Genomic DNA, 136,324 nt, shown 5'->3' on the forward strand with positions numbered 1-136,324 from the left:
GGATGGTAGAGTCAATTATGGATTAAGATATCTTAATGCTATCAAGAAAGTATTTGCATGCTTTGGATTGACTAAATTAATAACAGATTGACTGATTTAAAAATGATGTCTAATTGGCCTCTGAAGACTCCAGCTTTGATAAATGTATGGAATAGGCTGTCAAATATTCATTGTTAAAATCATGAAGGCTTACTTTCAAATGGAGTATTATCGGCAGCATTGGGGAGGTCTTGTGACTCAGTGACATAAGAACATAAGAACTAGGAGCAAGACTAGGTCAATAGGTCCTTTGAGCCTGCTCTACCACAGTGGTTAGTGCTGCTGCCTCACAGTGCCAGGGACCTGGGTTCAATTTCAGCCTTGGGTGACTATCTGTGTGGAGTTTGCACATTCTCCCCATGTCCGTGTGAGTTTCCTCCCACAGTCCAAAATGATGTGCATATCAGGTGAAATGACTGTGCTAAATTGCCCATAGTGTTAGGTGCATTAATTAGGGTAAATGTAGGGAAGTGAGTCGGGGTGGGTTACTCTCCGGAGAGTCGGTGTGGATTTGTTGGGCTGAGGGTCTTGTTTCCCTGCTGTAGGAAATCTAATCAATATGATCGTGGCTGATCTTTTCATGGACTCAGCTCCACTTACCTACACTCTCACAGTATCCCTAAATTCCTTTATTATTCAAAACAAAATCTATTTTAGTTTTAAAAACATTTACTGAAGTAGCATCAACTACTTCACTGGGCAGGGAATTCCATAGATTAACAACCCTCTGGGTGAAGAAGTTCCTTTTCAGTTCAGTCCTAAATCTGCTCCCCCTAATTTTGAGGCTATACCCTCTTGTCCTGGTTTCACCTGCCAATGGAAACATCCTCACTATTTCTATCTTATCTATTCCCTTCATAATTTTATATGTTTCTATGAGATCCCCCTCATTCTTCTTCTGAATTACAATGAATATAATCCTAGTTTACTCAGTCTCTCCTGATAAGCCAATCCCCTCAACTCGAGTATCAACCTAGTGAACCTCCTCTGCACCCCCTCCAGTGTCAGTACATCCTTTCTCAAGTAAGGAGACCAAAACTGCACGCAGTACTTCAGGTGTGGCCTTAACAGCACCCTATACAGGTGTAACATTACCTCTCTGCTTTTAAACTCAATCCCTTTAGCAACGAAGGTCAAAATTCCATTTGACTTCCAAATTACCTGTTGTACCTGCAGACCAGCCTTCTGTGATTCATGCACAAGGACACCTAGGTCCCTCTGCAAATCAGCATGCTACAACTTTTTACCATTCAAGAAAGAGTCCTTTTTACTGTTACTTCTACCAAAATGGATGACTTCACATTTATTAAAATTGGATTCCATCTGCCAGACCTTTGCGCACTCACTTAAAATATCTACGCTCCTCTGCAAGGTTTCACAGTCCTCTGTACACTTTGCTCCGCCACTCACCTCAGTGTCATCTGCAAACTTTGCCATCCCACAGTGGTCCCCAACTCCAAATCATCTATATAAATTGTGAATAATTGCAGTCCCAACACTGATCCCTGAGAAATACGACTGAGTACTGACTGCCAACCAGAAGAGCACTCATTTATCCCCACTCTTTGGTTCCTGTTAGTCAAGTAATCCTCTATCCATGCTAATACTTTACCCATAATACCATGCATCCTTATCTTATGCAGCAGCCTCTTCTTTAGCACCTTGTCAAAGCCTCTTCTATAGCACCTTGGAAATCTAGGTACACCACATCCAATGGGTCCCCATTGTCCACCTTGCTCAAAACATCTTCATAGAATTCCAAAAGATCTGTTAAGTATGACTTGCCCTTCATGAACCCATGCTGTCTCTGTCCAACTGGACAATTTCTATCAAGATGCCTTGCTATTTCTTCCTTGATAATAGACTCAAGCATCTTCCCTACTACAGAGGTTAAGCTAACTGAAGTTATAATTCCCATTTTTTGTCTACTGCCCTTTTTAAACAGTAGAGTCACATTTGCCGTTTTCCAATCTGCTGGAACTGCCCCAAAGTCCAGCGAATTTTAGAAAATTACCACAATTCCACTTGCTATTTCTCCCACCATCTCTTTTTGTACCCTGGGATGCATTCCAACAGGGCCAGGAGACTTATCTATCCTTAGCTCCATTAGCTTGCCCAACACTAGCTCTTCTGTAATAATGATTGTTTCCAGGTTCTCACCTACCTTCGTCTCTCTGTCAATTACTGGCATGTTATTAGTATCGCCCACTGTGGAAACTGATACAAAGTACCTATTCAATGCCCCAGTCATTTCACCATATCCTATAATTAAATGCCCCTTCTCATCCTCTAAAGGATCAATGTTTATTTTAGTGACTTTTTTTCATTTTATATATGTTCCTATCTCTGAGCCAGGAGTCCTGCATTCAATTCCCACCTACTCCAAAGGTACACAATAATGTATCTGGACATGTTGATTATAAAATATCTATTAGTCAATCTGTTACATTTATGGTAATGTAATGAGAGTCTCTTTGTGGAATATATTATTCTGCCCATCAAACATTCAATTACTGCAAATAACAGAAGTTGCAACTAAGTCAGACCTAGCCAAAATGAATAAAGACCATCATTAATGATATAGGAGTCTAATTTCCCATGTATATAATTCAGTAAAATATATCATTCTTATCAAGTGAGGATTACAGAGATACTTGTTAATTTATTAATTTTTCATTTTTACAAAGTTTAATAAAATAAAATTTCTAAGAAATATAGCAGTAGCAAAGGAACAAACACAAAATGATGGTTAGGAGTGAATGAAATGTAGAGGAGGGCGCAGAGACTGTTATATCTTCCAATTCAAAAAACCTGTTCCAACTCATTTTGGATATCAGTGTTTTAATTATAATCTACATTTGGTTTCAAAGAATAACATTGCTGCTTGTTTTTCTGATTTACTCAGTACCCATAATATTTTAATAGTTGATCCAGTTATGTTTCTGGTCAATGCTGATCCCCTCAGGATGTTAATAGATCCTTGATGTCACGCTCAGTCAAATCTTCCTTGGTGTCAATGGCAATCATCCTCACCCCACTTGTTCAGAACCTGCATCCACATTTGGGTCATGGTGCCAATAAGATCAGTTTTCCTTGTAGAACTCAAAACTGAACATTGATGAGCACATGGTTGGATAATAATTGTTACATGCCTCTAATTGAGAGAGACCTGATAGGGTGGCAATTGGATAGAGTGGAGTCAACCTGTTTTTTTGTGGATTGGGCATTAATAGGCAATTTTCCACATTGTCAGGTAGATTCAGTGCTGCAGCTTCACTGGAAGCAATTTGTTTGAGTGGTAGGCAGTTCTGAAGTGTATGTCTTCAGCAATAAAATCAGAATGTTGTTGAAAATACTGGCTTTTTCAGTATTTGGTGAGCTTAACCATGTGTATATGTCATGTGGAGTGGAATAAATTGTCTTAAGATTGGCTTCTTTGGAGGACTATGCAGCAGTCAGCACAGGTGTGATGCAGGTGAGGAGGAACTGGGTATTCTGCAGTGCCTGAGAAGAGCAGTAAACTTGACATAAAAAGTGCAGGATGAGAGTGATGACCTTGATGTAACTCAGTGTGAGAGGAAAGCCATGAATTTGGTACAAATTAGCATGTGAGGAGAGTGGTGAACTCGGTGAGATAGTACTGGTTGGGGGTAAGATATTACCATTAGGAACATTTAATTAGCTCTAAATTAGAGAGCATTTGAGTCAGGTGAATACTTCTACAATTTCCATTAATTAAATATCTATAGTCCATTAGCTTAAAGTAAATGAGGGAATGACTTTCCACTGCAGTCAGAGTGGAAAGGTTTGAGAAAATAGGCTTGAAGGGAACTTGTGGCAATAGATCTCACACCTGTGATATGTTCTCTTCCTTTCTGTATGTGGAGAGTCATTGACATTGTCCCTAGCAAATTCATGAGCAGGAAGTGTGTCCAGCTACAGCTAATGGTGAACAGCAATTCAGAGCTGGAGCTACAGGTGGACTCACTGTGGGGCACTGAGATTTATTGTGGACAGCATATTCCATGAGTTAGTCACACTGAACAAGACTGAACAAGACTGTTGGAAGGCAGCTAGTGCAGGAAATCCCTGTGGCTGTTCCACCCTCTATCATTTTGGTTGTTGTTTGAGGGTGGGAGAAATAACTTTTCTGGGGATGGCAGTGGGAACTTTGGCTCTTTTGCACAAGAAAGAAGGAAGAAGAGTAGAACGACTATAGCGATATAAAGGAAAGTACTAGATCCAAAGAGGGGACAGAGAAAATGATCAGAAAATGCAGTAAGCTGGAGGACTGACAGGAGGTTAGAATTCCATAAAAGAGAACAAAAAGATTGATCAAGAGATAGAAAATTAACTATAAGAGTATGAAACATAAGAACAATGTAAAACCTGCTCTAATTATGGGAAGAGAAAAAAGATTATTGAAGTCAAATGCCAGTAGAAATGGGTGAAATTAGACTGACAGAAGAATTGAACACATACTTTGGTCTGACTTCACAAAAGAGGAGGCAAATAATTTCCTCAATTTTAGAGAAACAAACATATAGTGTGAGGGATGAATTGAAGAAAATCTGTATTAATAAAAATACAAGGTGTTGGAGAAATTAAGGTGGTTAAATGCTGACAAATCCCTAGAGCCTGATAATCTACATTCTGGAGTGTTAAAGGAAGTTGCCCTGCAATTAAGTACATCGTCATCGTCCAACATTTTATAGACTCTGCGATTCCTACAGATTGGAGGGTGGCAAATGTAACTCCACTATTTAAAGAAGGAAGTTGAGGAAAAAAAAGACAGAATTACAGGCAGTTAGTCAACCATCATTAGTTGGAAAAATACTACAATCTATTATAAAAGATGTGATACAGAAGGCTTGGAAAATATTAATTGCATTAGACAATGTCAATGCGGGATTATGAAAGGGAAATCATGATTAACTAATATCCAGGAGTTTTTTTGAAGATGTAACTTGTAGAATAGATAAGAGGGAACCAGTGGATATAGTTTTTTTGGCATTTTTGAAGGCTTTTGATAAGAGGCTCGTGGGTGAAATTAAAGTACGTGGAACTCGGGGTAACATACGGTGGGGGAGTCCAAAACTAGATGGCATAGGTTTAAGGTGAGAGGGGAAAAATTTAAAAAGGATGTGAGAGATAACTTTTTCACATGGTGGGTAGGGTGTGCATGTAACAAGCTGTCAGAGGAAGACATGGTTATAACATTGAAAAAGCATCTGGATGGGTAATGAATAGGAAGGGTTTAAAGGGGTAATGCTGGCAAATGGGACTAGGTCAGAGTTGGACGGAAGGGTCTATTTCCATGCTGTATGAATCAATGATTCTATAATTTCTTCAGGCATAGGATGGTTAATCTGTGTAATTCGTTTCTGCAGAAGGCTGTGAAGATCAAGTCATTGAATGTATTTAAGGCAGAGATAGGGTCTTGATTGGTAAGGTCATCTAAGGTTATGGGGGGAAGGCAAGGACAGTAGAGTTGAGAGACATATCATCCATGGTTGAATGACAGAGCAGACTCAATGGGCCGAATGCCCAAATTCTGGTTTATAAGCTCACGGTCTCATACTAACATGATAAGTGTGAAGTTATATATAGTGCTGATGTGAGAAACAGAAAGGCAGAGTATTATATAAAAGGTTGTATTTTAGAAAATGTGGGTGAACAAAGTGTGTTCTTGGACAACAGTCACTGAAAGTAGACAGGCAGATATGCCAAAAACTTAGAAAGGTTCGGGTATGTTGGTCTTCATGAAAGAGGATTTGAGTTCAGAAGTTGAGATGTTTTACTACACTTCTACAGGGCCTTGGTGAGATTGCATCTGGAGTAGTGGTGCAATTTTGTTCTCCATATATGAGAGAATGTACATGCTGTAGAGGGTTCAGAAAAATTACTGGGGATGGCAGGACTATCATATGAAGAGGACTTGTTCCAATTGGGCCAGCAATCACCAAAGTTTAGAAAGGATGAGAGGGTATCTGATTGAAACATAAAATTCTAACACTGGAGTGGCAGACATGTGATTGCCAATGTTGCATAGTTACCTTGCATCATTGTGTCAGAGTGATGACAGAAGTCCTGTAAACCACAAAAGGAGAATCTTTCCATTCTTTGCCACCACTGCTGCACAACTCTTCACCTTCTCTGCTCTAGTTTTAGACCTTCACCAGGTCCTCTTGACTGCATTACTGAAATGAAATAAATCAGATAAAGCCATTCCATACCACTCTTGTAAAGACTGTACCTTTTTATTTTGCAGTATTTTTGATTGTGCTGAAATTGATAAAGCACTGATTTTTTAATAAATGAAGGATTCCTACACTTTTTAAAAGCAAATAACTTAGCACTCATTGTAATTACTGCTTAAACAGCTGCTTGTTCAAGCAATAGTGGAGGCTAGTTTGCACTTGAACTAGAGCCAAGGGTTCTGTATGAATGGAACTCTGTATGAATTCTGTATGAATTGGTTGGCAACAAATAGCTGATAGGTCTGTGTACAGGTGATCAATTATTACTGATGAAAGCCTTCTGCCTGCCAACAACTATATGATTGGTTCTCACGTGGCTAAAAAGCTTAAGGATGTGAATGTTTTGGCAAAAGCCACAGGACCTGTGGAGGAGAAGGAATTGGTTTGGCTCTTTAGTAAAAAGCATCTCAAGCCTGAAGATAAACAGTTTAATTCCCTTTCCAGTTGCTGTAAGCTGTGACTTTTGATCAATGTTAAAGATCTTTACAAATGAGAATCGGTCAGTCTGTGCCTTCAGCAAACAAATAAAAATACCTGGAGAAGGAAGATCGAGAAGCAATGCTCTGATTGACATAGGTATTATCTGAACAAATCCTGTGAATGGGGACCACTGAATTGCCTTGCTAGTCCTTCTCATTGCCCATTACACCCTATTTTCTTTCTGTATCAGTATGTTTATGCAGAGGAAGAATTTATGAGAGTTAGATTTTTAACTACTACTTATCATTATATTTTGCTTGTATTTGGATTCTATATGTTAGTAATAAATAGTCATTCTTGTTAAGTAGAGAAACCTCCCTCATGCTTTCTGTCAAGTGTGTCTAAAAGACTTCCAAATTGGGAAATTTTTGTATATCTTTTTAAAAAAACTTTGATTCTGTAAATAGTGGGACTTGATTTTTCAGCACGTTACCCTTATGAAGTGTAACACTTCCTTCAACAGCACTTCCCAAAAGTGCACAAACAACTGAGCTGTTCACTCTTGTATATTCCCTCCATGCCTGTATTGCAGGTCCTTTGCCTGGCCCAGTGCTCTTACAGAATGCTTACCCCACCCAGTGGTTCCCGCAGATCTGATGGAAGGCTGCTGACTTTGACATGGATGATTATAAATGGCCAGGCAGGTTGTTGAATGGCAGCTAGGAGTCTGAGAATCCAGCCTAGAGTTGATCAACAAAATCAAGACACTGGCAGTTTTGGCACCTGCAATCATCCAAAGAGAATATAACAGTCATTGCCAGTCCCCAGAACCATTGCTTAAAATAATCTCACTGAAAGAGAGATGTGACCAAAATGTTGTACTCACAGTCATCAGGAGAAATGTAAGAATGCCAAAGTTCAAATGATCACGATCATTTATATTGTAGAAGCAAAAGGGCGCTGATTGGTTGGCAAGTTGGCCATGATTGACCAAGGCATGGCCATGGAAAAAACAATGGTGCACTATCAGCTCTCTGGCTTCCAGCAAGTATAAAAATCAGTGCAATATTTTGAATATATTCTTTTGGTTTACATAATAGATCCTTAAATACAGATATATGTTCCTTACAAAGCACAAATGTGCCATGTTTGTGTTTAACTGATTCTCTTAAATTGGATATTAGTGTAATTGTTAGCGAATTCAAGATTGTTCAACAAGCGTTGCCCAATTGTGAAATCATACCTAGCTGTGCATAGTGTGATTTGGATTTTTGCAAGCATGTCCTGATTGAGAAAAATCTGTACTTTGCCTGTTACCATCAAAACAACATGTTGTTTAGTTTGATCAGCTAATTGTCGGGATATCTGGACCAGACATTAGCACTGTAATTCATGCATAAACATGCTCAATAATGTGACAGGCAGAGAATTTTTCTTTTGAACTGATGATGAAATGTGATTAGTGGAAAAACACCATGTAGCTCACCATTGCATTGTAGTAAAAATGAAAGAGTGTTCTTAAACAGTTGTCCAAGATGTTAGGATCCTTTGTCTTTCCAGGGTGAAATAAGGTAGACCAAGCAAGCAATGGGATTGGACTGAGAAGCAAGAAGCCCATGTATGTGCCATCCGCAACTTGCATTTCATGCTAGAGATCAAGAAGAGAATGCAATGGGGTTTCAGAAGGCGTCTAGGTCTGAATATCCTAATTATTCTCACAATGGCCTCAGCCACTAACAGCACTACAAAGCAGAGCACCATCTCCTCCATCTCCTCCTCTCATGAGATGCAGTTGTGTCTGTGCTTTTCTGATTGTCTATGGCTCTGCAATCTTGTCCTGCAGGAGAAAGGGAGGAATAGTGGTGAGGGTGCTGCAACATGCTTGGGTGATGTATTTTCCCATAGCTGGAAGCATGTGGATAGTGCAAGAGTGTGTGTGTGCGTGTATACATAATGATTCGCCAATATTTGAGGGTGAGCTGAAAATCTGAATTTCAGGTATAATTTCTGATAACTGGTAGGGGTGATGTATTGAGCAGCATAGGAAGCTGGTGATGTGGTAGGTTGGCAATGCCACTTGACTCCTTATTAGTTAACCTTTTTTGTACTCAGGGCCAGACTGCAAGAATTAACTTCACAGGTCACTTGCTATTGTTCCCTATGGAGGATATGCCATGAGAATCTGCTTGCCCAAAAGAGTATTGTCCCTCTCCTGTCTTTTGTCTTTGTGCACTTAGGATTCTAGCACAACACCTGGAACCTGGGAACCCTCTTTCCCAGGATTGATCTATTTGAGTCATCTTCCTTGACCCTAAAGGTTGTTACATCAGCTATTGCAGTCTAAGTGGATGAAGATATTTGAACTTTTGTCTTGGGATCGTTAGTTCAGGCCACTGGATTACTCATTCAGTAACATAAGAATTCTGTTCCCATGGCAACTGAGCCATACCCAATGTTTGAAACATATATTTCGTATTTTTATGACACAATTGCTTAATTAGTAAGTTCTATTGGACCAATGTTAAGGATTCTTAGCTAATATATTAACTTATTTCTGTTCACTGCATAAGCTTGGCATCTGGGGAATGACATTGAAATATCCCATCCGTAACCTTATTAGGTTCCTTGGGAAGCAAAGCTCTCCTTTAAGATTTCCAATTAAATTATGTAGTGTTGCTAAGTGCACTTATTAATTCACTCTTAAGTTTAATTAAATCCTAATTTTGAAGAGCTCCCAATTAATGAATACAGAATAATTATAACATGCACAAGATAAAGAACTGTATTTTTCACCTAAAATACAGTTTCAAGGTATAAATCTGATTTGGTTTAAAAGCCAGGGAAAGTGATGACCTACCACTAGACTATTAATCTAGAGACTCAAGTAATGTTCTGGAACCCAGCTTTGAATCCCACTATGGCAGATTGTAGAATTTTGAAGTCAATCAAGATCTGGAATTGAGGGTTGAATAATGACCATTGAAAGTTTTTTTTTTAAAATTAACTTAATACAACAACTTGTAGAATAAACACTTATGAACATTTAGCTGCAAATAACTCTCAAGGACACAAATTAATATATGGGACTATTTGTTCTAGAAACTAACTCTTCTGAAGATAGCAAAGGAATAATAATGGCCACAGTCAGTTTTTTTTATTGAAACTCTTAGCTTTGAAAGAAGCCAATGAAACACTAGATATGAAGGAGCATGATTGAAATACACAAGTCAGACATGACACATATGTAAGACAAATAGTAGCTTATAATACAATCAGACCTGATAATATGTACATGCCTTATTATTAACTGTACTTTACAATTAGATATGCGTACCTATGTAGTGGTGGGTTAATTGTATTCCAATGCATGATGCAAACCAAATCAGTAGTATTGATTTAATTTAGACAACAGCTGTACATCATTTAATTGGTATATGTTAATTTCTTGTGACCAAATCCAAGTGCAAAACGGCCTCTTTAAGCCTTTGCTCTGGATCTCCAGCATATCATTTCTAAATTCACTGGAGTCCGTAGATATAGCTAAGTAATAAAGACTAGTTTAACACTCTACAGATTTTAGTCTGGTCACTTCCTGACCAAAGAATCAGAGGAGAATGGAGCTAGTTCCAGGAAATTCCCACAACAACCATGAAACCACTGTTGACTGTTGGGGAAAAACCCATCTGATTCACAATGTCCTTCAGAGAAGGAAACTGCCATGCTCACCTGATTTGGCCTACATGGACTTCAGATCCACAGAAATGTGATTGACAGTTAACTATCCTCTAGGCCATTAGAGATGGACTGTAAGCACTGGCCTAGCCAGTGACATCCATATTACAGTGAATGAATTTCAATAAAATGCCACCCATCTTGAAATCCTGTTTAGACTGGGTGAGAATGGGCAGGGTTTTTTTCTATAAAGGTATGAGTTTTCTTTTACAAAAATCAAATAGCTTTATTACTGATACCAATTTTTATTTTCAGATGTTCAAATACCTGACTTTAAATTATCGAACTACCATAATAGATTTAACACTAGTTACTCCCACAGTCCAAAGATGTGCGGGTTAGGTGAATTGGCCATGCTAAATTGCCCGTAGTGTTAGGTAAAGGGGTGAGGGTTGCGCTTCGGCGGGTCAGTGTGGACTTGTTGGGCCGAAGGGCCTGTTTCCACACTGTAAGTAATCTAATCTTGATTATTTATTTATTTATTTATTGTATCATTGGTCCATTCCTCTGGATTACTAGGCCAGCAAAATAAATATTTTATCGGCACTACCTGGCCAACAAATTATGGACAATCATAGTTTAGATCATTGTGCCAGTCCAGTCATTTTCTGATAAATATTTTGAGGTCCAATGCATTCTGTGATTTTTATTATTGCTTTGGGATTAAATTCTATGATTTTTCTATTCTGTAACAACCAGAGTATTCTGGTGTTCTTTACTTTCCATCATCAAGGAAAACAGCAATTGGTGTGTTAAATCAACAACAACTTACACTTGTATAGTACCATTAATGGAGAAAAACATTCCAGCAAAGGCGAATGGGGTAGTAAGCTCTTCCACCTACCCTAGCAGTCTACACTAGCACCAATGCCCAGATGATATATTGACCCGCCGCTGCCTTACTTCACTCTCAGACTCTGTTTCCTTCTTTGTACCATGGTCTCCTGTCTGTGACCAATCCACTTGCCACCAGGTAACATATGGCAGTGAATTAAATACTAAATAAAAACTGAAAGAACTGTGGATGCTGGTAACTAGTAATTGTTGCAAACAAAAGCAAAAATTGCTGGAAAAGCTCAGAAAAGTCTGGCAGCATCTGTGGAGAAAATCAAAGTTAATGTTTTGATCCAGAGCTTCCAGTTACCTGCCACTTCAAACACACCACCTCGTTCCCTGGCCAACATCTCAGTCTCAGGTTTGCTCCAGTGAAGTTCAGTGCGAGTTTGAAGAACAACACCTCATTTTCTACTTGGGAATTCTACAGCCTTCTGGACTCAATATGGAGTTCAACAATTTTAGGGCTTGAGTCACTTTCTCCTATGTCCTTACCCCACACATCAGGCCCTGTTATCACCTGGTCTGCCATTACACACAACACTTTGTTAGCCACTAATAGTTCCCATTAGCAGCTATTCATTCCCCTGGGCTAATTGTTATCTACTTCTTTGCCTGTCCAACTGTTCTTCTCTCTATTTGGGCTCAATCTCCACCTATCAATTTACTCCTTAAACCCCTTGCCCCCCCCCCCAACCGCTGCACAAAAAGCAACTTTTCCCTAGCTGCCATCAGTTCTGAAGAAGGGTCACCAGACCCGAAATGTATAACTCTGATTTCCTCCACACCTGCTGCCAGACATGCTGAGCTTCTGCAGCACCCGCAGTTCTTTCGGATTTATTTAGTAATTGTTGTATGTTGCATTCTATCCTTGTTAAAGAGTTTTCTAATTTCTACAGAGTCTGGTCCTGTTCCAATCAGGAATTTAATAGAAATACTGAACTGCTGCCTGTCTAAACCCAATTTTGTTACCTGCCATTACAGAAAGCCGCAGCCCCAACATCAGCCACCTCCTGACCCTCAAGCTGCATTTCTGCTCTCTCTCCTTGAGTATATGGCCTGTCGTAGCTCAAATGAAACAGTGAACTGGTAAATCATAAGTAATGTTTTTACAACATGCTTTAGCAACAGATTTTCATATTTATATGTTGCGTATTAAATGCTTATCTATAATATGCAAACTCTAATATACAAAATGTTACTGTCCAGCTTTATTGCCATCTTTGTTTTTGTTGATGTCTGAGATTTGCAGTAATTTTGAAATGTTAAAATGGGATCATACTGGAAGTAGTTTGAGATTCTTTAATTTAGAGCAAAGGACCTCAGAGTCTGAAGCCATGCTGGCAATGGTGAAATGCTTAAAGTCAAAGATACACACGAGACCAGAGTTAGAGGCCCACTGAAATTTCAAGGAGTTGTATAGCTGGAGATATACAAGGGCAAATCTATGGAGAAATATGTAATGTAGAATGAGAAGTTTTAATGTGTTGCTGTATTATGAACTAGTGAATACAGTGGGTGGCAGGTGAATAACCTTGTTGCAAATTAGAGTATGGACATAGAGCTTTGCGTGAATTGAAATTGATATAATGTGGAAAATGAATTCTGGCCAGGTGAGCTCTGGAATAGTCAAGCATCACTGGTTCATAATTCCTGAAGAAGGGCTTATGCCCGAAACGTCGATTCTCCTGCTCCTTGGATGCTGCCTGACTTGCTGCGCTTTTCCAGCAACACATTTTTCAGCACTGGAATAGTCAAGCATCAAAGTAACAAAGAGTCTGTACAGGAGACTATTCTACACTGTCAAAGAAAAATTGCATTACAGAGGTGAAAGAAATCATTCTTAAGTGATCGATCATACCTATGGTTGGCAACTCATCTCAGAGTTAAAAAGGTTCAAACAATCTGGTTCAACCTCCAGAGTGGTAGTATTTAAATGCAAACTAATAAGGCTTTCATATATTTCTGCCTCAGCACATATATGTCTCCTCAAAAAAATTGGAATTAATGTCACAGCTGTACACAAAACTATCAAAACCAAATTCACGTTTTTGGAAAAATTGAGGCCTTCAAATAAAATATTAACATAGGTATTGATTAATCAATCAAGCTAGCATTACTTAATAGGTGATTAATTTAAATAAAAATTTCACCAGAAAACTCAGACCTCATAATATTTAGTCCTGTAATGTCATTGCACTTTTGGGCAGCTGCAACCCATTCCATTCCAACTCTCGGCTTATATTTTTGTTAAATCTCCACTCTTGCTTTTAGTTTGCACTTTTTAGGCATTTGCAATCTGACTCTCAGCTTCTGCTCTTTCCTTTTTTCATTCAAAATGTATGGCCTCACATTTATCTGTAAAGAAATCTAATTGCTATAGTTTTGTCCGCTCACTTCCTCCATCAATGGCTCTTGGTAGTTTTACAGAGCTATCTACCTACTTATGATGTCATTATAATTGTGCCTTCAGCAAACTTGGACTGACAGCTATCTGTTACGTTATCTAAGATCACCATTTGTCACTTTCTTCCATTTCAGATATATACTGTTAATCCTATCTTTTAATACCTGACTAACTTTTACTACCTAAGTAAACAGGATAATACTTTGCCTTCAATTCCACAAGATTTGATTTTTAGCTAATATTCTCATACATGGAAGTTTTGAGTGCCTTCTGAAAATTCATATAAACTCCTTTTTTGTCAAAGCCTTGCGTTCATCAGGACAGTCCACATCTGCAAAGAAGATTCAATTAAAAGCTTTGACAAAATGTGTCTGTTTTTCAGTAATATTACTTTATCCACTTCAATAGTAAGAGCTGTATGGGTCATGCTATCAGTTTTGCACAAGCTGTTGCACTCATCTTCATGAGCAGAACTTGTAAAGCATCTCCTCTACATGTTCTTTCAAAAAATTGTTTGAGTTCTATAACACCATTCTGATTTCATAGATCGGGAACAATGAATTCTGTTGTCTTTCTATAGATCCTCAATCATTATACGGGAGAAGCTGAACAACATGAGTCTATTCCTGGATTATTGAGTGGATGCAAACATGCTGGCTTTATGAACTTCTGTTAAGTTGTTTGAAATTGTTGCTTAACTTTTTTGTCTTCAGCTTTTTAATAGTCTCCTATATATCTTATCCACAGAATCATACATGAATTGAAATTTAGTGTCAGAACTATGACTAATATTAATATGTGTTTTGTGTTTTTGCTGGTGTGACCCTTTACTGCTTTGGATATCAATATATAAAAGAAACCAAACTAGTCAGTCTTGTTACAAAAGGCCATGAAATAACCTTTCTCATTAAGTTAGAGATGTCAAATCTTCTAATGTGTCCAATTTCACTCAAAAAAGCTGATCTACAGCCTTCTGGTAATCTTGTTTGGTGATTTATTTACCTTGCTTCATTCCAGGTCCAAATATGTACATGAGAATAAGAGTGTAGCAATGGTTTTATTATCTTCATCCCCACAGATCAAATTTACATCCTAAAGGGAACCCGGTTTGGTTCCTCTGGAAAATAGATGGTGTACAATTTGTTTTCCAATGTTGAAAGCATGGATCTAGACTGTGCTGTTCTAATTGTGCAGCACGCTATTGGTCTGGTGCATTGCTGAACTATGACTGACAGAATAAGCCAAAATGCTGCAGAAACCATATAACATAAATCATTTGCAGAGTGTGAGCTGTTTTATGCTGGGACAATGGTATTGATGGTCTGATTTTATTTTAAAAAAAGAAGACCCTGAATGATAAAGAAATTTTAGAAGAGTCCCTGAATGAAGAACTCCATAATTTTTCTAAATGTCATTTCTTTTCATTCATTTCTACAAAGCCTAGTTGTGAAACAAAGAACAAGGGAAGTTGGAATTTACTTGGAGTGAATGTCTTGCTAAGACATTTTAGGAAATCCTAAGGGCTTTAATTAGTTAAGAGTTCTGAAGTTTACAGGGGGCATATTTTGGTTCCTCAAAGTCTATCCAGCTTCATAAGGCTCAAGCCAGGGGTGTAGTAGGACAATTAGCTTTCTACACTGATCAAGTTGTACATTCAGCCTCTGCCCCTTTATCGCAGACTGATCCTCAACAGTTAACATTATTCTTTGTGTTATAAATCACTGTACATTTTTCTTTCATCAACAATTAAGAATTATTGTCACAAAGGAAAGAAAAACAGTACATAAAGAAAAGTAGGAGAGTTTAATACTGATGGCAGGGTTCCAAAGTAAAAGGATTATAACTAGACCAGTACCTAAATAGTAAAACAGATTTTTCTGACAAGAATGGAATGCACTAGACAAGTGCAGTGTCTATATTAAAAAATACCTATGTGCTATATAATTCAATTCTCACTGGAAGACCTGATATAGCCTGGTTACATCTACCAAAGGGATACTATCATAATGATTATGGTTTTTCCCAGTTATTTTATCACCACCTTGCTGCGTTTTCGGAGTTTGCTTTTACCTTTGCATATGATTACTTGCTGCTGTTCACCAATCGAAATGTCCTTAATAGATTCATCTCTGATTTGATCATCAACAGCACTGACTTCATGAACCTCAGAGCTGACAAGAAAGTTCTCTGCTATAATAGCTAGGTCATCACTTTCTTGGTTAAAATACTCGCAGCCTTCACACTGGACTTCTTCCACTTCAACACCGTCATTCTGGCTACCCATGCCAACCTGTGTGCTTGGCTGATGGTCCAGTGTTTGATATATTTTGCTTTGCCTCATTTGATCTTCCATCGTTTCACTTGAGGAACAATCATCTTCTCTTGTGCCAAATCCTTCTGCTAATTCCTCTGCAGAAAGCTCATTCGACTCAGGAATGTTGGGGTTGGTGTCATGTGGGAAACTATATTCAGATCCATTGCAATTCTGACATGTTTCCTCAGGACCACCTTTGTAAACAAAATTTATTGTTACTGGCATCAAAATTGTATCAAAGTCAAATTTTACTTCTTTTTCAGATAACTAAAAAAAGCAGTTAAAGTGCAAACTGTTTTCTTTAAATTCTTGTCTGAAATAGAAGTTTAATAAAGTTAGTAAAGTTCAGTAAAGTTTAAACTGAAATCGTTCATTAAAATAAATTCTGAATCTATGGAATTTAAATGGGGCTTTGTAGTTCTGGTGCTACATTGCTAACTAAAGCCTCAAATATTATGTAAGGAAAAAGATGTCTTTACCCCTGTCTGAAGTAGACATTAGAAAGTTGTATTTGCATATGGACTTACCGCCTGTTACTGGCCAATGTTTCAATGTTGATTTGTCAACTCCAAGCATTGGGTGAAGAATAAATGCAAGTCCTCGTCACAATTGCTGCTGTTTGCAATCCCATGATTCCCCCATATCCATAATCCAAACTACATCCTTGTCCCTGATCACAATTAAATATTTACACCACATTTTAATTGTTGTAGGTGGCTCTTTGAGGGACATCAATGTGCATTATATGGTATTCTCACTTAAAATAATGTAGAATCTGCAACATAGTTTCATACAAAATAAAAACATTGGTTTCTAATGAAGTACATCTGTAGACTGCTTCTGTTAACTCTCTGAATTAGTTTTTGAACATGCACTATTTGCTGTACCTACTGTAAGTGTTAAATGATTTTTCTCCACCTTCCCAGTCTTCCATGTATGGAGATTCCTCTGCTTCTTTCTCAGGGCTGATGCCTTCAAAGAGTTGCCCTTTCTTAATGACTCGGGTGATTTCCTTCAGATGTCTCAGTAACTTCTCTTCCTGTTCAGTAGTAACGCTGGTAATCCTTCACATAAAAATTGGCATTCTGTCAAACACTGACTGTAGATATGACTCAGTAACTTAGAGGTAGAACATGTTATTTCACCAACCATAAATATTTTTATTCTGTCAGTGTTACAACATTGAAGGAAAACTACAAAGTTGGAGAGATCATGTGATTAGAGATGTAAGGAAAATGGCAAAATGGTGATAACTCTAAGTTTGAATGAGAGTGAGCTGAGAGGTGGTTGCAGCAGGAAGGAAAAGAGATGACAGCTGCTTGACTGATCTCAGTCTTTGCAACCCATGGACTCCTTGAGATTGGAGATTAAAGTATGGATTGAAGGGACAAGGGAACACTGTTGATGATTTTCTTTTAATCACTAAGGAGTTATAGATTGTCGTTGCCCTTTAAGATAATCCTGGAGCCAAAGAAGGTTTGACTGTGAGGAACAAAACTCGATAACCTCTGATGTCCAATCACACTGAATCATAGACCTGTAGGACGTTATAACACAGAAGCAATTCATTCAGCCAGCAAGCTTGCCTTAGATTCCAGAATGGTGTTACAAATAGTCCCATGGCTTGAAACCTTTCTAATATTTTAAAATATCATTTTCTACTCTTTGTTAACATTACATTTCAAAGTCATACAATTACTTTTATTGTTGCCCCTGATAGGGGAGTTGAAGTTCTAACAAGGAAGAGAAAAAATTTGCATTTATAAAGTGCCTTTCATGAACAGAGCACAAGACCCTATGGAGCCAGTGAAATAGTTCTTAAGTACAGTGACTTTGTTATGATGGAAACAAGCTTAAAAATGTGTTGCTGGAAAAGCGCAGCAGGTCAGGCAGCATCAAAGGAGCAGGAGAATCGACGTTTTGGGCATAAGCCCTTCTTCAGGAATTTGCATATCAACCTTTCATAAACAGTAATAATATGATGAATAGTCAATCTGTTCATGTGTTGTTGTGGAAAAAAAACTGCTTGCATTTGGTATTCAGTTTAAATTTATATCTTCAGATTACTAACTCATTGATCAGTTGTAATGGCCTTCTCTTCATTTGATTAAAATCCTTCACAGCTTTGTATTCCTATTTCTTATGTATTAATTCTGCTCTTAACTTTCTCTGGTCAAATGAAATGGATCAATGGAATAGATTTTCAACTTTATTGCCTAGACACCCAGCATCACCTGGGCGAAGTACAAAGAAAAAAATCCAAAAAGGAGGGTTGCAGGTTAGTTACAAAACTCAGCTGTCTTTTTTATTAATTTCCACTAATTTTGGATAGATTGTGTCACTGGCATGTGGTCACCTTCACCAGACTTTCCTGTCTGCCCTCCAGCTGGGTAATGTCTAAACCCAAAAAGTAAACCAGAGAATCCACCACAGTACTTCATTAATATTTCCTCACAACTGAAGCTTCCCAATACCTTTAAAAGGGAAGTGTTTCTTTAAGAGAAATCTCTTTCATGCTCAGAAAATGTATCTCCACCGCCACCACCCCCACCCCCAACCCCATTATTTAAAACATCTCTTCACTGTACCGTGAATGCCTTGGGCTGTTTGTGGGATCAGCTTACAGCTTTGCTGAATGCAGCCTAAGACAAGCATGAGGACTGAAAAATATGTGAAGGCTATTCATGCATGTCTTAAGGTTCTGAGGATAAAGCTCTGATGACTGTGTTTATTATATTGAAGTAATTGAAGAACTTAAGTGGACCATGTAACTAGAATGTCAAAATTTGCATGAGGAAATCTTAAAACAAAGTAATCAAGATTCATTGAATGTCCCACAATTGAAGAATTTACCAACATTTCCACTTATTCCAAGTTTTACTTTAACACAAATCAGAACCAACACATGAATTAACAGGCAAATGATACTTCAGATAAGAAGTATACATATTACTTAAATAGTTGATTCAATAAAAGATATGTCCGTCTTAACAACAAACATTTGAATCACTCTCTTCTTAAATATGGAAATGCAGAGTCACAGGGTTCTACATTCTACATTCTTTTCTCCTGTAGGTTTGGTGGGTCTACATACAGCACATGGACTGCAGCAATTCACCACTGCTTGCAATTAAGGATAGGCATTAAACGCTGGCCCAGCCAAATATGCCCATGCCCCATGAGTGAATAAAAGGTCTGGGAGCTGACCTAACAACAGCTTTTCACCTTCTAGTTTCAAGGATATGACATGCATCAGCAAGGTACACTGCTGTGAACACTCTGTCCCTTGGCCCAGGGTCGTTTTGATAGTGTAGCTTTCCAAAGTTCATTTTCAAACAATCTATTAATGTGCCAGACCACAACTTGGCCATTTCAGAGCAAAAAAGAACTTTTTACAATACTGAGCCATTCACAGCTTGACAGATCTTGGCTTGTGTTTAGCCAGTTTGCATATTTCCTTCAAGACTTCTAGTCTCTTTTTTTTTGCCAGACAGAAAAACCTGAGCTTGACCTGAGAATGATTTGCTGCTTCTCTTCACAAGAATTGTGTTCTTCTTTTTGTCTTTATGTTTACATCTGAGTACTTAGTATTTTCACTTTCCAATTCCTCTATTTGTATATCTCCTTTATATCTGACCCTTCCTTTGTGTTTCAACCAATGACTCAGTTCCTTTCTTAACTCCCTCCTTTGGTCCCACTTCAAGGACAGGCCACCTAGTCACACAAAGCAATATTATTTATTATTCAAGGAAATTACAATTGATCCCTTGACAATTGATGTAAGTTCTTGAAAGTGTTCTTTTAAAATTATATATTCCATCAACTTCTTAAAGAAATTGCAATTTTTTCCTTACTGTACTATTTCCAATCAAAGGTTATCACAATGCTTAGATTTTGAGATGGGCTAGGTTTATCCTCCTGGCTTCATGAAAATCTATCTGATGCTGCATTTGTTTCCATGCTATATGACTCTTCAGGCTAAACAATCCACGTCAACCATGTTCTAAACTAAACCAGTCCCTACTGCCTGCGCTTGGCCCATGTCTCTCCAAGGAGAAAGTGAGAACTGCAGATGCTGGAGATCAGTGTTGAGTGTTGTGCTGGAAAAGCACAGCAGATCAGGCAGCACCCGAGAAGCAGGAGAGTCGACGTTTCGGCAAGAGCCCTGCATCAGGAAACTGGAAGATGCAGCTTCCTGATGAAGGGCTCTTGCCTGAAACGTCAATTCTCCTGCTACTCAGATGCAGCCTGACATGCTGTGCTTTTCCTGCACCACAATCTCAACCCATATCCCTCCAAACCACTCCTATTCATGTCTTATTCAAGACTTATTCAAATGTCTTTTTAATGTTGTAGCTGTACCTGCACCCACCACTTTCTCTGGCAGTTCATTCCACGGATGAACACTGTCTGTGTAAAAACAAAGTTGCCCTTTATGTCATTCTAAATCTTTCTCCTCTCACCTTAAAGATAAGTCCCCTAATTTTGAACTCCCCCACCTTAAGAAAAAGGCCCTTGTCATTCACCTTATCCATTCCCCTCGTGACTTTGTAAACTTTTTTAAGGTCAGCACGGTGTCTCAGTGGTTAGCACTGCTACCTCACAGCACCAGGGTCTAAGGTTCGATTCCAGCCTTGGGTGACTGTCTGTGTGGAGTTTGCACATTCTCCTCGTGTCTGTGTGGGTTTCCTCTGGGCGGTCTGGTTTCCTCCCACAATCCAAAGATGTGCAGGCCAGGTGAATTGGCCATGCTAAATTGCCCATAGTGTTAGGTGCATTAGTCAGAGGGAAATGGGTCTAGGTGGGTTACTCTTCGGAGGGCCGGTGTGGACTGTTTGGGCCGAAGGGCCTGTTTCCATACTGTAGGAAATCTAATTTAATCTAGTCACCCCTCACCTTCCTATTGTGCCACTAGTTTAGTAATCCAGAAGTTCTGACTCAGGATGACCAGTTCAAAACCCATGATGGATTAAAAAGGTAGTCTCAGTTATGGTGACCAATTAAAAAAATTTTGACTGCTGCTTTTAAAAAAAAACTGGCTCACTATCAGCACCTACCTGATTAGATTACTTACAGTGTGGAAACAGGCCCTTCGGCCCAACAAGTCCACACCGACCCGCAACCTACCTAGACCCATTCCCCTACATTTACCGCTTCACCTAACACTACAGGCAATTTCCCATGGCCAATTCACCTAACCTGCACATTTTTGGACTGTGGGAGGAAACCCACGCAAACACAGGGAGAATGTGCAAACTCCACACAGTCAGGTGGGAATTGAACCCGGGTCTCTGGCGCTGTGAAGCGGCAGTGCTAACCACTGTGCCACCGAATTAGATCAGAATCAATACTTGAGGCTGCATGTAGTGGGAACAGAATTGAGTTGTCAGAAGGAGCAGAACAGGAAAAGATCAGCAGAGGATTTCTATGCATGACGAGCTTTCCACTTTCTACTTCTCTCAAACCTATCAAGGAATAAAGTTAAAAATCACACAACACCAGGTTATAGTCTTACAGGTTTAATTGGAAGCACTAGCTTTCAGAGCGCTGCTCCTTCATCAGGTGGTTGTGGAGTACACAATTGTACTCCAAATGTGTCTTATAATTGTGTGCTTCACAACCACCTGATGAAGGAGCAGCACTCCAAAAGCTAGTGCTTCCAATTAAACCTGTTGGACTATAACCTGATGTTGTGTGATTTTTAACTTTGTACACCCCAGTCCAACACTGGCATCTCCAAATCATCAAGGAATAACTTTTTATACCATTGCATACCACTAGAGGACATTATCTACAACATTTGATAATGCAAATAATTTGCAAACTACAGTATATGGGTCCATCAGCAGAGGGCACTCCAAATAAAATCTTTTATCTGTTTGTTTTTCTGCATCTTCCAGCATTCTGCCATTAAAATACATAGATTATTTAAGTTTTTTTTTCTGCATACATGTCTTCAAACTTTTACTTCATTAAAGGTACTAGTTAAATATACATAGTCATTGTTTTGAACATCTTCTTGCTAATTGCTTTTGCTTCTCATTCTCAAACTTTCTAAAGAGTAAGTTTTATTTTCAGCTGCCATTTTAATGGGGGCTTAACAGAAGGAGGCTTTCCTTTTGCAGCCTCCATTTCAGGACCATGGAAAGATTAAAATATCAATTGTCAATGTTCTCAGTTATTGATATGTAGATCTATCAGCAACTTTTATTGAATAGCTAAGTGCATGATTCAGGAAGTTACTATCTTAGATTGCCTCCTCTTTTCAAAAGCTGGGGAGTACGTGTCTCAATATTAATGGAGACTTACTATTGAAATACATGGTGGATTGAGTTGCTCTGTGGCATGGATTGTAAACACTAAGCCCAACATGAAAATGTTCCTTCTTGTGAAAGGATAGAGACTGAAAGGGCACTGAATTAATTTACCTGGTAAAAGAAGCATAACAGTGATATGAGGTACATTTTTTCATACACAAAGTGGTTAGGGTTGAAAGCACTACATGAGAGCAGCTTCAAGGAACGTTCAGTTGAAGCATTCAGAGACGATTTAGATTTAGATTAGATTACAGTGTGGAAACAGGCCCTTCAGCCCAACAAGTCCACACCGACCCGCCGAAGCGAAACCCACCCATACCCCTACATTTACCCCATACCTAACACTACAGGCAATTTAGTATGGCCAATTCACCTGACCCTGCACATCTTTGTGATGGTGGGAGGAAACCGGAGCACCCGGAGGAAACCCACGCAGACATGGGGAGAACATGCAAACTCCACACAGTCAGTCGCCTGAGGCAGGAATTGAACCCGGGTCTCTGGCGCTGTGAGGCAACAGTGCTAACCACTGTGCCACCGTGCCGCCCACGAATTAGATGGTTATTTGAAAAGGAACAATGTGCCGAGTTATGGGCCGAAAGCAGGAGAATGTTAGAAGATAAGATGCTCATTTGGAAAGCCAGCACAGAAACAATGGGTTCAATGGCATCTGTCCAAACAGTCTGAAATGTCACTGTCCAGTTCAGTGTAAATAATTACTAATGGCACCTTAAGTCTTTATTACTGACAAATTACTCTCTGGAATGTAGAGTAACTTTAACCGGTTTGAAATGTTATTTCTTTTAGATATTGTTAGAGATTTCAATTATTAGCTGAGAATTAAAAAGTAAATTACTTTTTTAATCAATCTCTACTAATGCAATCTTTAATTTACTTTCAGTACCTGATTTGACATTGAGTTGTTACTGCAGTTGACATTTTATGTTTCAGATTCCATGCTGCTCATTAATGATTCTTCAATCTAACTGATTAATACAAGGTCTAATTGCTTGTCCCATTCTAGTTAGTCTGTAGAAGATGCTATGCTTTGACAGATGACTGCTCAGAACTTCCAGAAAAAGCCTATAATAATTTTTGAGAAAATGCGAGTGGAACTGATGACGACACAAACCCATTGTGTTAGGTTGAACCAGACTGTCCCATAACTGTGTCCTATTGGTCACTAACCTAATGTTCCGATTTCATGTTCATGACTTGCATGAGTGGTTAGGATCTGGAATGTACTGCATTATTGTATGGTGGAGTCAGATTCAAATATAGCTTTCAGAAAAGATTTGAATAAATACATGAATAGAAGAAATTTGCAGGGCAAATAGGGGAGAAGTTGTTCTAGCTGATAGGCCCAAGTTGTAATCATTTCATGATTCTATAACTTATTTCATTGATCTTGAAATCCTGAACCAGAATCCTGGTCCAATTTTTCCTTGCCAGTATCCAAAACTGGCACAAAACATGTCCAAAGCTCCTTTGCTCATATCTCATTCTGCATCAAGACCTATTTACTGCCCGCTGTTCTTACTGATCTAAAATAGAAGTTCTCATGCATGTGAGTTGATGTTGTTATCCTTCCTTGATATCTGTCTTCATCACAATCTACGCAGGTTCTCCAAGGCCCTCTCATCCTGAAAATCCTTAGTACTTCGAACTCTGGAATATTATTCATGCACGTATTCTTGTCAGCTATTCCTACTGCAACTTGGGTTAGCATGGTAGCTCAAGGGCGGCACGATGGCTCAGTGGTTAGCACTGCTGCCTCACAGCGCCAGACACCTGGGTTCGATTCCAGCCTCTGTCAACTGTCTGTGTGGAGTTTGCACATTCTCCCAGTGTCTGCGTGGGTTTCCTCTGGGTGCTCCAGTTTCCTCCCACAATCCAAAGATGTACAGGTTAGGTGAATTGGCTGTTCTAAATTGCCCATAGTGTTCAGGGATGTGTAGGTTAGGTGTATTAGTTGGGGTAAATATAGGTTGGGGGGGGGGGGGCAATGGGTCTGGGTGGTATTCTCTTTGGAGGGTCAGTGTGGACTTGTTGGGTCGAAGGGTCTGTTTCTACACTGTAGGATTCTATGAACTATATCCCATGTTCTGAAATGTTCTTCATAAACTTCTCTCCCTTCAATCATTTACTCTCCTCCCTTGTGATTGGTATTTGTTTACAAATTTCTTTTTCAGCTCAGTGTGTATTTTCATTATACTTTTTTGAAATACTTTGTGATGTTACACTTTTAAAAGTATTGTAAGATAGTGTACACATTCTTCACTATTAACTAAAGTGCATCAAAAATGAAAAGGAAACATTAATGTAAAGACTGTGCAGTAGATTTATCTTGATCGCAGACTTTATTTTTTGCCTAAGGAAACAATTCAAAAAGTCACAATGTTTTATTATGTTGCAATGAACATATGTTTGTATCATTTCATTGGCTGTTACCAATACTAAACATGGACAAATGTCTATAATGAAAAGATTACGTAGTGTAATTAAAGGAGACGAGTTCACAGAGAAAAGAAATTCCTCTGTGAAACTGATGAGCATCGTTCACATTTAAGAGCTGCAGCCATGACCAGATGAGGTATTGTCCAAAGCACTCCTTCTGTCAAAGGGTGCTATCACTGCTTGACAAGTGGCTGCCATGTGTTGAAAGGGCCAGATTTAGCTGTTCTTCTATGCCGCCATCTTTTAGAGTGGCACAGATGCATCTTCTGCAACTCACCCTGTCCACTCTGCTTAGGGCAAGGGGCCACTACCAACTGGCTAACTTGCATCAGGAACAACACCAGCTCAGCAGTAACAAGTACCTCCACAAGGAAAAGGCAACTAACATTCAGCAGGAAGTGGAAAGATCCTAAAACAGAGCCAACAAGCTGAGGATCCACCTGTGACATGCCCAAGCATCAGCGTCCCAGGAGCCTCAGGCTTGCACAGCAGCTCATTGATTTCTATCCGCATCTCCATGTCAGATGAGCTCCCACTGGACAAGATGAGCAAAAGATGGCTATCTCAGGAGTTTAGAAGAATGAGAGAACACATTACTGAACATTCAAGACCCTTAGGAGCCTTGACAGACTAGATACGGAAAGATTGTTTCCCCTTAGGGGAGATTCTAGGACCAGTGGGCATAATCTCAGAAGAAGGGGGAGTAGTGAATCTGTGGAGTTCTTTATTGCAGAGGGCCTTTAAGCCTGGATCATTTAGAATATTCAAGGTTGATATACACAGATTTTTAATCAGCAAGAGAATCAAACATTCTGGGGAAAAGACAGGAAAGTGGAGTTGAGGATGATCAGGTCAGCATGATCTCATGGAATGGTACAACAGACTCAGTGAGCTGAATGGCCTGTTTCTGGTGCTCTGTCTGATGGTCTTATTTCAGGTACCCATAGATTTAAGAATTAATTTATCAGAGATTCGCATTAGCAACTACTGAGTTTGAGAAAGTAAACTTCACTACTTTAAAATGACTAAGTAATTCTGCTATTGAAATGTTATGAAAGCACTACTTTAAAGATATTAATGGGTTATTTCTTACTTGTCTGATGCAGTTCCCATTTTCAAAACTAATTTCTCCATGGCCACTTCAGTCTCTTTCAGTTTTTCTTGAAGCTGAGCCAGCTCATAATCAGCTGCAAAACATTTTATGAGAGTATGTCATTTCTAGCAGACCTGGCTAAACCACATACTTTCAATTTTGCCACCAGCTGTTTAAAAAACTCAGTTCCTAAATAAATCTTGTGCACAAAGGTATTGGCTATAGCCCACATTAGATTATATTAGGCATCCTTATTTTTGCTACTCGACAAATCCAAGTCTAAAGTTAAAATTAATGAATACATTAAGACAACTTACAGCACCTCTGCTTCTGGTGATCTAATGATGGCTGGTAACACTGAATTTATAGATTAACTTTAAATAAAGATGTATCTTAATGTACATTACAAATCAAACAGAAAATGTGATCAGTAATTGGTTCTGTCCAGTTCCTGGTAGAGAACTGTGCCTCAATTTGATTGATGCTGAGAATGTTAAGCAATATATACATACTAATTTTCCGCTTCACGTTCCCGGTTCTGGTGCTTCTACATCTCTTCCTTCCTTTAGGACTAGAGGTGCCACTTTTGGATGAGATCTGAAAGACACAAGTATATAAACATTAGATCATGGAAATGAGAAACTTTGCAACATGACAACATTTATATCAACAAGAATGCAGACATCTGTAGCCATGCAAATTCAGAATTATCTGACATTTTGCTTATTAACAATTAGCTATATCACACTATCAGTAACACTATGGGACACGCTCAAAATGTGCAGTCTGGAAAGGGCATCTTATTTAGTTTCTGCCTATTGGATACGATTAGGCTCTCTACAGTATGGAAACAGGCCATTCGGCCCAACAAGTCTACACCGACCCTTCAAAGAGTAACCCACCCAAACCCATTCCCCGACCCTATGTTTACCCCTGACTAATGCACCTAAAACTATAGGCAATTTAGCATGGCCAATTCACCTGACCTGTACATCCTTGGATTGTGGGAGGAAACCGAAGCACCTGGAGGAAACCTACGCAGACACGGGGAGAATTGCAAACTCCACACAGACAGTCACCTGAGACATGAATCAGACCTGGGTCCCTGGTGCTGTGGGGCAGCAGTGCTAACCACTGAGCCACTGTGCCACCCTAAATCATCATCATGCGATGGTAGACAAATGTACTTGGAAAAGTGCTTTAAGTGATTTGATTAATTTTCTTGACCAAATGTTTTCAACAAATTAGTGAATGATTAATTAATTTGCACATTAGATTGCAAATGATGATTATAATTATTTAAGTGAGTTCATTTTATTTCTTCCACCCAGACAGATATTACAGTCACCCTCCCCACACACACATCTCACACCCCTATCATTTGTTTCTTAAATGATTCCAAGATTATTTTGCATTTCAGAATGTTGTGATTAAGAGAAAAAGAATCTCTTGAATTTTTTAAACTTTTTTTTGCATTTTATTTGTATTTTTAAATACTGTTTAAACTTGAGTTTCCTGATCCTACTTTCACACATTAGCTTATTTTGATTTACTGGTTATTTTTGGTTTACTTTCCCATATTTTTAATGCATTGCATACCTTTCAGGACAAGATAAAATATTAAACAGAAGCCCTCTCGGAACAATATAGAAGTTTTGATTAATTTATGTTGATAAGAAGCAGTGCCTGATCAGTATGTATCCCTCAAATAATACTAAAACTGGTTATTTTAATTTCAGGTTTTTCAGATCTTTGTGAAAGTTAACTGTCATATTTACCCACACTGCAATGATGAATACACTTCAAAACCCCTGCATTGGCCATAGACTAAATTGTGGTTGAGAGTCAAGTTATATAAATGCAAGTCCTTCTTTATTTTCTTTGGAGAATCGCCTTCTTAAAGCTGAAAAGTCCAAAAAAATGCAGTCTTTCTTCATTTCTGAGACAATGAGACAGTTCTGTGGCCCTGCCATAAAAAGTCTTCAGCTTTTATTTTAATGTCTTGAATGTCACTGAACATAAGAACATGAGAAATTGAAGAAGCAGTAGGCCATTTGGCCATTTGGCCATTCAAGCCTGCCCCACCTAATCTGCCTCAGGTCTCAACTCCCCTTTTATGTTAGCTCCTCATAGTCCTGAACTCTATAATATTTCAAAAATGTATTTCCCTCCACTTTCAATACTTCTAGTGATAGAGCCTCCATTACTCTTTGGGATAGAGAATTCCAGACAGTCACTGCATCTTGGAAGATGAAATTCTTTCATGTCTCAATTTTAAATGAGAACCTCCCTATTTTGTATTGGAAATGGATACAATATTGAGGTGTGGTCTGAGCCTTCAGTGCTTGTTGTTAATACCCTCCTTGTACGTGTTCCACAGAAGGCATAATACTCAAGATGTGAGCTGAGTTGGGTACTATGCAACTTGACATGAATTCCACACATGTAAGCTACTACTTTGGTTAGATAGTTCAAAATTCAATTTGCTTTACTGATTGATTTTCTGCAGTGACTGGACATAGTGCCACTTGAGTCCATATTGTTATCATCTAATATGGTCTGAAGGAATGCCTGAGACTTAATAGAATGAGAAAACAAGTGATGGATAGATTAATTAAGAGTTAATTGAGTTTGAATTGGTTGTATAAATAGGGGGAGTTAGTAATCAGTGGGGTGTGAGTTTTATGGAGCGTAGCTAACTGAAATAAAACTCTCATACAAAAGTGTAGAATTAAATTCTATTTAAATACTGTTATCTTTTGCAATATACAATAGATATATCTCCTAGGTCTGACTCAACTTCACCTTCAGTTATTACAGCACTATACATAGAGTGTTTGCCTTGTTCATTTTGTTTCCTTAGTGTTTCACTTCCATCTGCTAGGATTCTGTCCAATTGCTTATTGGTTAGGGTCATCTGTTTTAATATTCATCAACCTGTTATTTGCTGTGAATTCTTTGCAATCAGCAGAAGAATTTAAGCTGGTGAATGCAGAGGTGAAATTTCCATCTATTTTGTTCAATTAATGTTGCTTTGCCTGAGCTGCGGTCTCAAAATCAACAGCCATGCAAGTGTGCAATCATCCCTTCCTGGAGACAAGAAAGTAACAGAAGTAGATGGAATAGTGCCCCAAAACCCAAGCTCCTTCCTGCCTCTACAGGTTTAATTTCTAGGTGGGAAGGCCCAAGTTCCATCATCTTGACCTACTGTTTATTGAGGCAACTAAAGGGTCAATTCCTGCTTGGGCTACCATTATCTCAATTCCATATAGAATAAAGAAACAGTAGGACCACATGACCGGTAAATCCATCTGGCCAGCCTGTCATTTGGGAGACTGGCGCTTTTCTTGATCTGTACTAATTTGTCCACCATCGATGTATTGGATGTGCAGCAGATAGGTGGTCAATGAAAGCCACCCCTCTGCTCATGTTTTCAAATTCCTGTACCCCCCATCTCCTCGTCACCCATAACCCAAGCAACCTTCCCGCCTGCCAAACAAAAGCACATACTTGATGTTTTGGCGCTTGCAATCTTGGCTGGCTTTCTGGCAGCTGCCACAGCCTCAGAATTGTAGAGCTTTATAACATAGAGAGTGGACCTTTGGCCCATTGTGTATGTGTTGACAATCAAACACCTCCTTAATGTAATCCCACCTTATGACACTTGTACACTAAGCATATAATTTTTAAAATCATGTGATGGTTCTGGCCTCTACCACCATTTCACACACTGAGTTCCAGATACCCATCACCCTCTGGGTGAAAACATTCTTCCTTAAATCCTCTCTAAATTTCCTGCCCCCTATCTTAAAATTATGCCATCTGGTTCTGGACCCTTTGTGTAGGTAGGAAAGAAAATCTTCTTGGTCGATCTTTCCCCCATATTATTTTGTACACCCCAATTTGGCCTTCTTGGTGACTCTATTAAGCGTGAGAGTGGGATAGCACTTCCAACTCTAGGGTCCTCCAGAGTGCCTGGTCGGAAAAGATATGGTTAGCTCTGCTTTGAAGAGTCAGCTCTTATGATTTATCAGAGTTCAGTGTCTAATTTATAATAACCGCCAACACATCTCAAATAAGAGCAAAATACTGTGGGTGCTGAAGGATTGTGAAGCAAACACAGAAAATGTTGAAGAAACTCAGCAGGTCTGACAGCATCAGTGTAGTGAGCAACAGATTTAACATTTCAAGTCCGGTATGACACTTCTTCAGCACATTTCAAACCTTATTTCATTGTATACTGGTAGAAGTTATTTTCTATTCCTAGTTACGAGAATGCTGAATTTTACAAGATGGCTATATTTGGAAATGTACCTTTTCTCAGCTCTGAAACATGCCCATGTGATCTAGTTGTAAATTTGAACAGAAAGTCATTGATGTTGGCTGGCAATTTTAATAGTGTTTCACAGTATTGCACAGAAAAAAATTAGCTGTTTGAGATGCAGAATGTAAGATTAACAAAAGAAGAACATAGAAGGAATTGTTTTTGAGAATTTAGTTTCCATTCAAGATAAAAGAACTGAACAGAGAGAACTCTTGAAGGGTTAAGGAATGGGGAGTCACTGTGGAGTGGCTTATTGGGAAAACTCAGACTAATTGGCACAATTGTCAAAGAACATTATAAAGTTTTCACCAAGAATGATGGGTAGAAGTGAGAATCTGATGAATAGGCAGGAATGGGTATGGAACTATTCCTGTAATATGACATATTTGCCTGGTGTGACACAGTGAAAGGATTTTGTAAGACATATTTCAGTTGCGTTAATGGTAAAATATTCTCTCTCCAGTTTGATGTATTAGTTGTCTGTGCTAATGCAAATTCACATTTGATTAAAGTTAATTTCAATGCATTTGTTGCAATAAAATTATAAAATCTTGACCTGTGATTCTTTCTGTTCATCATTCGGAAAATATTTCTCTTTTTTTCTTAAGTTATTGGTATCTATAGGGCCTGAAACCCAAAGGGTCTATTTATTTTGAATTACTTATGCCAACTTATGACTTTTAATTTTTACATGTAATGGAGTTATCATTTCTCTTCGAATTATTACTACTTAGGAACAACAAGATGCTCATGTTTTCACTTTTGACTCTGGATAATAGAATCTTTCAGAGCATTGATTATCTCATGATTTCATGGTTATTCTCCAGATCAGCTATGTTCACATCATTTTTGTTTCTCACCTTTTCCCAGCCTGTCCTCTGTCCTGCAAAAACCGAAAAAAGTCTTATTGTAACATTGTTCATTTCCTACTATGAGTAGAATCTTATAATGGTCTGAACAATGTGGGCTATGGCACGATTTATGGTAAAATCGAATGAGATATCCATAGAGTCATAGAATCATACAGTTTGGAAACAGGCCCTTCAGTCCAACTAGTCCACACTGATCATGTTCCCAAACTAAACTGGTCTCACCTGCTGGTATTAGACCCATATCCCTCCAAACCTTTCCTATGCATATACTTATCCAAATGTCTTTTAAATATTGTAACTGTACATACACCCACAAGATTGTCTGGCAGTTCATTCCACGCAGAAACTATTGTGTGTATAAAAAAATTGTGCCTCATGTCCTGTTTAAAACTTTCTCCTCTCACCTGAAAAATATGCCCTCTAGTTTTGAACTCTGCCACCCTAGGGAAAAGGCCCTTGCTATTGACCTTATCTCTGTCCCTCATTTTATAAACCTCTATGTGGTCACCCCTCAACTTCCTATGCTCCAGTGAAAAAAGGTCTTAGCCTATCCAGCCTATTTTTATAACTCAAACCCTCCATTCCCAGCAACACTCAGGTAAATTCTTTCTGGACCCTCTCCATTTTAATAATATCCTCCCTATAGCAGGCTACATGCTGTACTCCAGAAGAGGCCTCACCAATATCCTGTACAAGCTCAACATGTTCCAACTCTTAAACTCAATGGTTTGAGCAATGAATGTAAGAGTGCTACACACCTTCTTAACCTGTGATGCAAATTTCAGAGAATTGTGTACCTGAATTCCTAGATCTCTCTGTTCGACAACTCTACCCAGGACCCGACCATGAACTGTATAAGTCCTGTGTTACCAAAATGCAATATCTTGCATTTAACCAAATTAAACTCTGTTTGCCCCTCTTCAGCCCATTGACCCAATTGATCAACATCTCTTTGTAATCTTAAACAACCTTCTTCACTGTCTACTATACCACCATTTTTTTCTAGTAAGGCCTATCTCAATATTGAGAGCATCTCACTTCATCTTATATGCTTTTGCTGTGTACTATGGTGAGTTTCTTGCCAGGCAATGGCAAGATGATAATTTGTGGAGACTATACCTTGTTGAGCTCCTTGTTAAGATCTTTTTGCCAAAACTAGAGGGTATAGGTTTAAGGTAAGAGGGGAAAGATTTGAAAAGGTGTTGAGGGACAACCTTTTCATGCAGAGGTGGAAGCTGATACAATTACAACATTTGAACGGCATCTGCATGGGTATATGAATAGGAAGGGTTTAGAGGGATATGGGCCAAATGCTGGCAAATGGGGCTAGTTTAATTTAGGGTATCAGGTTGGTATGGACACATTGAACTGAAGAGTCTGTTTATGTGCTGAACAACTCAATGACTCTGTAATGTCACAACTCATTGATATCTAGTTTCCCATCTTGCCAAGTGCACCAAACAAGCTAGACATCAAGAATTCTTGACATGGAAGTCACAGCAAGTACCAGTGGACTTAAGCTTGCCACTTACTCTGAATAACCTCCATGCTGGATGCCAGGCACCAATATTCTATGTTACAGTCCATGGGCACTGGTTGCACACACCCCACATCATGGACATTGGCATCCAATATGCGCCAGCTTCTAAGAACACATATAGCACACCTCTAATCCATTTACAGGAGACTCTGCAGTTCAGTAGTGCACCTCGGGCTACACCAGTAACCATCACTGTAATGCAGCAATGACAGTGTGTGCTCAGGGGCACACATCCAGCCCATGGACTGGACCAGCCTGTATCTCTGAGCTTTTCACTCAGTCTCATTGCACTCACTCACTCTGAGCCTAGCTAGATGCTCACAGCATCCTCACCTTGTTTTTCCATGTCTTTGTGCTTTTGCCTACTTAGCTAGAAATATGAGGGTCATATATTTCTGCCTTGTCTTGGTATTTAGCACAGACACAAAAGCAAGAAGCTGGTCATGGTTGGCAGAAGGCCTCAGCCAAATCAAGGGAGATAACTTTCGCTCAGGAGGCCCTGGCAGAATAAGTCAACAGTAGAATCTGATGCCAATCTAGGGGTTTTGATACAGTCAGGCAGTACTTGGAGCGGTAAGAGTCAAGAGTCTCTCATTAGCCTTCTTCCTTCAGAGCAGTGCATTCTTCCTGTTGGCTGAGACCGCTCTAATTTGGGTGGCAACTTTAGACCAGAGTGGCATTGTCTGGTGTCTTGGCATCCACTGCTGGGGCTGGGGAAAATGAAGTGCACCATCCCATCCAGAAGGATGCAAGTCACTGCCTGAAAAGTGGAGTACCAAGCTTCCCCCTATCTACCATGTCCTTGGCAAATATCGGGAACTGTGCAGGGTAGCTCCGGACTGACAATGCTTGTCCAGTTGCACAACCTGTTTTTCAAAAATAGTATGGGGGTGCTAGTGTGTTTGTGTGTGTGTGTGGGGGTGGGGTGCGGTGTGTGGGGGTGGGGGCTGGTGGTGCGGTGGTGATGTACCAGTTTTGCAGCAGATATCTGGTGAATGGTGAATTGTTCCACGATTGGCATGTGGTAAGATGGAGATAGAATAGGATGTAAGGGATGACATAGCGGTGGTCAGATAGTTAATGAGGTGCAGTTGGTAAGAAACAACAAGAAATCTTGCTGGCATTTGCAGCAAAAATCCCTTTAAAATCTCAACCCAACTCACACAAAGCCAAAATAAGACTTAGCCCTATGTTTTATCTGACTCTTCCTTTCTTGCTTAACTGCTCTCATGATATTTTCCATATACTCCTGCATAAAGATGAGATGATGGCATAATGGTAATGTGACCAGACTAGTAATCCAAAGCCTTCTCTAATGCTCTGGCAATGTGGTTTACACCATGATCATTAATAGAATTAAAACTAGGCTTGACCATGAAACTATCATTGACTGATTTGTCTCAAAGCCCATCTGGTTTACTAATGTCCTTTAAGAAAGAAAACATGCTATCCTCACCACATCTGGCCTACAGTAATGTGATTTGTTTTGAAATGATATAATAAGTCTCTCAGTCCAAGGGAATTTGGAGATGAACCACAGTGCTGGCCTTAACAGTGACACCCTAATCCTATGAAGAAGTTATAATAATCCCCTTCATCTCTCCAGAATTCAGAAGTTGAATTTCCTTTTCATTTCAAATCCATTGAAGTTCACACTATGTTAGTCCACCCTTTGTATTCACCCTGCACACTGTGCATTATTACTTTAGAATTTTTAAAATTATCTTCTGCTGAAGTATTGTTGAACACCTCTCTCCAGTTAATTTGCTTAAGCAGATCTCTCATTTTATTGATGTTAGTTCTTTCAAAATTAAACAAATGACTCCCAGTCCTCTGTAAATGCAATCTTATTAAACTGAAGCATTCTGCCACTGTTATTAGCAAAGATATGCTATGACTTCCCTTCCCTGTATGTGCTGCTGACCACCTATTAAGATGTGCACTACCTCTTGTGACTCTGAAGCAATAATGAATTACATTTACCAATCATTCCACATTGCCTTGTAATTCTAATTAATATTTGGCTTATTGAAGTCATTTATTATTACAGATCCTTACTTCATAAGCACCTCTTATCTCTTCATACAGAAAACTGCTGTGCTTTTTATGCTAACCTAGCAATTTGTATTATACAATCTATGTTAATGTTGTCATTCCCATATTAAAGATATCTAACTAAAATCCTATTATTTCACATTTCACAGGACCACATTCTATAGAGTGATGGACAAAATTTTGTTTTGGTCCAATATACGGTTTTTTAATCATCTTAAAGTGCTAGACATTTACATGTTAATCCTTCAAATTTGATTTTAGAAGATACTACAAGCAGATGAAGGTTGCCATTGGTGCAAAAAACTGTGGAAAACCAACTGTTATGACTGCATTTTCTTAACTAAATAAATTGAGAAACAGGTTCTTTTTTCAATATTGTGAATTCCTATAGACTTCTAAAACCCTAGAAGAACCAATAGATGGTTATAAGACTGCACCAAGAATTTGAACAGATTGGTCACAATATTATAGTCTGTCAAAAGAAAATTGATTGACAGGAACAGAAAATGCTGGTCACAATATTATAATCTGTCCATGGAAATTACGAGTGAAATTTATTGACCAATTAGAAAGCTGGTATAAACAAAATGAAAAAAACCAAAAACACTGGATGCTGGAAGTCAGAAACAAAAACAGAAATTGCCAGGAAAACTCAGGAGGTATAGCAGCATCTGTTCAGTTTTGAAGGAGGGTCCGAAATGTTAACTCTGCTTCCTTTCCACAGATGCTGCCAGACCTAAGTTTTCTCAGCAATTTCCGTTTCTGTCAACCAAATTGAGCTGTAATTGTAGGCCTTAACCATCTACAAATAAACTGGGATTTTAAAAAAATTCAACTTGCAGATGAACCAAGTACAGTACTTGAATATTATCACATGACCAGAAGTCTTGTTTACTCAACATTGTAGTTTTGCATTCAGACAGGAGAGTTTTTGTTGTGTGTGTTTGTGTGGCTTTTTGCAGCCAATATATTAGTATTACAGTAAGAAATGAAATACTATTTCACCTAGTTTACTTTATTTTTAGTCAACCTTTTTAGCTATGTTAAGGCACATGTCCATGGCAAGGTTGGCTTTAAATTTCAACTTTCTGGGCAAGAGCTGAAGGTAATACAGTGAAGCAATAGGAGATCTAACAAGAAATGATTTGATGTAATGATCACAGTATAATCAGGTAATTAGATGGAATTAAAGGGACTATGGGCACATGGAGAGAGAGAGATGTTGTTGGACAAAAAACAAATATTGTCATAGAGTCATAGTACTAATAGCATGGAAAAAGGCCCGTCGGCCCATTATGTTAAAGCCAGTCATCAAACATTTACCTACAGGACTCCATTTTTAAGCACTTGGCTCACAGCCTTATATACTGTAACATTTCAAATGTTCATCTAAATACCAGTATACTTTAGATTCTTTATCTGGCTAATGTGTGGTTCAGAATAACATTAATGACAATTCCCATCCCAGCTGATAGTAGTCAAGATTCAGAGATGCCAGTGTTGGACTGGGGTGTACAAAGTTAAAAATCACACAACACCAGGTTATAGTCCAACAGGTTTAAATGGAAGCACACTAGTTTTCGGAGCGCCACTCCTTCAGCCACAACCACCTGATGACGGAGTGTCGCTCCGAAAGCTAGTGTGCTTCCAATTAAACCTGTTGGACTATAACCTGGTGTTGTGTGATTTTTAACTTTGTACACCCCAGCTGAGGTAGACTTGAGACTTTAGAGTAGAGGGGAATGACAATTCACCGATGACAAAAAATGTCATGGAAATAGCTTAGGTGTAATATAGCAGACAATGAGCCAAGGACCTCATCAATGTATGAAGCAATTATTGATGTTAATAGATTCTTTCAATGGAATTTAAAACTTTGTCTTTGCATGAAGGAATACTAAAGAGTATGGAGCCATGTATAAAAGAAAAACACTGGTGTAGATTTGTTCAACAGAAGGCTAGTTTCTGTGCTGCATTGTTCTCTAATTCAATCAGCAGGCTTTCTTCAATGCTAATATAGAAACTGAAATCTGATTGACAGATAGACAGAAGTAAGTAGAACTATTCAGACTCTGGAATAGAAAGCTATACACCAAAATTGTGTTATTTCATTAATGTTGCATAATCTCCTTAAACTGCAGTAGATAACAGCCACAAAGCAAGACTGAAATAAATGAGTGTCATCCTGTTCACTTGCCGAAGTATTAAAGCAAAGGATCATCAAATAGATTGGATGTGTTATTACACCTAACGTACTTCATTTGCACCAATCATATTTGCTGGTCTCAGCTCTATCTTATTTCTACTCTTACATAAAATGGAGCATTTCCGAGGTATTAAATTCAATCAGTGACATTATTTCTTCCAGACACAATGCACACTGCTGAAGTTGTAGCTGGAGTTTGCTTGTTTTTTTTTTGGAGAAACACAAATATACAGTATCAGTCTGTGGCAATGGTCCTACTGTATTTAATCACAATTCACCTTCCCCATTCATTTATATTTTTTTCAATTGAAGACTTCTGACTTCTTTCTGCACACAATTTATATACTTTGATTTAATTAATTTATAACTAGAGTTAAGTTTTAACTCAAGGTGGTGATTGAGGAGTGTGAAGGCTACTGCAGGTACTGAGAGTACCTCAACTACGCGTAAAGGCCGGAAGATATTAACCCTGAGGTCTCATTTATACACTTCAGTTCTGAATCTGGTGGGATCCCATCTCTCCTGAAGAAGGGTTGGAGCCAAAACTGCAATGAGTTAGACTCCTATCAGGACCTCTGGAACTTTGCTCAGGAAGTTATGTACGGGTTGACAGATGGTCAGCAAGGCAACAATTCCTCGGGCTTGGGGAGCTCCGTAATCCTTTCCAGGCCTGAACAACTCCTCCCTTCCTCCCAACTGACAAGAAATCCTAAAAAAAATTGATTTTAAGATCAGCTAGGCCTTGAACTTTATTGCCACCAATTTTTGCTTCTGGTTAAATTGGCAATTGCATCCAGGAACAATAAGGATGAAAGTGAAGACTGCAGATGCTGGAGATCAGAGTCAAGATTAGAGTGGTGCTGGAAAAGCACAGCAGCTCAGGCAGCATCCGAGGACCAGGAAAATCGACTGGGCTCCTGCCTGAAACGCCAATTTTCCTGCTCCTTGGATGCTGCCTGACCTGCTGTGCTTTTCCAGCACCACGCTAATCTTGTTCTCACATTAAGGCTATTAATCCTTTGAGAAACTCAACATGTAGATAAGTCAGTCACATTGATATCATCACATGACCAGAAGCCACATTCATTCTGCATTGCAGTGTCTAAGGCAAAGGATGGGTCAAGAAATTATTCTGATTAGTTTTACTAGTTAAGCTGTATATAATCCCACCAGAACCATCTGACATCTTCATCACACTGTCCTGTATCAAATGGTCTCAGTGAGTGACTGCTTCACACTGTTAAATCACTGATCCTGAAGTGTTGGAAAACAAAAGAGAATTTTCATGTCATCATGTTACATTTAGTGCTACATCTCTGGATTTAGTGTTGCCATCAGCAGTTGCGATTGTGGTCACTTACCTGCAACTAGGGAGAGATTTAGCTGCAGTCAGGGAAAGCAAAAGCTGAACAGAATCAGACCTCGGGGTGACCTGACAAGAGAGGGTCTTTAGATTGAAAGGACCAGGCTGCCTCCTCTATCTCTGCTCCTTTACCTGCTACTCACCAAAGCTCATTGTTATGAAGTTGAAGGCATGTACTGTACCTTTAAGAGAGTGAAAGCTGTTTTACACTGAAAGCTTGTAGACACCTGTCATGTGACTGACTAGTATTCTCAGTGTACTGGAAAATTGAAAATTTGAAATAATTGGCTGAGTACCTGAGTTTTGGTTGCTATGTTTTTACAAGAGTTCAAATTTATCCAATCAGTTTAAATTATGCCCCAAGATACTAAAATCCAATCGCATTTGAATTTTACTATTTTGTCAACATTGAACCAATGAGACAATCTGATGTTTGGGTATAAAGAAGCAGACATTTTGAGCATTAGCCAGAGAGAGTGTGACCAACTGCCATCGCTAGGGTAACTGTGAGCAAAACACTCTCTATCCAGGTACCTCTTTCATGTGAAACATCTTTGCAGCAAAAGACCAAAAATGACCCAGGGAGATCAACAGCCAGAGGAATGAGGACACAGGAGATGACAGCTGCCGTCTGGTTTTGAAAATTAAGTTGATGTAATTTTAATACAGGTGGTTTTTGGAACAGTGGATTGTTATCGAGTTGGAGGCAGATAACAAGCAGTCAGGAGAAAGGAGGCTTAGAGTTGTAAATAGATGCTGTTTAATATTCACTTTTAGAGTTAGAGAATTAATCGATATATTTTCTTTAAATAGTAGAATTTGGGAGTTCTCTGTCATTCATACTTTAACAGATTATGAAGCAAGGTAAGCTTTTCTGGGTGCTTGGTTTAATTAGCAGAGGGGTTCACTATTGTGTCATAACATCATACACTACTGCACTCTCTGTTACCAGTAACATCTTTCCTCACTCGAACTGACCCTCCCCAACCCCTGATACCACTCGTGCTGGATGGCCTCTGCACTGCCTAATCACTCACTCATGACACCTCCCGACCTGCAGCAAAAGTAATAAGCTATAGCACCCACTTTCTTCTCCAGTAATACCTGCCTGCCTCTCATTCCAGAACGAAAACCGTTCCCAATAGCCATAAAGAGTCAACACAGGTGGTGAGCCACACAACATTCAGCTCTTCATTCCTTATGTGGAGATAAGAATCCAGAGTCTGACCACCCAGAGTGGCTGGCTGACTACATCCAAGCCCAGGACCTGGATCAGAGACTGCCCTTGACTCACTGTCAGGGCCCCATGAACAACAATTATCCCCCTTGATTTGACCAAGGGCCGCTGACAACCATGACAAGCTTCCTTTCTTTGTCTCTGTAAATGTTAAAACAAGGCGAATGTAATATAAGCTTCAAATCTTCTTGCTAATGGGGCAATGTGCTCAAAGGTAAGGCAAAGCCATGTGAGATGGGGCTGCTACGAACTTCCAGATTGACTGAGAAATATGAGCTCTGAAACAATAAGTTACAGCCTGGCCCAGTCCATGAGCTGGTTACAAAGTATCCTTGCTGCAGCATTACATTGAGGGTTGCTGATGTAGTCCGAGATGTAACACTGAACCGGTTAACAATAATATGGTGATGAAATAATGTCTGGTGTTTGAATAACTTGGGTTTTAAACCAGTGCATTGCAGAGCCAATTAGAGAATAAGCTATCGTGGATTTGGTATTGTGAAGTAAGAAGGCATTAATTAATAATCTTGTTATGTGGGGTCTTTTTATGGAAGAGCATTCTTCCATAGATTAGAAAATGAAGTAGTCCAATCCAAGAGTACGGTCCCAAATCTAAACAGAGGAATCTTTGGAGGAACGAGGGATGAGTTGGCAACACACGTCGGATAATTTCATTAAAAGGCATGAGAGTCGATAGACAATGGCTAACATGCAACAGAAAAGAGAGAAAATGGGGAATCACAGACCAGGGGGCATAACATCAGTAATTGGGAAGTTATCACTCTATTTCAAATGTTGTGATAACAGGGCATTTCAAAATCATCATTGGGATTAGACAAAGTTAACATGGCTTTATGACAGGGCATCTGTTTGACAAACCTTCTGGTGTTTCCTTGAGAATTCAAATAATAAAGGTAAGGGATGGCCAGTGGATATTTGGTGCATTTGTGTTTTCAGAAAGCTTTTGATGAAGTCCTATGTAGGAGTTAGTGTACAAAATTAAAACGCTTGAGATCGGGCTATTTGAACAAACAGTTATCCGAACAAAATACTCCCCACCCATCTCATTCAGATAATCGAGGTTCTTATGTATATATATTAATGAACTGATGAGGGAATCAGATTTAATATTTCCAAGTTTCCTGATAACACAAAACTAGGTGGAATTTAAATGGTAAGAAGAAATAAAGAAGTGTCAAGGTGCTGAAGGGGTGGCATAGTGGTAATGTCACTGGACTAGTAATCCAGACCCCAGTGCAAACCAGGGTAAAGATCTGGGGAAATCAGTTTGAATCCCACTAATGACAATTTGTAAAATTTGAATTCAATAAAAAATCTGGAATGAAAAGCTGCCCTAATGGCAATCCTGTAACTATTATCATAAAAACCTATCTGGCTCACTATTATCCCTTAGAAAAGGAAATCTTTCATCCTTGCTTGGTCTAGCCTACATGTGACTCCAGACCTACATCAATATGGTTGACTCTGAAATGTCCTCTGAAATGGCTGAGCAAGCCAATCAGTTTAAAGGTAACTAATGTTGATTTTCCCAACAATACCCATATCCCATTACAAAAAGATTACCGTACATGCTCAAGTAATAGTCAAGTTTTTTGACTACTTTTAAAAGTTAAATTTATGCAGTCAAGTATCACATGGATACTACTTTTGAGGGACTGAAATTCATGACTGTCAAAATTCATTCTGTATCATTAGCTGAAGCCCAATTGATCTGTAAATGAATAAAGAAAAAGGAACAAATTTTGAAAACCCGTTCCACCTTCCCCTCACCACGTTGGAGCAGAACTCAACAGCCAGCAGACTGGAAGACCGGGAGTGGAGCAGAACAACTGACCGACTGGAAAGCTGGACCAGGAAGTGAAGGCCTGCACACTGACTCATAAACATTGATCTGTTATCTGTGAAGAAGTAGTGTCGACTTTTACGCAAGATAAACAGAAAATTCCAGGTTAGTTGGCCATAAATAGGGGACTTTTACATGAGATCGACTATTATTCAAGTGTGTATATGGTAGTTAAGTGAATGGGCAAATATATAACAGATGCAGTTTAGTGATTTTAACAAGGTCAGCTAGGTGGATCTCATAGAATATGAGTTCCTTGATTTGGGCTGTTAATCTGGTCCAGTCAGGGAACCCTGAAAAAGAGGTTTGTCAGACCTTTTTCAAAAATTAATTCATAGGATCAGTGTGTCACTGGCTGGGCTAGTATTTATTGCTCACCTCTAATTGCCCAGGGGACAGTTGAGAGTCAACCACACTGTTGTCCATCTAAAGTCCATTGTAGGCCAGACTAGGTAAGGGTGGCAATTTTCTTCCCTAAAGGCCATAGTAAACCAGATGGGCTTTTCGTGACAATGGTATCATGGTCATCATTAGACCCTTAATTTTTTTATTGAATTCAAGTTCAACAGTGATATTTAACCACAGGTCTCCAGAGCATTAGCTGAGTTTTATTAGTCCAATAAATACTTCTAGGCATTCTGATATTCTGAGAGCTGACTCTGAGCAAACTGGACCAGTGTCAAGGACATTCAAGGGCATAGATAAGGAGTGACTTGGTGACAGGATACTGGCCTCTATGGGGTTATTTCATGCAGTATAATGTGAATAAACATGAAGCTATCCACTTCAATAGGAAAAACAGAATGGCAGAGTACTATTTAACTAGCAATAGATTTGGGAAATGTTGACGTCTGAAGGGACCTAGATGTCCTTGTACTTTAGTCATTGAAAACAAGCAATTAGGTAGACAAATCGCCTTTACTGCAAAAGAACGTGTCATGACAGTTGTGTAGAATCTTGGTGAAGAAGTGAGGACTGTCGATGCTGGAGATCAGAGTCGAGAGTGTGGTGCTGGAAAAGCACAGCAGGTCAGGCAGCCTCCGAGGAGCAGGAGAATCGATGTTTCGGGCATAAGCTGAATTCCAGATGAAGGATCAAAACATCGATTCTCCTGCCCCTCAGATGCTGCCTGACCTGCTCTGCTTTTCCAGCACCACGCTCTTGACTAGAATCTTGGTGAGTGTACACTGGAGTATTGTGTGCAGCTTTTATCCCTTTACTTAAGGAAGGATCGTCCTGTTATTGACAGAGTGCACCTGACTGATTTCTAGAATGGGAAAGTAAAGTTTCCATAGTCCTACCAGACCACAGGGTTGCTCTCTCAATAGCGGGAGAGATGGTAGTAGTAGTTTAACCTGAGGGTCCCCACATCTTGGATGAGGGGAGAGGTTGAGAAGGAAAATCGTTATGGTATTTTCAGCCAGTAAGTGGCATAACTCTGCATCATAAACCAGCGATCCAGTCAACTGAGCTAACGGACTGTCACATTCCATAAATATTCTATGACTAATGATTGAGTCAACTAAGTCGATATTAATTTGAGTTTCGAAGAATGAGAAGAGATCTCATTTAAATAACCAAAATTAAGACAGGGCTGGAGAGAGTGGATGTTGGAATAATAATATTTCCCCAGTCTAGGATTCTAGATCAAGGGGCACAGTCTCAGGATGACATTGTAGGCCATTTAGGTGGAGATAAGGAGAAATTTCTTCACCCAGAATGTGATGAACCTACAAATTCTCTACCAAATTAAGCTGTGGAGGCCAAGTCACTGAGTAAATTGCAGAAAGTAATAGGTAGATTTCCAGAATATTAAAAATATCAAAAATGCGAGGCATCGCATTTTGGTAAAACGAACAAATGCAGGACTTATACAATGAATGGTAAGGCCCTGGTTGCGAAGTTGAACTGCGAGACTTATACAATGAATGGTAAGGCCCTGGTTGCGAAGTTGAACTGCGAGACCTAAAGGTTCAGATACATAATTCTGTGAAATTTGCATCATATCTATTCAGGGTGATTATGAAGGCGATTAGCATGTTTGCCTTCATTGCTCAGGTGTTTAAGTACAGGAGTTGGGATGTCATGTAAGGTAGTACAGAGTGTTGTTGAGGCCTCTTCTGGAGTACTGTGTACAGTTCTGGTCACCCTGCTATATGAAGGATATTTTTAAATTGGAGAGGGTTACCAAGATGTTACCAGGAATGGAAAATTTGGGTTACAAAGATAGGCTGGGACTTTTTTCACTGGAGCGTAGGAGATTGAGGGTTGATATTATAGAGGTTTATAAAATGATGAAGGGTATAGATCAGGTGAATAGCAAGGGTCTTTTCCTAAGAATGAGGGAGTTCAAAACTGGGGGGCATATTTTTAATGTGAGAGGAGAAAGATTTAAAAAGGACACGAGGGTTAACTTTTTTTTACACAGCATGGAACGAAATGCCAGAGGAAGTGGTGGATACAGGTACTGTTATAATATTTAAAAGACATTGGATAAGGACATGAATAAGAAATGTTTGGAAGGATATGGATGAAATGCAAACAAGTGGGACTAGATTGGGAACAAGAGCCAAAAGGTCTGTTTCCATGATGTACAACTAGATGATCCTTTGAGTATGGTGAGAAAGCAGGAGATTGGCATTGAGAGAGGATCAATCATGATCATATTGAATGGTAAAGCAGACACTTTGGGCCAAGTGGCCTATTCTTTCTGCTTTATTCTTTGTGTCATGTATCTAAAGTGAGAGCACCTACCCAAATTCCCCAAGCTCCGAGACTTGCATCTCAACAAGCAAGAGGGGATGAAACTATTGCATAACTAGCATAAAGGTGTAGCACAACCTCAGCAAAGAGGTCAGTCACGCATCACACAATGGGAACATTGTTACACACACTGGTATTCAAAGTCTCATTTTGTCCAGGTCTTATAGTTTTAGAATATCCAATCGAGCAAAGTTGAGGAAGAGCATGAAAGAAAACAATCAGACAATGACTGGGTGGTGATACACAGGACAACTATCAACATATTAACAATAAACAGCCAAAGAAAAACTCTGCATCTCTAGAAGGTTGCACCAGAATAAGGTCTGGAAAAGTTGCTGAAGTGATATATAGACTTTAATACTTGTCTGTGCTTGTAAACTTTATAGTCCCACTCTCTGGATAAAAGTAAAATTAGTTATACAATGTTTGTGTTTTCACTGTAGCATCCCAAGAGCTATTTTTATCAAATCAAAAGGATTTTTAGTTATTGCTTGATAACGATGAGCCAAATACCTGGATGTCATCTTATGTCCAGGAACCCCATTCAGTCTGCTTCACAGCATCTGGCAAAGGATGTTTCCAGAAATTACCCATTAGTGTCTACACTAGTTTTGATGTAAATTGACCCACCAGAGATCTTCAAATAAATAGAATTCACATTCCTCATTTGTGTTACACGTGGTAGCACAAGCAATTACCACAAACGGAGATATAGCTCTGCTATTTAAATTAAGTCATGGCTCACCTGGGTAGAAACACTTTCTGTGTCTGAATTCAGGCCAGTAAAGATGATGTAGGGCCAGACCTATTGGGATGGCCATCAAACTGCTCCCAACAATGCATTTTCACTGCAGGAGACTGCATGGCGAGGTTAACATGAGTCCTTATATTTGTGTTCTTGTGATGTAGTATTTACAAAAGTTTCATTTTTTTCCTCACATGACTCTAAATTGTCTGCACTAAGACACCATTTCCTCATGTTGCTAAACATATCTGGTTATCTTTCTTATTGGAGGGAATATCCAATCTTTTGCAGCTGGAGGTCAGATACCGATGACAAAAGCCACGAATAAGATTGCACAATAATGAAGCCCAGACAACCCCCGTCCACACCAAATAGGAAACTGTAACAGTTAACCCACCTCTCACCATTTTCCTTTAATCATGTTGCATCTCCTTTTCTTAAACCTTGTCCCATTGAATCCTATTTTAAACACTTGAATTTGATACTAATTTTACAGAGGACTAAGTGCAATGTAACAAAAAAGAACAAATGGAAGCCTAAAACATTTTTCAGTTTAAGATCAGCTTGCATCATAAGGCCATCTAGTATTAATGCCCACGGTACCTTGAAGAGGATGTATAGAACATACATGAACAATCCAAATCCATACACAGGTATGATCTGGGCCATGAAGCTTTTGTTGCCACCTCCACTGTTGCCTCCTTTTGCCTTGATTGCTGTTTCTGCCTGGTGGGACCCAGGGAAATGAGGATGCACTGACCATTGTTGCTTCTGTTGTGAGACCTTTGGGCGTTGCATCATGGGAGAAAATCGATTAAGGTTTGCTGTGAAATAAAACCAAAAACAGTTAATGTGACATCTCTATTGTCAATTAGCAATGGTGCATTTCATTTTGTTCAAAGAATGGATTCTGATGTTTGCAAACCTGTTATAAGAATACCCAATCTTCAAAACTGTTTTTACTGGTGCAATCTCTGATTGTTATTAGTCTCATTTGATAATGAGTACATGGTGTAACATCAAGTCATGTCTGGATCTGAATCTAGGTTGGTGTGAATAGAGTTAGGAATTAGTTGCAAGAGTAAGTAATTCACTAGCAATGTGTAGCATTATTAAAGAGGTGAGAGGGTATTCCTTTGATAGGATATATTGGTCTTGGTCTTGGAGGGAGTGCAGCATAGGTTTATCAGAATGATACCTGGTCTAGGTAAATTAGGAGTGTACTCTTTGGCACTTAGAATGTTAAAAGATGATTATCTTTTCAAAATATTAAGGGGATCAGATACAACAGATCGAGAGAAATTTTGAAGTTGGAGAGCCAAAGACTACGTGGGCATAAACTTTTCCGGTATGAAATTAGGAAACACTTCTATAATCAAAGGACAGGATCTTACTTCCAGGACTATTGATGTCAGATCAATGGTTAATTTTAAATCTGAGATCAAGAAAGTTTTGTTAGCTAAAAGTTTGGGTTAGATTCCCTACAGTACAGAAACAGGCCATTTGGCCCAACAGGTCCATACTGACCCTCCAAAGAGTAACCCACCCAAACCCATTCCCCTACCCTATTATTTACTCCTGACTAATGCAGCTAACACTATGGGCAATTTAGCATGGCGGCTTCACCTAACCTACACATATTTGGACTGTGGGAGGAAACCAGAGCAAACCCACACAGACACGGGGAGAATGTACAAACTCCACACAGTCGCCTGAGATGGGAATCGAACGCAGGTCCCTGGTACTGTGAGGCAGCATTGCTAACCACAGAGCCACCATGCCATGAATGGATATGTGGTAATGGTGAGTATGTGGAGTTAGATTGTAGATCATCTGTGGTTTAGTGCTCCACAGAACAGGCTCAATGAGTGAACTGGCCTACCTTTGTCCCGATTTTCTAACGTGATGTATTCAACTTCTTGAAGATAAAACCAAATATGTGATCTAATTAGCTTGCTATAATTACTCAAACAATATTTGAAATTTTACTGTCTTTTAGTGAAAATAATTGCCTTAAATAATGTTTCTACAACACTAAACAGAAAATAAAAGTGTTTTATTGTTTGACGTAAATAGACTGCACTTGGTTTCAGTCAAGGTATGTTTTCCTGGAGGGGAAAAGCAGGCTAACCAAAGCTGGAGCATCCTGAATAACAAAAACAATAAGGAGTAAGGTGAAACAGAAAAAAAGGGTGTCCGTGACCGATACCAGGTCGATAACACACATTAGAACCAGGTTAAATGTGTAGAAGATCAGAATGAAATCATAAGAGTGCACAGGTAGCGTATGAGAAGACACTACCAGCTAATGTAAAATGAAATCCTGGGTTTTCTATAGGTATTTAAGTGGCACCGTATATGTGTAGAAAGGGGGCGGGTTATGGAGTTAAAGAGACAAAAGGGAAATAAAGTACGGATGCAGACATACCAAGGAAGAAAATTCTGCCAAGTTATAGTGAATAATGAGATAGTTGAAATACTGGTTGGATGAAATATTAGTAAAAGAGAATTTTTTTTAAAAAACTGTAAATAAAGTTGATAAACTACCAGGACTAGATGTGATCTGTCTCAGCTGGTTGAGATACAAAAAGGTAAAAATAGTGGGGGACCTGTCATAATCTTCCAATCCTCATTAGGTACAAAAGTAATACCTGATGATCAGTGGAAATATTACAATCTTGTTTAAAAATGTGTAATGATTAAAATAAAACACGTCTGTTAGTTTTTTCATGAGATTACAAAGGGTTGGTGGGGATTTTTTAAAAAAACCATTCATTCATGGGATGCGGGCATTGTTGCCTGGGCTAGACTTTATTGCTCAACACTAGTTGGCCCTGAGAAGGTTTTGGTGAGCTGCCTTCTTGAACTACTGCAGTCCATTTGCTACAGGTACATCCACAATGTCTTTAGGGAGAGAGTTCCAGGAATTTAACCCAACGACAATCCTGTGGCTCTTTGCTGCCACACTTGATCAAATGCAGCTTTGTGGTCAAAGCAGTCACTCCTACATCAACTCTGGAATTCAGCTCCATTGCCAACTAAAGGCTGTAGTGAGACCAGGAGCTGAGGGACAGTTTGAACACAAACTGAACCAATATGCAGGTTATAGTGAAAAAAGTGCTGCTTAATAGTACTATTGTTGAAGAGAGTGGATGTTGTGCTAATCAAGCAGACTGTTTTGACTTGGTGTCAAACTTCTTGACTGTTGTTGGAGCTGCATTCATCCAAGCAAGTGGGAATTATCCCATCTCTTAATTGATCAGTTCCAGAGGGAACTGAAGGACAGTATTGGCTGAGTTAGATTTCACTGGGTTAGTATCTAGTACTTGTAACCATATCTTGATATCACAAAAGGAATTAAATTGGCTAAAGATGGCATCTGTGTTGCTTCAGCCATTTGAAAGAGGCCGTATGGATCATCTACTCAGCATTTCTGGCTGACATTATTGCAAATGCTTCAGGCTTCTCATTTGATGTGTTGGGCTGCCCCAGAAATGAGTATGGGGATGTTTGTGGAGGCTCCTCCTCCAGTGAGTTAATTGTCCACCTCTATTCACCAATCTCAATGCAAATACAACCAGCTGTCCTTGCAGAATAATAGTTGCTCCAAGTCCTGTCCTTTTGGCATTACATTGGAAGGTGACTTTTTCATTTACATTGCTTGGCTTGAGAAGAAGGTATCTCTTGATATGCAATAACTTTCGTTGCAAACATGTTGGAACAAATAGTCATTTGAGGAAGATGCTTTGAAGTGACTTTATAATCAGACTCCACTGTCACTTTGTCTCTCCCAAACAGGTATTGGTTAAAATGCTCAAACACAAAGCAAGATCCAAGCATTCTTCCAAAATGTGTTAACAAACTGGCTATAAAGACAACTGGCTATCCTCGCTGTGTAATAGTAGATCCCAACTCCTGTTTCAATGGCTTACACTACAAGGTGACATCATCATTGATATTGTACCTCAGTATGGCATTGTCTTCACTAGTTGTTTGATTCTAGCAACACATCCTTATTTTTCTCTGCCCAGTGCAACTACACATCCTTAGCAGTGACCTTGCCCAGAGGTCGCACTTTCATGACAAATTATGTTGCTAAATAACGTTGCTAAATAACTCACAAATCCAACAAGTTGTTGTCCTACTTTCAGATCTATTGGTTGTTGCACCATGGCTACAGCGCTCATCTCACTGGGATCCAGATAAAGTTATTTTGCTGTCAGTTTCTGACTGTTGTATTTGTCTTTGGGCATCTTTAATTGTAACTTTTTCTCATTTAGCTTCAGGTTCATCTGAAGAGCTCTCCATAGCAGTCACTCTGGTTTCTGATTGTGGTCTCTGATGCCTTCTTCCATCTTGTTTCATACCTTCATAGACTCGCAGGTCATCCTCAATGTCTTTCATTTTTGACAGATGCTATCTATCTCATGCTGTTTGTATGGATACTTGTCTAGGACAGTGGAAATGCCAAATGATATATGCAATCCTCTGTACCTCCCAAATGATGCCCAGAATGTAATTAGAAAACTGGAACAAAAATAGAAATTGCTGGAAAAGCTCAACAGGTCTGGCAGCATCTGTGGAGAGAGTTAATGTTTTGGGTCCAGTGATCCTTCCTCAGTTCTGTCACTTGATGCCCTCCTTCTACAATCATCACTACAACAGTCACAAGATATTTATCATCTTTGAACTAAAGATGCCAACTTATCATATGTAAACTAATTCATTGTAATCATTGGAGAAAATCTTTAGTCATCTCTACAGACTTGCTCGAGATAAAACTACATGCAAGATGATGATTGACAACCTGAAAGCTTCTGCACATGTCAATACATTTCTTGAAAGTAAGTTCCTCCTCTCCCAGCAGATGCGTTCTCATGACAGGATCATTTATACCTTAAACAATCCTATCTCTGATGAGATCACTTTTTAATTGTCCAAAGTAACAGGATTCACCTCGATGTCTCAGTGCAGCCACCTACTGGTCAATAATCTCTCTCTCCCCTAGAGCTCTGACATTGAACAAATACCATTCATAAGTAACAGTAAATGAGCTGCAATGTGTGCCTTCAAAGTCCGCAAAATCTCTTCTGTCTGACTTTACTGTTTGTAGCTGAGTTTTGTCATGTGACAAACTACCACAATTTAATCCTTTGTTGTGCTTGTCCCTGATAAAACAATTGCAGGTTGAAAACAAGCCTATATAGAAACTACCAATAAATAAATGGCATCTCAAAAAAGATAGATTGAAAAAGAACAAAACAATTAGTTAGAATTCACAGTGTGCTTATTACAACAATTAGACTATATTTGTCTTAAAGCCTCAGGGTAGGTTAACATAGATCCTTCTTAGCAACTGAATAATTCATTATGCTTTATACAATAAATCATTCTTGTCCTTTATAAAACATTGACGCTCTAAGTTATTGTGAGCAATGGCTATGGTGAATTATTAACAGTGATCCTTTCCTAGAATTATTTTGCCAATCACTTTTCATAATTTTCCAGACTTCAACTGGGTTTTGTCATGGAACCATGTCATCAAAGTATCCTCATTCCCACTCCATTGTACTCATTTAACAGCTGAGAAAGATTCATGCAATCTGCTTCTTATCTGAGAGATAATTAAGCAACTCTGGTATTGATGACATGTCGAGATCACAGATCTTGACATTTGCTTAAAGCGCAAGTCATTTGTTCTCTTGTATGAACCTTTGACAAAACAGTTTATGGCAATTGTGGAAGCTTTTAAAATAAAATTTAAGTTTTATTTAAAAAAGAAAAATTGAGGAGTTCAGTTTTTCAGCCAGAACTCCTTAAAGAACTCAATAGTGGTGCTATGGCAAAACTGTCACTTTATCAAATCAATAACAACAGATGCAAAAAGACAATCAAATAATCATGGATTTAGCACTGCTGAAACTGCAATATTAATTGCAATGATTAGCAATTGACCCATGTTTGTTTTATAGCTATACACTATAGTATTTAACACAGCCCTAAACAAGCAGGCATTGTGAGACTCTCCAGTACAATTAGGTATAGGCAATAAAATGCTCTCTTTACCAGTGAAACCCACATCTCATGAATGAATAAAAAATGCTTATTATCCATTCCCATCTCTTAAATAATTAAATGACAATATTCTCTAAGTCTATTCATTGCATTTAATTTATGTTTTATATTATAATTAATATCAATGAGGTTGGCATAGATAAATGTTGCCATACCTAACCAATGTAAATGCCTATAATTCCATGAATAGATGAGTATTTTACAGGTAACATCATTACTCCTAGTTCCATTGTAACAACTTTGAAATCTTTCCTTGACCTTTCACTTCCCACTTTATTTCACCTCTTTTACAGTTCTTAATTTTATATCTTTCTAAAAAGAATTGCTCTAAATTTATTTCAAATTACTTACCTTGCTTGTTGACATAACTTGGTCAGCTAATAACATAATAAGCAGCTTCTGCAGCCTTTTTCAATTGACAGAAAGGGTTTTGGCTTTTAATTAAGAATTGGCACAAAAGAAAAGCAATCTTAAAATAATCAGGTGCAGGAAAAACAGAATAAAGAAGTCAAAAGGCCTGGAATTTATAGGGTTTTTTTACAGTCAACTTCCAAAATTCTGTCACTAACAATAATATACTATCTGGTTACTATATCTTCTCAGAGTAATCATTATTCAATTCACTTTCATATGGATGCATACACATACAAGTTACTAGTGGAAATATGTGCATTGTGCTAATGCACTCAATTTATTTGTCATATTTATCTTCTGTAGCTTCACAGCTTCTTGATCACATTTTGTTCATTGCTCTAAGTAAAACAGCTACAAATCAAAACTAAAAATGCAATGACAACAGCAAAGAAAATGGTTATGGGTGGTCTTTGCTTATTTCCTACCTTGTTCCCTGAAGATTGAACTTATGACATTGTACCAATACTTATGTAGAAAGAGGGATAATGTGGGCCACAATCCTTGGTTGTTCACCTTTCTGCCTCAGGGCACTTTGCAAATGTCAGTGATATCCTTATTACTGTTACTCTTCCAATCTTCACATGCCTCATCTGTCCTTGGTTGTTCACCTTTCTGCCTCAGGGCACTTTGCAAATGTCAGTGATATCCCTATTACTGTTACTCTTCCAATCTTCACATGCCTCATCTGTCCAACTGAGCCAGCTGTGTTGCCATGGCCTGGCTCTGGCTGCACCCCCTCAGATGAACCATTACTTCAATTAGTATTAAGAATGTGCTTAGTGTAATAGAATGATCAAATCATTCAGCAAAGAAGGGGGCCTTTCAGAATGTTGTGTTCTTGTCAGCTGACTGCAAGAGCAACTCAGCTAGTCTTACTCCCTTGCCTTTTCCCTGTAGCCCTGTAAATTCTCCCTCTTCATGTGCATTCCCAATTTCCTTTTGAAAATCAGCATTGAACCTGCCTCTATCACACTCTTAAGCAGTATGTTCCAGGTCCAAATCATTCACTGCATTTAAAAAAAAGTTGTATCTCACGTCATTGATTCTCATGGCTCTTCATGACCTTGAACAATTTTATCAATCTCCTCTCAGCCTTCCAAGGTCAACATCCCTAACTTCTCCAATCTCTCCTCATAACTGAAGTTCTTCATCACTGAAATCATTCACATACTTTTGGTTTTCTGTTCTCTCTCTAAACCCTTAACGTTCATCCTAAATTGTGATGCACAGTTATGTCTTTGAGGTCAACCCAGTGTTTCTTCATAACTTCTTTTGTTTTGCATATTTATAAAGTCATATAAACCATTTGCATTTTTAACATTTTGAGTCTGCCCTGTCACCATTCAATAACCTGTTCACATTTACTCCAGGTCTCTGTTCTTTTTTTTAATGTATCCTGAAGGCACAAGTCAGGAGTGTGAATACTCACCACTTGCCTGGATGAATGTAGCACAAACACACTCACTAACCTTGACATCATCCAGGAAAAGCCTGTTTGTTTGGCAACATATCCACAAACATTCACTCCCTCTACCACTGATGCTCAGTAGCAGCTTGAGTAGCATCTGCAAGATAAATTGCAGAGATTCACCAAGTTTCCTTAGACAAGACCTTCTGAACCAATGACCACTACCTAAGGGCAGGAGATAAATGTGAACACCACCTCCTGCAAGTTCCCCTTCAAACCACTCATGATTCTGACCTGGAAATATATCAGTGTTTCTTTAGAAGGAATTAGGGTGCTCTATGCTATTTGTAGTCTAGCAAAGTCTTTTGGGTTGATATGATTGGGAGCCTGATAAATTTTCCCCATTTTAGTATTTGTTTATCTTGTAAACACTAAAAAGCTAAACTATGATCATTTTCCAAAAACTTTGAAGCAGCCAGATTTCTATCTAAATTAAATTTTGTTTGGAAGAACTTACATTGCTCTGTAACTATTATCAATTCGATTTCATCAATAGGAAATGAAGTGCACTATGAGAATTCATCAAATACTAGGTTCATTTTTTGGAAGATTTCCCAACAAGGAAGATTTTCTTTTCTCCTCTCGAAAATATCATCTCTGTAGGGTTATTGTATGTGGTGTTGTGTGAATCTGTTTGTGTTGGTTTAAAATCGAATATATTTCTAATTCCACATTATAGCTTGGATTTGAATTAGTTCTGTCACTTGTTTAAAAATGAGTTTTATTGTATTTAAAAATGGAACAATTTTTGACTTCATCAAAGAAACTTGGTAAAAGTCTCTTTTATTTTGGATAGCATTACAAAAGCAAAACAATTGGCCATTTTGGAGATCGGATCAAAACATTTATTCTAAAAGCAAATACTGTGAATATTTGAAATCTGAAACATTTATTCTATTGTTGTTCTATTGTTTGTGCAACATGTGGCGTAGAGGGTCATGATTCCCAGCGCATTTGTTCTATCACACTTGGAACAACACTGATTCTACACTCATTACACTACACTATGCCGATCTACACTCTCACATTTACTACTGTCTTTGTGTATTCAAACTGTAGGTTTAACATTACAATTAGGCATTTAAAAGAATAAACCATGATCTCTGGCACAGCCTTTAGACCTTTTCCATTGATGCCTTGCCTCATTGCAACAGCATAACATTTGACTCAACATAACCAAGACCACAATGAATTTGCTAATAATATTATAAAGCTTGTATGACAACGTGCATGCATTTGCTGCCTATCTTAGTACTGTTCTTGTATCACATTTTTGTTATCATATTGTTGAAAGATGTTAGAGCACCTGTCTCTTTGACTTATTTGTACTTTGACTTTGATTACATTCCATTTGGCTTGGACGTTTAATTATAGCATATCCAAAAGTTATAGTTCTTTTGTAGATTATCCCAGTTCAGTGTGATTGGGGAAGGCATAAAATACCCCAAAAGAGATTTCCATGCCGATTCTTCTCCCTTCTCTTGACGACATTGGCTTTATGCTAAAATACTTTCACATGCATTGGTTTCTTTCACCCTAATACCCATTTTTCAGCTCTAGTTTACTGTCAATGGACTATTTGGCCCTGGAAGACAACACAACTAATCCTTCCCATCCTGAATTACTGAATTACTGAATATCCAGTTAATCCAGGTAATTCAGCATGGAGAAGATCATTGAAGTTAGACTTCCCTGGCTCAGCAACTCATTCATTCATCCCAGTCAGCAATTGTGATATTAATAAAGAATCATAAACTGAAATAAGACCAACCACTAAAGACTACTTAGTTGCTTGGACGATTAAAAATTTCCTCTGGTGTTGGAGATTGACATGTACTCGCACATCCACAAAAACATTGAAGTATTCAACAATATGAATAAGAGAGAAACATCAAAGGGGTGGCACAGAAGACAAGTACATAGAATGAATATAACATAGCTTCAAGTGAGAGATAGTGAAAAAGAAATCCCAAGTGGATACTCTAGCTTTGGTTTGTTATCTGTGGTATAACAATAAGAAACAATGAAGATAAACAGAAACTCATTTAGCCACCTGTTAATTCATCTCATAGTGATGCTGATGGTGGCCATATAGGGATCACTGACAGACTGTCACTGTTTTCTTACACTATAGCGAGTAATTAGTGCTGAAAATCAACCTATTAATAAACCCCTTAAACACAGTCCCTCAAATTACATTTTGATATTGGGCAGCTTTGAAAGAAAGCTCTTTTCCCTTATTTTGTGTGCTACATAGAAATATTTAAACAAATTATGTCAAAAATTAAAACTTCTCAACTTAACTTTTATTTCCTAATTTCTGGTCCTTAGGGGGAGATGAGAAGTACTTACCTCAACCCCTGCTATTCTGTGTTTGGTTGCTGGGTTACCATTTGTATAAATAACTATTGCAAATGTTAATCTACTGTGTCTACACTTTTATTGCCAGAAGTGAAGGTATTATCAAATGTCACTCAGTATTCATGGTATTAATCTGCATAAGCACCCTGGAGAGTGGAATTTTAAATAACATAAATTGTATCTGATAAGTTTTCTGCCTTTTTGCTCATCAGCTGTGAATAGGTTAATCAATCTGTACAATTGACTACATGGCTGCCAACTCTTCCCATCACTGGGGTATTACCCCTCTTATGGCTGTTAAAATAGGCAATAATTCCACAATTAAATTTATTCCATTATGAGTAAACGCATAATTGGAAATTATTGGTTAGCTGTAAATCGAGTGAGGACTTGACAGTGTTTTTAAAATTGAAAGTCAACGGAAATAATAATTGTTTTAAAAAAGCTAATGCATTCTAAAAGGCAACATTCCAGTTATACTGATTCCATTTACAATTTGCAGTCAATTGCATAAATTTAAACTGAACCAGAGACCTCTCGCACTTGGGTTAATTGTTTCAATAGACTTTTCTTAGCAAATTATCTCAACTTGAAACTTACTTCACCCTTTGAGGCTTATAATACTAACATTTCTGCTAACATTATTTTTTATTTGGGTCTCTGTACAATATCCATTCTCTTATAACTTTACCCTCATTGTGTTCTGTAAGACTACATTTTGTAGAACTGTTACAGAAGAGAATATATTCTTCAAACTGACATTAAGAGTTTTTAAAAATCTGACATGAAATTGAAAGAGTCACATGCTTATGTTGTTAATCCATAGCACTATTAATCCATGCTTTCTCTAATAAGATATTTTAGTTCAATGTGTCTTTTTTGAAAGATATCTTGATGAATATGAAAGTCAGCCTCTGGACTTCTTGGTCCAGTGTTCTGAAACAAGAGTTCCAGCTCAATTTCCATTTGATAGAAATACTTCTACAGCTCAGAGGAGGTCCACTGTATCTGCACTGGGGCTTCGTGCTTCATGTCCCTAGTTTGTAAGTTACTTTCCTGCAGTTTTATGATTAATTCTTCCCTCCAAAAATTCAGTACCATGTGCCTCATGTATTCACTATAGCAAAACATATTTGTTTCCGCAACAACTCTCTGTTTGAAGAGATTTCTTTTAACCTTTCTCGCTTTCTCTTACTGACAATTTTAATGGTTGACATGTCACTAACTCAATAGCAGAAAGTAGTTTTCCTTATTGTTGGGAAAGTGCCCTGTAAATTTCCTAATCTGCTCTCAAAATGGAGTTTCAGATTGAAGTAGAGCAACAAATTGAAGCCAGTAGTTATACTGAATCTAAGATTTGAAACCAGAACTCTAACTGGAACAAAGCATTCCCATATAAACACAATACTAACAAATAGTCTATCAGGTTGACACTATTATGTTGTGTTTTATCTGGTCCTATACAGGAACATTTGTTAAAGAGTCAAGAGAAAACAAATTGTTGCCCCATCAATGTATCCATGCCTTATCAACTTGTACTATTCTAAGATATGTATGTGACTATTAGAAGCACCAAACTGTTAATCTTTCTTGCCTGTGTTACCCAGATTGGACCAGGATCTATATAACAGGGTGATCAGAACCGTACACAATACTCAAAAAGTGGTCTCACCAACGTGCTGTACAACCTCAACATGACGCCTCAAATCCTAAACTCAATGGTCTGAGCAATGAAAGCAAATGTACTAAACGCCTTCTTAATCACCCTGTCTACCTGTAATGCAACTTTCAAAGAACTAAGTACCTGAATCTTTGGATCTCTCTGTTTGACAAAACTACCTAGGGCTCTATCATTAACTGTATACCTCGCATTTAGCCAAATTAAATTCAATCCGCCACTTCTCAGAACATTGGCCGAATTGATCAAGAAGCCTTTATAATCTTGGATAACCTTCTTCACTGACCACTACACCACCAATTTTGCTGTCATCCACAAAACTTACTAACCCTGCCTCCTAAAAATTATCATCCAAATCATTTATGTAAATGACAAACAGAAGTGGACTTAATAGCGACCCCTGCGGAACACCGCTGGTCACGGTCCTCCAGTCTGAAAACAACCCTGCACCACTACCCTCTGTCTCCTACTGCAAAGCCAATTTTGTTTCCAATTGACAGGCTCTCCCTGAATCGCATGTGAACAAACTTTACTGATTAGTCTACCATGTGAAACCTTGTCAAAAGTTTTACTAAAGCCCACGTAGACAATGTCTACCACACTGCCCTCTTCTATCTTTTTGGTTGCGTCCTCAAAAAAACTTGGTCAAGTTTGTGAGACGTGATTTCTCATGTACAAAGCCATGCTGACTGTCCCTAATCAGTTCTTGCCTCTCCAAAAGCATGTAAATCCTATCTCTCAGAATCCCCTCCAACAACTTACCCACTACTGATGTCAGACTTGCAGGTCTATATTTCCCAGGCTTCTACTTCCAGCCTTTCTTCAGTAAAGACATAAATTTTGGGGCACTCCAGTTCTCTGCTATCTCACCCATGGCTGTACGTTACACAAATATCTCTACCGGGGGCCCTGTAATTTCTTCCCTTACTTCCCACAATGTCCTGTGATACACTTGATCAGATCCTGGAGATTTATCAACCTTCGTGTTTTTGAAGACCTCGCCAACATTACCTCTTCTGTAATGTGGACTGTTTTCAAGACATCAATAATTATTACCCTGAGTTCCCTAGCCTCCATTTTTTTTGCCACAGTCAAAACTGACACAAAATATTTGTTTAGGATCTCTCCCATCTCCTGTGGCTCCACACATAGATGGCCTTGTTGATTTTTAAGGGGCCCTATTCTCTCCCTAGTTGCTCTTTTGCTCTTAATGTACTTGTAGAATCTCTCTGGATTATCCTTAATCTTATCTGCCATGATTATCTCATATTCCCTTTTTGCCCTCCTGATTTCTCTCTTAAGAGTGCCCCTACACCCCTTATACTCTTTCAGAGTTTCACTCGATCCCAGTTGTCTATACCTAATATATGACTCCTTCTTATTCTTGACCAGAGCCTCAAAATGTTTATTTATCGATTGTTCCCTGCTCCTACCAGACTTACTCTTCACTCTAAAAGGAACAAAATGTCTCTGAACTTTTGTTATATCACTTTTGAAGGCCACCTGCTTGCCAATCATCCCTTTACCTATGAATAGTCCACTCCAATCAACTCTTGTAAGTTACTGCCTCATACAAGCAAATTTTGCCTTACTCCAATAAGCAATTAAACTTTTATACAAGGCCTATCTTTTCCATCACTATTATAAAACTAATAGAATTATGATCACTAGTCTCAAAGCGCTCCCCCATTGATACCTCAGCCACTTACCCTGCCTTATTTCCCAAGATAAGTTCACATTTCATTCCTTCTCTAGTACGTACATCTATATACTGACAAAAAGTTTTCTTGAACACATTTAACAAATTCCTCACCATCCAAGCCCTTAACACTACGGCAGTCCCTGTCTATCCCTGGAGAAGTAAAATCCCCTACTAATACAACCTTATTATTCTTACATATATCTGAGATTGCTCTGCATATTTGTTCCTCAATTTCCATCTGACCATTGGGGTGCTTATGCTACATTCCCATCAAGGTAATCTGAGTTCTACCCATATAGCTTCACTGGTTGATCCCACAGAAGTATCCTTTCCAAGTATAGCAGTAATGTTTTTCATCATCAAAAACACAACTCCATCTCCACTCTTTCCTTCCTTCCTATCATTCCTATAGCATCTAAATTCTGGTATATTGAGCTGCCAGTCCTGTCCTGTCCTGTCCCTCCCTTAGTCACATTTCTGTAACCTCTATGATGTCCTAGTCCCATGTTCCCATACATGCCCTGAATGCATCTGCTTTACTTGTAAGACTCTTGCATTAAAATAAATGCAGTTTAATTCTTCAGTTACATTGTTCTTTGACTTGCTCTTGCCTGCCTTTTCTAATTGACTTGCTCTTTATTAATTCAGAACTATCCCGATCTGTCTTTTATTCCCACTACTACTTAGAATCCTTACTTTTGTTAATGAGTAACTTCGCAAGCTACAAAACTTCCGTACCTAATAACAATGAGAAGTCTCACTGTAGGTACTTTAGGTCAATGGCTGACCTGAAAATACCTCCGAGAGACAATAATTCTCTGTTTAAAAATCACACAACACCCAGTATAGTCCAACAGGTTTATTTGGAAGCACTAGCTTTCGGAGCGCTGCTTCTTTATCAGATGGTTGTGGAGTATAAGATCATAAGACACAGAATTTATAGCAAAAGTTTATAGTGTGGTCTATAACTTGGTGTTGTGTGATTTTTAACTTTGTACACCCCAGTCCAACACCAGCACCTCCAAATCAATCATTCTCTGTTTTGGCACGTTTGTTTGTTTAAGAGTATAAAACCACAACAATTAGGAATTATGGCCCTTTAAGCATGTTCCACCAAATACACATCAAAGCTATTGGCTTCAACGCTCTCATAAGAAATTTTAGTGAATCATTTGCCTTCCTAATTATTCTTTGGTGTGAACTAGCTGTGATTCAGGAAAGAATTCCAAAATCCCTTTGAATACCAGAATTGTATAATCCTTCACTGTTTATAAGACAACTTATTTCTCCATTTGTTATATAGCATAGTGGTAATGTCACTGGACTAACAATCCAGATCTCCAAGCTAATGTTCTAGGTTCAAATCCCATCAAGACAGATGGTGAAATTTGAGTTTAATAGAAATTAATCCATTTGGTTCACGTAATATCCTTTAGTGAAAGAAATCTGCCATCCTCACCTGATCTGACTGACCGGTGAATCCAGACCAACAGCAACGCTCAGCCTAGCAAGCCAGGCAGTCCAAGGAAAATTAGAGATGGGGAATAATTGCTGATGTTGCTAATGTTACGCCAAGATCTAACCAAGGTTCCCCCACTTGTTCTGGTTCTAGATGGGTGCCCAAAATGATTGAGTATTCGAGTGAGGAGAGAAACACTGGTTCCCCTTCTTTATTTGCCAATCCCTTCAGTTGATTGTGACATTAAATCCCTTCCCTTGAGGATACCTTTCATCCAGACCCATGTAAATGTATGTTTTAAAGGAGCCAATTTAACTTTCCTTGAGTTAACAAACAGCGTGTTCATTAATTACTAAATGTCAAATGAATTAGTAATTCAGCACACGTAAACAGAGATTGGAAATTAAAGGTGAGTCCAGAGTGATAAAAGTTATAAAAAACGAATACGGATCAGCCTCTGAATTGTTTTTGAAGAGCAGGGAATTAGTCATTTCAGCCATTACAATGGAGGTTAGTGGTTGCATGTTGTTGCTTGTTGAACTGTCAATTTCAAGATTCTTAGTCTTGCAGGTTGGTTAAGATTCTGTTATTCTGATTCCTATCCATGCAGATGATTTCCAGCATTGAAAGTATTTGTTGTTGTCTAGCTTGCTAACGAGATGAGTGCTTTACCTGCACCACAGGGGTAACTACAAAACAGTAATTCAACTTTCATAGCACATTAATGCCTGAATTCAGGCCAATACACATGAGAACATTTGCTCCTCTAAGTCCCACTAGCACACTCCAGTAGAGTTGAACTGTTCGTAAACAGCTGTCCTTCTGTATTTGTATATTCTTCAAAGGGAAAAAAGTCAAGATGTGTCTGTAGTTTAGGGCATAACCTAAAGTGAGAAGCCTGATATTGAACAGGGAGTCATCAGCTCCTTGTTATTTTTCTAGTCATATGTTATGACCAGACTCCAGGAGAGGTTTCCAGATTTGTTATGGTTCCAGATTGGATACCCCAAACCATTAAGCTCTAGGTAAGAAGGGGTGAACTTGCTCTCCTTCTTTATTCATCCATCTGTTCAGTTTGTTATAATAAGGTTAATTTAGAAAGAATTCCTTCGCTTTTGGATATCTTTTCCGAGATGCCAATGGACTTGTGCTTTAGAAAAGCTTTTTTAAATGATAAAATGTGGGAATTTATTAATTACTATGTGTAAGTGCAAATACTAGACAAGATGTACATGTATTTGGAAAGGCAAGGACTGATTAGGGACAGTCAATATGGTTTTGTGCGCAGGAAATCATGTCTCACAAACTTGATTGAGTTTTTTGAAAAAGTAACAAAGAGGATTGATGAGGGCAGAGCGGTAGATGCGATATATATGGACTTCAGTAAGGCGTTCGACAAGGTTCCCCATGGGAGACTGGTTAGCAAGGTGAGCTCTCACGGAATACAGGGAGAACTGGCCACTTGGATACAGAACTGGCTCAAAGGTAGAAGACATAGGTTGGTGGTGGAGGGTTGTTTTTCAGACTGGAGGCCTGTGATCAGTGGAGCGCCACAAGGATCGGTGCTGGGTCCACTACTTTTCATCATTTATATAAATGATTTGGATGTGAGCATAAGAGGTACAGTTAGTAAGTTTGCAGATGACACCAAAATTGGAGGTGTAGTGGACAGCGAAGAAGGTTACCTCAGATTACAACAGGATCTTGATCAGATGGGCTAACGGGCTGAGAAGTGGCAGATGGAGTTTAATTCAGATAAATGTGAGGTGCTGCATTTTGGGAAAGCAAATCTTAGCGGGACTTATACACTTAATGGTAAGGTCCTAGGGAGGTCGATGAACAAAGAAACCTTGGAGTGCAGGTTCATAGCTCCTTGAAAGTGGAGTCGCAGGTAGATAGGATAGTGACGAAGACGTTTGGTATGCTTTCTTTTATTGGTCAGAGTACTGAGTAAAGGAGTTGGGAGGTCATGTTGCAGCTGTACAAGACATTGGTTAGGCCACTGTTGGAATATTGCGCGCAATTCTGGTCTCCTTCCTATCGGAAAGATGGATAGACCGGTGAGCCTGACGTCGGTGATGGGCAAATTGTTGGAGGGAATCCTGAGGGACAGGATGTACATGTATTTGGAAAGGCAAGGACTGATTAGGAATAGTCAACACGGCTTTGTGCGCGGGAAATCATGTCCCACAAGCTTGACTGAGTTTTTTGAAGAGGTAACAAAGAGAATTGATGAGGGCAGAGCGGTAGTTGTGATCTATATGGACTTCAATAAGGCGTTCGACAAGGTTCCCCATGGGAGACTGGTTAGCAAGGTTAGATCTCATGGAATACAGGGAGAACTAGCCATTTGGTACAGAACTGGCTCAAAGGTAGAAGACAGAGGGTGGTGGTGGAGGGTTGTTTTTCAGATTTGAGGCCTGTGACCAGTGGAGTACCACAAGGATCGGTGCTGGGTCCTCTACTCTTTGTCATTTACATAAGCGATTTGGATGCGAGTATAAGAGGTACAGTTGGTAAGTTTGCAGATGACACCAAAATTGGAGGTGTAGTGGACAGAGAAGAAGGTTACCTCAGATTACAACAGGATCTTGATCAGATGGGCCAATGAGCCGAGATGGAGTTTAATTCAGATAAATGCGAGATGCTGCATTTTGGCAAAGCAAATCTTAGCAGGACTTATACACTTAATGGTAAGGTCCTAGGGAGTGTTGCTGAACAAAGAGACCTTGGAGTGCAGGTTCATAGTTCCTTGAAAGTGGAGTCGCAGGTAGATAGGATAGTGAAGAAGGTGTTTAGTATGCTCTCTTTTATTGGTCAGAGTATTGAGTACAGGGGTTGGGAGGTCATGCTGCGGCTGTACAGGACATTGGTTAGGCCACTGTTGGAATATTGCATGATTTTCTAGTCTCGTTTCTATCAAAAAGATGTTGTGAAACTTGAAAGGGTTCAGAAAAGATTGACAAGGATGTTGCCAGGGTTGGAGGATTTGAGCTATAGGGAGAGGCTGAACAGGCTGGGGCTGTTTTCCCTGGAGCGTCGGAGGCTGAGTGATGACCTCATAGAGGTTTGCAAAATCATGAGGGGCATGGATAGGATATATAGACAAAGTCTTTTACCCTGGAATCGGATGTCAATTAAATCCTGTCTGGTTTGTTGTTCCTAATCCTGCAGCATTCTGTTATGTTGAAGGTGACGTTCTTCCTGTTCTAACATTCTAAAATATGGTCCCAATGATCTCGGATCATTTGAATATCGATGGAATGGAGTCTTTTTTTTATCAATAAACTTAGCTATGTTTGATATGGTGCTCCCATGCAACATGCGTACAGTCTATCACCGATTGTAATCTTCAAGAATTTTTAGATTCTGGAGAAATCCTGGATGATTGAAAATCTGATAATGTTATACCCTTATTCAAAGTGGGAGAGACAAAAACAGGTAAATATATGCCAGTTAACTTCTGTAATTGGGAGTATGTTTGTCTATTATAAAGGATGTTATAGCAGAGAATTTAGAAATGCATAACATAATCAGAGCCAGCATGAGTTCATGGAGGCCAAATCATGCCTGACAAAATTTATTAGTGTACAATGAGGAGATAATAAGAAATATGGATAAGGGGGAACTAATAGATGTAATATATTTAGATTTCCAAAAGGTAATACACAGAAGGTTACTGAATAAGATAAGATCCCATGGTATTGGATATAGTGATTATAACAAAGACAGCCAGGAGTATCTCATAGAATATGACTTCCCTGATTGGGGCTGTTAATCTAGTCCAATCAGACAGCCTTGGCTAACAAATATAAATATCAGAGGTGCTGGGGAAAAAAATAAGCACTACTGCAGTTAGGTGGTAGTGTGGGGGTTAAATAAAAAGAAAAAAGAAACAAAAAAAAGTAAAAAAAAAGTAAAAACTTAATGTCTGGGTCTGCTCCTTTGCCTGGCCAAAAAGAAAAAAATAAATAAACAGAGAATTCATGGTGGAAATCGAATAAAGATTCATGCACCTTGTGTCTTTCACTGTGTCTCACACCTGCACACACACACCATGGGTGCTGGGGAAAAAAATAAGCACTACCGCACTTAGGTGGTAGTGTGGGGGTTAATTAAAAAAAAAGAAAAGAAAAAAAACAGAAAGTCCCTTAAAAAAATATCAGAGGTGCTGGGGAAAAAAATAAGCACTACCGCAGTTAGGTGGTATTGTGGGGGTAAAAACAAAACCAAAAAAAAGTGTAAAAAATGAAAAAACTGAAGAAAAAAAAGAGATAAATATCAGAGGCTCTGTTCACCCTGAGAGCTGGCCCTGAGGAAGCTGGGTCAGTGTCAAGGACTCTTCATGTGTAAATAAAGGGTGACCTGGTGACAGACTACCGGCCTCTGCGGAGTTATTTCATTGGGGATTGTGTATTGGCATGAGTAAAGGATTGACTCAACATTAGAAGACAGAATTCGGATAAGGGAGGCATTTTCTGAATGTCAGCTTGAAATAAGTAGAGTGTTATACGGATCAATGTTGGGGTCACAATTATTCACAATATGTATAAGCAACTTGGATGAGGGAAGTGAACTCATTGTCACTATGATTGTGGATGCACAAAAATAGGTGGGAAGAGAAATGATGAGGATGACACAAAAGGGATATATTCCCATAGACAGATATAAACAGGCTAGGTGAGTGGTCAAAGACTTGACATTTAGAATCGAATGCGGGGAAACCTCGGATTAAGCACTTTAGCAGGGTAAGAAAAACTGAATATTATTTAAATGGAGAAAGACTACAGAAAGCTGCAGCACAAAGGGATTTAGGGATCCTAAATGTCAAAAGCTAACATACAAGTTCAACAGGTAATAAATACAGTAAATGGACTCTTGGCCTTTATTTCAAAGGGAATGGAGTATAAAAATAGGAAGGTCTTGCTAAAATTATATAAGCAGTTAATCAGACTGAGAATATTGTGCAAAATTTGGTCCCCTTATCTCAGGCAAGTTATATTGGCATTGGAGATGGTTTACTAGGTTGACCCAAGTATGGAGGGATTTTTCTCTGAGAAGAGTTTACGTAGGTTGGGCCTGTACTCATTGGAGCTTAGAAGAATGAAGTGACCTTATAAGAATGAGGTTCTTAGGGGAATTGACAGGCTGGATGCTGAAAGATTATTTGTCCAGAAGAGAGTCTAGAAACAGAGGTGACCCACTTAATGCATAGATGAGGAGGATTTTTGTTCTCTCAGATGTAGTATCTGTAGAATTTGTTACCACAGTGGGCTGTAGCGGTTGGGTTGTTAAGTATATTCAAAGCTGAGAACAGAATGTTAATCAGTAAGAGAATAAAGAGTTATGTGGATAAGGCAGGAAAGTAGAACTGAGAAATATCAGGGCGGCCACGATCTAACTGAATGGCAGAGCAGACTCATTGGGATGAATCATCTACCTCTGCTCCTACATTTTACAGTCTTACAGGGAAGCCAGCTATGCTGGAAAAGCTTACTGTCTGGATTGCAGCACTGACTTCATCATGGGGACCAGATGAAGCAGTGTGTTATATTGCAAACTGCGTTAGTAGCAGATTTAATACATTTGAGAATTTAAAACTCTTACATATGTCCCTAGTTGCTTCCAGGAAAGAGCCAGTTGCTTAAAGTTTAGCACAGCTGTCACCTTGACAGCCACCAGGAAAGAAAGGCCACCTACTCTTTCAGTTGCATCCTTTGACATAAGGCCTGATTCTGATGAATGCGTCAGTAGTCACGCTGCAAAAACACAGTAGGAAATTAAGTGCTGTCCATATCCTCCCAACCCCACATCATCCATATAACACATCATTGTCTTTAAGAGTATGTTGATGAATACATCCAGTTCAAGATGAGAGGGGATCAGTTGTCTGCCCCTGCGCAGTCTCTGAGATTTTGGATTGCCTTTGTAAATTGTGGCCTGCAGGAGCTATTTTAAAGGTCAGCAGGGATTATTTCTACTTGACAGAGAACTTGTAGTGTGATTGTGCTTTATGGTCTTCAGGTGCCACCTTTAAAGGTCACCTGGGATTAGTTCAGCTTCACAGAGATGACTATCTTCAATCTGCAATAACCAATGACATGGTCAAGATTGCTTGTGACCAGCATCTGCACACTACATGTTTCACAGACATGTTGCTATGATAACAGATAACTTCATCCAGTACAATGAAAGCACTTGATTTATGCGGTTGTCCCTGGAAGAGTCTCATAACACTCACAGGTAGAGCTAGAAAAATGTACCTATGTTGCTCACTCTGGATGTGGTCACAGCCATTTTCCATTTCCAGCCACTGCCCCAAAAGAAAAATGCCCCTATCCAAAGACCTGGACTGAAAACCAGCAATGTCCCCAGCTATAGATTTGATAAGGGAATAAAGGATTAAGGAGAAGGTAGGAAAGTAGAGATGACAATGATCAGATCAGCCATGATCTCATTGAACAGTGGAGAAGATTTGCTGGGCTAAATGGCCTATTGCTGCTCTGACTCTTTTGGTCTTAGGGACTGATGGCACCCCCTTGAAATGGCCGAGGAGAACTCCCTTTCAATTTGAAAGAGGGACACTTGGTTGAAGCCCAAGCAGTCAGTTTGCCACGTATGCTGCTGGCACATGCCATAGATGTGAGCCTGACAGTGGAGCAATATGCAAAGCCCCTTTGACTGATCACTGCTGACAGCCATGACAACCTCCTGGCTTTAAGTTTGCACTCAACAACAAGGTGGATGGCAAGTACTGAAGGCTCTGGCTGAGGCAGTACAGTGCAAACAAACAAGGCAATACAGCTCGCTGAAGTAGGCACAATGTAAGAGAGCACTAAGAGACCAAGAGACCAACCTCAAAAACATGCACGCTCGCTTCCAATGTTCAGTGTTCTGTCCCTGTATACAAAGTGCCATGCAGCAGCGCTGAAAGGTAATGATGCAGGGTAGAAAATAGCAAAGGGGAAGCAGTCTACAAGCCCCCAACAGTAGGTATATAGTAGGACAATGAATAAATCCAGAGATAATGTGGGCATGTAAAAAAGACAGTACATTAATTATGGGTCACTTTAATCTTTATGTAGATTGAGGTAGTCATGAGGAATAATTCATAGAGTATATTTGGAACAGTCTCTGATAATGATATATGATTGATTCGACCAGGTATCAGGTTATTTTGGATCTGGTAATGTGTAATTGTAAGATTAATAAATTATCTTAGAGTAATATGTCCATGAGAAAACAGTAATCATAACATAATAGTATAAAGATTTTTTTTATGTTTCTGTATTTGTGGTTGTTGGACTGAAATAGGAAAAGACCTACTTTAAAACCAAGGATTGTTGAAGCATTGCTGTCTTTCTTTAAAAGCAAATTACCTGACACTCATTGTAAGTGTTGTTTACACAGCCACTTTTTCAAGTAATAATAGAAGTCTGGTTATAGGGTAGCTGGAAGCTGTGTACAAATGGAGCTTTAGTCGGCAACAAGTGGCTGATTGAGTGGACTGATGACCATTTGTCTATAGCGAAGTTGCCTGAATAGCTTGGGAGTGTGAACATTGAAGTAAAACCAATTGGACCTCCAGAAGGAGCTGTGTTTCTGCTCTGCAGTAAAAATTAATTTAATCCTGAAGAAAGCCAGTGTAATTTTTCCCTCAGCAGTTGATGTAAACTGTGGCTCTTAAGCAGTAAGCTGGGAACTTTCTAAGTGTGATCCAGAGTGGCATGGTGGCTTAATGGTTAGAATTGCTAACTCACAGCGCCAGGGACCTGGGTTCAATTCCACCCTCAGGTGACTGTCTGTGTAGAGTTTTCATGTTCTCCCCTTATCTGTGTGGGTTTCCTCCCAGAGATGTGAAGGTGGATTGGCCATGGGAAGTGCAAGGTGATTGGCTAGGGGGTGGAAGTCTGGGTGTGCTGCTCTTCCAAGGGTAGGTGTGGACTTGATGGACCAAATGGTGTGCTCCCACACTGTAGGGATTCTATGATTTAGTGAACCTATACCTCCTACAAGGGAAGGACAGTTGAGGAGCAACAATATCCTGACAAGCTGGAAGGACTACATCAGTGAAATTTGTGAACAGGAAAATGAATTGTTTCGTAAAGCTTTTCTATTTTTAGTGCCTGTACCCCTGGTTTAAAGCAAGCTGCTTAAGTCTTTCAAATTCCAAGTACATCTAGTCAAGTAATTTCCTGAGAGCATGGAATTTTTGACAATATGTCTCTGGCACTTTTTACAGTGCCGCGTAATTAGTCACACTTTCTTCAGGCGAAAGGGAGTAAAGTAAAAGCTTATCCTGCAGTAATAAGGATCTGTGTGGGACTAGACATTTTAACTTCTGGACCACACGAGGGAAAGGGCTAAAGAAAGCTTCTACCTGTGCCTCCTCAAACTTTGAATAAAATGAGCAAGCTAAGTGGTCTCTACACTCAGGTCTGAGCCAGTAGTTTCTTCATGGGACATAGTGAAGTTCTTTATCCTTCAATTTTTTCTGAAATTCTTTTTTTTTTCTCTCTCTCTCGTTCCTTCTTCTTCACTTGATAATTTCTGCTGCTCAAATTCTAATCTATCACTACTCTATATCTGTCTCTTAATCCTCAGTTTTCACCAGGGAACTGTTGACCAATTCTTTTAAAATTTAGAGTTTTCTATCTTTCAGGTGAAACTTGCTAAATTATTTAATTTTTTAAGAACAACTTTTTCAAAAACAACTTTCCTAATTTGGCTTGGAATGTTCAGGCATTGAATGCAGACATTTCTGTAATATAAAAGTGTAAGCTCAAAAAAACCTTTTGTAGCTTTTTTCCTTTAAAATTAGTTTCAAAGTGATGATCAACCCACTGTAATACTTTCAAACCGCAGTCAAAACCTCCAATTCATTGTGCTGAGCTCTGAGTGTAGTTCTAGATGGGATGCCTCAAAACGATAAGCTTTTGGGTGAGGACAGACAAATTGGCTCCCTTTTTATAATTACTCACCCCTCGGTTGATTGCCACAGACCAAGTGAATTTATGTTTTAAAAGATCCTAATGTAACACGCTTTTCTGAACTAACAAAAAGAGGGAGTTTATTAAGTATTATACGTGAGAAGAAATATTAACATGACACATACATAGAGATTAGAAATGTGTCCATAAACTTAAAAGTAAAATGAAAGCATTTATGGGTCAGTCTTTGAATTGTTCATGAAAAGCAGATGAAATGATACTTATGGCTTTTATTGATTACACCAATTGCATAACATTGGCAGCAGAACAGAAAAATTTAAATTCTTGGTTTTGTGGGCTGATGGAATTTCCTTTATCCTTAACTAGTTTCTAGCACTTGGAATGAGGGAGGGTCACTACCTTTAACACAGCTGTCTTATCTAGGGAGTAGTTCTTTGAATGTGACCATCACAGCAAACTAACGCTTTAAACCCAGGCTGGTACACATTACATCATTCAGATCAACAAGTCCACTGCGGTAGAGTTGAAACTAGCTTTTTGACCACTATCTGTGTATGTTCTTCAAAGGGAAGAACACAATATGTGTCTGACATTTGTTACGTAATCCATGGGGCACAGCTTTGCTGTTGAGCAGGGAGTCTGTCAGTCCCTTGTCATTTTTGTTGTCACAAGAGATTACAGTCCAGTTTGTTTGAAGTTTCTTTGACATCATTGGGCATTACGTCCCACCCATCCCATACAGAGTTTTTGCCAGCTAACCTCTGAGTTTACATTTTTAAAATTTTGCCTCTGTAGCAGTCCTGTTTAAAAAAATATACATTTGGAATTATGGGCTAAACCTAACTCAATACTTTGGGGTTCTGACCTTTGATCACAAGATCACAGTCCACCTTTTTTGATTTGCCTCTTCCTACTTTTGAAGGATTTTTTCCTTGAACTGCCCTTCACAAATGTGACATTCCTTAGGTCTCTCCTTCTCTGCAGACAGCTACTTAATTTATATCTGCAGCTAGCTTTGACTGCATTAGCCCTCAGGGTTGAAACACTTGCAATGTCCAAATCGCATGAATTATTTAGAAAAACCTAATGCTTCCTGAATAATTTCACACTTCCCCATATTAAACTTCATCTGCCACATTTTTGCCCATTTACTTACACCAGTCATAGAGTCATAGACCTGTACAGCACAGAAACAAACCTTTCAATCCACCTCATCCATGCTGACCAGATATCTTAACCAAAACTACTCCCATTTACCAGCACATGGCCCATATCCCTCTAAAACCTTCCTATTCATATACCCATCCAGATGCATTTTAAAATGTTGTAATTGTACCAGTCTCCACCACTTCCTCTGGCAGCTCACTCCATACATGCACGATGCTCTGCCTGAAAACGATGCCCCTTAGGTCCTTTTTATATCTTTGTCCTCTCACCCTAAACCTACGCCCTCTAGTTCTGGACTCCCTGACCCCAGGGAAAGGACTTTGTCTATTTATCCTATCCATGCCCCTCATGATTTTATCAACCTCTGTAAGGTCATCTCTCAATCTCTGAACCTTTCATGTTTCACAACATCCTTCCGATAGGAAGGAGACCAGAATTGCATGCAATTTTCCAAAAATGGCTTACCAAACATCCTGTACGGTCGCAACATGACCTCCCAACTCCTGTACTCAATGCTCTGACCAATAAGGGAAGCATACCAAACACCACCTTCACTATCCTATCTACCTGCGACTCTACTTTCATGGAACTATGAACTTTGACTCCAAGATCTCATTGTTCAGCAACACTCCCTAAGACCATGCTGACCAGATATCCTAACCAAAACTACTCCCATTTACCAGCACATGGCCCATATCCCTCTAAAACCTTCCTATTCATATACCCATCCAGATGCATTTTAAATGTTGTAATTGTATCATAAAGTGTATAAGTCCTGCTCTGAATTGCTTTTCCAAAATGCAGCACCTCGCATTTATCTAAATTAAACTTCATCTGCCACTCCTCAGTCCATTGGCCCATCTGATCAAGATCCCGTTGTATTCTAAGGTAACGTTATTTCCTGTCCACTGCATCTCCAATTTTAGTGTCATCTGCAAACTGACTAACTATACTTCCTATATTCACATCCAAATGATTTATATAAATGACAAAAATATCTCATTGTGGCTTTTTTACATCCTCCCCCCAGCCTCCTCTTCCAATGGCCTTTGTATTGTCAGCAAGCATTGATGAGGGACTGAGTCTAATTTTTTGGTCACAGATATAGGTTGTAAATAGCTACACTATTGCTTACATTATTTCAGGGAGAAAGTGAGGTCTGCAGATGCTGGAGATCAAAGTTGAAACTTTATTGCTGGAACAGCACAGCAGGTCAGGCAGCATCCAGGGAACAGGAGATTCGACGTTTCGGGCACAGGCCCTTCTTCCTGAAGAAGGGCCTGTGCCCGAAACGTCGAATCTCCTGTTCCCTGGATGCTGCCTGACCTGCTGTACTGTTCCAGCAATAAAGTTTCAACTTACATTATTTCACCAATAACAGTCTGGAAAATTAAGATTTTTTTCCACCATTGTATCTTTTTGTATCTTTTAACCAGTGTTCACTTGATAATAGTGTGTTAACCTGTTGGGGAAAAGTTAACATTATTTGCCTTAAAGCCATTTTCCTAATCCGGCTGAGAAACCGTTTTGTGTTCCCAGCCAGAACTTTGCTGGCTGTGCATTCCTCACTAATGTAAAAGGTAGGCCTTATCTTCCTAAGGTGTCAAGATAGTGTTTCCTCCCTTTGCTGGATGATCAGCGCAGGCTGTAGCAAGCTGACATAGACTTGCCAATTAGTCCCACTTCCTTCACGAGTTATTGCCACTTCACGGTCGTTCAGCTAATTAGGGATATCTCTGCTTAGTGTGAGCAATCTGTGTAACTAGATCAGATGGTGATACCATTTGTTCTGTCCACTTGTGGAATGCATAATAGTGCTTTAGTTTTGAACTTAATGACGAACCTCTAATTTACTACCAACTTGTAAGCATGCCAAACTGTGTAATTAACAATCAGCTCCTATCTGTTTTCTCTATATAATCCAGTAGTATCCTGATGTACTTCAGAATAACACCGAGCCACAGTTAGGACGGTGAATTCCCCATGACATATCGTGTATTAAACATTTCACAAGGTCCGAGTCTCGAGAGTTTCCTTCAACATAACCTGATCCAATCAACTCCCCTCACCCCCTTGTTAATAATGTTCTGTGGGACACCTTTTTAATTCCCTTCTAGACTCCAATCATAGACGGTGTGAATATCTGATTCCATAACCGGTATGTTTTTGGATCATTTTTAGTGTTAAGATGTTTAACGTAGTTAAGCGGAAACACGGTTGGGGAGCTGGTAAACAAACCCGATTTCGAAAGGTAGTGCATGTTTTCGTAGGCTGACAGGAGGTCCACAGTGGTCAATAAGAGATACAGGTATAGAATCCCTACAGTGTGGAAACAGGCCCTTCAGCCCATCAAGTCCACACCAACCCTCAAAAAGGGATCCCACCCAGAGCCATTCCCCTGTCCCACTACACTACATTTACTGCTTACTAATGCACAGACCCCTGAACACTATGGGCAATTTAGCATAGCCAATTCACCTAACCTGCACATCTTTGCATTGTGGGAAGAAACCAGAGCACCTTGAGGGAGAATGCACAAGCTCCACACAGACAGTTGCCTGAGGCTGGAATCGAATCCGGGACCCTGGCACTGTGAGGCAGCTGCTGGATTTGATCATTCATACAGTTCTGTGATCAAAGAAGCCCAACGTACTTTGTAAACGAGTGGAAACTAGTAGAACCAGCAAGTCTGAAAGAGCACGTCATTAACTGCATTAAAGAAAACATTCATGTGGGGCCCAGAATCAAAAAGTTTAGTCTTGAAAGTAAAAAAAATTAAGGTATATTTCCATTTCCCAATTCTTCTCTCAGATGAGCTTGTGCACTATGAGGAAACACTGTCATACAATTCCTATAGAACCCCTGCCAGCTCTCACTCTCTCATACACACACTCACACACACACACTCACACACACACACACACACACGTATATATTCCCTGGCTGGGAACTATGTTGGGAAGTCATACATCACAAGTAAATCAGGCAGTAGTACAGAGTGCTTGTGAGAAGGCGCAACTTAATTGGTGCTCGGATTAACGCTCAAAATGTTCAGGAGTCATGAATGAACTCACTCCACCTCTCCAAAAGGCCTTGGAAAATCCACTTATGGGAACGTACAGAGAAAAGTAGCTACTGTAAGTAGAATTGAGAGGATAGGTGAGCAGCGGCTCCCTCAGGCTGTTTCTCTCACATTTGCTGCTGAATCAAGTCGTGTCAACGTGGTCTTGTTAAAGGAAAGCAATGTTTAACAAACTTATTTAAGTTCTTTGAGGAAGTAATATGTACTGTGGATCAAAGGGTACTGGCTGATATACTGCACTTAGATTTCTAGTGGATATTTGACAGTGAAACATCAAATTGTGGAAAATCTCATAGTGTAGGGTGTGTCATATTCACACGGATGGGAGATTGGCTAGATGACTGGAACCAGAGAATAGCCACAAGTTAGCAAGATGTAATGATTTATGTTGTGATGATGCCATTACTTTAAAAAGATTGTTTTGTCCTGTGTTTTTTTTTGAAGAGAGGTTGTAAAGGCAGAGGTGCCAAAGTGGCTGCTGGAGAGGGCCTAAGTCAACAATGTAGGACTCCTTTAGGTTTTTTTAGAACCGTGTAACAAAGGAAGGAGGGTAGCCAATTCCCACAGAGCAGGCTTTTTGCTTTTTTTCAGCTGTAGCAGTCAGAAGCTGTTTGGGTCCCAAAAGAGTTGGGAGCTTCAGTAAAAAACTCCTAGCTGCCACTTTCTCTGACATTTCTCCTGATGTTATTTCCTCCTGGATTGGAGAACTGCCTGTAAGAATCTGAGTATGAATTTACCTTTTTGTCAAGAAATGTGTTTATGGGATGTTACTATATTGGAAAAGTTATTTAGTAATAGGTTTAATAGGTAATAATATCTAATATTTGGTGAAATTTTCCAATGGTTAAGTTATTCTAAATTCTTCTTTCTTTTGTTTGTATTTTAACTATAGTGTTTAAATAAATTGTGTTTTGCTTAACTTCGAGTAGTTTGACCAGTCACATCCCATCTGGAACATGCACTTGACACCTACCTTTAAAATAAGAGAAAGTTAGGGTCTAGCCTATCTTCATAAGATATTTTGAGGGGAGTATGACCTGGTCCATACCAATGTAAAGGATTTGGATGAAGGGATCAAAGGCATGGTTGCTATATTTGCAGATGATATAGCGCTGGGTAAAGTAAGTTGTGAGGAGGACATAAGGAGGCTACAAAGAAACATAGTTAGGTTACATAAGTAAGCAACGATCAAGCAAATATGCTATAATGTGGGAAAATGTGAAATTGTCCACATCTGGCACAAAGAATAAAAAAATCTAATATTTAAATGCTGAGAGATTACAGAACTCTGAGATACAGCATGATCTGGGTGTCCTGGTGTATGATTCATAGCAGGTTAGTATTGCAGGTACTGCAAGTAATTAGGAAAGCTAATAGAATATTTTTTTTATTACAAGAGAAATCAAATACAAACATAGGGCAATTATGCTTCAATTATGCAGGGCAATGGTGAGACCACAATTAAAGTACTGTGTATAGTACCGGTCTCCTTATTTAAGAGAGGATATAATTGCATTGGAAGCAGTTCAGAGAAAGTTTACAAGATTAATACCTCAAATAGGGTGGGCTGGCTGTGAGGAAAGGTTATTCGACTAGGCTTAGAAGGTTAGCTGGCAACCTGATCGAAACATTTAAGTTCCAGAGGAGTCCTGGCAAGGTGCATGTGAAAAATATGTTTCCTCTTGTGGGATAATTGAGAACTAACAGTCATTGTTTAAAAATAAGGGGTTGCCCATTAAGATTGAGATGAAAAAAATAATTTTCTCAGAGAGGGTGGTGAGTCTTTGCAACTCTCTTCCTTAAGAAGTGATGGAAGCAGTGGCTTTGAATATGTTTAAGGCAGAAGGCACAGGTGCTTGATTATTGAGGGGTGAAAGGTTATCAGGGTAGGCAGGAATATGGAGTAACCAAATTGCAATATTATTTATTATTGTTCTATTACACGGTAACTCGAGTGTTTTGCACTTCTTATGCACTTTATGCCGTGTACGATTGTGTAGTTTGTGCTGTCCATTTAGCACCCTCAGTCCTGAAAGAATGTTGTCTCATTTTTACTGTATCAGTTTATATGATAGAAATGACAAATAAAGAGCTACCTTATTCTACTCTGTAGAAATAGTAGAGCTGGCTTAACGGACTGAACGACTTACTTCTGATCCTAATTTATCGTTCTTACGTTTATTTATATAATATTGTACCATGTTGTGGGGGACAAATCCTTCTTCAACATGTACAGAGATACAAAAATGAGATTTTAGTGAGTGTTTTTTGTAAAACATTATCAGGTGTGGTAATGTGGTTTTTGTAAAGAACTCTGAACTGCTAGAAATTAAATGACTCAGAAGGTTTATAAACGAACTGTAAATCTGAACTGAATCATGTTTGAGAATGACAGCGATTCAGAAATCAAAGGTTTGGTATAAAAATTGTATTTTTATTTTGGCTTGCTGTCTCTACAAATGGAATTGTGAAAGAGAAGGCTACCTTGAAAACAAAACATTCACTGGCAGCTTTTACAATTATCAAAATGAGGTACCAATTCAGGTGAGACTTCAGTTTCCCCATTCAGGACTTGTTATTTATTTGCAATTGGTCACACACTGGAAAATGAGTCACAGCTCAAATTTACCATTAGTTCATCCAATTATTAGGTATACCACAACACTTTGTCGGTCTTAAAATTTCCAGTTCATGGGCAGCAGTTGCCTCTTCACCATGGACATGCAATCCCTTTACACATCCATTCCCCCGTCAGGATGGTCTCAGGCCTGCCTGCTTCTTCCTGGAAAGAAAGCCTGAACTAACCCCACCCACCACCACCCTCCTCTGCCTTGCTGAGTTCATTCCCAATTTCTCCTTTAACTCTCCTCATTTCCTTCAGGTCAAAGGGGTGGCCTGGGTACCACCTGCCTGTGCCCCAGTTGTGCTTGTCTCTCTGTGGGTATGTAGAACATTCCTTCTTCAAAACCTACTCAGGTTCCTCCCCACAACTCTTTCAATGATACATTGATGACATCATTGGTGCTGATGTAAAAACAATGACTGCAGATGCTGGAAACCAGATTCTGGAAACCAGATTCTGGATTAGTGGTGGTGGAAAAGCACAGCAGTTCAGGCAGCTTCCGAGGAGCAGTATATTATACAAAAGACTGATGAAGGGCTTTTGCCCGAAATGTCGATTTTACTGCTCCTCGGATGCTGCCTGAACTGCTATGCTTTTCCAGCACCACTAATCCAGAATCATTGGTGCTGAGTCTCTCTCTTGTTCAGAATTGGAAAAAATGTATCAATTTCACTTCTATGTCCAGCCCATCCTCACCTTCATCTGGACTATCTCCGAGTATTTCCTTTCCTCTCTCACATCTCTCTTTCCATTTCTGCAGATAGACTGGCCACTGTTATACACCACAAACCCACTGACTCCCACAGTAACCCAGACTATACACTCTCACACTCTGCTTCCTGTAAGGACTTCATCTCATTCTGCCAGTTTCTCCATCTCTGTCACATCTGTTCTGACAAAGCCACCTTTCACAGAGGGCCTCAGAAATGCCTATTTTTTTCCTTAACTGAGGATTTGCCACTACTGTGGTTGACTGGGTCCTTAGCTGTGCCTAGCCCAGCTCTTGAACTTCTACCCTCACATCTTCTCATCCTGCACACAACAAAGATAGAATGCCTCTAGTCTTCACTTACCGCCCTACCAGCCTCCACATCCAAAGGATTGCCAGCACCATTTCCATCACATCCAAAGGGATGGCACAACACATTCTCCTTTCTTCCCTTGTCAGCTTTCCACGGGGACTGTTCCCTCTTGGACATTCTGGTCCACTCCTCCTCCATTTCCAACAATCCCCCCCCCCACCGACACCCTCTCTTACAATCATGAAAGGTGTAACACCTCTCTGTTTATTTTCTCCCTCGTCACCATCCAAGGGCCCAGACATACCTTCCAGATGAAATTGTGATTCATCTATACTTCACTCAATCTAGTCTATTGAATTCACTGTTCATAATGTGGTCTCCTCTACATTGGGGAGACAAAACACAAACTGGGTGGCTGCTTTGCAAAACACCAAGCTCTATCTCCAGAAATGTCCCTGAGCTTCCAATTGCCTGCCCCTTCAACACACCATCACATTCCCACACCAACATTTCCATTGCATGCCTGCTATAGTGTTCTCGCAAGCTCGCAAGAACATTTCATTTTCCACTTGAGGACCATGTTGTCTTCAGGATTCAAAACAACTTCAATGACCTTAGGGCCTGATTACATCCTTCCATTTTTTTTAATCCACCCCACACTGAACTTGTTATGACATGAGTTGCTTTTAGCAGAGTCCCCTATTCCCACATACTCCTAGGCACATTACCACATTGCATACAGCATATCTTATCTCTTATTAGCTCTTACTCAGCTTTGTTTCTGTCCTGGCCTGCCATTCATTATCTCTTGACCTTCCCATTGCATCTCTCTCTTTCTGGGCTCTGTCTCCACCTATCTATTCACCTCTCAATGACCCTCACTACTAACAGTTTTAATGAAGAGTCACCAGAGTTGAAAAGTTAACTCTGCTTTCTTCCCACAGACACTGCCAAACCTGTGAAGTTTCTCCAGCAATTTCTGTTTTTGTGACCATAGCAGTTCTGCTAGTTGTACCTGAAATACTTTCAGAGGGCTCTTGTTGTGCAGTGGTCCCTAGCTCTGAGCCAGAAGATCTCAGTTCAAGTCCCACTAGCTCCAAGGGTTTGTAATAACATCTGTAAACAAATTGATTAGAATATATCCACCTGAAATGCTTTGTGTTCTATGTCCCTGATAGGGATTGCACTAGCTAGCTACCATTATTCACAAAGTAATTACATTATAAAGTATATTTCCATTTGGTAAAATGTACTTTCACAGCACTGCTGTTATACATAAATGGACTGAGCTACAAACTTCAAATATTAATCTTTTCTGACTGAATAATTATGCAGCCAGTAATAAAATAACAGCTGAATTTTTTTCTATAAATTCTGTTTATAATCTGAATTGGAAAATCATTTCCTCATATTAGTTGATAGAAAATGTATACAGATTTGTTTAAAGCTTTGACCCCCAATATGTAAAGGTGTTCAGTCATGTAATTATAACAATTCACCAATGAGATAATGCATCTTAGATGTTCCAACTTTCATTCCAGATTTATATAAAAGCCCACAAAAGGGACATAAAATAATTTTGGTACTCTTTAGAGTTGAGTGGTATGCAACTCCCTCGACAGCACAATTTTATAAGAACAGTATGTTGTGCATTTTTATTATTTGCTGTTCACAATGATTTTAAGCTGAAATATGGACAAAAGAATGAGACAGTATGGTAAACAATGTTAAGTACACTGCCCTTCAATACTTGAAAGCCTTAGTTAAAAATCACACAACACCAGGTTATAGTCCAACAGATTTAATTGGAAGCACACTAGCTTTCGGAGCTACCACCTGATGAAGGAGTGATGCTCCGAAAGCTAGTGTGCTTCCAATTAAACCTGTTGGATTATAACCTGGTGTTGTGATTTTTAACTTTGTACACCCCAGTCTAACACCAGCATCTCCAAATCATGAAAGCCTTAGGAAATTCTAGGCACAGGTCTATACTCTTACAGACATTGGAAAGGATGTGGCCTGCAGCTATACTCCACTGTCAACTTTACTGCTTTTGGAAACATTCCAGGCTTCACTATAATCATACAAAGGATGAGTGTTTTTAAAAAAACCTGTTTACCTGCAATGTTTTCAAGTACAAGTTTGGGACCCTGGCAGACACTGAGTTGGAGTCCACTATTTTCTGTCAGCTCTTTATCTGTGCAATGCTTTCATGGTTGAAGGTGTGACTAGGTTTCATGCATATATCACAAGGCTTATAATAATATGCTGAAAATAAATATGGCAACAAATAAAATGAAGCTAAGAAGTGGAAGTGAATTTTTTGGCTCAGAATTCTGTCAAATCTTAGCATAAGGTGAGTCTACTTTCAGAGCGTGGTCTAGCTGCAGTGACCAATGTTATGTTATTTTGACATAAGTTCTTTGAGGATCTACAACATGAATGTGTCAGACTTTTCAGTCGAGGTATTTGGGGAGTTAAGTGCTCGAAGTTCTTTAAATGTGCTCTTTAACCAATTAAATGTTTTTCCTTAAAATGACTGCAGTTAGGATTCTTAAATGTAGCAATAGATCAAAGTGATTTTTCCACTTTTGATTTGGTTTTTACCAAAATCCCAATGAAGAGACAATTTCCCTTGTTTTCTTATTTTAGGGCTTGTTCGTAGGATGGAATCCATCACTAATTGAGAAGATGACAATGAGGTATGCTCTCGAACTGCTGCAGTCTGTGTGCTGTAGATTTATCCACAGCAGTGTTAGGGAGGGAGTTCCAGGTTTTGATGTAGCAAACTTGGCCTTTGATCCTAGGCCACTATGTGACAACCTAGTGGTATTATGGCTGGACCGTTAATCCAGAGACCCAGGTAGTGTTTAGGGGAGCAAGGCTTGAATCCCACCATGGCAGATGGTGAAATCTGAATTCAATAAAAATCTGGAATTTAAAGTATTATGATGAATCCATTATCAATTGTTGGAAAAAAAAACCATCTGGTTCACTCCGTCCTTTGGAAGGAAACTACCATCCTTACCTGGTCTGTCCTACATGTGACATCAGACGACAGCAATGTGATTGACTCTTAACTACCCTCTGGGCAATGAGGGATGAGCAATATATGCTGGCCTAGCCAGTCATGTCCTCCCATGAATGAATTGTAAAAACAACAATTGATGGAACAGCCAAATATTTCCAAGTTAGAATAGTGCACCTGACTTTGAAAGGAATGTGGAGATATAGTTTTATCATGTAATAATATTTTCAGATGTGCTGAGTTTAAACAAAACCTTGGTTTAAGGGAAATGTGTTGCCATCAGCATTAAATGTACTTATCATATCTAAAATAAATGTTTTTTATTCACAGTATAAAACCAATTGGCATTAACCCCTCTGTAAAAGTAGTGCAGTCAGAAGAACACACATGTTAATACTCAAGCTGCATTGATTAGATGTCCTCTACATCCTGTTTTCAGATTAGAAATAGTGGACAGTCAATGGTTGGTGCACATATCTGTGACTGAATGTGTATGTTCCTGCTGCAATCTTGCTGGTTTCCATGAGTTACTCAAAACTTTAATCTGACCAAGCCCCTCATTCTAATGTCCTATTTGCAGTAGGAAAACATATTTTCTATACTTGCAGCACAGTGGACAATTATTTTTGTAGATTTAAATCAGATCAACCAATATTTTATGGTATAAATATCTTGTGATCTTACATTTTACTCTCGTCTTTTGAGAAATGGGTCCAAATAGCTTTATCTAGCAATGACAAAGGAGTAATTATCCCTTTTCATATTAGAATGTGGGAGAATGGAACTTTGTTGCTTTGCTTACATTTAGTGCTTTGAGTAGTCCTACTCCTTATGCCAACGAAGGTTCCATATCATTCAGCATAGTCATAAAAATGAGTGGAACCAGCACGAAGTTGTACTAGACTTAGAGAAACTGTAATGGCATTCATTTTTTGTTATTGCTGCAGAACTACTACTTCAGATCGCAAAGGTTAAAGGAAGTGTAAGTTGCGGTCAGAAGTCATCGGACACTTTTGATGGTTTTTAAATTACTCTGTTCAGGGTAACAAATGAAATACTCCATTGGCGATATTACCCATTTATCAAAACCATGCTGGAAGATTATCCTATATGATTTAATTTAGATACATAGTGTATTTAACCAGACTAAGGTCACACTATGCAACATTTTAGGAAATCAAATCTGTAACTCATTGTTAAAATCAGTATTTTTAAAATTGATATGGGATATTTTATCACTTATGGTTCTTAATCCTTCACAATACTAATCAGTATATTAAACTGGATAGACCTTGAATTACTTACATTTTTCCCAGTAAGTGTGAATTCCCATGGACAAGTATTGTTTTCTGAGGGTGATTTTTTCCTCCTAGTACTAAGATGAGGAGAAATCATTTCACCAACAGAAGGGTAAGCCTGTGAATTTTCTGCCACAGAAAGTAACTGAGGCCAAAGCATCAAATGTTTTTGAGGAGTTAGATATAGTTCATAGAGCTGAAGGTACCAAAGAGTATGCAGAGAAAGCGGGAACAGGGTACTGATTTCAACAATCAGCCATGAATACATGGAATTGTGGACCAGCTCAAAAGGGCCTATTCATGCTCTTATGTTCTAGTTTCTAAGATCATGGACTAAGCTCCATTCATCATCCTGTCCCCTCAATGCCCTAGCTCAGCACTTTGCTTTTAAGTTTGGCCGATCCCTACTCCCTTTCGACATTAGTTTCCTTGGAAATCCTGGCTGATGTTTTGCTCTACCATAAATATTGGTGCATGGTAATTATTCTGCATGTCTGCCATTTCTTGACTTTCACTCACTTCCAGTTTTCCAAGGTCTGACATTTAACTGCAAGTTTCTTTTCTTATCCAATGTAATTCTTAATCTATTTTGTCATCCTACATTGTTTTTCTTTCTCATATCCAGGATCTAGATTATTTTTTGCATTTTGCCATACCAGGTATTTTAATTCTCTGATGCCTCCCAGATCTTTAGTTATTTTTGGTAAGTAGAGTTCTGGCTATTTTGAAAATACAAATTGGTCATGTATCTCATGGAATTATTTTTTTTAATATTCCCTACTGATCTTCTGTTGACTTATCTTTTATACTTGCCCACAAGAATACAAAAGCATCTTTTTCAGCTTCTGCCACAAATGTTCCACTTCTTCCAGATGATGGTCACACCAAAACCTTTGTATGAGGATTTGGTGGATTTTGTCTTCGAGCTCCGGCTAGGAAAAGTGCAAGAGATTCCTGTTGGCTCTAGTATGAAAGTAGACAGTCTCAGCAGGTGCCTTGTAGGCAGAGAACCACATGCCAAAGATTGTTAGTGCCAGAAAACAACCTGGTTGACCCCACTGAAGATATCAAAGGATTGTGATGTTGCCCCATCAGACCTGACATTACATTATGTTGTAATGGAAGGAAGTGGTCACAACAAGCAGCTATGACAGGCAGTTAGATTTCCCCAGTGGATTAAAACCAGCCACCCCTGCTCATGTACTTGTATGCCTTGGAGAGATTGAAGAAGGCAATGTACAAAACCTTGTTCAAAACATTTCTCTTGCAGCTGCTGGGCTGAAATTTTCACGTCGCGAATCTTCCAGTTCTGGGAAGCTACACTGGGATGTGGAATAGATGCATTTGCAGTTTGGCAGTGAGAATTGAGGAAAATAGTTCTCCTGATGCTCAGCAGCGAAATGTCTCAACAGTTACTGGAATTGCTGCTGTTGCTCTGGTTCTTGTACAGGGTCACAATCTTTGCATGTTGCAAGTCCCGGGGCACTGACATCTCCCTTTACCAAGAGACTGAAGTTCACGGAAATGCTACAGGAAGGTCTATTTCATTTGCTTGATGAGTTCAGGCAATATTGGATTATCACTTTGCCAACAGCAAACGAGTCTACAGCTTTGTCAAGTTCCTTCATTTTGGGTTAGACACCCAGCTTTACAATGACAGACAGGCTTTCTATGGTATCGATTGCTGTCACTGAAGAAGCATTCTCCCAAAAGACTTGGGAGCTGACTCCCACTTGTCTCATCAAATGTTCACTGCAGACAGCAATGACCTCTTTTGTTTTTTTTTTCCTTATGGATATGTTGCATTTTAGATCCCATCATGCACACCCATGGCATTACTTACGATGGATATCTATTTATTCTGGCAGACGTGTAACTAGTAATTATTGGTGCATCTAGCACAAACTATAGCTCATTCAAAACAACCAGCTCTATACTGTCCTCCACCCCACTCTTCTCAACACTGACAATATGATTATCACTTTTCAGATTCCAGGATTTAAACTACCATACCCAAAGTCTTCCATAGCTTCACCCTGTTCTAATTCTGCAACCTCTTCAAGCATGATATTTCTCTTCAGCTTCAGCCTTTGGAAAACACTCCCTAAACTTTTCATAATTTTGTTCTGTCTCGAACTCATTCATTTCTAACTCTTCCCTCTAAATTACTTCAGAATGTACTTTTACTCTAAAAATCACCATTTGAACATAGAACAATACAGCACAGTACAGGCCCTTCAGCCCTCAATGTTGTAACAACCTTTTATCCGACTCTAAGATCAAAGTAATTGACATACCCTTCATTTTACTATCATCCATGCGCCTGTCCAAGAATTTCTTAAAATGTCCCTAATGTATCTGACTCTACTACCACTGCTGGCAGTGTTTTCCACGCACCCACCACTGTCAAAAACCTAATTCTGACATTGAAGGGAGGTTTAGAGGCAATCACGTTAAAATTATGTCCCCTTGTGATAGCCAGTTTCACTCCAGGAAAAAGACTCTATCTAAGCCTGTCATCATCTTGTACACCTCTATCAAATCACCTCTCATCCTTCTTCAATCCAATGAGAAAAGCCCTAGCTCCCTCAAGCTTTCTTCATAGGACATGCCCTCCATTCTAGGCAGCATCCTGGTAAATGTTCTCTGCACCCTCTCTGAAGCTTCCACATCCTTCTGAAAATGAGGCGACCAGAACTGAACACACTATCCCAAGCATAGTCTAATCAGGGCTTTATAGAGCTGCAGCATAACCTTATAGTTCTTAAACTCATTGACCCGCTAATGAAAGCCAACACACCATACACATTCTTAACAACTCTCTCAACTTGAGTGGCAACTGGATGTAGGTTTGCCCGCTGAGCTGGAAGGTTCAATTTCAGATGTTTTGTCACCATACTAGGTAACATCTTCAGTGAGCCCCCAGACAAAGCACTGCTGATGTTTCCTGCTTTCTATTTATATGTTTGGGTTTCTTAGGGTTGGTGATGTCATGTCATTTCCTGTTCTTTTTCTCAGGGGGTGGTAAGTGGGGTCCAAGTCAATGTGTTTTTTGATAGAGTTCCGGTTGGAATGCTATGCTTCTAGGAATTCTTGTGTATCTCTGTTTGGTTTGTCCTAGAATGGATGTGTTGTCCCAGTCAAAGTGGTGTCCTTCCTTATCTGTATGTAAGGATACTAGTGAGAGAGGATCATGTCATTTGCAGCTAGTTGATGTTCACGTACCCTGGTGGCTATTATTTGCCTGTTTGTCAGATGTAGTGTTTGTTACAATTCTTGCACAGTATTTTGTAAATGACATTAGTTTTGCTTGTTGTCTGTATAGGGTCTTTCAAGTTCATTAGCTGCTGTTTTAGTGTGTTGGTTTATGGGCTACCATGATGCCAAGGGGTCCGAGTAGTCTGGCAGTCATTTCCGAGATGTCTTTGATGTAGGGGAGAGTGGCTAAGAAATGCTCTCCCACCAAGAGATCTGACACCTGACCTGGTTTGTTGCCAAACGCCAAATCCAGTATGGCTTCCCCTCTAGTCAGCCTATTTATATATTGAGTCAGGAATCCTTCCTGGACACACCTGAGAAAATCTGTTCCATCCAAACTATTTGCACTAAGGAGGGTTCCAATTATCTTAGCCTGCTGGACACACTTTCCTCATTCCTGAAGAAGGGCTTATGTCCAAAACGTTGATTCTCCTGTTCCCTGGATGCTGCCTGACCTGCTGCGCTGTTCCAGCAACACATTTTCAGCTCCAATTAATATTAGGAAAGTTAAAGTCACCCATGACAACAACCCTGTTACGTCTGCACCTCTCCATCTGCTCCCAAACATGTTATGGTTAGTGTCACCAGTAGATGACAATGAAAAAGCACCAAGGATCAGTTTTGCATGAGTAGAATCAGGGACGATATTCATCTAGAGCCTGAGCTGCTTTCTGTCAAAATACTGAAAAACTGATATTTAGGATGGAAATAAACCTTTTGCTCCCCATAACATACCTAGTGCAAACTGAGCTACAGTTGATCAAAATACAACACCGTATGCTGGATTATATAAACAACCCATTGGAACATCACTTCGAAAACCAATTTCACTGATAAAGTTTTCAACTTAACATCTAAACACATGATCAAGTTACATTTTGATCCAGCAATGCAAGCTTCAATGGAGGAGAAAACAACTTGCCAAACCACAGACATTGGGCAGAAGCATGTATAAACTTGGATGAAATCACAAACGAAACATGGAAGTTGCAAAAATATTTTTTTATTGAACACAAGCATAACAATGATGACGATGATAATAAATGGATGGTGTTTTGAAGAATTGCATGACCAGGCTGGAATGAACAGGAGGCGTGGAGGGAGTAATGAATGGCAGGATGAGTATTGAAGGAGTGTTTGTGACCAGTGGATGGAGGGAATTATCATGCAGAGAGAGAGCGAGGAGTTAGTGAACAGGGTGTGTGGGGGTGGGGGGGAAGGAAGGGAAGAGAGTTGTGGGGGTGGGGGGGAAGGAAGGGAAGAGAGTTGGGGGGGGGGGGGGAGAAGGGAAGAGAGTCGGGGGGGGGGGGGAAGGGAAGAGAGTCGGGGGGGGGGGGAAGGGAAGAGAGTCGGGGGGGGGGGGGAGGAAGGGAAGAGAGTCGGGGGGGGGGGGAGAGAAGAGAGTCGGGGGGGGGGAGGGAAGAGAGTCGGGGGGGGGGGGGGAGGGAAGAGAGTCGGGGGGGGGGGGAGGGAAGAGAGTCGGGGGGGGAGGGAAGAGAGTCGGGGGGGGAGGAAGGAAAGGGGGGGGGAGGGAAGAGAGTTGGGGGGGGGAGGAAAGGGTCGGGGGGGAGGAAGAGGAAAGGGTCGGGGGGGGGGGGAGGAAGAGGAAAGGGTCGGGGGGGGGGGGGAGGAAGAGGAAAGGGTCGGGGGGGGGGGGGAGGAAGAGGAAAGGGTCGGGGGGGGGGGGGGAGGAAGAGGAAAGGGTCGGGGGGGGGGGGGAGGAAGAGGAAAGGGTCGGGGGGGGGGGGGGGAAGAGGAAAGGGTCGGGGGGGGGGGGGAGGAAGAGGAAAGGGTCGGGGGGGGGGGGGAGGAAGAGGAAAGGGTCGGGGGGGGAGGAAGAGGAAAGGGTCGGGGGGGGGGGGGGAGGAAGAGGAAAGGGTCGGGGGGGGGGGGAGGAAGAGGAAAGGGTCGGGGGGGGGGGGGAGGAAGAGGAAAGGGTCGGGGGGGGGGGGGAGGAAGAGGAAAGGGTCGGGGGGGGGGGAGGAAGAGGAAAGGGTCGGGGGGGGGGGGGAGAGGAAAGGGTCGGGGGGGGGGGGGAGAGGAAAGGGTCGGGGGGGGGGGGGAGAGGAAAGGGTCGGGGGGGGGGGGGGGAGAGGAAAGGGTCGGGGGGGGGGGGGAGAGGAAAGGGTCGGGGGGGGGGAGAGGAAAGGGTCGGGGGGGGGGAGAGGAAAGGGTCGGGGGGGGGGAAGAGGAAAGGGTCGGGGGGGGGAAGAGGAAAGGGTCGGGGGGGGGGGGAGGAAGAGGAAAGGGTCGGGGGGGGGGGAGGAAGAGGAAAGGGTCGGGGGGGGGGGGAGGAAGAGGAAAGGGTCGGGGGGGGGGGGGGGAAGAGGAAAGGGTCGGGGGGGGGAGGAAGAGGAAAGGGTCGGGGGGGGGGGAGGAAGAGGAAAGGGTCGGGGGGGGGAGGAAGAGGAAAGGGTCGGGGGGGGGAGGAAGAGGAAAGGGTCGGGGGGGGGGGAGGAAAGGGTCGGGGGGGGGGAGAAGAGAAAAGGGTCGGGGGAAGAGGAAAGGGTCGGGGGGGGGGGAGAAGAGGAAAGGGTCAGGGGGGGGAAGAAGAGGAAAGGGTCGGGGTGGGGGGGGGGGGGAAGGGAAGAGGAAAGGGTCGGGGGGGGGGGGGGGGAAGAGGAAAGGGTCGGGGGGGGGGGGGGAGAGGAAAGGGTCGGGGGGGGGGGGGAGGAAAGGGTCGGGGGGGGGGGAGGAAAGGGTCGGGGGGGGAGGAGAAGAGGAAAGGGTCGGGGGGGGGGGGGAGAAGAGGAAAGGGTCGGGGGGGGAGAGAAGAGGAAAGGGTCGGGGGGGGGAAGAGGAAAGGGTCGGGGGGGGGGGGGAAGAGGAAAGGGTCGGGGGGGGGGGGAAGAGGAAAGGGTCGGGGGGGGGAAGAGGAAAGGGTCGGGGGGGGGAAGAGGAAAGGGTCGGGGGGGGGAAGAGGAAAGGGTCGGGGGGGGAAGAGGAAAGGGTCGGGGGGGGGGAAGAGGAAAGTGTCGGGGGGGGGGAAGAGGAAAGGGTCGGGGGGGGGGAAGAGGAAAGGGTCGGGGGGGGGGAAGATGAAAGGGTCGGGGGGGGGGAAGAGGAAAGGGTCGGGGGGGGGGGAAGAGGAAAGGGTCGGGGGGGGGGGGAAGAGGAAAGGGTCGGGGGGGGGGAAGAGGAAAGGGTCGGGGGGGGGAAGAGGAAAGGGTCGGGGGGGGGGGAAGAGGAAAGGGTCGGGGGGGGGGGAAGAGGAAAGGGTCGGGGGGGGGGGGGGAAGAGGAAAGGGTCGGGGGGGGGGGGGGGAGGAGGAAAGGGTCGGGGGGGGAGGAGAAGAGGAAAGGGTCGGGGGGGGAGGAGAAGAGGAAAGGGTCGGGGGGGGAGGAGAAGAGGAAAGGGTCGGGGGGGGAGGAGAAGAGGAAAGGGTCGGGGGGGGAGGAGAAGAGGAAAGGGTCGGGGGGGGAGGAGAAGAGGAAAGGGTCGGGGGGGGAGGAGAAGAGGAAAGGGTCGGGGGGGGAGGAGAAGAGGAAAGGGTCGGGGGGGGGAGGAGAAGAGGAAAGGGTCGGGGGGGGGAGGAGAAGAGGAAAGGGTCGGGGGGGGAGGAGAAGAGGAAAGGGTCGGGGGGGGGAGGAGAAGAGAAAAGGGTCGGGGGAAGAGGAAAGGGTCGGGGGGGGGGGGAGAAGAGGAAAGGGTCGGGGGGGGGGAAGAAGAGGAAAGGGTCGGGGTGGGGGGGGGGGGGGAGGGAAGAGGAAAGGGTCGGGGTGGGGGGGGGGAAGGGAAGAGGAAAGGGTCGGGGGGGGGGGGGAAGAGGAAAGGGTCGGGGGGGGGGGGGAGAAGAGGAAAGGGTCGGGGGGGGGGGGAGAAGAGGAAAGGGTCGGGGGGGGGAGAAGAGAAAAGGGTCGGGGGAAGAGGAAAGGGTCGGGGGAAGAGGAAAGGGTCGGGGGGGGGGGGAAGAGGAAAGGGTCGGGGGGGGGGAAGAGGAAAGGGTCGGGGGGGGGAAGAGGAAAGGGTCGGGGGGGGGAAGAGGAAAGGGTCGGGGGGGGGGGAAGAGGAAAGGGTCGGGGGGGGGAAGAGGAAAGGGTCGGGGGGGGGGAAGAGGAAAGGGTCGGGGGGGGGGAAGAGGAAAGGGTCGGGGGGGGGGGAAGATGAAAGGGTCGGGGGGGGGGAAGATGAAAGGGTCGGGGGGGGGAAGAGGAAAGGGTCGGGGGGGGGGGGGAAGAGGAAAGGGTCGGGGGGGGGGGGGGAAGAGGAAAGGGTCGGGGGGGGGGGGGGGGAGGAGGAAAGGGTCGGGGGGGGAGGAGAAGAGGAAAGGGTCGGGGGGGAGGAGAAGAGGAAAGGGTCGGGGGGGGAGGAGAAGAGGAAAGGGTCGGGGGGGGGAGGAGAAGAGGAAAGGGTCGGGGGGGGGAGGAGAAGAGGAAAGGGTCGGGGGGGGAGGAGAAGAGGAAAGGGTCGGGGGGGGGGGAGGAGAAGAGAAAAGGGTCGGGGGAAGAGGAAAGGGTCGGGGGGGGGGGGGGAGAAGAGGAAAGGGTCGGGGGGGGGGGGGGAAGAAGAGGAAAGGGTCGGGGTGGGGGGGGGGGGAAGGGAAGAGGAAAGGGTCGGGGTGGGGGGGGGGGGGGAAGGGAAGAGGAAAGGGTCGGGGTGGGGGGGGGGGAAGGGAAGAGGAAAGGGTCGGGGGGGGGGGGGAAGAGGAAAGGGTCGGGGGGGGGGGGAAGAGGAAAGGGTCGGGGGGGGGGGGGGGGAAGAGGAAAGGGTCGGGGGGGGGGGAGGAAAGGGTCGGGGGGGGAGGAGAAGAGGAAAGGGTCGGGTGGGGGGGGGGAGAAGAGGAAAGGGTCGGGGGGGGGGGGGAGAAGAGGAAAGGGTCGGGGGAAGAGGAAAGGGTCGGGGGGGGGAAGAGGAAAGGGTCGGGGGGGGGAGAAGAGGAAAGGGTCGGGGGGGGGGGAAGAGGAAAGGGTCGGGGGGGGAAGAGGAAAGGGTCGGGGGGGGAAGAGGAAAGGGTCGGGGGGGGAAGAGGAAAGGGTCGGGGGGGGAAGAGGAAAGGGTCGGGGGGGGAAGAGGAAAGGGTCGGGGGGGGAAGAGGAAAGGGTCGGGGGGGGGGGGGAGGAAAGGGTCGGGGGGGGGAGGAAAGGGTCGGGGGGGGGAGGAAAGGGTCGGGGGGGGAGGAAAGGGTCGGGGGGGGGGGGAGAAGAGGAAAGAGTCGGGGGGGGGGAGAAGAGAAAAGGGTCGGGGTGGGGAAGAAGAGGAAAGGGTCGGGGTCGGGGGGGGGGGAAGGGAAGAGGAAAGGGTCGGGGGGGGGGGGGGAAGAGGAAAGGGTCGGGGGGGGGGAAAGAGGAAAGGGTCGGGGTGGGGGGGGGGGGGGGAAGAGGAAAGGGTCGGGGTGGGGGGGGAGGAAAGGGTCAGGGGGGGAGGAGAAGAGGAAAGGGTCGGGGGGGGGGAGAAGAGGAAAGGGTCGGGGGGGGGAGAAGAGAAAAGGGTCGGGGGAAGAGGAAAGGGTCGGGGGGGGGGAAGAGGAAAGGGTCGGGGGGGGGGGAAGAGGAAAGGGTCGGGGGGGGGGGGGAAGAGGAAAGGGTCGGGGGGGGAAGAGGAAAGGGTCGGGGGGGAAGAGGAAAGGGTCGGGGGGGGAAGAGGAAAGGGTCGGGGGGGGAAGAGGAAAGGGTCGGGGGGGGAAGAGGAAAGGGTCGGGGGGGGAAGAGGAAAGGGTCGGGGGGGGAAGAGGAAAGGGTCGGGGGGGGGGAAAAGAGGAAAGGGTCGGGGTGGGGGGGGGGGGGAAGAGGAAAGGGTCGGGGTGGGGGAGAAGAGGAAAGGGTCGGGGGGGGGAGAAGAGGAAAGGGTCGGGGGGGGGAGAAGAGAAAAGGGTCGGGGGGGGACGAAGAGGAAAGGGTCGGGGGGGGAGGAGAAGAGGAAAGGGTCGGGGGGGGGGAGAAGAGGAAAGGGTCGGGGTGGGGGAGAAGAGGAAAGGGTCGGGGGGGGGAGAAGAGGAAAGGGTCGGGGGGGGGAGAAGAGAAAAGGGTCGGGGGGGGACGAAGAGGAAAGGGTCGGGGGGGGGGAAGAGGAAAGGGTCGGGGGGGGAGGAGAAGAGGAAAGGGTCGGGGGGGGGGGAGAAGAGGAAAGGGTCGGGGGGGGGGGAAGAAGAGGAAAGGGTCGGGGTGGGGGGGGGGAAGGGAAGTGGAAAGGGTCGGGGGGGGGAAGAGGAAAGGGTCGGGGGGGGGGGGGGAAGAGGAAAGGGTCGGGGGGGGGGGGAGGAAAGGGTCGGGGGGGGGGGAGGAAAGGGTCGGGGGGGGGGGAGAAGAGGAAAGGGTCGGGGGGGGGGGGGAGAAGAGGAAAGGGTCGGGGGGGGGGGGAGAAGAGGAAAGGGTCGGGGGGGGGGGGGGAGAAGAGGAAAGGGTCGGGGGGGGGGGGGAGAGGAAAGGGTCGGGGGGGGAAAGGGTCGGGGGGAGAGGAAAGGGTCGGGGGGGGGGGGAGAAGAGGAAAGGGTCGGGGGGGGAAAGGGTCGGGGGGAGAGGAAAGGGTCGGGGGGGGGGGGAGAAGAGGAAAGGGTCGGGGGGGGGGGGGAGAGGAAAGGGTCGGGGGGGGGGGGGGAGAGGAAAGGGTCGGGGGGGGGGGGGAGAGGAAAGGGTCGGGGGGGGGGGGAGAGGAAAGGGTCGGGGGGGGAAAGGGTCGGGGGGGGGGGGGGGAGAAGAGGAAAGGGTCGGGGGGGGGGGGGGGAGAAGAGGAAAGGGTCGGGGGGGGGACGAAGAGGAAAGGGTCGGGGGGGGGACGAAGAGGAAAGGGTCGGGGGGGGGACGAAGAGGAAAGGGTCGGGGGGGGGACGAAGAGGAAAGGGTCGGGGGGGGAAAGGGTCGGGGGGGGGGGGAGAAGAGGAAAGGGTCGGGGGGGGGACGAAGAGGAAAGGGTCGGGGGGGGGACGAAGAGGAAAGGGTCGGGGGGGGGACGAAGAGGAAAGGGTCGGGGGGGGGACGAAGAGGAAAGGGTCGGGGGGGGGACGAAGAGGAAAGGGTCGGGGGGGGGACGAAGAGGAAAGGGTCGGGGGGGGGACGAAGAGGAAAGGGTCGGGGGGGGGACGAAGAGGAAAGGGTCGGGGGGGGGACGAAGAGGAAAGGGTCGGGGGGGGACGAAGAGGAAAGGGTCGGGGGGGGGACGAAGAGGAAAGGGTCGGGGGGGGGACGAAGAGGAAAGGGTCGGGGGGGGGACGAAGAGGAAAGGGTCGGGGGGGGGACGAAGAGGAAAGGGTCGGGGGGGGGACGAAGAGGAAAGGGTCGGGGGGGGGACGAAGAGGAAAGGGTCGGGGGGGGGACGAAGAGGAAAGGGTCGGGGGGGGGACGAAGAGGAAAGGGTCGGGGGGGGGACGAAGAGGAAAGGGTCGGGGGGGGGACGAAGAGGAAAGGGTCGGGGGGGGGACGAAGAGGAAAGGGTCGGGGGGGGGACGAAGAGGAAAGGGTCGGGGGGGGGACGAAGAGGAAAGGGTCGGGGGGGGGACGAAGAGGAAAGGGTCGGGGGGGGGACGAAGAGGAAAGGGTCGGGGGGGGGACGAAGAGGAAAGGGTCGGGGGGGGGACGAAGAGGAAAGGGTCGGGGGGGGGACGAAGAGGAAAGGGTCGGGGGGGGGACGAAGAGGAAAGGGTCGGGGGGGGGACGAAGAGGAAAGGGTCGGGGGGGGGACGAAGAGGAAAGGGTCGGGGGGGGACGAAGAGGAAAGGGTCGGGGGGGGGACGAAGAGGAAAGGGTCGGGGGGGGGACGAAGAGGAAAGGGTCGGGGGGGGGACGAAGAGGAAAGGGTCGGGGGGGGGACGAAGAGGAAAGGGTCGGGGGGGGGACGAAGAGGAAAGGGTCGGGGGGGGGACGAAGAGGAAAGGGTCGGGGGGGGGACGAAGAGGAAAGGGTCGGGGGGGGGACGAAGAGGAAAGGGTCGGGGGGGGGACGAAGAGGAAAGGGTCGGGGGGGGGACGAAGAGGAAAGGGTCGGGGGGGGGACGAAGAGGAAAGGGTCGGGGGGGGGACGAAGAGGAAAGGGTCGGGGGGGGGACGAAGAGGAAAGGGTCGGGGGGGGGACGAAGAGGAAAGGGTCGGGGGGGGGACGAAGAGGAAAGGGTCGGGGGGGGGACGAAGAGGAAAGGGTCGGGGGGGGGACGAAGAGGAAAGGGTCGGGGGGGGGACGAAGAGGAAAGGGTCGGGGGGGGGACGAAGAGGAAAGGGTCGGGGGGGGGACGAAGAGGAAAGGGTCGGGGGGGGGACGAAGAGGAAAGGGTCGGGGGGGGGACGAAGAGGAAAGGGTCGGGGGGGGGACGAAGAGGAAAGGGTCGGGGGGGGGACGAAGAGGAAAGGGTCGGGGGGGGGACGAAGAGGAAAGGGTCGGGGGGGGGACGAAGAGGAAAGGGTCGGGGGGGGGACGAAGAGGAAAGGGTCGGGGGGGGGACGAAGAGGAAAGGGTCGGGGGGGGGACGAAGAGGAAAGGGTCGGGGGGGGACGAAGAGGAAAGGGTCGGGGGGGGACGAAGAGGAAAGGGTCGGGGGGGGACGAAGAGGAAAGGGTCGGGGGGGGACGAAGAGGAAAGGGTCGGGGGGGGACGAAGAGGAAAGGGTCGGGGGGGGACGAAGAGGAAAGGGTCGGGGGGGGACGAAGAGGAAAGGGTCGGGGGGGGACGAAGAGGAAAGGGTCGGGGGGGGACGAAGAGGAAAGGGTCGGGGGGGGACGAAGAGGAAAGGGTCGGGGGGGGACGAAGAGGAAAGGGTCGGGGGGGGACGAAGAGGAAAGGGTCGGGGGGGGACGAAGAGGAAAGGGTCGGGGGGGGACGAAGAGGAAAGGGTCGGGGGGGGACGAAGAGGAAAGGGTCGGGGGGGGACGAAGAGGAAAGGGTCGGGGGGGGACGAAGAGGAAAGGGTCGGGGGGGGACGAAGAGGAAAGGGTCGGGGGGGGACGAAGAGGAAAGGGTCGGGGGGGGACGAAGAGGAAAGGGTCGGGGGGGGACGAAGAGGAAAGGGTCGGGGGGGGACGAAGAGGAAAGGGTCGGGGGGGGACGAAGAGGAAAGGGTCGGGGGGGGACGAAGAGGAAAGGGTCGGGGGGGGACGAAGAGGAAAGGGTCGGGGGGGGACGAAGAGGAAAGGGTCGGGGGGGGACGAAGAGGAAAGGGTCGGGGGGGGACGAAGAGGAAAGGGTCGGGGGGGGACGAAGAGGAAAGGGTCGGGGGGGGACGAAGAGGAAAGGGTCGGGGGGGGACGAAGAGGAAAGGGTCGGGGGGGGACGAAGAGGAAAGGGTCGGGGGGGGACGAAGAGGAAAGGGTCGGGGGGGGACGAAGAGGAAAGGGTCGGGGGGGGACGAAGAGGAAAGGGTCGGGGGGGGACGAAGAGGAAAGGGTCGGGGGGGGACGAAGAGGAAAGGGTCGGGGGGGGACGAAGAGGAAAGGGTCGGGGGGGGACGAAGAGGAAAGGGTCGGGGGGGGACGAAGAGGAAAGGGTCGGGGGGGGACGAAGAGGAAAGGGTCGGGGGGGGACGAAGAGGAAAGGGTCGGGGGGGGACGAAGAGGAAAGGGTCGGGGGGGGACGAAGAGGAAAGGGTCGGGGGGGGACGAAGAGGAAAGGGTCGGGGGGGGACGAAGAGGAAAGGGTCGGGGGGGGACGAAGAGGAAAGGGTCGGGGGGGGACGAAGAGGAAAGGGTCGGGGGGGGACGAAGAGGAAAGGGTCGGGGGGGGACGAAGAGGAAAGGGTCGGGGGGGGACGAAGAGGAAAGGGTCGGGGGGGGACGAAGAGGAAAGGGTCGGGGGGGGACGAAGAGGAAAGGGTCGGGGGGGGACGAAGAGGAAAGGGTCGGGGGGGGACGAAGAGGAAAGGGTCGGGGGGGGACGAAGAGGAAAGGGTCGGGGGGGGACGAAGAGGAAAGGGTCGGGGGGGGACGAAGAGGAAAGGGTCGGGGGGGGACGAAGAGGAAAGGGTCGGGGGGGGACGAAGAGGAAAGGGTCGGGGGGGGACGAAGAGGAAAGGGTCGGGGGGGGACGAAGAGGAAAGGGTCGGGGGGGGACGAAGAGGAAAGGGTCGGGGGGGGACGAAGAGGAAAGGGTCGGGGGGGGACGAAGAGGAAAGGGTCGGGGGGGGACGAAGAGGAAAGGGTCGGGGGGGGACGAAGAGGAAAGGGTCGGGGGGGGACGAAGAGGAAAGGGTCGGGGGGGGACGAAGAGGAAAGGGTCGGGGGGGGACGAAGAGGAAAGGGTCGGGGGGGGACGAAGAGGAAAGGGTCGGGGGGGGACGAAGAGGAAAGGGTCGGGGGGGGACGAAGAGGAAAGGGTCGGGGGGGGACGAAGAGGAAAGGGTCGGGGGGGGACGAAGAGGAAAGGGTCGGGGGGGGACGAAGAGGAAAGGGTCGGGGGGGGACGAAGAGGAAAGGGTCGGGGGGGGACGAAGAGGAAAGGGTCGGGGGGGGACGAAGAGGAAAGGGTCGGGGGGGGACGAAGAGGAAAGGGTCGGGGGGGGACGAAGAGGAAAGGGTCGGGGGGGGACGAAGAGGAAAGGGTCGGGGGGGGACGAAGAGGAAAGGGTCGGGGGGGGACGAAGAGGAAAGGGTCGGGGGGGGACGAAGAGGAAAGGGTCGGGGGGGGACGAAGAGGAAAGGGTCGGGGGGGGACGAAGAGGAAAGGGTCGGGGGGGGACGAAGAGGAAAGGGTCGGGGGGGGACGAAGAGGAAAGGGTCGGGGGGGGACGAAGAGGAAAGGGTCGGGGGGGGACGAAGAGGAAAGGGTCGGGGGGGGACGAAGAGGAAAGGGTCGGGGGGGGACGAAGAGGAAAGGGTCGGGGGGGGACGAAGAGGAAAGGGTCGGGGGGGGACGAAGAGGAAAGGGTCGGGGGGGGACGAAGAGGAAAGGGTCGGGGGGGGACGAAGAGGAAAGGGTCGGGGGGGGACGAAGAGGAAAGGGTCGGGGGGGGACGAAGAGGAAAGGGTCGGGGGGGGACGAAGAGGAAAGGGTCGGGGGGGGACGAAGAGGAAAGGGTCGGGGGGGGACGAAGAGGAAAGGGTCGGGGGGGACGAAGAGGAAAGGGTCGGGGGGGGACGAAGAGGAAAGGGTCGGGGGGGGACGAAGAGGAAAGGGTCGGGGGGGGACGAAGAGGAAAGGGTCGGGGGGGGACGAAGAGGAAAGGGTCGGGGGGGGACGAAGAGGAAAGGGTCGGGGGGGGACGAAGAGGAAAGGGTCGGGGGGGGACGAAGAGGAAAGGGTCGGGGGGGGACGAAGAGGAAAGGGTCGGGGGGGGACGAAGAGGAAAGGGTCGGGGGGGACGAAGAGGAAAGGGTCGGGGGGGGACGAAGAGGAAAGGGTCGGGGGGGGACGAAGAGGAAAGGGTCGGGGGGGGACGAAGAGGAAAGGGTCGGGGGGGGACGAAGAGGAAAGGGTCGGGGGGGGACGAAGAGGAAAGGGTCGGGGGGGGACGAAGAGGAAAGGGTCGGGGGGGGACGAAGAGGAAAGGGTCGGGGGGGGACGAAGAGGAAAGGGTCGGGGGGGGACGAAGAGGAAAGGGTCGGGGGGGGACGAAGAGGAAAGGGTCGGGGGGGGACGAAGAGGAAAGGGTCGGGGGGGGACGAAGAGGAAAGGGTCGGGGGGGGACGAAGAGGAAAGGGTCGGGGGGGGACGAAGAGGAAAGGGTCGGGGGGGGACGAAGAGGAAAGGGTCGGGGGGGGACGAAGAGGAAAGGGTCGGGGGGGGACGAAGAGGAAAGGGTCGGGGGGGGACGAAGAGGAAAGGGTCGGGGGGGGACGAAGAGGAAAGGGTCGGGGGGGGACGAAGAGGAAAGGGTCGGGGGGGGACGAAGAGGAAAGGGTCGGGGGGGGACGAAGAGGAAAGGGTCGGGGGGGGACGAAGAGGAAAGGGTCGGGGGGGGACGAAGAGGAAAGGGTCGGGGGGGGACGAAGAGGAAAGGGTCGGGGGGGGACGAAGAGGAAAGGGTCGGGGGGGGACGAAGAGGAAAGGGTCGGGGGGGGACGAAGAGGAAAGGGTCGGGGGGGGACGAAGAGGAAAGGGTCGGGGGGGGACGAAGAGGAAAGGGTCGGGGGGGGACGAAGAGGAAAGGGTCGGGGGGGGACGAAGAGGAAAGGGTCGGGGGGGGACGAAGAGGAAAGGGTCGGGGGGGGACGAAGAGGAAAGGGTCGGGGGGGGACGAAGAGGAAAGGGTCGGGGGGGGACGAAGAGGAAAGGGTCGGGGGGGGACGAAGAGGAAAGGGTCGGGGGGGGACGAAGAGGAAAGGGTCGGGGGGGGACGAAGAGGAAAGGGTCGGGGGGGGACGAAGAGGAAAGGGTCGGGGGGGGACGAAGAGGAAAGGGTCGGGGGGGGACGAAGAGGAAAGGGTCGGGGGGGGACGAAGAGGAAAGGGTCGGGGGGGGACGAAGAGGAAAGGGTCGGGGGGGGACGAAGAGGAAAGGGTCGGGGGGGGACGAAGAGGAAAGGGTCGGGGGGGGACGAAGAGGAAAGGGTCGGGGGGGGGGAGAAGAGGAAAGGGTCGGGGGGGGGGGGAGAAGAGGAAAGGGTCGGGGGGGGGGGGGGAGAAGAGGAAAGGGTTGGGGGGGGGAGGAAAGGGTCGGGGGGGGGAAAGAGGAAAAGGAAAGGGTCGGGGGGGGAAGAGGAGGAGGAAAGGGTCGGGGGGGGGAAGAGGAGGAGGAAAGGGTCGGGGGGGGAAGAGGAAAGGGTCGGGGGGGGGGAGAGAAGAGGAAAGGGTCGGGGGGGGGGAGAGAAGAGGAAAGGGTCGGGGGGGGGGGGGGGAGAAGAGGAAAGGGTTGGGGGGGGGAGGAAAGGGTCGGGGGGGGGAAAGAGGAAAAGGAAAGGGTCGGGGGGGGAAGAGGAGGAGGAAAGGGTCGGGGGGGGGAAGAGGAGGAGGAAAGGGTCGGGGGGGGGAAGAGGAAAGGGTCGGGGGGGGGGAGAGAAGAGGAAAGGGTCGGGGGGGGGGAGAGAAGAGGAAAGGGTCGTGTGGGGGGGAGAAGAGGAAAGGGTCGGGGGGGGGAGAAGAGGAAAGGGTCGGGGGGGGGGGGAGAAGAGGAAAGGGTTGGGGGGGGAGGAAAGGGTCGGGGGGGGAAAGAGGAAAAGGAAAGGGTCGGGGGGGGAAGAGGAGGAGGAAAGGGTCGGGGGGGGGAAGAGGAGGAGGAAAGGGTCGGGGGGGGGAGAAGAGGAAAGGGTCGGGGGGGGAGGAGAAGAGGAAATGGTCGGGGGGGGAGGAGAAGAGGAAAGGGTCGGGGGGGGAGGAGAAGAGGAAAGGGTTGGGTGGGGGTGAGGAGAAGAGGAAAGGGTCGGGGGGGAGGGAGGAGAAGAAGAGGAAAGGGTCGGGGGGGGGGGGAGGAGAAGAAGAGGAAAGGGTCGGGGGGGGAGGAGGAGAAGAGGAAAGGGTCGGGGGGGGAGGAGGAGAAGAGGAAAGGGTCGGGGGGGGGAGGAGAAGAGGAAAGGGTCGGGGGGGGGGGGGGGAGAGGAAAGGGTCGGGGGGGGGGGGGGGGAGAGGAAAGGGTCGGGGGGGGGGGGGAGAGGAAAGGGTCGGGGGGGGACGAAGAGGAAAGGGTCGGGGGGGGACGAAGAGGAAAGGGTCGGGGGGGGACGAAGAGGAAAGGGTCGGGGGGGGACGAAGAGGAAAGGGTCGGGGGGGGACGAAGAGGAAAGGGTCGGGGGGGGACGAAGAGGAAAGGGTCGGGGGGGGACGAAGAGGAAAGGGTCGGGGGGGGACGAAGAGGAAAGGGTCGGGGGGGGACGAAGAGGAAAGGGTCGGGGGGGGACGAAGAGGAAAGGGTCGGGGGGGGACGAAGAGGAAAGGGTCGGGGGGGGACGAAGAGGAAAGGGTCGGGGGGGGGGGAAGAAGAGGAAAGGGTCGGGGGGGGGGGAACAAGAGGAAAGGGTCGGGGGGGGGGGAACAAGAGGAAAGGGTCGGGGGGGGGGAAGAAGAGGAAAGGGTCGGGGGGGGGGGGAAGAAGAGGAAAGGGTCGGGGGGGGGGAAGAAGAGGAAAGGGTCGGGGGGGGGGGGGGGAAGAATAGGAAAGGGTCGGGGGGGGGGAAGAAGAGGAAAGGGTCGGGGGGGGGGGGAAGAAGAGGAAAGGGTCGGGGGGGGGGAGAAGAGGAAAGGGTCGGGGGGGGGGGGGAAGAGGAAAGGGTCGGGGGGGGGGGGGAAGAGGAAAGGGTCGGGGGGGGGGGAGGAGAAGAAGAGGAAAGGGTCGGGGGGGGGAGGAGAAGAAGAGGAAAGGGTCGGGGGGGGGAGGAGAAGAAGAGGAAAGGGTCGGGGGGGGGAGGAAAGGGTCGGGGGGAGAGGAAAGGGTCGGGGGGAGGGGGAGAGGAAAGGGTCGGGGGGGGGGAGGAAAGGGTCGGGGGGGGGAGAAGAGGAAAGGGTCGGGGGGGGGGGGGGGGGGGGAGAAGAGGAAAGGGTCGGGGGGGGGTGGAGAAGAGGAAAGGGTCGGGGGGGGGGAGGAAAGGGTCGGGGGGAGAGAGGAAAGGGTCGGGGGGAGAGGAAAGGGTCGGGGGGAGAGGAAAGGGTCGGGGGGAGGGGGAGAGGAAAGGGTCGGGGGGGAAGAAGAAGAGGAAAGGGTCGGGGGGGGGGAAGAAGAGGAAAGGGTCGGGGGGGGGGGGGAAGAAGAGGAAAGGGTCGGGGGGGGGGGGGGGAAGAAGAGGAAAGGGTCGGGGGGGGGGGGAAGAAGAGGAAAGGGTCGGGGGGGGGGAGAAGAGGAAAGGGTCGGGGGGGGGGGGGGAAGAGGAAAGGGTCGGGGGGGGGGGGAGGAGAAGAAGAGGATAGGGTCGGGGGGGGGAGGAGAAGAAGAGGAAAGGGTCGGGGGGGGGAGGAGAAGAAGAGGAAAGGGTCGGGGGGGGGAGGAAAGGGTCGGGGGGAGAGGAAAGGGTCGGGGGGAGGGGGAGAGGAAAGGGTCGGGGGGGGGGAGGAAAGGGTCGGGGGGGGGAGAAGAGGAAAGGGTCGGGGGGGGGGGGGGGGAGAAGAGGAAAGGGTCGGGGGGGGGTGGAGAAGAGGAAAGGGTCGGGGGGGGGGAGGAAAGGGTCGGGGGGAGAGAGGAAAGGGTCGGGGGGAGAGGAAAGGGTCGGGGGGAGAGGAAAGGGTCGGGGGGAGGGGGAGAGGAAAGGGTCGGGGGGGGAAGAAGAGGAAAGGGTCGGGGGGGAAGAAGAAGAGGAAAGGGTCGGGGTGGGGAAGAAGAGGAAAGGGTCGGGGTGGGGAAGAAGAGGAAAGGGTCGGGGGGGGGAAGAAGAGGAAAGGGTCGGGGGGGGGAAGAAGAGGAAAGGGTCGGGGGGGGGAAGAAGAGGAAAGGGTCGGGGGGGGGGAAGAAGAGGAAAGGGTCGGGGGGGGGGGGGGAGAAGAGGAAAGGGTTGGGGGGGGGAGGAAAGGGTCGGGGGGGGGAAAGAGGAAAAGGAAAGGGTCGGGGGGGGAAGAGGAGGAGGAAAGGGTCGGGGGGGGGAAGAGGAGGAGGAAAGGGTCGGGGGGGGGGAAGAAGAGGAAAGGGTCGGGGGGGGGGAAGAAGAGGAAAGGGTCGGGGGGGGACGAAGAGGAAAGGGTCGGGGGGGGACGAAGAGGAAAGGGTCGGGGGGGGACGAAGAGGAAAGGGTCGGGGGGGGACGAAGAGGAAAGGGTCGGGGGGGGACGAAGAGGAAAGGGTCGGGGGGGGACGAAGAGGAAAGGGTCGGGGGGGGACGAAGAGGAAAGGGTCGGGGGGGGACGAAGAGGAAAGGGTCGGGGGGGGACGAAGAGGAAAGGGTCGGGGGGGGACGAAGAGGAAAGGGTCGGGGGGGGACGAAGAGGAAAGGGTCGGGGGGGGACGAAGAGGAAAGGGTCGGGGGGGGACGAAGAGGAAAGGGTCGGGGGGGGACGAAGAGGAAAGGGTCGGGGGGGGGGAGAAGAGGAAAGGGTCGGGGGGGGGGAGAAGAGGAAAGGGTCGGGGGGGGGGGGAGAAGAGGAAAGGGTCGGGGGGGGGGGGGAGAAGAGGAAAGGGTTGGGGGGGGGAGGAAAGGGTCGGGGGGGGGAAAGAGGAAAAGGAAAGGGTCGGGGGGGGACGAAGAGGAAAGGGTCGGGGGGGGACGAAGAGGAAAGGGTCGGGGGGGGACGAAGAGGAAAGGGTCGGGGGGGGGGAGAGAAGAGGAAAGGGTCGGGGGGGGGGGGGAAGAAGAGGAAAGGGTCGTGTGGGGGGGAGAAGAGGAAAGGGTCGGGGGGGGGGGGAGAAGAGGAAAGGGTCGGGGGGGGGGGGGGGAGAAGAGGAAAGGGTTGGGGGGGGGGAGGAAAGGGTCGGGGGGGGAAAGAGGAAAAGGAAAGGGTCGGGGGGGGAAGAGGAGGAGGAAAGGGTCGGGGGGGGGAAGAGGAGGAGGAAAGGGTCGGGGGGGGGAGAAGAGGAAAGGGTCGGGGGGGGAGGAGAAGAGGAAATGGTCGGGGGGGGAGGAGAAGAGGAAAGGGTCGGGGGGGGAGGAGAAGAGGAAAGGGTTGGGTGGGGGTGAGGAGAAGAGGAAAGGGTCGGGGGGGAGGGAGGAGAAGAAGAGGAAAGGGTCGGGGGGGGGGGGGGAGGAGAAGAAGAGGAAAGGGTCGGGGGGGGAGGAGGAGAAGAGGAAAGGGTCGGGGGGGGAGGAGGAGAAGAGGAAAGGGTCGGGGGGGGGAGGAGAAGAGGAAAGGGTCGGGGGGGGGAGAGGAAAGGGTCGGGTGGGGGGGGGAGAGGAAAGGGTCGGGGGGGGGGGGGGAGAGGAAAGGGTCGGGGGGGGGGGGGAGAGGAAAGGGTCGGGGGGGGGGGGGGAGAGGAAAGGGTCGGGGGGGGGGGGGGGAGAGGAAAGGGTCGGGGGGGGGGGGGGAGAGGAAAGGGTCGGGGGGGGGGGGGGGAGAGGAAAGGGTCGGGGGGGGAAAGGGTCGGGGGGAGAGGAAAGGGTCGGGGGGGGACGAAGAGGAAAGGGTCGGGGGGGGACGAAGAGGAAAGGGTCGGGGGGGGACGAAGAGGAAAGGGTCGGGGGGGGACGAAGAGGAAAGGGTCGGGGGGGGACGAAGAGGAAAGGGTCGGGGGGGGACGAAGAGGAAAGGGTCGGGGGGGGACGAAGAGGAAAGGGTCGGGGGGGGACGAAGAGGAAAGGGTCGGGGGGGGACGAAGAGGAAAGGGTCGGGGGGGGACGAAGAGGAAAGGGTCGGGGGGGGACGAAGAGGAAAGGGTCGGGGGGGGACGAAGAGGAAAGGGTCGGGGGGGGACGAAGAGGAAAGGGTCGGGGGGGGACGAAGAGGAAAGGGTCGGGGGGGGACGAAGAGGAAAGGGTCGGGGGGGGACGAAGAGGAAAGGGTCGGGGGGGGACGAAGAGGAAAGGGTCGGGGGGGGACGAAGAGGAAAGGGTCGGGGGGGGACGAAGAGGAAAGGGTCGGGGGGGGACGAAGAGGAAAGGGTCGGGGGGGGACGAAGAGGAAAGGGTCGGGGGGGGACGAAGAGGAAAGGGTCGGGGGGGGGAAGAAGAGGAAAGGGTCGGGGGGGGGGGAACAAGAGGAAAGGGTCGGGGGGGGGGAAGAAGAGGAAAGGGTCGGGGGGGGGGAAGAAGAGGAAAGGGTCGGGGGGGGGGGGAAGAAGAGGAAAGGGTCGGGGGGGGGGGGAAGAAGAGGAAAGGGTCGGGGGGGGGGGGAAGAAGAGGAAAGGGTCGGGGGGGGGGAAGAAGAGGAAAGGGTCGGGGGGGGGGGGGGAAGAAGAGGAAAGGGTCGGGGGGGGGGAAGAAGAGGAAAGGGTCGGGGGGGGGGGGAAGAAGAGGAAAGGGTCGGGGGGGGGGAGAAGAGGAAAGGGTCGGGGGGGGGGGGGGAAGAGGAAAGGGTCGGGGGGGGGGGGGAGGAGAAGAAGAGGAAAGGGTCGGGGGGGGAGGAGAAGAAGAGGAAAGGGTCGGGGGGGGGGAGGAGAAGAAGAGGAAAGGGTCGGGGGGGGGAGGAAAGGGTCGGGGGGAGAGGAAAGGGTCGGGGGGAGGGGGAGAGGAAAGGGTCGGGGGGGGGAGGAAAGGGTCGGGGGGGGGAGGAAAGGGTCGGGGGGGGGGGGGGGAGAAGAGGAAAGGGTCGGGGGGGGGTGGAGAAGAGGAAAGGGTCGGGGGGGGGGAGGAAAGGGTCGGGGGGAGAGAGGAAAGGGTCGGGGGGAGAGGAAAGGGTCGGGGGGAGAGGAAAGGGTCGGGGGGAGAGGAAAGGGTCGGGGGGAGGGGGAGAGGAAAGGGTCGGGGGGGGAAGAAGAGGAAAGGGTCGGGGGGGAAGAAGAAGAGGAAAGGGTCGGGGTGGGGAAGAAGAGGAAAGGGTCGGGGTGGGGAAGAAGAGGAAAGGGTCGGGGTGGGGAAGAAGAGGAAAGGGTCGGGGTGGGGAAGAAGAGGAAAGGGTCGGGGTGGGGAAGAAGAGGAAAGGGTCGGGGTGGGGAAGAAGAGGAAAGGGTCGGGGTGGGGAAGAAGAGGAAAGGGTCGGGGGGGGGAAGAAGAGGAAAGGGTCGGGGGGGGAAGAAGAGGAAAGGGTCGGGGGGGGGAAGAAGAGGAAAGGGTCGGGGGGGGGAAGAAGAGGAAAGGGTCGGGGGGGGGAAGAAGAGGAAAGGGTCGGGGGGGGGGAAGAAGAGGAAAGGGTCGGGGGGGGGAAGAAGAGGAAAGGGTCGGGGGGGGGAAGAAGAGGAAAGGGTCGGGGGGGGGCAAGAAGAGGAAAGGGTCGGGGGGGGGAAGAAGAGGAAAGGGTCGGGGGGGGAAGAAGAGGAAAGGGTCGGGGGGGGAAGAAGAGGAAAGGGTCGGGGGGGGGAAGAAGAGGAAAGGGTCGGGGGGGGGAAGAAGAGGAAAGGGTCGGGGGGGGGAAGAAGAGGAAAGGGTCGGGGGGGGAAGAAGAGGAAAGGGTCGGGGGGGGAAGAAGAGGAAAGGGTCGGGGGGGGAAGAAGAGGAAAGGGTCGGGGGGGGGGAAGAAGAGGAAAGGGTCGGGGGGGGGGGAAGAAGAGGAAAGGGTCGGGGGGGGGGGAGAAGAGGAAAGGGTCAGGGGGGGGGGAGATGAGGAAAGGGTCGGGAGGGGGGGAGGGGGAAAGGGTCGGGGGGGGAGATGAGGAAAGGGTCGGGGGGGGGGAGAGAAGAGGAAAGGGTCGGGGGGGGGGAGAGAAGAGGAAAGGGTCGGGGGTGGGGAGGAGGGAAGAGGAAAGGGTGGGGGGGGGGAGGAGGGAAGAGGAAAGGGTCGGGGGGGGGTGAGAGGAGGGAAGAGGAAAGGGTCGGGGGCGGAGGAGGGAAGAGGAAAGGGTCGGGGGCGGAGGAGGGAAGAGGAAAGGGTCGGGGGCGGAGGAGGGAAGAGGAAAGGGTCGGGGGCGGAGGAGGGAAGAGGAAAGGGTCGGGGGCGGAGGAGGGAAGAGGAAAGGGTCGGGGGCGGAGGAGGGAAGAGGAAAGGGTCGGGGGCGGAGGAGGGAAGAGGAAAGGGTCGGGGGCGGAGGAGGGAAGAGGAAAGGGTCGGGGGCGGAGGAGGGAAGAGGAAAGGGTCGGGGGCGGAGGAGGGAAGAGGAAAGGGTCGGGGGCGGAGGAGGGAAGAGGAAAGGGTCGGGGGGGGGGGGGGGGGGGGAGGAGGAACGGGTCGGGGGGGGGGGGGGAGGAGGAACGGGTCGGGGGGGGGGAGGAGGAAAGGGTCGGGGGGGGGGAGGAGGAAAGGGTCGGGGGGGGGGGGAGGAGGAAAGGGTCGGGGGGGGGGGGGAGGAGGAAAGGGTCGGGGGGGGGAGGAAAGGGTCGGGGGGGGGGGGGGAGGAGGAAAGGGTCGGGGGGGGGAGGAGGAAAGGGTCGTGGGGGGGGGAGGAGGAAAGGGTCGGGGGGGGGGAGGAAAGGGTGGGGGGGGGGGGGAGGAAAGGGTCGGGGGGGGGGGGGGAGGAGGAAAGGGTCGGGGGGGGGAGGAGGAAAGGGTCGGGGGGGGGAGGAGGAAAGGGTCGGGGGGGGGAGGAGGAAAGGGTCGGGGGGGGGGGGAGGAGGAAAGGGTCGGGGGGGGGGGAGGAGGAAAGGGTCGGGGGGGGGAGGAGGAGGAAAGGGTCGGGGGGGGGGAGGAGGAAAGGGTCGGGGGGGGGGGAGGAAAGGGTCGGGGGGGGGGGGAGGAGGAAAGGGTCGCGGGGGGGAGGAGGAAAGGGTCGTGGGGGGGGGAGGAGGAAAGGGTCGGGGGGGGGGGGGAGGAGGAAAGGGTCGGGGGGGGGGGGAGGAGGAAAGGGTCGGGGGGGGGGGGAGGAGGAAAGGGTCGGGGGGGGGGGAGGAGGAAAGGGTCGGGGGGGGGGGAGGAGGAAAGGGTCGGGGGGGGGGGGAGGAGGAAAGGGTCGGGGGGGGGGGGAGGAGGAAAGGGTCGGGGGGGGGGGGGGAGGAGGAAAGGGTCGGTGGGGGGAGAGAAGGGCCCGGGGGGGAGAGAAGGGCCCGGGGGGGGAGAGAAGGGCCCGGGGGGGGGAGAGAAGGGCCCGGGGGGGGGAGAGAAGGGCCCGGGGGGGGGAGAGAAGGGCCCGGGGGGGGAGAGAAGGGCCCGGGGGGGGGGGAGAGAAGGGCCCGGGGGGGGAGAGAAGGGCCCGGGGGGGGAGAGAAGGGCCCGGGGGGGGAGAGAAGGGCCCGGGGGGGGGAGAGAAGGGCCCGGGGGGGGAGAGAAGGGCCCGGGGGGGGAGAGAAGGGCCCGGGGGGGAGAGAAGGGCCCGGGGGAGGAGAGAAGGGCCCGGGGGGGAGAGAAGGGCCCGGGGGAGGAGAGAAGTCCCCGGGGGTGGGGGAGAGAAGGGCCCGGGGTGGGGGGGTAAGAGTCCGGAGGGCAGTGGGGTGACAGAAAGATTGGACGGTGAGCGAGTTGGGGGTGGGCGGAGGGCGGGAGATGAGCAAGTTTGGCGTGGTCAGTGAGTGAGGGGGAAGGCGTGAGAAGAGGGAGAGTGGGTGCTGTGGGGGTGAATCAGCCAATCTTGGGGTGAGGCGGGGGCGTATGAGCAGAAGCCGGGCTCGGTCATTATTCCCCTGTCCCCCTGTCCCTGTCCTTACCCTCCGGTGGTGGAGCCTTGTCTCTGGTTCCTCGGGGAATGAAGAGTTTGGAGAAGATCACTGAGGAGCAGAGCACGACACAGGAAACCAAAACCACTTTGTGTCCGGTCGAGGCCATGGCACCGACACCGGGGGAAGGGGCGGGGCGGAGGGGGTCACGTGCCCGCGATTTCCGGTCGCCGTGGCAATAAATAGTGCTCCGGAAGTAGCTATCGGCCTCTGTCTTTCTCTGGGGAAGGTTCTGGAAGGAGCTGCTGGGGTAGCGGCGGGGAGTCGGCTCCTGTATCCGCCCCACATGGTCCCGATGGCGGTGATCTCCCGGGAAAGGCCCCGCCCGGCTCAATCCCCCCCCCTTATTCCCCGGGACCCTCCCCGGGCCCAGAGGGCTCCCGTTTGAACTTTTCTCTCTTTGAAATCCCGTTTTCAGATCCCGGGTGGAAATGTGGAGCTGGCGGTGCCGGGGCTCCGGCTGAAGGATGACCCGAGTCTGGAGCGAGTGGGCGGTAGGTCTCTGAGACAGTCCGCTGGAGCTTTCTGATGGTTTACTCTTTAGCAGATTGATAATTCTCTGTAATCTCCTGCTTAATCGACACTAACAGCCACGTGCACTCGCTTTATAAAACCAGAAGGATCTGAGATTAATGATTTACTGAGCAGAAAATGATGTTTAACTCACGATGGTCTTCATAGCCTTCTGTGATGAGACTGCCTTAAGGCATTGCTGATTACTGCTCAGGATTTAATCAGGTTAAACTTGCAAAATCGACGTTGGAAAAGTATTGAAACTAGTTAATCAAATATATTTTTAAAAAAAGTAACGTTGCCATTTTGAGTCATGCTATTGTCTTAAGTTTGTCGGTTTTGGTAATGTCCAATCTTAATGCTGTTGTAATGGAAATGTTTTTAAAATAATAGAACAAATATTTATATTTGATTTGTATACTGAGTACTGTATTTGCTCACCCAGTTGCAACTTTGTTTCCATTTGATCCTCTATCAGGAAAATCCTGCCAATTAGCCAGGAAATTTTAGAAAAGTCTTGTGAAAACCAAATGTGTAGTATTTCCATGCTTAAGTTTTGAGTGAGGTGTGCAAAAGGTATGGTGAAAAATCAAAGAACACCAGGTTATGGTCCAACAGGTTTATTTGGAAGCACTAACTTTGGAGTGCTGCTCCTTCATGTGGTTGTGGAGTATAAAATCATAAGACACATCTATCGCAAAAGCTTAGTGTGATGTAACTGAAATTTTTATTGGGGAAAAAATCTGAATTGTTTGTCTCAGCTTTTAGAATAAGAATGTTGGTTTCAGTTTTTTCATATGGAATGGTAGTTAAGTACTAAAATGAAGGCCTATGATTGGTGATGTTTCTAAAAAACTTATTGATCTTCATTAGATCAATATAGTCATAGAAATGTGTAGCACGGAATCAACTTATCCTTGCCAGCCAGATATCCCAACCCAATCTAGTCCCACCTACCAGCACCCAAACCATATCCCTCCAAACCCTTCCCATTCATACACCCATCCAGATGCCTTTTAAACGTCGCTATTGTACTCGCCTCTCTGGCAGCCCATTCCATACATGCACCACCTTCTGTGTGAAAAGGTTGCCTCTTAGGTCCCTTTTATATCATTCCCCTCTCACCCTAAACTATGCCCTCTAGTCCTGGATTCCCCTGCCCCAGGGAAAAGACTGTCTATTTACCTGTCTATGCACTTTATGATTTTATAAACCTCCATAAGGTCACCTCTCAGCTTCCGTGCTCCAGGGAAAACAGCCCCAGTCTATTCAACCTCTCCCTGTAGCTCAAATCCTCTAACCCTGGCAACATCCTTGTAGATCTTTTCTGAACCCTTTCAAGTTTCACAATATCCTCCTGATGGGGGAGACCAGAATTGCACACAATATTCCAAAAGTACCCTAACCAATGTCCTGTACAGCTGCAACATGCCCTCCTAACTCCTGTACTCTATACTCTGACCAATAAAGAAAAGCATACCAAACACTACCTTCGCTATCCTATCCACCTGTGACACCACTTTCAAGGAGCTATGAACCTGCACTCCAAGGTCTTTGCTCAGCAATGCCCATGAGGGCCTTACCATTAAGTGTATTAAGTCCTGCTAGGATTCGCTTTCCCAAAATGCAGCACCTCACATTTATCTGAGTTAAACTCCATCTGCCACTTCTCAGCCCATTGGCCCATCTGATCAAAATCCTGTTGTAATCTGAGGTAACCTTCTTCGCTGTCACCTACACTGCCAATTTTGGCATCATCTGCAAACTTACTAAACATGCCACTTGTGCTTACATCCAAATCATTTATATAAAATGATGAAAAGTAGTGGACCCAGCACCAATCCTTGTGGCACACCATTGGCTGCAGGCCTCCAGTCTGAAAAACAACCCTCCACCACTGTCTTCTAGCTTTGAGCCAGTTCTGTATCCAAATGGCTGGTTCTCCTGTCTTCCATAAGATCTAACCTTGCTAACCAGTCTGCCAGATGATTTAAAGAATTAGTGACTGGTAACCATGGGTGTTTTTGGTGGACTGAAACTAGGTATTGTACAAAGTGGTGACCTAACTTCGCTTTTCCTCCTCCAATTTTTGGAGGGATACAATGTTGAGTAACATAGGATATCAGGTAGACACACAGCATGGAAGCAGGCCCTTCAGCCCAACAAGTCCACACTGACCCTCCAAAAGAGTATCCCACCCAAACCCTATTTCTCTACCCTGTGACTCTACAGTTACCCTTGACTAATGCACCTGACCATCCATGAACACTGGGCAATTTAGAATGCCAGGTAAAAACAATGACTGCAGATGCTGGAAACCAGATTCTGGATTAGTGGTGCTGGAAGAGCACAGCAATTCAGGCAGCATCCGAGGACAGGCAAAATCGACGTTTCGGGCAAAAGCCCTTCATCGGGCTTTTGCCCGAAACGTCGATTTTGCCTGTCCTCGGATGCTGCCTGAATTGCTGTGCTCTTCCAGCACCACTAATCCAGAATTTAGAATGCCAGTTCACCTAACCACATCTATGTGATTGTGGGAGGAATCTAGAGCACTTTGAGGAAACCCAGACAGACACCGGGAGAATGCAAACTCGACAGTCGCCTGAGGCTGGAATCGAACCCAGATCCCTGGTGCTGAGAGGCAGCAGTGTTAACCGCTGAGCCACAGCTGCTCACCATGTTCCCAAACTAAACTAGTCCCATCTGCCTGCTTTTGGCTTGTATCCCTCTTAATTCCTATTTGTGTACTTATCCCAATGTCTTTTACACGTAACTGTACCTTGTGTGGTTCATTCTGCACACTAACCCAATGTATTTTTTATGAAAAGGTTGTCCCTCACGTCCACTTAATTTTTCTGCTGTCACCCTTAAAATATGCCCCTAGTTTTAACTCTCCCTAGTTTTAAATTACCCCCACCTTGGAGAAAAGACCTCTGGTGTTCACCTTATCTGTGCACCTCAGACCTTTTATTGTAAATGTCAAGTCACCCATCAACCTCATTTTCCAGTTGAAAAAGCAGTCCTGGCCTATCCTTGTAATTCAAGCTCTCCATTCCTGGCAAACATGTTAGTAAATCTTTTCTGAACCCTATCCAATTTAGTAATACCCTTCCTACAGCAGGGTGACCAGGCTTGGACACAGTCCTCCAGAAAAAGCCTTGTCAAAGTCTGGTATAACCTCTATGGCATCCCAATGCATTTTCAAATGTTTGAGCAATGAAGATAAGCATGTGAAACACTGCCTGTTTACCTGTGATCCACATGTTGAAGCATTAAGCACCCAAATCCTTGGTATCTCTTCAACAACACTCCCAGGGACCTACAATTCAATTGTATGTGTCATGCCCTTGTTTGTCTTGCCAAAATGCAATACTTCGCATTTATCTAAATTAAACTCCATCTGCCTCTCAGCCCACTGATCCATCAATCAAATCTCCTTTTTTTTAATCTTAACATCAATTTTCGTGTCATCAAGAAACTTATAACAAGGTCTCCTTTATTCTCATCCAAATCATTTTGTATAAAAATGACAGAAAACTGGACCCAATACTGATCCCTGTGGAACCCTGCTGGTCACAGGCCTCCAGTCCAAAAAACAACCCTTCACCACCCTACTCCTACTGTACAGCCAATTTTATATCCATCTATTGTGAAAAGTATTTCTGAATACTGAGGGAACAGCAATTCTGACTACAGCCTCGGTCTTTTTCACATCCCTGATTTATACTTTTGGTTGAATAAGGCTGATGTAGATCTCTGCAAGTACTTGTCATGATGGACTGCAGTAAGCCACTTATTCTTTGCAGCATTCAATTTATTATGAGTTAATTTTATGTAATAACATCTGAATTGTTTCTGCAGACTGATATCTATTCAAAAGTAGTTCTAATCATTGATAGGCACTTACTTTTTAACATGCTTATTTCTAGATAAGACTAGATCCTGTGAGAAGCACACCATGAATCACTGCACCTGGTGTGCTCAACTGAATTATGAAAATGCAAGAAGAAATACAAGCCAGCAATGTGCACAAAACTGTTGTCTGCACTACCTTGTTATGGATCGCTTGTGAACCCATGAAACCATATCAAGTGCTGCAGGTGGTGAACATATTAACTTTGCTTTCAAGACCAAGTTTGACATTTTCAATAGTGTGCTTCCTTTTCTCCTGGCAAGTCTGTTTTTAAAAAAAAAGCAATGGCAAGCTCCAATGTATTTTCATCAGGTAGGCACAATTCAGTGTGTCAGTTTTCATTCTATAGTTATTTCATGGATGATGACTTAGCTCTGCTTAAATGTTGGTGGTTATTTAGGGTTTTGTGCTGTTGTCGAGTTAGTTTGCCTCTGATTTCTGCAGAGATTGCAATGCTGATTTTTAAAAAAAATATTCCGAAGTCTCCAAAGGGTGCCTAATCTACTTAGGTGCTTATCTAGAAGTGTACATTACATAGTCTAGCATTCTCAGCACTGACCTTATCTGGTCCATGGTTAAAATGATGTTTATACTTGTGATGGTCTTAATGACTTTGAGATTGCTTTATAGCAATGACTGATTACCCTGGGGTAGGGATGAAGCACGTAATTACAGTCACTGCATGTCATGCATTGCATGAATGTCTCTGTCACAGATGCAAATTCATACAGCCAGATAATTAGCCCCTCAAACACCACTAGTCAGTAAGTGTGTGGCTCCTCTAATTCATTTTCCCACTTAACAATGATAAATTCGCTTAATCTGTCTTTTTGTGAAAAGAAAAATGACCTGCTCTCCCATGGATTTGAGTTCCAAAGTTGAAGAACAAGTTTTTTAAAAAATCTCTCTCGTCCCCTTCCTGAATTCAAGAATGAGTTCTCATTCTCAGTCAGTCATCCATTTCAAGTGCACCTTGAGATCTGGGTAGACGTGACTTCAATCGGGGCACCCCTCATTCTAACTCCAGTAGAAACATGTCCAGCCTATCTTGCCTAGCCTCCTAACTTCAATTCCTCCTTTTAATAAAGGAAAGTGTTGTTAACCTTATCTGCTTGCTGTACCTGCCCATAACTTTGACATAAGCCAGAACACTCAATCTCTGCATCTGAATTCTGGGGTCATTTTCTACTCAGTAATATTTTTTATTCTCTGTGCTGAAGTGAATAGCTTTACACTTGGCAAGATTTTTGCCCATTAATTCAACTCTGCACTTGTGTACTTTTTATGGTATTAATTTTCCTTGCTAACTTTGTCTTCTGAAAATTTAAAATGCTGTCTTTATTGATCATTTTAATCCTTATATTATGATTATGGTATTTGTGATGAAATACCTTTAACAGCAAAAATTGCTGCCAGTTCAAGTTGCTGAAGTTGATATTAAATAAGTAGATTTTTCAAACTTGTAATGTTGTCTTGAGGTTATGTAGATATTTTGCATAAACATGCCTGATATTGTCTGTTGATGCTGTTCCAACAATGTGTGTTTGGTTTTGCTTATGTTTAATGCTATCTAAATTAATGCCCTGATTAACATTATATTCCAGAGACCACTATATTGGACATGAGTGAATTGGGCTGTCGAGTTTTTGAGAACACCTCCATGGAAAGGCTGGAATGAATTGCAACATATTTCAAATCTGACCTGGTTCCCCAGCAGAATATTTGAAAAATGTGAAGTGCCTCTTAAGACTTGTAAATATGCAGTAATTACTTGGAGGTTATGTAGAATATATTCAAATAAAGATATTTATTCAAATTATCCAGGCTTTTAAGTTATTCATAGTATTAGTTTTTTATTCCACTAAATGCTTGACTTAAATGCATCTAGTAAGTATGTCAGTTGGAACACTGATTGGAATGGACTGTTGACCCTGCTGTGCTACTCAGTGAGATCATGACAGAATGTGATTTATTGCCAAAATGTGTTCCTTGCACTGTTCTAGGTTCAGTGATTTACTTCTAATGACATTTCTTCAAGATCAGATGTAGGGGTTTTATTAAAGATGAGAATCATGGTTGGGGGGGGAGTGGGTGGGCGGGCAGTGGAGGAGATAGAGAAGGGTTATTCCTTAGCATGGTACAGTGAAATAAATATGTTGGTTTTAACCTAGGAGAGTTACTTCTACAGAAATTAGGATGTTTCCAGATAAGGTGTTCAGGAGTGCAAACTCATGCGATTTGGTCCATCTCCATTAGAAGGAGCAGTGAGCATTTGGGAATAAAGGCTATCTGCAGCATAGACTTAGTCATATTTTCCTGCACAGAGGAAGGAATCAAAAGACCAAACAATGGCCACACTGATATGTATCATAGCTGACCGATGTGATGTTACATGATTACTTTGAGTAGTCACAAGATAACGAATTCCAACAGATATCACAACAAGGGTGTATGTTGAATGGAAATGTTGTTGTTGGTGTATTTGAGCCCATAGTTTATTAGATTGTGACTGTGTATAAAAATATTTTTGTGGGACTGTCATTGTCTTGGACTTCTCCACTCCAGAGATTTCTTCCACGCTGCACTGGTAAGGAGCTCAAAGATCAATTTGTGCTACTGAACACAGGATTCAAGACTTGAGATTTTACTCCTGCAATTGGTGCAGTTGGCAGGATGCCACACCTGTTCACAACCAACTGTGGGTCATTAATCTTTGGTTGCATTTTCATTTGTCAGACAAATGAGGCATAGGCAGCATGATCAGATTCTCAGCTGATGGTATTTAATAGTCCAAATGCCAGGTAATGTATGTTATTCAGTCCAGCTACCTTCAGTCACCTTTTAAAGGGATTGAAATCTTGTGTGTTTTCTTCCCCTCCTCTCTTCCCTCCCAGTCTCATCACTGCATTCTGAAGCAAGAATGGCCTGAAATGACAACCAGTTGTGTGAATTTTTCTTGAGCAGAATTGGGTTAGACAGTGACTCAGAATTAGCCTGGCATAGCCATGGAACTTTACAAGGAGTGAAGGAGTTGGATGAGAGCCACATCAACCATGCTAACCATCAATCAGAAAGTAGCCTGTCTGACAGGGATCCCATTCCACTGAGCATTTAATCCATTTTGTCAACAGCAGCTTGGATGCATCAACAAGGTGCACTGCAGCAACTTGCCAACAACAACTTTGACCTGTTAGTGGGCATACTGGTGAGAAGGTGTAGCCTGATAATGACTGTTCATAGGGATTACAGCTTTTACTTTGGACTTTCAGATGTAAAGGCCAGTCTTTCATGATCCTTTTTGATGCAAATAATGCAGTTTGTATGATCTACAAACCTAGTACTGAGACACTTCAAACACACTGATTCCCTGTTTCTAATTTTATCACCATTTAAAAGTATCCTGACCTTGTGTCTAATGTGGGGGATTTCACATTTGTGTACACTATAGTCTGCTTCTAACAACCTAAGTTAGGTTTCTGGTGGCAAGGTTTATGGCATTCTATGCTATGTTCGCAATGCACTGAAGTCAAATGATGCCAATTAATGCTTGCCCATTGTTCCTCTTATTTCCTACCATACTGGTCAATGGTGGTTCTTCCCAATGCAGAGCGTTTGCTCAGTTTATGATAAACTTCATTTGAGATTCACATTACACCTTGTGGAAATTATTCTATAAATTTCCTTCGTATAATGGGGCTTGTCCACAGAACTATAGTGCATTGCATAGTTAGGATAATTGCTTATCTACTATTGAACAAAGTAACAATTGTCTAAATGGTGCCTTGTCAAGTTGTGTACTTAGTAACCTGTGAATAGAACATTCCAATAAATAATCCATTTGTACATGCTTTTAGCTCTTCATAGCCAGCTGGTCATTTATCTACAATTTTTCTCATGTGAGAAATATTTGGTTGGTAGAATCACGTGACTGAGGGATCTATAATCAGGGCAGTGGTTTTGAGTAGCATTTCTTTTGAGGAAAAATACCCAAAAGGCAGTGAGTATATGGTAGAGGTAGGAGCCACCACCATTTTTATCGGATGAACACTTGGGCCCATAACAGCATGCAAGGCTGTTTCAAGGTGGGAAATGGAATTAGGGCTGGTGTGTCCACAATGGTCATCAACCCATCAGGAGCTTGAATTCTGCGCTGTGAGCAATAGGAAGCTAAACTACTGCTCAGGTTGAAGTTGGAGCTTTACTGTCCTAATAGTTTAGCTGCCAGTGTACATATAATCCTATTCATTGAGACTAATCTAACTGTGAAGTTGTTCTTGATTTGTTGGAGCGGACAACTTCAAGCAACATAAGCTTGTTTCCTAATGAAGGGCTCTTGCCCAAAATGTCAATTCTCCTGCTCCTCTGATGTTGCCTGGCCTGCTATGCATTCTCAGCACCCCATTCTCGACCCTGATCTCCAGCATCTGCAGTCTTCACTTTCATAGCAAAGCTTGCTACCCAGCAAATATACAGGTAAACATCACAACCTCGGCTGACAAATTGTATGGTTGATGAAAGCGGAGCTTCTGTGTTGCAGCCACCTTTGGCTAGTTACAACTCTGGAAAATCTAACCAGGTCTTTTTGCTGCCATATGATCTTTCCATTCCTGCAACTAGCTCAGAATTGTCAAAGTGGGCATGATTTAGTCTTGAAGCTAAGGACCTCCTTTTTCCTAGGATAGCATTTTACTAGCAGCTTGGAAGTGTTGAATAAAAGCAAATTACTGCGGATACTGGAATCTGAAACCAAAAGAGAAAATGCTGAAAAAACTCAGCAGGTCTGGCAGCATCTGTAAAGGAGAGAAAAGCTGCTTTGACAAAGGGTCAGTTAGACTCCACATCAGATCTTTTCTCTCCTTTACAGATGCTGCCAGACCTGCTGAGATTTTCCAGCATTCTCTTTTGGAAGTGTTGAATCTTGACTAAAGTTGGTTCTGCTGTAATGCGTGCTTCTTAAATGCAATTGAAGTTAGATTGTTATTTGTACCTGAAATTTTCTTGGCTGCATTGGCTATAATGTGATTCTGGGTGAAGTGTGGCGCTGGAAGAACACAGGCTTCTGTCCTTGTTGCGGTTGGAGGGGTGGGGTTTGAGGGTGAAAGTGTGGGAATTGGATGGGATGTGCTGGAGGACATCATTGACTGGGAGGGGAAATTGTGGTCTTTGAAGGAGGAGGCCATCTGGTGTGTTCTGTGGTGGAACTGATTCTCCTGGGGGTGGAGGGATTGGGAATAAGGGATAGTTTTTTTTTAGGTGGGAGGTGGTGTAGTCCAGGTAGCTGTGAGAGTTGGTGGGTTTATAGGTGTCCATGTTGACTCGGTCACTGGTTGATGGAGATGGAGATGCCCAGGAAGGAGAGGGAGGTGTCTGAAATGGTCCAGGTGAACTTGAGGTTGGGGTGAAATGTGTTGAAGTTGAAGTTTCCTCATTCCCTGTGCCCCCCCCCCCCCCCCCCCCAACCTTATCCCAGCTCCAACCTTCCAACTCAGCACTGCCCTCATGACCTGTCCATCTTCCTTCCCACCTATCCTCTCCACCTCCTCTCTGACCTATCACCATTACCCCCACCTTCATCTACCTATTGCACTCTGTTACCCCCCCCCCCCCAGCCCCACCCCCTTGGCTCAGAAGCCTTATTCTTGATGAAGGGCTTTTGTCTAAAACTTGAATTCTCCTGCTCCTCTGATACTGCCTGACCTGCTGTGCTTTTCCAGCACCACACTCTCAACTCTGATCTCCAGTAGCTGCAGTCCTCACTTTCTCTTATAATATGATTCTGGGCCTATCGGCTTGAATGGTCTGACTATTGTACATATCATCTTAACATGATTGCACAAGAATGAAACTTTAATTATATCCGAACCACTGTACTGAAAAAATAAAGCAAGGTCATGAATGCACTCTGGTGGGTGGTTGGTACCATCTGCATCCTTTCCATTTGAGGAAGGATTGGACTCCCATTTTTGCAGTTCTGGAGCTAGTACGTCCTCTGTAAAGAGATTCCTGGTGCTTTAGAGTTGGTTTCAGCTCTGCTGGTATCTTAAAAACATTATATTCTCTATTAATAAATAAACATAATTAGGAATAACACTATGGTGAGGTGTGGCATATACATGTCCTTTTAACTAAAACTTTAGTATTGCTGGTGCCACAAAGTTGAATATAGGATGTCATCAAACTTCTTTGATTTCCAGTTCTTTCTTGAAAAAAACAAAAACAAAATGCTGGAAAAACTCAGCAGGTGTAGCAGCGGCGGATGGAGAAAAATCAGTTAACATTTCTGGTCTAGTGACCCTTCAGAACTTTGAACCTAAAGTTTTAGTTGTAACCATGGCGTAACCTATAAAAGAATTAGTCATCGAGTTGCACAACATAGAAACAGATCCTTTGGTCAAATTTGTCCATGCTGACCAGATATCCTAAATAAATCTAGTCCCATTTGCCAGCATTTGGCCCATTATCACTCTTAAACCCTTCCTATTCATATAACCATCTAGACTTGTTTTAAATATAATTGTATCAGCCTCTTCCACTTCCTCTGGTACCTCATTTCATTTGTGCACTATCCTCTGGAAAATGTTGCACCTTAGATCCCTTTATGACATCATTGTTTAAAAAGGAGGTAGACAAAAGATAGGCAATTATACACCGGTTAGCTTAACCTCTAGAACATAGAACATAGAAGAATACAGCGCAGTACAGGCCCTTGGGCCCTCGATGTTGCGCCGATCCAAGCCCACCTAAACTACACTAACCCACTATCCTCCATTTACCTATCCAATGCCCTCTTAAATGCCCATAAAGAGGGAGAGTCCACCACTGTTACTGGCAGGGCATTCCATGAACTAACGACTCGCTGAGTGAAGAACCTACCCCTAACATCAGTCCTATATCTACCCCCTAGTAATTTAAAGCTATGCCCCCTTGTAATACCCGACTCCATACGCGGGAAAAGGTTCATACTGTCTACCCTATCTAACCCCCTAATCATCTTGTACACCTCAATCAAGTCACCCCTAAACCTTCTTTTCTCTAGTGAAAACAGCCCCAAGTGCCTCAGTCTTTCCTCATACGATTTTCCTTCCATACCAGGCAACATCCTGGTAAACCTCCTCTGCACCCGTTCCAATGCCTCCACATCCTTCCTATAGTATGGCGACCAAAACTGCACACAATATTCCAGATGCGGCCGTACCAGAGTCTTATACAACTGCATCATGACCTCAGGACTCCGGAACTCAATTCCTCTACCAATAAAAGCCAGTACGCCATATGCCTTCCTCACCGCACTATTTACCTGGGTGGCAACTTTCAGAGATCTGTGTACATGGACACCAAGATCCCTCTGTTCATCCACACTACCAAGTATCCGACCATTAGCCCAGTACCCCATCTTTTTGTTATTCTTCCCAAAGTGAATCACCTCGCACTTAGCTACATTTGAATTCCATCTGCCACCTTTCTGCCCAGCTCTGCAGCTTCTCTATATCCTGCTGTAACCTGCCACATGCTTCCTCACTGTCAACAACTCCTCCGACTTTCGTATCATCCGCAAACTTGCTCACCCAACCTTCTAACCCCTCTTCCAGGTCATTTATAAAAATGACAAACAGCAATGGTCCCAAAACAGATCCTTGCGGAACACCGCTAGTGACGGCACTCCATGAAGAAACTTTGCCATCAACTACTACCCTCTGTCTTCTTCCATCCAGCCAATTCCTAATCCAAACCTCCAATTCACCCTCAATGCCATATCTCCGTATTTTCTGCAGTAGCCTACCATGGGGAACCTTATCAAACGCCTTACTAAAATCCATATATACCACATCTACCGCTTTCCCCTCATCAACCTCCTTCGTCACCTTTTCAAAGAATTCAATAAGGTTTGTGAGGCACGACTTGCCCTTCACAAAACCATGCTGACTATCCTTGATCACATTATTCCTATCCAGATGTGCATAAATCCTATCCCTTACAATTCTCTCTAAGACTTTGCCCACAACAGAAGTGAGACTCACCGGCCTATAGTTACTAGGGCTATCCCTACTCCCCTTTTTGAACAAGGGAACCACATTTGCTATCCTCCAGTCTTCTGGGACTACTCCTGTAGACAAAGAGGACATAAAAATCAAGGCCAATGGCTCTGCAATCTCCTCCCTTGCTTCCCAGAGAATCCTAGGATAAATGCCATCAGGCCCAGGGGACTTATCAATTTTCACCTTTTCCAGGATTTCCAACACCTCTTCTCTACATACCTCAAAGCCATCCATTCTACTTATTTGTGACTCAGTATTCTCATCTACAACAATGTCCTGTTCCTGAGTAAATACTGAAGAAAAGTATTCATTCAGTGTCTCCCCAATCTCTTCCGCCTCCACACGCAACTTCCCACTACTATCCTTGACTGGACCTATTCCTACCCTAGTCATTCTTTTATTCCTAACATACCTATAGAAAGCCTTAGGGTTTTCCCTAATCCTATCGACTAAGGACCTTTCATGTCCCCTCCTTGCTGCTTTTAGCTCTCTCTTCAGGTCCTTCCTGGCTACCCTATAACTCTCAATCGCCCCAATTGAACCTTCACGTCTCATCTTGAGATAGGCCGCCCTCTTCCATTTAACAAGGGATTCCAATTCCTTATTAAACCACGGCTCCCTCGCACGACCCTTTCCTTCCTGCCTGACAGGTACATAATTATCAAGGACACTCAATAGTTGCCCCTTGAACAAGTTCCACATATCCTTTACACTCTTGCCTTGGAGTCTACTTTTCCAAGCCACACATCCTAAGTCATGCCTCACCGCATCATAATTTCCCTTACCCCAACTATAACTCTTGCCCTGTAGTACACACTTATCCCTCTCCATCACGAGTGTAAAAATCACCGAATTATGGTCACTATCCCCAAAGTGCTCACCTACCTTTAATTCTAACACCTGGCCTGGTTCGTTACCCAGAACCAAATCCAGTATGGCCTCACCTCTTGTTGGCCTGTCTACATATTGTGTCAGGAAACTCTCCTGCACACATTGAACAAACACTGACCCATCTAACGAACTTGAGCTATAGCTTTCCCAATCAATATCAGGAAAGTTAAAGTCCCCCATAACAACCACCCTATTACTGTCACTCATCTCCTGAATCACCTTCCCAATCCTTTCTTCAATGATTCTAGGACTATTAGGAGGCCTGTAAAAGACTCCTAACAGGGTGACCTCACCTTTCCTATTCCTAACCTCAGCCCAAACTACCTCAGATGGCAAGTCCTCATCCATCGTCCTTTCCACCGCTGTAATACTATCTTTGACAAGCAATGCCACACCTCCCCCTCTTTTACCCCCACCTCTGACCCTACTAAAACATTTAAATCCCGGAACCTGCAACAGCCAATCCTGTCCCTGTTCTAGCCATGTCTCCGTAATAGCCACAACATCGAAGTCCCAGGTACCAACCCACCTCTGTAGTGGGGAAAATGCTGGAGTCTATTATCAAGGAAGAAGTAGCATGGATCTAATAGAAATTGTCCCATTAGGCCGACATAGCATTGGTTCATGAAAGGCAGATAATACTTAACTACAGGAGACCCAGTAGATGTGTATCTAGATTTCCAAAAGGCATTCAACAAGGTGTCGTAGAAAAGGCTGCTTTATAATATAAAGATGCAAGACCTTACAGGTAATGTATTAACGTGGATAGAGGACTGGTTAACTAATATGAAGCAAAGACTGGATGGATGAATGAATTATTTTCTGGTTGGCAGTCTGACTTGTGGTGTGCCTCAGCGATCAGTGTTGGGAATGCAATTATTCACAATTTACATGGATGATTTGGAGTTGGGGACCACCTATTGTGTCAAAGTTTGCAGATGACACTAAGATGAATGGTAGAGCAAACTGTGCAGAGGACTGAAATTTTTCAAAGAGACATGGTTGAAGTGAGTAGGCAAAGTTTTGGCAGATGGAGTATAATGTTAATAAATGTGAAGTCATTCATTTTGGTAGGAATAACATTAAAAAGGGCTATTACTTGAATGGTAAAAAAAAAATTGCAGCATGCTGCTATGCAGAAGGACCTGGGTGTCCTTGTGCATGAATCATAAAAGGTTGGTCTGCAGGTGCAAAGGTAATTCAGGCTGCAAATGAAATTTTGACTTTCATCGCTAAAGGCTTTGAGTTTAAAAGCAAGGAGGTTATGCTGCAGCTGTACAGGATGCTGGTGAGGTCACACCTGGAGTACTGTGTGCAGTTTTGGTCTCCTTACTTGAGAGAGGATGTATAGGCACTAAAGGAATTGCAGAGGAGGTTCACTTGGTTGATTCTAGAGTTGAGGGGGGAGTTGGTTATGAGGAGAGACTGAATAGACTGCAATTATATTCTTTGAAATTTGGAAGAATGAAAGGGGATCTTATAGAAACATATAAAATTATGCAAAGGTAGATAAACTAGCAGTAGCCTGGATGTTTACACTGGCAGGTGAAACTAGGACAAGAGCACACAGCCTCAAAACTGGGGGGAGCAGATTTAGGACTGAATTGAGAATGAAGTTCTTCATCCATAGGGTTGTGAATCTGTGGAATTCCTGTCGAGTGAAGTAGTTGAGGCCTCCTCAGTAAATGCTTTTAAAGCTAAGATGGATAATTTCTTGAACAGTAAAGGAATTAATGGTTGGAGTGAAAGGGCGGGTAAGCAGAGCTGAAGCCACAAAAACAATCAGCTATGATCTTATTGAATGGTGGAGCAAGCTAGAAGGGCCAGAGACCTGCTTCTCCTGGTTCTTTTGAATCTTTCCTCTCTCACCCTGAAACCTATGCCCTCTAGTTTTGGACTCCCCATCCCAGAGAAAAGATCTTGTCTATTTACCCTATCCACGCTCATAATCTTTTAAACTTCTCAGGTCACCCTTCAGCCTCTGCACTCCAGGGGAAATAGCCCCAGCCTATTCAGCCTCTCCCTCTCGCTCAAACCCTCCAACCCTGGCAATATCCTTGTAAATCCTTTCTGAACCCTTTCACATTTCACAACCTCCTTCCTTTAGAAGGGAGACCAGAATTGCACACAGTACAGAGGAACCTCAATTAAACGAAAGCTACAGGTGTGGAGTATTTCATTCAGTTAATCAAATGCCAGATAACATAGTTTAGCCATGCATCGGGACCTTGTGATCTTGTTCAGATAATCCGAAATTCGAATAATTAAATGTCAAATAATCGAGGTTCCTCTGTATTCCAATAATGTATTCCAATAAAGGCCTAACCAATGTCCTGTACAGCCACAACATAACCTCCCTACTCCTACACTCCATGCACTGACCAATAAAGGCAAACATACCAAATGCCTTCTTTGCCACCCTGTCTACCTGCAACTCCACTTCCAAGGAACTATGAACCTGCACTCCAATGTCTCTTTGTTCAGCAACACTCACCAGGACCTTACCATTAAGTATATAAGTCCTGCCCTGATTTGCCTTTCCAAATGCAGCACCTCACATTTATCTAAATTAAACTCCATCTCCCACTCCTCAGCCCATTGGCCCATCTGAACAAGATCCCATTGTCCTCTGATGTAACCTTCTTCACTGTCCACTACAATTTGGTAGTTTCTGTAAACTTACTAACCTTCATGCATCTACTTCTGTATCTAATTTAAATTTAGTTCACCTAGCATTTACCATAGTGTCTGGGTACCTGGATTTATCCTGCATGTCTGTCACCAAGAGAGTCAATCTCCCAGAGGGCCTGCCTTACCCCCAGGAAGAGTTCATTTTGCCCTCTCTGTCCATCACTGTAAGGTGAGGTGCAGACTGTTGTGGTCTGTTTAATTCTTTGTGTTGGTGCTGCAGCTGTAACCCTCTCTATAAAACTGGCTGGTGGCATTTCATGGCATAGACTACATCGTTTTGTTTCCTTGTTCCCTATTGTTACTTCCCCAGTTTCATTCTCTCAGGTTCTGAAGGAGGGTCCCTGGATGTAAAACAATAACTCTTTTCTCTCCAGTGATGCTGACAAACCTGCAAAGTTCCTCAAATTTGTTTTTGTTTGTTTCAGCTCTGGCAGACACCTGCAGTTCTTTGTTTTATTTCTCCAAGCTTGGTTTTCGCTTTGGCCTTTCTTTTCCTATTTAAAAGAAAGGCTCTAGTTGCCCATCTTGATATTTTTTGGCTGTCTTTTGTTGGCTTTTAATGATTTCCTATTCCTGTCCTTACCACTGATCTTTACCATGTCTATGTTTACATTTTAAATTTTATACAATTCTTAACATCCTTGATGAACCATGTTGGTTTATCCCCTTCCTAGAATCCTCCTTCCAGGCTTATCTTTTTAAAGTGATGAGCTATTACATTTCTGCATTGTTCGTAAACTCTTTTCTGGTAAACTCCTTTTCCAGCTCACTCCAGCCAACTCTAATTTCATTCCTTTGTAATTACTCTTATTTAAGTTTAGTACAGTTGTTTCTCCATCTCAAACTGAAAGCTAAATTCTGCAGTGCTATGGTCTTGTTTTCTAGGTGATTGTTTTTGGCATCATTTATTAAATCTGCCTTAGTGCATATCACTCACTAGACCCAAACTAGCCTGATCCCTGTTTGGATCCACTACACATTGTTCCAGAAAACTGTCCTGAATGCACTCTGAATTCTTCCTCATGGCTACCCCTGCCAATCTGACTTTCCCAATGTACTTGAAGATTTTTACATGCCCTCATCTCCTGACTTATTCTTTTGACCTATACTGTAGCCAGTGCTAGATTGTCTATAGACTGCTCCCACCTCTGTCCCCTTCTTTTGTTATTTCTTACCTTCATCCATATAAGTTCTATATCTTCTGATCGTAGGTCTCTTGTGCTACCTCTGAGCCAGAAGACAGAGGTTCAAGTCCCACCTGTTCTAGAGGTTTGTAGTAACGTCTCTGAACAAACTGATTGGAAAATATCAGTCACATAATTATAACAATTCACAGATGAGATAATGCATTTCGATTGTTCCAATTTTCATTTCAGATTTATATAAAAGTTCCAGAAAAGAGAGACAGAATAATTTTGGTAGAATTTATAGCTAAGTGATAGGCAACTCCCTAAGCATAGTTTTCAATGTAATAAGAACAGTATGTTGTGCATTTTTATTATTTGCTATTCACAGTATTGTATCCAATGATTTTAAGCTGAAATATGGACAAGAGGAATGAGATAGTATGGTAAACAATGTTAAGTGCACTGCCCTTCAATACTTGAAAGCCTAATGAAATTCTAGGCACAGGCCTATATGCTGGAAGAGATATGGCCTGTAGCTATACTCTGCACTGTCAACTTTACTGCTTGTCGAAACATTCCAAGCTTCACTATAATCATTCAAGGGATGAGTGTTAAAAAGGAAAACCTATTTACCTGCAAAGTTTCCAAGTACAAGCTTAGGACCCTGGCAGACACTGGGTTGGAGTTCACTATTTTCTGTCGGCTCTTTATCTGTGCAATGCTTTCATGGTTGAAGCTGTAACCAGGTTTCTGAATACTTCATGCATATATCACAAGGTTTTATGATAATGTACTCAAAACAAATAAGGCAACAAATAAAATGAAGCCAGAAAGTGGAAGTGAATTTTCTGGCTCAGAATTATGTCAAATCTTTAAGCATAAGGTGAGTCTACTTTTAGAGTGGGATCTAGCTGCAATGACCAATATTATGTTATTTTGACATAACTTCTTCACGGATCTACAACATGAACATAGATTCTGGGTATTTGGGGAGGTAAGTGCTGGAAGTTCTTTAAATGTGCTCTTTAACCAATTAAATATTTTTTCTTAAAAGGACTGCAGTTAGAATTCTGAAATGTAGCAATAGTTCAAAGTGATTTTTCCACTTTTGATTTTTACCAAAATCCCAATGAAGAGACAATCTCCCTTGTTTTCTTTTAGGGTTTGAGAAGATAACAATGAGGCATGCTCTTGAACTATTGCAGTCTGTGTGCTATAGATATATCCAAAGCTGTGTTAGGGAGGGAGTTCCAGGTTTTTGATATAGCACAAACTTGGCCTTTGATCTGAGACCACTATGAAATAACCTAGTGGTATTATGGCTGGACTGTTAATCCAGAGACCCAGGTAGTGTTCAGGGGTCTGTTTGTGGAGAAAATATAGAGAATCACCAGGAGACGCAGAGAGTTCTTCAAGAAGTAGGTCTTTTATTTGCAAACAAAAAACCATGACACTGAGAAAGCAGATTGTCGATTGCCTACGAACCTCAGGGTCCATGGTTTTTTATATCTTTTTTTATCATGTTTCTGTTGGCTTATCAGCATGTCCAACTATATTAATCAAAGTACTTCACTCTAGCTACACAATAAACCAGTGATGTTAGTTCCCATTATCTCTTTAGTTGTACATTCTACTTAATGTTATTCTAATGTCACGGTTAGATATTTATTGCTTACTCTGCTACAGTGATCTTCCATTGCAGACTAACCTGTCATGATAGATATTTAGCTATTTCATCTGTTACAACAGTCTCCTGTCTCAAGCTGATTCTACTAACTATTAATTAGATATTTTAATGTCATGTCCCAAATATTTATGGTCCCAATCTTGTCAGAATAACACTTAAAAGAGAAACTTGCTTTATTACTTGTGTTATCTCATCACGCCATAGTGACCTTTCAGCCTTAACCTTACTCTGCTAATTGGTGTAAGAGCATTCCACAATTCTTATCCCATCCTACCTTCCACAGACCACAGATTGCCAGTGGTGAAGGGCTTTTGCCCGAAACGTCGATTTTGCCTGTCCTCGGATGCTGCCTGAATTGCTGTGCTCTTCCAGCACCACTGATCCAGAAAGTGGTCTTCATGCTGTAACTCTTCCCATGCTTTCATGTTCTTTATTTTCCATAGGACCCAGCCAGATGCCAACACCAAGTGCATCCCAAAACAAGTATTCAAGCAGAAACAAGTGCTTCAGCAATCATAAAACCCAAGTTGGTGAACCTCAGCAAACAAGTCCAGTATTTAGCATGAGATGATGCTGCTCCTTTAACAAGGTTAAGTTTTCCTTGGTTTTTCTTTCAGAGCGGTCATAAAGTACAGATTCCGGGGTTTCTAGGTTTGAAAGGTTTTAGGGCCAACTGATTATAGCTAACAGATACTGCCACAGACAAAAAGCTTTCAAATAAAAAAAAAGACTTCTGCAATGAAAGGGAAGTGGCCAGTTCTCCCAGTTCAGCTTTTCTATGGTTTGGTTTGGTTTTGACAAGCAGTCGGGTTTGATGCTGCTGGTCCAAGAAACAGCTATGTGAAAGAAGGTGTTCCATGCTGAATCTCTCTGCCATTTCACTCACTGTCCTATTACACTGTATTTGATTTTACCTTTTTTTGCCAAGGGGTGTTTATGGGGATTGTTGAAGGAATGTGGAGTAGCATCATTAAGTTGGGATAGTCTGTTGGGTTTTTGGCTAGGTTAAGTTATTCTAATTTTGCAAGTCAACTCTGTTTCCTTTAAAACTAAGCAGTTGGGCCAGCTACATCACTCCTGAATATCCACTTACCCCTGCTTCAAACAACTAGCAAGTTCGGGTCTGAGGTACTTTTTTGAAATGTTTTGAGGGGGTCTGACTTGGTCCATAACACATTGGAGGCTCTTCTGGGATTTGTTCTATTGTTCCAAATTGGGATTAGGGTTGTTGGACTCAAAGGCTACGAGTGGCAGGTGTTAATGTCTTTTGTTCTGGGTGTTGATTTCGGCTGGTTTAAACAGTACTTGGGATAGCAGTGGTTCTTTCAGTTTTCTGGTGGTGGAAGAAGTGACTTTGGCGGTTTTACAAAAGGTGAATAAGGTCAAGTTGCTGGAATTAACAAACAAACTGGAGTTGTTGCTGCCTCCTTCTGTAGGGAAAGGAGAGATAATTACAGCAATAGCTCAGCATTTAAATTTGCTGGAAACACAATCAGAATCTTTAGAGATAATTGAAGTTCAATTGAAAATGTAGCACCTTGAATTCGAGGCAAAAGGAAAGGGCAAATGAAATGAAACTTTGAATTACGTGAAAAGCAGAGGAAGGAGAAAAAGAACAAATTGCTTTACCACAAGAAAAGGAGAGAGAGGAAAGGAAGAAAGAGAGGGAGTTTGAACTTCAGAAATTGGCACTTAGACAGGAAAGTCAGCTTAAAAGGATGGAGATGAATGTTGAAGGTAAGCTTAGTGAGGAAGAGAGTGAGGGTGAGAAAACTCATCGTAGCCAAAGGCCTGGTGAGAAACTGTTTAAATATATTCACGCATTGCCTAAATTGATAAGATGGATGTGGAAACCTTTTTCATCTATTTGAAAAAGGCAGCTGAACAAATGCAGTGGCCAATGATCATGTGGGTTTTATTGTAGATTTGTAGATAGAGCTAATGACGTGTTTGTTTCACTATCAAAGGAGATAGCTGGGAAGTATGATGAGGTGAAGAAAGCCATCTTAAGTGCATATTAGTTTGTGCCAGAAGCCTACAGACCGTGTTTCAAGAATCTAAGGAGGGACCCTGGTCAAACCTACGTTGAGTTTGAAAGGATCCAACAAAGTAATTTTGATAAGGGCATTAAAAATAGACCAAACCTGTGATGCTCTTAGATAGATGAATATTTTGGAGGAGTTCAAAAGTTCATTTCCTGAAGTAAAGAGAAATCATGTGGACGAGCAAAGAGTTAAAATGGCAAAATTAGCAGCTGAAATGGCTGATGATTATGAGTTGGTCCAAAAATCAAAGTTTTGGCTTCCAAAATCAATTTCAATCCATGAAGGATAGAAATTGGGGAAAAGAGAAATCCTCACGTGGAAAGGGAAAGGTAGATCTTGGTAAAGATCATAACAATAACTTACCACAGGGCAAAAAGGAAATTTTGAAGGGAAAGAGAAGTTAAAAAGCTCCAGTGTTTTCACTGCAATAAAGTAGGCCACATGAAATCAGTGTTGGTGTGTTTGGAAAAGCACGGGGAAGCCAGATGTAGGAAAACAGGATAAGCCAACGAATTTTGTTGGAGCGGTAATAGAAAGCACAATGGAGGCTAGAAAGCTGCACCAGAATGTACAAGCTGGTTGGTTCTTTCAGTTTTCTGGTGGTTAAGGAGGTTGGTTAAGGAGGAAGAGTCAGATCTTCTTAAACCATATACCCGTGAATGTAAAGTCTACTTGCACAAGCCAGGAGCAGCAGTAAAGAGGTTACAATATTTAGAGATACTGGATCCTCTCGATTTTTGATATTGAAAGATGAGGAGATATGTACCTCTGAAGGACTATTGCCAGAAAAGGTGCTAGTAATGGGAATTCACAGTGAGACAAGAAGCGCTGAATTATGTAAAGTGAGGTTAGAGTGTCCAGTGAAGAGTGAAGAAGTTATGGTAGGAGTACTGGACCAACTCTCAGCTCCAGGAATACAATTTGTCCTTGCTAATGATATACCTGGTTCACAGGTAGGCATGCTGTCTACTGTGATTGAAAAGCCAGTGGAAACTCAGGCAACTGAACTATTGCAGGTCACATATCCTGAGATTTTTCCTGACTGTGTGGTAATGAGGTCACAAATTCACCAGTCAAAACAGGAGAGATCAAAGAATATAGATAAGAAAGGTGAAGTGGAATTAGATTAGATTCGATTCCCTACTGTGTGGAAACAGGCCCTTCGGCCCAACCAGTCCACACTGACCCTCCGAAGAGTAACCCACCCAGATCCATTTCCCTCTGACTAATGCACCTAACACTACGGGCAATTTAGCATGGCCAATTCACCTGGCCTGCACATCTTTGGACTGTGGGAGGAAACTAGAGCACCTGGAGGAAACACACGCAGACACGGGAAAAATGTGCAAACTCCACACAGACAGTCGCCCAAGGCTGGAATTGAACCTGGGACCCTGGTGCTGTGAGGCAGCAGCGCTAATCACTGAGCCAATGTGCTACCCCCAGAGACTTTGTTCAATTGGATGGTAGGCACAAACCAGGAGCAGATAGATAACAGTGCAGACATATTTAGCTCATATAAATTAACTGAGTTACAGCAGAAAGATGAAAATTTTAAGCAATTATATCAATAGGCACACATGGAACAAGAATCCTAATGTATTCCTGAATGCTACTATCTTAAAAATCATGTCTGAATGAGGAAATGGAGATCACCACATATTCAAGCAGATGAGAAATGGGCAGAAGTTCATCATATTCCTGATGAAGGGCTTTTGCCCGAAACGTCGATTTTGCTGCTCTTCGGATGCTGCCTGAACTGCTGTGCTTTTCCAGCACCACTCTAATCTCGAAGTTCATCAAGTCGTATTGCCAGTGGGTTATAGAACAGAGATGTTGCAAGTGTTGTATGAACTATCAGTAGGGGGTCATTTAGGGATAAGAAAAATACAAACTAAAATACAAAAACATTTTAACTGGCCTAGACTGCACAAGGATGTAATTGAATTTTGTCAGACAAGAAAACCACAGGCAGTAATAAAATTTAATACCTAATCTTGCATTTGAGGAAACTTTATAAGAGTCTGACATTATCGCATAGGACCCCTACCTAAAACAAAAAGTGGGAATCAGTATTTGTAAACAATAATGGATGGTCCACTAGATTTCCAGAGGCCATTCCAATTCCACAATAGCACAGCTAAAAGGATTGTAGAGGAGTTACTCAAACTTTTCATGAGATATGGACTTTCCACAAAGATACAATCAGATCAGGGGTCAAACGTCACACTGAAATTATTCAAGGAAGTCATGGACAGCTTAGAAATAAAACAATTCAAATCTACTGCATACTATCTAGAGTCGCAGGGAGCACAGAAAGGTGGCATCAGACATTAAAGACCACGTTGAGGACTTTTAGTCAAGACTATCCACATGATTGGGATAAGGGGAACTCCGCTTGCACCAATTAATCAACCAAATTGACTCCATTTGAATTAGTTTTTGAGCATGAAGTGAGAGGACTGCTGAAATTGATTAAGGAGAAATTGGTAAGTCATAATTCAGAGACCACTCATTTGGACTATGTTTCAAATTTTAGGGAGCTTCTTAAATAGAGTCGGGGAGTTGGTTAGACAGCATTTAAAAGTATCACTTGGTTAGAGACAAATAAAACTGTCGATGCTGGAATCCAAAGTGGACACACAGGAGGCTGGAAGAACACAGCAAGCCAGGCAGCATCAAGAGGTGGAGAAGTCAACTTTAAGGTATAACCCTTCTTCAGGACCCTGAAACAGGAAGCAGACAAGAAATCCAAAACTCACAATTTTGCTAAAAGGAGATACGGTGTTGCTGTTACTTCCAGTGATAGGTGAACCTTTAAAAGCAAGATTTAGTGGACCTTATTAAGTCAAAAAGAAATTGAATGAGGTGAACTACTTGATAAGGATTTCAGACAGAAAGAAATCTCACAGAGTGTGTCATGTGAATATGCTCAAAAGGCATTTTGACAGGGAAGGAAAGCCAAAGGATACTGCGTTATTAGTTACAACACAGAGTTCAGAGGATTCTGAATTGGACATTCCTCAAATAAAATTGGACAATGAGGACGTTGTCAAATGTTGGGATAAATTATTGAATTACCTTTCAGAGGAAAATCAAAATGCCCTAAAAGAGTTATTACTATCACATGGGGAGACCTGTGAAACTAAGGTGGGAAGTACCAACCTATCATGCATGATGTAGATATAGGAGATGCTGTTTCGATTAAGCAACATTGTTATAGGCATAACTCTCTAAAGTTGGCACAGGTTCAAAAGGACATTGAACGCATGCTCCAAGACAACATAATCGAACTGAGTTACAATGACTGGCACTCACTCATATTATCCCAATGGTTATGTGTGGACGACCGCAAAGTCAATGCCGTTAAACAGACTGATGCATATGCAATTCCTTTTTTGGAAGACTGTTGAAAAGATGCAACGGGCAACTTATATTTCTAAGTAGGACTTGCTCAGAGGATACTCGCAGGTACCTTTGTCTGAAAGAGCGAAGACAATTTTGACTTTTGTAACACCGAACGGACTGTATCAGTTTAAAGTCATGCCTTTAAGTAGGAAAAATGTGCTAGCCACATTTCAGAGACTAACCGATAAGGTCATTTCCAGATTACCCAATTGTGTAGTTCGTATTGATGACCTGGTGATTTTTAGTCACACATGGAAAGAACATTTTCAACATTTATCAGAATTGTTCAATCGACTTCGGAAGGCAAGCTTGGTGAAAAACCTAGCTAAAAGTGAATTTGCCAAAGCCCAAGTCTCCTTCCTGGGCCATGTTATTGGACATGGACAAATGGCCCCATGGAATGCAAAAACAAAGATAATTGGGGAATTTCCCATACTAACGACAAAAAGGGCAGTCCTGAGATTGAGTGAATTTTATTGAAAATTCGTACTGGAATTTAGCAGTTTGGCTGCTCCACTCACTGAATTGCCAAAGAAAGGCAAGAAGTTTCAGTGGACAGTGGACTGTCAGAATGCATTTGACAGCCTGAAAGCTATGTTAACCATTGCCCCAGTGTTAGCCACATCTAATTACACAAAGCCATTTGGGGTGGCTCTCGATGCAAGTGATGTGGGTGTTGGTGCTGTGCTCTTACAGGAAGACAACATGAAGACAGAAAGACCAGGAAATTGAACGTTAATCAGTAGAAATATTTGACAGTTGAGAAGGAGACTTTGAGCTTGGTGTTGGCGTTATAACACTTCCATGTTTGTTACCAGTAATGTATCTGAGACTATCATATACTCTGATCACAACCCTTTGAAAGTTGTGGAGAAATTTAAGGACAAAAATTCCAGACTGTTTAGATGGAACTTGTTGTTATAGCCATTCAATTTGAAAATTGTGCATGTCGCAGGATGAGAAAACGTGACTGCTGATGCATTGTCGAGACTTGAATGACAAACAGAGGCATTCAGTAGCAGGAGTAAAACAGACTTGAACACAATGTAGTAGTGTATGCTTGCATGATTATTGTCGATATGTGTGTCTTGTAGCATACTAACAATTTAAGATTAAGGCGTTTTAAAATGAAGCCACCTTTGGATGTTAATTTTTTTTTAAGGGGGAGGTATGACGATGCTGCTCCTTTAACAAGGTTATGTTGTCCTTGATTTTCTTTTTCAGAGCGGTCATAAAGGCACATGTTCTGGGTGTCTAGGTTTGAAAGGTCTTAGGGTCAATTTGATTAGAGCTAACAGATACTGCCTCAGGAAAAAAGCCTTTCAAGTTTAAAAAAACAACTGTACAATGAAAGTTCTCACAGCTCAGCTTTTCTCTGACTTGGTTTGGTTTTAGCAAGCAGTCAGGTTTGATGCTGCTGGTCCAAGAAACAGCTCCATGGAAGATGTTCCATGCTGAACCTCTCTGACTTCTCTCTCGCTCTCTTGTAAGACTCTGTGTTTGATTTTACCTGTTTTGTTTAGGGGTGTTTATAGGGATTGTTGCAGGAATTTGGAACAGCATCATGAACTTGGGATGGTCTGTTGGATTTTCGGATACGTTGTTATTCTACATTCTGTTCTGTTTTGTTTGTGTAATCTTGCAAATAAATTCTGTTTTGTTTAAAACTAAGTGGCTGGGCCAGTTGCATCACTCCAGGAATATCCACTTACACCTGGACCATAAAAGCTGAAACTGTGTTTTTTCTTTCTGAGAAATCCTTTCTTAAAAATGTTCCTGGGTCCTAAAAGATCGTCAATGACCCTTTAAAATAGAAACAAACGAGGTGTCCACAGATTTTCAAATTGATTCATTACTTCCTCAATTCTCAAAAATAGACCCTTTTGTAACATTACCTCATGAAACGTCCGAGCCCAAGATCTGCAGGTTAAGAATCGATCTGCCCAGTCACACGAAAACCCATGGCAGAAACTAGGGACCCCATGTAGATATCAGGCTTGAATCAGGGGACAGCGAACAAGGACATGGAGTAATTTCCCAATAACAGATATTAAGCTAAGGTATCTTGGTTTCTCTTCCTCCCTATTCTTAAATAGTGAGATGGATACACAATTTTTCAATCTGTAGGATTCATTCTAATTCAAGAGAACTTTGGAGGATTAAAGGACATGTTAAAATGCTTTCATTTACTTCCTCTTAAACCCTGAAATAGATCTGGGGAACTTGTCAGTATTTAGGAGAGTTATGTTCTTCGTACTGTTATAAGGATTCTTGAAATTAAAGGAGGCCATTTAGGACTCATGTCCACTCTACCATTCAATAAGATCCCAAAATACTGGGGAACACACAGTCTACTGAGAAGGAGCAACTGAATGAAATCGGTATTGGTCAGGCAGTCGTGTTGGAGAAATCGGTGGGATTAAAGGCCTATATATCCACATGGTCTAACAATCTACATCCCAGAGTATATAAGGAAGTGTTCCTACCAATAGTGGATGCATTGGTGGTCATGTTTCAAGATTCTATGGACTCAGGGACAGTTCTTATGGATTGGAGGGTTGTTAACATAACTCCACTTTTTAAAAAAAGGAGAGAAAACAGGGAAATCTAGACTGGTTTGCCTGACATTGATAGTGGGGAAAATACTAGACATCATAAAAGATCCATTATCACAGCACTTGGAAAACAATGACAGGATTGAAGTCATTATGGATTTTTGAAAGGGAATATCTATTGGAACATTTTGAGGCTGTAACCAGTAGAATTGATAAGGGAAAGCCAGTGGAATTTGTTTACTTGGACTTTCACAAGGCTTTTGATAAAACTCGCATAAGACAATTTGCAAAATTAAAGTGCATGGGATTGAAGTAGTGTATTATCATGGTTAGAGTACTGGTTTGGCACACAGGAAACAAAAAATAGGAATTAATGGGCCTTTTTCTGAACGTGGGTACGATCAGTATTTTACCGCAGGGATGAGTGCTTGGACCCCAACTTTCACACTATATATTGACTTCGATGAGGAACCTAAATATAATGTCTCCAAGTTAGCAGACACATAAAGCTGGGTGGGAGGATGAGTTATATGGAGGATACAGAAATGCTTCAGCATGATTTGGACAAATTAAGCAGCCAGATGGATTCTAATGTGTATTAATGTGAGATTATCTAAATTGGTAGCAAAAACAGAAGATAAATTATCTGAATGGAAATAGGGGAGATCCAATGAGACCTGAGTGGTGTCATACACCAGTTCCTGAAAGAAAACATGCCGGTGCAGCAGGTGGTGGAGAAGACAAAATAAAATTGGCCTTATGAGTGGGAGGATTAGAGGACAGCAGCAGGGATTTTTATTGCAATTGTACAGGGTCTTGGTAAGACAATACCTGCATTGTTGAGAGCAGTTTCAGTCTCCTTATCCGAGGATATGTCCTGTGGCTTTGGAGGGAATGTAACAAGATTTACCAGCCAGACTCATATGACACAGGATTGGCGTATGAAGAGACCAGGTTAGGACTACGTTGACTGGACCTTAGAAGAATGAAAAACCTATGACATTCTACCAGGACTGGACAGGGTAAATGCTGGAAGGATGCTCTCAATGGCCATCGAGTCCAGGATGTGGAGGTGCCAGTGTTGGACTGTTGTGGACATGGTCAAACATCATATGACTCCAGGTTCATAATCCAATGGATTTATTAAGAAACGCAAGCTTTCAGAATGCTGCCCTTTCATCAGGTGAACTTCTGAGGATATGATGTAGGCCATTTCGGAACAAGATGAGGAGAAATCTTTTCACCAAAAGAATGGCATGCCTGCGAACTCTCTGCTACAGAAAGCCACTGAGGCCAAAGCATCAAATGTTTTTAAGGAGGAGTTACATGTAGTTTAGAGCTGAAGGTATCAAAGTGAATGCGTAGAAAACGGGAACAGGGTACTGATTTCGACAATCAGCCATGAATACATGGAATTGTGGACCAGCTCAAAAGGGCCTATTCTTCCTCTTATGTTCTAGTTTCTAAGATCATGGACTAAGCTCCATTCATCATCCTGTCCCCTGAATCAACAACATAGCTCAGCACTTTGCTTCTCCATTTGGCAGATCTCTAATCCCCTCTCAACATTAGTTTCCTTGGGAATTTGGACTGATGGTTTGCTCTATCATAAATTGGGATTGTATTCATTGGATTTTAGAAGATTAAGGGGAGATCTAATAGAAACTTACAAGATAATGCATGGCTTGGAAAGGGTGGACGCTAGGAAATTGTTTCCGTTAGGTGAGGAGACTAGGACCCATGGACACAGCCTTAGAATTAGAGGGGGTAAATTCAGAACAGAAATGCGGAGACATTTCTTCAGCCAGAGAGTGGTGGGCCTGTGGAATTCATTGCCACAGAGTGCAGTGGAGGCTGGGACGCTAAATGTCTTCAAGGCAGAAATTGATAAATTCTTGATGTCACAAGGAATTAAGGGCTACGGGGAGAATGCAGGTAAGTGGAGTTGAAATGCCCATCAGCCATGATTGAATGGCGGAGTGGACTCGATGGGCCGAATGGCCTTACTTCCGCTCCTATGTCTTATGGTCTAAATGCTGGTGAATAGTAATTATTCTACACATCTGCCATTTCTTGACTTTCACTCACATTATCACTACCAGTTTTCAAGGGGCTTATATTATTCCTGACTGCACTTTATGCTAATACAATTGTAAAAAATGTTGACTTTGTTACACCTTTTTTCCAGTCAAATCAGTTGTGTTAACCTGCGCTGTTTTTCTTTCTCATTATCCATGATTCAGGTTATTTTTTACATTTTGCCATACTATGTATTTTAATTTTTTGATGCCTCTCAGGTCTATAGTTATTTTTCATAAGTAGAGTTCTGGCATAGTTGGAAATATAAACTGGTCATGTATCACATTAAATTTTTTTTTAAACATTACCTACTGATCATCTGTTGACTTATCTTTTAAACTTGCCTACAGGAATACAAAAGCCATCTTTTTCAGCTTCTGCCACAAAAGTTCCACTTCTTCCAGATGATGGTCACACCAAAGCCTTTGCAGGCACAAGAGAATCTGTTTGTCACTGCACGTGTTCCTCAGTATGGAATGTTTGTGCAGCATCATCAACATACAGCAATTCTCTGAATGAGGGTTTGGTGGATTTTGTCTTCGAGCTCAGGCTAGCAAAGGCTCTAGTATGAAAGTAGACAGTCTCAGCAGATGTCTTGTAGGCAGAGAACCACATTGTTAGTGCCAGAAACAACCTGGTTGACCCTGCTGAAGATATCAAAGGATTCTGATGTTGCCCCATCAGACCTGACATTACATTCTGTTGTAATGGAAGGAGGTGGTCACGCCAAGCAGCTATGACAGGCAATTAGGTTTCCCCAGGAGGTTAAAATTAGCTGCCCTGCTCACATGCTTGTATGCCTTGGAGAGATCAAAGAAGGCAAAATGCAATGGTCTCCTTGTTCAAAGCATTTCTCTTGCACTGCTGGGCTGAAATGTTCACGTCATGAATTTTCCTGTTCTGGGAAACCACACTGGGATTTGGAATAGATGCATCTGACCAGAATTTGCAGTGTGATGGCAAGAATGGAGGAAAATAGTTCTCATGATGCTCAGCAGTGAAATGCTTCAATAGTCACTGTAACTGCTGCTCTTACTCTTGTTCAGGGTCACAATCTTTGCATCTTTCAAGTCCTGAGGTGCTGATACCTCCCTTTAACAAGAGATTAAAGTTCATGGATATGTACAGGATTATCTATTTCATTTGCTTGATGAGTTCAGGCAATATTAAATTATTACTTTACCCACAGTAAACAAGCCTACAGCTTTGACAAGTCCCTTTGTTTTAGGTTAGACATCTAGTTTTACGATGACAGACCAGCTTTCTACGGTGTCGATTGCTGTCACTGAAATCAACATGCAGGTTGAGTCCGTGATTAAGAAAGCGAATGCAATGTTGTCAATTATCTCAAGAGGGTTGGAATATAAAAGCACAGTTGTGCTACTGAGACTTTATAAAGCTCTGGTTAGGCCCCATTTGAAGTACTGTGTCCAGTTTTGGTCCCCACACCTCAGGAAGGACATACTGGCACTGGAGCGTGTCCAGCAGAGATTCACACGGATGATCCCTGGAATAGTAGGTCTAACATATGAGAAACAGCTGAGGATCCTGGGATTGTATTCATTGGAGTTTAGAAGATTAAGGGGAGATCTAATAGAAACTTACAAGATAATACATGGCTTGGAGAGGGTGGACGCTAGGAAATTGTTCCGTTAGGTGAGGAAACTAGGACCTGTGGACACAGCCTTAGAATTAGAGGGGGTCAATTCAGAACAGAAATGCGGAGACATTTCTTCAGCCAGAGAGTGGTGGGCCTGTGGAATTCATTTCCGCAGAGTGCAGTGGAGGCCGGGACGCTAAATGTCTTCAAGGCAGAAATTGATAAATTCTTGATGTCCCAAGGAATTAAGGGCTACGGGGAGAATGCGGGTAAGTGGAGTTGAAATGCTCATCAGCCATGATTGAATGGCGGAGTGGACTCGATAGGCCGAATGGCCTTACTCCCGCTCCTATGTCTTATGGTCTTAAAAGGCATTCTCCCAAAAAACTTGGGAGCTGACTCTCACTTATCTCATCAAAAGTTCACTGCAGACAGCAATGGCCTCTTGTTTTCTTATAGATGGTTATGTTGCCT

General features: G+C 44.0%; 1 protein-coding gene, 1 long non-coding RNA gene and 1 other non-coding gene across 5 annotated transcripts; 2 read left to right on the plus strand and 1 right to left on the minus strand.

Moving 5' to 3' along the window:
* Positions 1–9,858: 9,858 nt before the first annotated feature.
* LOC122557791 (protein RIC-3-like) lies at positions 9,859–105,414 on the minus strand. 3 transcript variants are annotated; one of them, XM_087996535.1, is made up of 7 exons: positions 105,297–105,403; positions 52,801–52,896; positions 45,446–45,666; positions 26,386–26,470; positions 25,874–25,967; positions 16,898–17,070; positions 9,859–16,200 (listed from the first exon to the last, which is right to left on the minus strand). In XM_087996535.1, the coding sequence occupies exons 3-7, from the start codon at positions 45,641–45,643 to the stop codon at positions 15,719–15,721; spliced, it is 1,032 nt and encodes a 343-aa protein (XP_087852661.1). In that variant the 5' UTR covers positions 45,644–45,666; positions 52,801–52,896; positions 105,297–105,403; the 3' UTR covers positions 9,859–15,718. The 3 variants fall into 3 exon arrangements, with proteins under 3 accessions (XP_087852661.1, XP_087852659.1, XP_087852660.1); XM_087996533.1 differs by lacking the exon at positions 52,801–52,896 and having other exon boundaries at positions 16,925–17,070; positions 105,297–105,414; XM_087996534.1 differs by lacking the exon at positions 52,801–52,896.
* Positions 105,415–105,529: 115 nt separating this feature from the next.
* On the plus strand, positions 105,530–111,550 carry LOC122557796 (uncharacterized). Its single transcript, XR_006313936.2, has 3 exons — positions 105,530–105,799; positions 109,748–110,043; positions 111,336–111,550. It is a non-coding gene; the product is annotated as an uncharacterized LOC122557796 (long non-coding RNA).
* LOC122558147 (small nucleolar RNA SNORD35) lies at positions 105,952–106,031 on the plus strand. The gene has a single exon (XR_006314048.1). It is a non-coding gene; the product is annotated as a small nucleolar RNA SNORD35 (small nucleolar RNA).
* Positions 111,551–136,324: the final 24,774 nt, after the last annotated feature.

This window comes from Chiloscyllium plagiosum, unplaced genomic scaffold (assembly GCF_037043375.1).
Source record: "Chiloscyllium plagiosum isolate Xiang-an unplaced genomic scaffold, Cpla_swu_hap1 HiC_scaffold_18, whole genome shotgun sequence".
In the NCBI taxonomy this organism is placed as follows: Eukaryota; Metazoa; Chordata; class Chondrichthyes; order Orectolobiformes; family Hemiscylliidae; genus Chiloscyllium; species Chiloscyllium plagiosum.

Bases quoted from the DNA above. Each gene is read 5' to 3' on its own strand.
- LOC122557791 (XM_087996533.1), bottom strand. From the start codon at position 105,414: ATGGCCTCGACCGGACACAAAGTGGTTTTGGTTTCCTGTGTCGTGCTC. The intron at 45,667-105,296 runs GTAAGGACAGGG...TTTATTTCACAG, and splicing joins CAAGGCTCCACCACCGGAGG to CAAACCTTAATCGATTTTCT. The intron at 25,968-26,385 runs GTATGTATATAT...AATGTTTTGCAG, and splicing joins GAACGTGAAGCGGAAAATTA to CTGATTATGAGCTGGCTCAG.